The sequence below is a fragment of the Simochromis diagramma genome, unplaced genomic scaffold (genome assembly GCF_900408965.1).
Source record: "Simochromis diagramma unplaced genomic scaffold, fSimDia1.1 OVJJ01000302.1, whole genome shotgun sequence".
NCBI classification, from domain to species: Eukaryota; Metazoa; Chordata; class Actinopteri; order Cichliformes; family Cichlidae; genus Simochromis; species Simochromis diagramma.
Genome location: NW_024386792.1, coordinates 10,155,270 through 10,264,469, shown reverse-complemented (window position 1 = coordinate 10,264,469; position 109,200 = coordinate 10,155,270). Strand labels below are relative to the sequence as shown.

General features: G+C 41.2%; 9 protein-coding genes across 16 annotated transcripts; 5 read left to right on the top strand and 4 right to left on the bottom strand.

Annotated features, from left to right (window-relative positions):
* The first annotated feature begins 382 nt into the window (after positions 1 to 382).
* Positions 383 to 7,553, top strand: fbxo10 (F-box protein 10). The gene is made up of 11 exons (XM_040024356.1): positions 383 to 707; positions 1,028 to 1,657; positions 1,780 to 2,604; positions 2,784 to 2,933; positions 3,226 to 3,362; positions 3,581 to 3,651; positions 3,765 to 3,917; positions 4,022 to 4,372; positions 4,464 to 4,774; positions 4,891 to 5,078; positions 6,136 to 7,553. The coding sequence occupies exons 2-11, from the start codon at positions 1,073 to 1,075 to the stop codon at positions 6,314 to 6,316; spliced, it is 2,952 nt and encodes a 983-aa protein (XP_039880290.1). The 5' UTR covers positions 383 to 707; positions 1,028 to 1,072; the 3' UTR covers positions 6,317 to 7,553.
* polr1e (RNA polymerase I subunit E) lies at positions 7,495 to 11,592 on the bottom strand. The gene is made up of 12 exons (XM_040024365.1): positions 11,476 to 11,592; positions 11,133 to 11,236; positions 10,968 to 11,044; positions 10,802 to 10,887; positions 10,630 to 10,685; positions 10,388 to 10,532; positions 10,182 to 10,292; positions 9,912 to 10,008; positions 9,694 to 9,824; positions 9,521 to 9,602; positions 7,969 to 8,100; positions 7,495 to 7,779 (listed from the first exon to the last, which is right to left on the bottom strand). The coding sequence occupies exons 1-12, from the start codon at positions 11,549 to 11,551 to the stop codon at positions 7,614 to 7,616; spliced, it is 1,263 nt and encodes a 420-aa protein (XP_039880299.1). The 5' UTR covers positions 11,552 to 11,592; the 3' UTR covers positions 7,495 to 7,613.
* A 196-nt stretch (positions 11,593 to 11,788) lies between these two features.
* Positions 11,789 to 21,474, top strand: LOC120729011 (zinc finger and BTB domain-containing protein 5). 5 transcript variants are annotated; one of them, XM_040024358.1, is made up of 4 exons: positions 11,789 to 11,886; positions 13,951 to 14,164; positions 14,251 to 15,099; positions 17,323 to 21,474. In XM_040024358.1, the coding sequence occupies exons 1-4, from the start codon at positions 11,798 to 11,800 to the stop codon at positions 18,490 to 18,492; spliced, it is 2,322 nt and encodes a 773-aa protein (XP_039880292.1). In that variant the 5' UTR covers positions 11,789 to 11,797; the 3' UTR covers positions 18,493 to 21,474. The 5 variants fall into 5 exon arrangements, with proteins under 5 accessions (XP_039880292.1, XP_039880291.1, XP_039880295.1 ...); XM_040024357.1 differs by having other exon boundaries at positions 14,251 to 15,111; XM_040024361.1 differs by lacking the exon at positions 11,789 to 11,886 and adding an exon at positions 12,250 to 12,360 and having other exon boundaries at positions 14,251 to 15,111.
* An 848-nt stretch (positions 21,475 to 22,322) lies between these two features.
* On the bottom strand, positions 22,323 to 40,535 carry grhprb (glyoxylate reductase/hydroxypyruvate reductase b). Its single transcript, XM_040024367.1, has 10 exons — positions 40,530 to 40,535; positions 24,923 to 25,145; positions 24,366 to 24,499; positions 24,212 to 24,284; positions 23,934 to 24,050; positions 23,734 to 23,822; positions 23,529 to 23,633; positions 23,098 to 23,233; positions 22,584 to 22,714; positions 22,323 to 22,494 (listed from the first exon to the last, which is right to left on the bottom strand). The coding sequence occupies exons 2-10, from the start codon at positions 25,093 to 25,095 to the stop codon at positions 22,373 to 22,375; spliced, it is 1,080 nt and encodes a 359-aa protein (XP_039880301.1). The 5' UTR covers positions 25,096 to 25,145; positions 40,530 to 40,535; the 3' UTR covers positions 22,323 to 22,372.
* Positions 26,282 to 38,325, top strand: uba6 (ubiquitin like modifier activating enzyme 6). Of its 3 annotated transcripts, none has more exons than XM_040024352.1 (32): positions 26,282 to 26,326; positions 27,767 to 27,858; positions 27,996 to 28,090; positions 28,178 to 28,206; positions 28,324 to 28,418; positions 29,129 to 29,240; positions 29,766 to 29,846; positions 29,949 to 30,071; positions 30,246 to 30,369; positions 30,597 to 30,700; positions 30,821 to 30,883; positions 31,272 to 31,348; positions 31,470 to 31,536; positions 31,668 to 31,811; positions 31,928 to 32,074; positions 32,154 to 32,234; positions 32,323 to 32,400; positions 32,490 to 32,671; positions 32,865 to 32,970; positions 33,066 to 33,155; positions 33,272 to 33,352; positions 33,452 to 33,580; positions 33,685 to 33,736; positions 33,854 to 33,917; positions 33,996 to 34,065; positions 34,152 to 34,223; positions 34,355 to 34,478; positions 34,619 to 34,812; positions 34,982 to 35,109; positions 35,755 to 35,842; positions 35,965 to 36,059; positions 36,379 to 38,325. In XM_040024352.1, the coding sequence occupies exons 1-32, from the start codon at positions 26,297 to 26,299 to the stop codon at positions 36,518 to 36,520; spliced, it is 3,159 nt and encodes a 1,052-aa protein (XP_039880286.1). In that variant the 5' UTR covers positions 26,282 to 26,296; the 3' UTR covers positions 36,521 to 38,325. The 3 variants fall into 3 exon arrangements, with proteins under 3 accessions (XP_039880286.1, XP_039880288.1, XP_039880289.1); XM_040024354.1 differs by lacking the exon at positions 26,282 to 26,326 and adding an exon at positions 27,212 to 27,299; XM_040024355.1 differs by lacking the exon at positions 26,282 to 26,326 and adding an exon at positions 27,430 to 27,550.
* Positions 38,365 to 57,438, bottom strand: polq (polymerase (DNA directed), theta). The gene is made up of 35 exons (XM_040024351.1): positions 57,092 to 57,438; positions 56,858 to 56,957; positions 56,307 to 56,780; positions 55,985 to 56,214; positions 55,174 to 55,350; positions 54,854 to 54,984; positions 54,595 to 54,751; positions 54,147 to 54,258; positions 53,843 to 54,044; positions 53,625 to 53,766; positions 53,312 to 53,458; positions 52,838 to 53,050; positions 52,591 to 52,733; positions 52,197 to 52,386; positions 51,769 to 51,911; positions 51,376 to 51,569; positions 50,901 to 51,025; positions 48,573 to 48,816; positions 46,266 to 47,799; positions 44,583 to 46,182; positions 44,278 to 44,418; positions 43,986 to 44,188; positions 43,245 to 43,452; positions 42,974 to 43,167; positions 42,734 to 42,862; positions 42,424 to 42,598; positions 42,187 to 42,310; positions 40,703 to 40,803; positions 40,491 to 40,573; positions 40,312 to 40,413; positions 40,116 to 40,227; positions 39,309 to 39,433; positions 39,063 to 39,198; positions 38,838 to 38,944; positions 38,365 to 38,761 (listed from the first exon to the last, which is right to left on the bottom strand). Exons 3-35 carry the CDS (start codon positions 56,672 to 56,674, stop codon positions 38,648 to 38,650), a joined length of 8,106 nt encoding a protein of 2,701 aa, XP_039880285.1. The 5' UTR covers positions 56,675 to 56,780; positions 56,858 to 56,957; positions 57,092 to 57,438; the 3' UTR covers positions 38,365 to 38,647.
* Positions 57,439 to 59,227: 1,789 nt separating this feature from the next.
* On the top strand, positions 59,228 to 73,450 carry ptpn9b (protein tyrosine phosphatase non-receptor type 9b). Its single transcript, XM_040024362.1, has 13 exons — positions 59,228 to 59,339; positions 61,507 to 61,650; positions 62,458 to 62,547; positions 62,813 to 62,937; positions 63,376 to 63,481; positions 63,657 to 63,767; positions 63,860 to 64,722; positions 64,836 to 64,932; positions 66,402 to 66,471; positions 68,551 to 68,629; positions 68,745 to 68,895; positions 69,151 to 69,358; positions 70,692 to 73,450. Exons 1-13 carry the CDS (start codon positions 59,307 to 59,309, stop codon positions 70,913 to 70,915), a joined length of 2,301 nt encoding a protein of 766 aa, XP_039880296.1. The 5' UTR covers positions 59,228 to 59,306; the 3' UTR covers positions 70,916 to 73,450.
* A 1,255-nt stretch (positions 73,451 to 74,705) lies between these two features.
* On the bottom strand, positions 74,706 to 82,383 carry adamtsl7 (ADAMTS-like 7). 2 transcript variants are annotated; one of them, XM_040024364.1, is made up of 12 exons: positions 82,190 to 82,383; positions 81,388 to 81,514; positions 81,106 to 81,281; positions 80,747 to 80,852; positions 79,606 to 79,782; positions 79,079 to 79,208; positions 77,953 to 78,175; positions 76,871 to 77,044; positions 76,571 to 76,744; positions 76,264 to 76,443; positions 75,446 to 75,590; positions 74,706 to 75,108 (listed from the first exon to the last, which is right to left on the bottom strand). In XM_040024364.1, the coding sequence occupies exons 1-12, from the start codon at positions 82,322 to 82,324 to the stop codon at positions 74,954 to 74,956; spliced, it is 1,902 nt and encodes a 633-aa protein (XP_039880298.1). In that variant the 5' UTR covers positions 82,325 to 82,383; the 3' UTR covers positions 74,706 to 74,953. The 2 variants fall into 2 exon arrangements, with proteins under 2 accessions (XP_039880298.1, XP_039880297.1); XM_040024363.1 differs by having other exon boundaries at positions 81,388 to 81,517; positions 82,190 to 82,382.
* A 4,469-nt stretch (positions 82,384 to 86,852) lies between these two features.
* On the top strand, positions 86,853 to 96,620 carry melk (maternal embryonic leucine zipper kinase). Its single transcript, XM_040024350.1, has 18 exons — positions 86,853 to 86,981; positions 87,192 to 87,303; positions 87,409 to 87,494; positions 88,847 to 88,963; positions 89,313 to 89,456; positions 89,552 to 89,620; positions 90,179 to 90,271; positions 90,525 to 90,623; positions 90,790 to 90,858; positions 91,177 to 91,275; positions 91,922 to 92,008; positions 92,129 to 92,260; positions 92,379 to 92,540; positions 93,075 to 93,360; positions 95,154 to 95,247; positions 95,440 to 95,596; positions 95,720 to 95,823; positions 95,921 to 96,620. Exons 2-18 carry the CDS (start codon positions 87,225 to 87,227, stop codon positions 96,096 to 96,098), a joined length of 2,055 nt encoding a protein of 684 aa, XP_039880284.1. The 5' UTR covers positions 86,853 to 86,981; positions 87,192 to 87,224; the 3' UTR covers positions 96,099 to 96,620.
* The last annotated feature ends 12,580 nt before the right edge of the window (positions 96,621 to 109,200 follow it).

Here is a 109,200-nt window from a genome sequence, read left to right as displayed (position 1 = left end):
AATGGAAACCACAGGCATTATGGTTGGTAACCTACTGCTAGCTTTCTGTTTAATTTGTTCTGTTTTAAAACTTGCATCGTTGCATAACAAATAATCATATTTAGGCCTATGTTAAATTCCTTATGATTGTTCTGTCATTTTGCACATTTCAACAACAATTAAAACAGTTAGTATGTTTAAAAAAAATACACTGTCAGGTTGCTGGGTTTGTTTGTTTTTTTTGTTATTTCTCTTCAGTGCACTAGAAAGTCATGATAATAGTTTTGGTAAATGAAGAATGCACAAAGGATTTTTTTAATTGATAATATATAGTTAATATTGGGGTGCTGAGGTGGGATTAGCGGGGGGCACCAAATTAAATTCCACTTAAGGCACCATAAAACCTTGGCCCGGCTCTGAATTTGGGGTCTAACTAGTTAACAACGTTCTTCCCTATACTTCAGCTTCCCCTTGGATGCATCCAAGGGGAAGCTGAAGTAAACGCCCACTTTTGGGAAGCGGAAGATGGGGATCTTGGGTTTCTTGCTGTAAACTGTAAGCAATCGTCTGAACTCCATTTATTTCGATGGTACATCTGCAGTAATTATGATAGCTGTGAACTCCGGAGGATGCGAGGACAAAGTCAGTGTCGCAGGCATGCAACGCCGGATGGATGGCTTGTCTAAACGTCGAGCCGACATGTGTTGACTATGGCAAACTGGTAAAAGGTAAGGACGTTTGGGCTAGCGTTAGTTACGCCGCTAGCTAACCGCGTTTAACTGTAGCAAACTTTCAGGGCAATATTACAGGCCCTTAGTGGAGATATCGTTTACCGCTACGCAAAATGAACAGTGAGGTTACATAATTCATATCTGTATTTTGTTTTTCGGCTAAAATTAACGCTGGTCGTGGCGCCATTTGGTGTTGATGTGCGAATATTAAAAACGAAACGCAGTTGAATATCCTGTTGTGTAATATTGTTGTGTAACGGTTTGCGCTTCCTGTTGCCTTGAAATGCGCGTGCGTGTGCATGTGTGTCTGTCTCCAGGTATCCCTCCCATCGCGGTGCTAACCAGCCGGCGTCTCTGCTGCCATGGAGGTGGGCAGCCTCCCCGTGGAGCTGTGGAGGGTTATTTTAGCCTATCTCCCTCTCCCTGACCTGGGCCGCTGCTGCCAGGTGTGCCGTGCCTGGCGAGAGCTCATCCTCTCTCTGGATAACACCCGCTGGAGACAGCTCTGCCTGGGCTGCCCTGAGTGCCGACATCCCAACTGGCCTAGTCAACCTCATCTGGAGCCCCCTTCGTGGAGAGAGGCCCTGAAACAACATGCCCTTGCCACCCGCACCTGGACTCAAAATGGTCCAGAGCTCCAGTCCTCCGCCTGCCTTCTCTTCTTCCGTCGTCGGAAAGATCGCAGGGTTTGGCACGTGGGGCCGGGATGTGAGTTTGAGACCCTGCGCGGAGCCCTTGGGGTGGTGGGGCCTTACGACCGAGTGGTGCTCCATCCAGGGGTGTATGAGGAGCAGGCTGAGGTAGCGCTGAAAGTACCGGTGGAGCTGGTTGGGTTAGGCCGACTGGGCGAGGTGGCCCTCCTAGTGTGTATGGAACAGCAGTGCCCTACTGCCAGGCTGTGTAATCTGGTGTTCATGCCACCCTGGTTCTCCACGGTTGTCTACAAGGTGCAGCTTGTTTCCTAAGAGTCTCAGAGTCAGATTGGCCTAGTCTATACACTCCTATAAACACAAGAGAAAATATAATCTAATTATATTTCTTTGTTTCTTTCTGTCTTGCTCTCCTCTAGACATCCTGGGGACATGTCCAACTAGATAACTGCAACTTTGAGGGGGCTCAGCTGCAAATCCGCGGGCCAGGAACCTGCCAGGCTCGGTTTTGCTCCTTCTCCCAGGGTAGCTCTGCACACTTGCTGGGAGTTGTCCTGAGTTTATTTGACAGCTGTGACTTCTCAGGAAGTGACACAGCTTCAGTGACTGTGGAAGGTCCCCCGGTCTCAGAAAGGAACTGGGCTTGTAAACATTTGGCAGCTCTGGCTAGGACGTTCTCATCATGTGGCCTATCTGAGCATAATAGTTCTCCCAAAGGACATCCGGCTGCCTCCACTGGTGGACATCAACCTCCAGGTGCTAATGTTAAAAAGGAGAGCATAACCATAGGTGACTGGAAGAGGAGAACAGGGGTAGATGCGGTATGTCAGAGGACAGTGATTGAAGATGGCTGGAGTGATGGTGAGCGCAGTGAGGGAGAGGAGAACAGAGACGAGTGGGGGGCCAACAACACCAAAAAGCAGTTTACACTGGAGTACAAAATCCCATGTGACCATCATGGCCTATCACATTTGCTCAACCCCCGGCCAGATGGCTCTCTTCCACTTTCCTCTTCCCCAGATCCCCCTTCTATGATCCCTGACCCTCTCACCCTACAGCAGGAGTTAGACAGAGACCCGGAGGCTCACATGTTGGCAGCATCGACACTTGGCTGCATCCTCAGACGATGCCTCTTCAGGGACGGGAAGGGCGGTGTGCATTTGTCCAATTATGGACAAGCTCGACTGGAGGATAATGTTTTTCGTAGCCTGAACTACGCCGTGCGCTGCATCCAAAACTCCACAGTTAATAATGTTCCTAGTAACTTTGCTTCATACAAATGGCATGCATCTGCGATTGTGTATTGTGTGTATTTGGGAAACATATCAAGTTAAAGTAGCTTGTATCATTAGTAATTTAGCATCAGTGTCCTATTCAAGCTGCTACTTGATCACCTTCCTTTTCTATCTCTCTCCTGCTTCAGATCGTAATGCTGAGAAACGAGGTCTGCGAATGTCGTGCGTCAGGCGTGTTTCTGCGCCTCTCTGCTCAGGGCCTCATAGCAGAAAACAACATTCACTCGAACGGGGAGGCAGGGCTGGATATCCGAAAGGGGGCTAACCCAACCATTGTGGTAAATGCCACACAATTGCTGATTGGATTCCAACTTTTTAAAGATGCAAGCAAACAAAAAATTTCCTGTGATAGCATGTCCCAGACCCTTTCAGCAGCATGCCCAGATATCATGGATGAGGAGATTTTTGTTCATTACTTTTCTAACTTACTCGACTTAAGAGCTTAAGATGCATAAAACAGACAGACCCAGAGTATGAATATTTATGATTTCCAGAAATGATCTATTCAGGCTTTCCAGATGAAACTAATTTCCTCAGTCTCTTTATCCATTATCAACTATTAATCCACAGTGCAACAAAATACACAGTGGTTTGCGCTCTGGGGTTGTTGTCCTTGGAAATGGAAAAGGTTCAATTCGAAGCAATCAGATTTACAACAACAAAGAAGCTGGGGTATATATTCTCTTCAGTGGAAATCCCGTGGTAAGGTAGGTTGGAGTCTGCAAGCAATTAATTTGGATATTATTCACTGTGTTCGTGTTTATCTTGAGACTGGAATTGTTTAAAAAAGATAGAAATCTGGATTTCTGTAGCTTCTTTTTTTTTTTCTTTTGACACCACTTTTCTGTTCTCCTATTCATCATTTGCTCCGTGGGAACTTTTATCCCCCCCCTTTTTTTTTTCTTTTTTTTTCTTTCTTTCTCAGTGGGAATCACATCTTCCAGGGCCAGGCTGCAGGGATCGCTATAAATGAGAACGGCAGAGGAATGATAACAGGTGTGTCAGTGGATCTGCTCCATTGTCTTATCCAGATGAACACACAAATTGACAAATGGCTTCTTTGTGTTTCTCCACTAATGTACACAGATAATAACTAATTTTAATTCCAGAGAATGTAATTCGAGAGAACCAATGGGGCGGTGTGGATATCCGCAGAGGAGGCGACCCTATCTTACGGAACAACTACATTTGTTACGGCTACTCAGATGGTGTTGTGGTGGGAGAGAGAGGACGTGGACTTATTGAGGGAAACCAGGTTTTTTGTATGTATTATTTATCTCTTAGAGGCTTCATTGTGTTTAATAGCTCATTTTCAACACCCCTGACTAAGAACAGTTTCAGTTCCCTCTTTCTCTGACTCCTTCAGGTAACAAAGGCTGCGGTGTGTGGGTTATGTCATCCAGCCTCCCACAGCTCCTAAGCAACTACATCATCCATAACTGTATGTATGGGCTGGCAGTGTTCTGCAGGAAGGACCCAGAGAACATTGAGGTCAGGGAGGGAAACTGGCCTGGGCAGGAAGGAATCGCTGGAGAAGGAGGCGGTGCAGACAGGAGGGGTGTAGAAGGAGAGGGACGTGAAGGGCAGGAGAACTTTAATGAAGAAGGTGAACTGTTTGCCTGGGACAGTGACCTAGACAGTGAAGATGAGCGCCACTCTGCTCGCCGCTCTATTAGCGTGGCCCTGGTGGAGAGCAACTGCATGAGCTACAATGGAGGTACTAAATTGATCTGTTTCATCAAATGCCGATAGAACGGGAGAATGAAAGACTGTTTGTCATTTCTCCATCTGTTTGTCCCTTTCTATAGCAGTTGGTCTGTATGTGAAGAGCACTGAGGCCCTGAATGTTTTTGCTAACCTGATAAACTGTAACCGTGGCCTTGGCATTGCCGTGCTGCAAAGCAGTCAGCTGACCCGACTTGCTACAAACTGCATTCTGGAAAATGGTCGAGGTGGTGTTGCGGTGGAGAAAGACTGCAGAGTGGAGCTTCGTGGTAATGGCATCTATGAAAACAGTGGCTATGGTGTCAGTTTCAGTGGTAATGGGCAGATTGTGGAGAATGATGTTGTTGGGAACCGTGGATGTGGAATCCAGGTCTGTGGAACTGCCGATATCAAGGTGGGATGGACTGAAGATCTCCAAACCTACTATTAGACCTGCATATTGCAGCTGTTTACTTTTATATTAACCATAACTTCATTACATTTGAGTTTTTAATAATTTTTTGTCTTCAGGTAATGCGCAATCGTGTCCAACCCTCACAAGGCTGTGGGATCGCCGTGCTAGGGCCAGTTAAAGGTGTTGTCCATGACAACATCTTGTTCCAGGGTCACCGTGACAACAGAAAAGCGTTGCTACATATGGATCCTGGCAATGAGAGCTGTGTGCTGCGGAACAATAGCATTCTCAGGCATGATGACAGGTAATCAGTAGGCCCATTAAAAACTGGCAGACATTCAGTAGACCAGGGGTCTCCAACTCCAGGCCTCGAGGGCCGGTGTCCTGCAGGTTTTAGATCAACACACCTGAATCAAATGATTAGTTCATTACCAGCCTCTGGAGAACTTCAACACAAGTTGAGGAGGTAATTTAGCCATTTGAATCAGCTGTGTTGGATCAAGGACACATCTAAAACCTGCAGGACACCGGCCCTCGAGGCCTGGAGATGGAGACCCCGGCAGTAGACCATCAGTGGAATTAGTGTCGTCACTTTCTATCGCTTCTGCTGTCTGCGCAGTGTCTAATAAATTACTAATAAATAGTAAGTGATCTGAGTAAAAAATTACTCAGATCTGCAGGTTAACTTAAAGAACTTTTTGAGGTCATTGCTTTTAGTAGAAAAGCAGTGGCTTCGTGGTGTAGTGATCACATTTTCCTTACATGTGAAATGATCCCCCAGTTCAAGACCTAGAGCCCAACCTCAGAGGTTAGAAGATGGTGTACTTGGAGAAGTACTAAGGAAGGCCATCTAAATATCAGGATACCGCTTGAATCAGTTGCTGCTGCCTCATCTTATTAACTTGAATTCTGTGTTTGGGGTTTGGCTCCTTAGAGGCTTTAGTCCTTGGTTCTTTACCGTGTTGGTAGTGTGTCCCACCACACTGCAGTTCTTTTACTGGTTTTATTACCTCAGTGGAGAGCAGTGGTTGTTTTTCTTAATCGCATTCCCTCTCTATTTATTAGCTTTGCTGGGCTGGACCCATACATGTACTGCTACAGTTTACTCTAATAGCAACGTTTTTGAATGAAGCAGGTTTTTATGAGAAGAAAAAGCTCTAAAAATTCAGTTTGCTCAGAATTGTATAACAGTCAGTGACAGCTAGCTAGTGACATAAAAAATGGTGTGCAGCTTAAAGGTTATTTCCCTCAGGAACTGCTGAAGATGAAAATGGTTTAAAAAACAAATAGGGGTGGGGTGAAAAATAATCTTAAAGGGCACCTCCCAATTGCTGTTTACCCTTTCTCTCTTCATTTCATAGCTGTACATCTGTTCCCCCCTGGGTTATGGAAAACCCTCCTCCTCGCCCACTGGCCAGCTCCCCTGCTGGTCTCTCTTCATCCCAGTATCCCTCTGGACTTGGAATTTCCGTGACCACCAGGATCGGCGCAACTGTGGAAAGTGGTTGCCACAGCGGCAGCATGTTTTGCAGCATCCTGTGAATACTGGCAAGAACTTACAAGCCAATATGATAGCCAGGGTCAGGAGGTCAGCATCGGGTTGCACCTTAACTGCTGTAAACCATACACGTGGGGCACTGACTGTCAAAATAAGGGTTCGGTTAATTGTCCAAGTAGCTGGAGACGGCAACTGAAACATTAAAGAAGCCATCCACCCTCATTTTTATTAAGGTGGAAGAAGATTTTGAAAATCTGAAATTAGACTTTTGTACTTCTACGATTAAAATGCTACTGTACTCATAAAACGTGGGCTATTGAAAACCGAAGCTGGAGTACAAGACATTCATACTTCTTTGGAATCTGTTTGAGACTAGAGCTTTGCCTAGTTTATCATTAGCTCATTTACTGCAGACTTGTTTGGTAGTCTTATTTTTGCTTATACGGACTCGCTGGTTAGGAAGTGCCCATTTCTAAATCCTAGCAGGAGTCAAAGGCTTCAGAAATACTGGCTTTGACAGTGGGTCAAAGTAAAGCTGTGCCTTGGTTGACTATTTAAGGGATGCTGTAGCGAGGGAAGGTGTGTTCATAGCGTGAGGGCTTTTATGCAACTAAGCCAAAATTAAGATTCTGTCTCTTTCTGTCCTGTTTGTTGGCGGGTCTCTTCTTGCGTAATGTCCTCTATGGTTTTTAAAACTTAATGCACTTCAGCTTTTGAGACATCTCATTATTTCAGATCCTGTCAACATGCTGCACAGAAAACTAAACAGATGTCTGCATATGATTATGCAAAAAAAACTGTTGGTAGTCTAAGCTTTATATTTCCATTTGTAGTCCACCTGCACTTAAGTTCGACCAACCAATCACATTTGAGTAGGTTTCGGTTTCAGAAGAGGGTTCGCATTTGCTGAAATATAATCTCACAACCATCCACTATTGTCTGACGACAGTTTAGCTTTTGTAACAGCTTATTTAATTTGTCTGCATTTGTAAAAAATAAATCAAAAGCAAAAAAAAGACCAGCAGACAGAAGAGAAAGGCAGTTATCCAGATATCCTGTCCACACACTCAGAGAAGGGGAAGATATGTAGTGTGCAACATGTGATGTCTACAAACGTGCCTATACGTTCCTGCTAGATGTTCTGTCATCTAGAATTTGTTTACAGCTCTTTAGTCTTTTTTTTTTTTTTTTTTTTTCTATCTTTAAATGTAAGCGTGTCACATACGCCTTGAAGTTCACTTTATTTGTCTACAAAAGCATTAACAAACAAGCCTTGTTTAATGCAGCCATTTGTTTGATATTCATTTCTTTCTGTCCAGTTCTCTGTTCTCCTTCACGTCCTCAGTGCATCTTTTTGCGTTTCCGTCTCTCAGTGAAGTGATCGTATTTGATCAGAGGCAGAACAAGGGCGGCCAGTCTGCTGTCATCTTGCAGTTCAATGTTATCACCCTTGCCTCGGGCTGGTTTCACCAAGGTCAGTCTCATTGACTTTGCGACTTCAGTCATCCTATAGGAGAGCACAAGAATCACAATAGTTTACAGTTTAAACAAAAACTACAGAGTAAAGAAGGAGGATAGTAGTATCTGTGGTTAAGTCCACATTATTGACTTCATTAATGATTTTACTCTTTATTTAAACAATGTATGAAATGTAAGAAACGATTTTTAAAGGCTTCCTTTTTATTCCCCTGCTTACCTTGCCTCAGTGATTCCCAGGTCACGATGCAGTAATGTGAGGTCAGCTGTCATGTTACCCATATGCAGCAGCAGAGCTAAGCAGTATGCTGCTAGTTTGACCCGCATTGACGACGACACCATGTTCTGGATTCTAAACAGAAAAGTAAAGAAAGTGTGTCTTTTGAAAAGAATCAGTGCAGCAACAACTATACTTTTGTGGTCAGATGTTTACATAAACTCATCATGGCCATGAATGTCTGCCATAAATAATTTGGTGATTTAAAAAAAAAAAAAAACCAAAACATTTATTTGAACTGCTTTCCAGAGTGAAATGATAGTAAAGCACGCACCTTTAATAACTTATAGTTAAACAAAAATTAGGTGCACAAGTTTAAATTTATTTGGGATTTTCTGAAATCCACACAGGTCAAAAGTATGCATACAGATTCAAATATATACACACACATCACCACTAATATTTGGTTAATGTCCCTTAGCAAGTTGTACTAATGAGATTTTTGGCAGCCCTCAAGAAGCTTCTGGCATAATTCTGGCTGAATATTTGACCACTCTTTTTGGTAGAATTGGTAAAGTTCACTCAAATTTGTTAGTTTCTTGGCATAGACCTGGCTTTAAAGCACACTGAACAAATTTAAACCGGGTTGAGCTGGGTTTTTGTTTTTGTTTTTTTTGAAAGGCAATTCCAGAGGCTTAATGTTAGCCTGCTTTATTCATGCTAAAACCAGTTTTAATGTGTGTTTGGGGCTTCTTTGTTGGTTGCCACCCTCTCAGTCCATGGCAATGAAAAAGGTGCTTCACTGTGGACAGTAATGCTGGTGTTCCAGCAGTTTGCAGTTCATGGCAGGCTTCAGCCATGGTGGTTTGTGGGTTGTTCCTGACTATCCTAGCTCACCTTCTCTCATATGAGGATGACATTTTTGGCAAAGTGATGACAAATCAGCTGTTTAAACTGATGATGTTGGAATCTGTAGTTCTTTCGAGGGTCTCCAAGAAACTACAGATCTCCTTAGATCTTCAATTAGTTTCTTGGACTTTTGCATTATTCAATCCAGTTGGTGCTATCGAACAATCCCTTCTTATGCTGCAAAGAGAAACTAAAAGATGTAGTCAATCACGATCACTTTCGAGAAGCTAATAGGCCTTAACTTTGTTAAAATACATTGTAGAACCTTTAACAACACTTACTAAATTATTTAAGTGAGTATCTATACATTTGACCCCGTGTGGATTAGAGAAAATCCTAAATAAATTGAAACTTGTGCACCTAATTCTTGGTTTTTAAAATCATTAAAGGTGTATGCTGTACAATCATTCCACGCCGAGAAAAGAACAGTTCAAAGAAGTCATTAAAAGCCCAAAATTACCATGACATTCATGCTCATGATTCGTGTATATAAACTTCTTACAACTGTATATATTATTTAGCTTCCCTGTCTCGGTTTAGCATTTGGTAAATTTTTGAATTACTAATGAAATTATTAATTTAGTGAAACAAAATCAAATTCCAGATACATTTTTCTTCATTAGCTACATGTGTTTAACCACCATACCTGCCATTGTTGAAGGTCTCCACGGTGAACGTTTTAAACAGTTTGCCCTGGATGATGCGAGGGCAGCCTTCCTCTTGCCCAACTGTACATGCAAACATGAATTACTACAACCCTCTAATGGTGAAAGTTTGTATGCCACTTTCCACATCATAACACTAACAAAATTCACTCACACTTGCGGGTGACATTCCTCTCCCGAGCCAGTTTGAGGAGCAGAGAGAGGTAGAAAGCACAGCGTGCCATTTTGTCTCGGCTTTCACTTTCAGTTGGCAGATTCTCTAGATGCTTCACAATACTCAGGCACCTTTAGGTTAAAGATAAAAACCACAAGATCAACCTCAAGTGCAAGAACACATTAATAAAATGTCTCTGAAGGTTTGGTTGCCTCTACCTTCCATCATCTTTCATCTTTTTCAGCTCTTCGGGGGTGAGTGCTGCCATTTTGGCACCACCCTGCTCCAAAGCACCAAACTCCACTGGGCTCAAGACTGCACATATTCGGTTAAGGGTCACCTGAACAAAGTCTGGTACGGCTCTAGATAAAAACCTGCAAACACATGCATACGCTAGTACCCCATCTTGTAATCTGGAATTCAAATGTATTCCTTGCCTTCCTATTTCCATAAACACATTCCTCCTCCAGCACAGGAATAAAAGATACGCTCATCAAATGGATAGACGTCCTCTCGTTTGTCTGCGTTTGCATTGCAGGGGGGAAGGTGCAGAGCCAGGTCTCCTTGCGACTCTGCGTCAGCCACTTCTTGCTGCAAAGCTGTGCAGAGAGGGAAGGTTAAGAAAAAAAACCTGGAGAGAGAAACATTCAACTTCCAGATTTCTCCTAGGAGAGGCATCCACTGTGCAGCTTACCTTCCAGACCCTTCTCGCCAATCACAGTGTTGGCAGCCTTTGCCACTGCTTGCTGAAGGGTTTCACTGCCCACCTGATTCAGCCTGCGAGAGCTCAGAGCTCTCTTCTGCTTGTTGGTACCAAAGGCCTCAATCAGTAAATCAACCTGAAAGGGAAACATTAAAGGTAATAACAAGATATTCACATTACACATAATTAAGCACAGATGTCTTGTAATGGACAGACAGTAGCAGCAAATGCACCTTTTCTCTGTAGGTCTGAGTAGTGTCCTGGGGTTTTGCACTGTCTGTTGTCTCTCCTGGTGACAAAAGTCAGAAAAAGTGACTCTCAGAAGGCACAGAAAGCATTCCTCCCACAGCTTCTGGTCTTTGCGGGCAGTTAAAAATAGCAACAGATATGTTATAGGTCTCTTACCTGGTATAACTGGTTGCATGTTGAAGAGCTGAGCTTCATGCACCTCCATCGTCATGGTCTGCTTGTTCAACACGCCCACATAATATCTAAAAAGATGCCAAACATCCTCCTTATCAATCTCCTCCTCGGTGACCATAACATGCCAAAATGTGCAGCAAAGACCTACTTGCAAAGATTATTGCACTTCATTGACCCCACTCCAAAGTTCTGCCCCACATAGGACAGTCTGTCTGACTCTGCAACCTAAATAAAAGAAACCAGGAAGAACACTGAGAGTATAGTAACACAGCCCGGAGAGTGCAGACACACGATAGATCCTCATCTTCCTCACCAGTATCCGCCTGGTCTTTTTCCTGGGGTTACTTTCCTCTGTGTTTTTAAACATGCTGAAATCCAGCTTGTCTGCATTTTGGACGCTGCCGTTGGAAAAGCGGACTGTGGGATTGAGACAGAAACACCGGGAATCAAAACCTCAAATGCGATCAAACCTCAATGACCGATGTGACTGTACAGTGACACACGTGAGAGCCTCGGACACAACAACACAGTAGTGCCCACGTGTGCACCTAAATGCTTTAGAAATATAAACTCTACAAACCCCAACCCAGAGTCATGTGTCATCATCATCATCCTCGGGAAAAATTCTACATAATAAACAAATGAGGACGACTCACCGACGACAGCTTTATCGGCTTCTTTCTCCTCTCCGCAGCACACAAACGAGCAGGAGGCGGCCATGACTGTTGTCATGATGAGTTTTCATGCAGGGCAAGAGTTTACTCCTCTGTACTTCCGTGTTCGCTTCGCCAAGCCGCTGCTCTAATTTCTCCAGTTTTGTTGTGGATACTTTACCTGGTGCCTTTCTTTATTTTGCCTGCACTGTTCCTTCTGCTATGTCTTTGTTCATTGGATTATCATTTATACGGGCTTTAACAAAATGAAACTGCCAAAGCATTTACCATCTCGATGCTGTTTATAATATTTGGCTAACTGGCTATGTGTGGGGCTGCAGCAGCGACGCCTTGTGGTGAAACTGTAAAGCTGCAGCTTTTCACCTCGGGTGAGGTCATGGACGCGAAAAAGAGGTACAGCGCCGCCCCGTGAGTCTGGTTGGAAAAACCGTCTGTCGGCCGGGGGAAATATTAGAAAACACAACACAGCATGACGCTACCACTCACCAATTGATAGGAGGCATTAATATTATTCTAACGGTTATTCTGGCGCCGTGGCTGTGTGCTCAGCCTGGCAGCCGCTGGAGATCAACGGACACCGCGTCACCGTGCATCGCGGCCAGCTTTACGTTCCCACGGCCAAAACTAAACAAGCCGCTTCGGGGTCAAACCGTCAGGAAGTCGACCGCAGGGGGACGCGGGAGGTAGCAGCGGAAATGTTAGCTATCCACAGCTCGGCTTGAGGGGACATTTTGTCCAGTCTCGGTGACCGCATGCCGCTGCTTTTACTTTAGCTAACGGGCTATTTGCTGGGCTGAAGCCAGCTAACTTTAGCTAATCGGGGCCCTGTTCTCCCTCTCGATACCTGCATTTTCCGGATCTTTCAAGGTAACCTAAAGTACCGCTGGCTCTCTGCTCTGATTTACAGCACCAGCAGAGTGCTTCTTTTGTACCATTTTACCCAGTCGCATCTCATGCTATTGTGTTCCATTGCAGTTGTGACGTTAACTGTGTGTAAAGACGACGGTGTTCAATAAAGTTAGACCTGTTCGTCAATATATGACTTTATAGCAAGAAGGCAGTGGAAAACGCAACATTTGGTGTACAGTAATCAGTAACCAAAATAAAATGACAGCACCACGGCATCCTGGCTGTTAGCTAGTAAATACAAAAACTGATCCAACTTCACCCCCATCACCATTCAGACATCCTAGACTGCATCCACAGGTACTCAAAAATGCACAATTTCATCACTCAAGTAGAAGTGAACATACTTGTTTCAAAAAATACTGAAGTGCTGGATCCAGACTCTGAAATGCAGTGAAAATGAGCTATTTGGAGGACATTTCTATCAGCTGTTTTGTGCAAAGCTAACTTAACTTCATTAATAATATAAAATAATATTATGGGAGTACAAACATTATGTCAGCCCAAATTCAGATGCAAACTCGCTCTATGTGCTGATGTAGCTACACCTAAGCAGAAAAATGAGCATAATCGTGGGTTTAAGTTTGATTCGAGTAGGTGTGAGATCTCTAGTTTTGTAGTGCAGCATCACTTGGAAGTAATTTTTATTGTAAGCACAATGAAATTTTCTTTGTTTTCGGGCTGTGATCAGCTGACCTGAGTTTCTGCTCTTGTTGGCAGATTTGTGACACCCCTACACACTATAAAGGTGGAATTCAGTGAATTAATCTCCTTTCCATAACTTTAAGTTTACGTGTTTCCTTGTTACAGTGACCATAAACGCCACATCTGTTCTGCACTGTAAACATCCCCACGGTACCACAGATTAACCGGATTATCCTGCCATACACTGCCTTTTCATGCAACCTTGGAATAGCAAAAGTTAGTATACACTTCACATAAGCAACACATCAGGTATAGATCTGGTATCAGTTCAAAAGTGTCTAAAATGAATGAGGATGTTATGTTTCAGCTTTAACTTCCCAGTCTGTTAAATGTCACGGAGCAGTCCTTACCTTTTAAAATCTAACCTCTCTCCATCCTCTCCTGTCTTACTTTGATAAATAAGCGTTTTTTAACATTTTGAAGTGTGATGAGTGTTGTAGTAACACATGTTGTGATTTATCACTTTGTCCGCAATTTTTTTTTATCCATTAAGATAACTTGATCTTATTTAATTTTTGGTTTTTTTCTCATGCATAATGGATGGTCAAAAAAGCAAGCTGCAATCAGTGTGCTACTCAATAATGTCAAGTTGGCAACTACATACAGTCTGTTTCTTGTAATACAGCAATTAACTTAGAACTATTGGTTTGGGCATTATGATGATAAGGGTAACAGTACGTAGGGGCAGTAAACTGAATTTCCCAATTTGTTGAAGAACACTGAAGCTTGAAAAGCTCCAGGTCGCTGCTGATAGGTCAGATGCAGTGACATCAGTAGATCACCTGATCTTTGCTAACTGACTGTAGTTCTGCATAACTAACCTACCCTCTGCTCCTCTGTCTGCAGGGCCATGGATTTCCCAGGCCATTTTGAGCAGATCTTCCAGCAGCTGAACTATCAGCGCGTCCATGGTCAGCTTTGCGACTGTGTCATCGTGGTAGGCAGCCGACACTTTAAAGCCCACCGCTCCGTGCTGGCGGCCTGCAGCACCCACTTCAGAGCGCTGTTCACTGTCGCAGAGGGAGATGCTAGCATGAACATGATCCAGCTGGACAGCGAGGTTAGAAAGAAAATGCTGTCAAAAAAGCGAAAAAAGTGTTTTTAGTCATTCTAATGGTGATTGAAACCACTGTGTGCGTTCTGCAGGTGGTGACGGCCGAGGCCTTCGCTGCTCTCGTGGACATGATGTACACGTCAACACTGATGCTCGGCGAGAGCAATGTCATGGATGTTCTCCTCGCAGCTTCGCATCTGCACCTCAACAATGTGGTCAAGGCTTGCAAACACTACCTGACGACGCGCACGCTGCCCATGTCGCCCTCATCCGACAGAGCTGCCCATCACCACCCACAGCAGGAGCAGCAGAGGCACAGACAGCAGCAGCATCAGCAAGTAGCTGATTTAGCAGTGAACCCGATGTTAGCAGCTAATGCTAACCTTGCAGCAAATGCTGCCACTTCAAAGCTGCAGCGCTCCTTCTTACTGCAGCAGCTGGGGCTCAGCTTGGTGAGCTCTGCTTTGGGTGGGATGGAAGACGACCGGGCGGGAAATGTAGTTGGCAGTAGGGTGGTTGACCAGAGGGCCTCCTTCCCAATCCGACGCTTCCACAAACGGAAGCCCTCTCTGGCGCTGGGGATTTCAGAGGAGAGACCCAGACAGAGACAGCGTCCTTTGGCGCCTAACCTCGGGTTGTTAGGAGAAGAAGGGGTGAACGCAGAGCGGGAGGAGGGAGCACTTCTCTCCCCGGATTCCCACAAGATGGGGGACGAATCTAAACTTGACCCTCCAATCACTGGGTTAGCAGCTGCGTCCCAAGATGACCCTCAGATGCCGAGTCAGTCAGATAGTGGACGCTGCGAGGAGGAGAACTTGGGGAGAATTCAAGGAGTAAACAAAGAAGAGGACATGGATGACCAGGATCAGCAGGACAGCAGAGCAGGGGTGAAAATAAAATCAGGAACAGAGGAGGAGGAGAACGAAGAAGAGGAGCAGAAGGTAAAGCTACAGGTTTGTCTCTTCAGTGGGCAGGAATATTTTCATAGTTAAAACTCTCCAGACCTCTCAGGCTTGTCTGTATGAAGTAAACAAACTTAACAGAAATCGTTGGTTTGATTGTCATTAATACAACCAGGGGTTAAGGGATTGGACAGAAGAGGGAAGTCATAAGATCGGGTGTAGCAGTGCAGCAGGGGAAAATGACTCACTTAGAAATAAGTCACACATAATTTCTGTCTGAGGATTTGATTTCCTTGCGGACGGACTGTGACAGCTGACCTGTGCTGACTCTGAGGTTCACTGCTCTTTGTGGGTTTTGCTTGCTGCAATTTACGAGATATTAGCAGATGTTACTCTATTTACTCTATTTAATTTGGAAAATATGTGTACACACACACACACACACACACACACACACACACACACACACACACACACACGTAGAAAAATATTTAGTATACACATCCAGAAATGCATATACTATTATATATTGTACATATATTTATTAGTTTCAGATGTAGCCATTCTTGTATTTTGCTTGTTTACATTATTGTATTTTGCACAACTCTGTTGCTTGTGAAGCTCGCACACAAGAATTTCACTCACATGTGCTGTACCAATGTACCTGCACATGTGATGTGACAATAAAAGTGATTTGATTTGATTTAAAAGTGATTTGATTTGTTACATGAGCTGTCGTGGCCACTCTCCAACCTTTGGGCGGTGTAATGTCTAAAGGTGGAGATTGGCAGGTGAAGGGTAGTAAAGAATGTCATCAATTTACATTCAAACTAATGACTGTTACCCTGGAGCCTTGATTACATTTTTCTCATCGACTTGGATCCAAGAGACATAAATTTGATCAGTGTTTTTGTGGCCTCGTTAACTAATGTGCAGATAATTGATATTACAGTCCATGAACTAAACACACACACACCCCAGGCAGAAGAGTTCAAGCAGACTTCAAAGGGGTATAACAGGTGGGACAACTGGCAAGGAAGCCATTTCTTGCAAAAGTTAACATGTTAATTTTCCACTAAATGTTTCCAATTATAGGCTAGAGTTAGAAAAAAATATTTATGATTAACTTTAGAGGTTTTATTTGTTTTACAACTTATATAGAGGAATTTATCACCATGGCTTAATCCACCCTGAACCTGCAAATTACTGTTACAGCTGCTAATGCTGGGCAGACACTGTGCGATTTTTTTTTTTTTCAGTCGCGCGATTCAGCTCCTGCTCAAACTGTACGGTTGACTCGAAGGGGTTAGAAGTTCATAGGTCACGATGCAGGGTCTCACACTATACGGCCCGATGCTCTGATGCGACCTGAGTGCTCACACTGTGCGTCCATAAAATGAAGGTTATAACAGAAATTCTGTCGCTTGCTCTCCCTCTCTGTCTTTCACTCACACAGACACGCACACCACCACCATCAACTTTGCTAAATTGCTAATGAAAAACATTGATCAGGCAGCTGTGATTGAGCAGCAATGTAGATCCAACTATTTTCACAGTTGTTGTGGTCGTGATAATTTTGTGAGGCCACATCGAAAAGGCTCGGATGAGCTTTCCAAAGTTCTACAAGTTGTGCCTCCATCGCTTGTGTCCAGATCACACGCTGCACTGCCGTGCTGCGCCATCTTTTTCGCTGACATTTGTGTTTGCGCGTGCGCAGTGTGACAAACTGCGGCGACAGCCTCACGACCAAGCGATTGATGATCAGGAGCTGGTTGTGAGGTGTTAATCGCGTCTCGTCACCCCACGTATACTACGCGATGCACGACGCACGATGAAGGCCAAAATCGGGCCGATCGCCAAAACGGTCGCACAACTCAAAAATCGGCTCAAAATGGGCCAAAAATCGCACAGTGTAAGCCCAGCATTAGACGACACAGGTCAACAAAGTAGCAACGCACTGTGACAGAAGAATGGGGAAATGGTTGGATGTTAACTCTTTATTTTGAAATGACATGCTAGAAAAAATAAAACGTCTTAGTAAGGCAAAGCAGGCTTGTTTAAGAGATTATTTTAGAGCATCTGGTGTTACCCATTTGGGAGCTGGCTCTGAGGTTTCTGTGAGAAGTCTCTCCACAATAAATTTCTGTCCAACTGTGACACCTTTAGGCAGTGTTGTGAATATTAATTCTTACATTAAAATTTGAGGTCTTATCTCCCTTGGCCTTAGATGAAACATTTCTTTCCTTTTCTTGCTTTTCTTAGGTGGTTGTTAAACGTGAGCCGCTAAGTTCGCCCGAGCCAGCTGATGAAATTAGCGATGTCACATCGCAGGCCGAAGGCAGTGATCCCCCCGAGCCTGGGTGTCAGGAGGACGAAGAGAAGGTGGAGCTGAGCCCAGAAAGCAGCGACCGCAGCTTCACTTCTGAACCCCAGCCCAGCTCCGACTCTCTTCTCCAGCCCAGCTCTCAGCTCATCCTCAAGGGCAGTATAGGAGGAGGAGGTGCGAACGGAGGAGGTTTTGGGTGTAATAATGGACTGAGTAGCAAACCTGGTTTCAGCATTTCCAGCTTCCTCAGCCAAAAGGATTTTGCGACTGGCAGCTCGGGGATGGTTGCCGGAGAGGACGACCTTCCGAACACAACAACTGGGGATGCAGTAGCACATCGCTTTCTGCTGAGGCAGGAAGCTGCTGGCACTTCGAGCTCTGCTTCTTCCTCTCTTTTGCAATCAGGCCCACTCAGTGGTGAGAGTAGAAGCAGTTTTGGAGATAATCTGCAAGCCGATTCTCTGTTCCTCCGCCCCCTGCATGATGGTTTAGGAAACCCCAGAGGAAATGGGGGAAATTCAAGAGGAGGACGTGGAGGAGTGGATCCTTTTGATTTGGAATTCCAGCGCTCAAGTTTGGGGCTTCATTCACTAGGACGGCCCTCAAGAGAGACAGGAGGAGCCAGCGGCACAGGTCTGAGTTATCCAGGCTACAGACGCATTGCTCCAAAAATGACCACTGGCATGGGAGGAGAAGAGGCAGTCGGGGGGATTCTTCAGGATGCTGCCTCTTCTTCCTCAAGTCTAGCGGGTCCCCTGCTCCTCAATGAGAACGGGGGGTATGAGATGAGTGGCAACAGGCCCACCTCCCTCCCCCCTCAGCTCACCCGGGCCTCAGCAGACGTTCTGTCCAAGTGCAAAAAGGCTCTCTCAGAGCACAATGTCCTAGTGGTTGAAGGGGCACGAAAATACGCCTGCAAAATCTGCTGCAAAACCTTCCTCACCCTGACTGACTGCAAGAAACACATCCGTGTCCACACGGGAGAGAAACCCTACGCATGTCTGAAGTGTGGAAAACGCTTCAGCCAGTCGTCACACCTATACAAGCATTCCAAGACCACCTGTCTGCGCTGGCAGAACAGTAACATGTCCAATGGCTTGCTGTAGGAGCAGAGTGTGGAGATTAAAACACTAGGAATCAGTGTAGCTGCCTTTAAAGTCACAAAGCTGTTATAAAAATGTTTCTGAAGCTCTGACTGAACGGCCAGTTTTGTTATCCGCTCTGTCTAAACTAACTGATCCTGATCACAGACCAAAGATGGGGATGAAAATGTAACTTAATATAAATATGTAACGTGATCTTCTCCAGGACCAGTTGATAAAGTTTCTGTTAAAAAATTAACCCCATAGAAAGATTTTAGGGATGTAGGACATGCAAAATTAGCACATTTATTTATGTTAATTAATTGCAAAGTGTCAAAGTGCACCCTTTAAACTTTACTGTATTAGAGCCTGACTGATTTGTCTGCAGGCCGATATATCAGCAAATTACCATTTGGCATCGATAATGGCCAATATATGAAAATTTAAAAAGGAAAAAAACATATTTTAAGAATTTTGTGAGCATAACACAGCATAAAAGATGGACATAGCTGCTGTGACATCACCCTTTGGTTTGTGAACTCCCATTATGAAACTTCAAGATGAGCATGAGGTGATCCTTTAGTGGCGATTCATTGTTAGTGGTACACTTGGAATTAAATTAGATTCAGTCATTGCAACACTCAGAGGCAGCTGTGCAACATCAGCACTAAAGACTGACATCATGTAAAATATTGTATTTAAATTCATATTCAGTGCATAATTGTAAAAACATGTAGCAGCTGACATTATTGACTGTGCCTTGTTCTGTGCACGGGCAGTCACATCCATTCACATTCATCCACGTTGGTCGCCATTATGCGTGTAAGTGCTAAAATCTAATGGTTTATTAGATGCAAGCAAAAAAGGTAGAGATAATCCAGTGTGTGGGAGAGACCTGGGTAATGCTGAAATCTGTAGCATTTTAACAGTTTAACCAGCTGAGAAGGCGACAGAGTATGTAGTGTTGTAACAGTGTTTTTATTCTGTCATGCGGTGAAATGTCATCAGTACTTTGTTAATTAATAGTCATCATGAGGAATCGAGCAGTGGACTAATTCAAGTCAAATTAACGTGACATGATCGTCGTCTGTGGTTGATTTTCAGTCTGTCGCTGACGTTGTTGCTGAGCTCATTTTAATGTTGAAAATATTTTTGGTTAAAGGCCAAATAATTCAAAATGTACTCATGGAGGCCTTCATGTGGCATATGTCTGCAAGAGTAACAGCCTCACTTTAAAACATTTATACTTGTAGGGGGAAAATTATGAATTAGCCTGATTACCCTTCCACCACAACTGTTTACCTTAGAGTGAAGTTTCATTGTTTACTGACGTAAAACTATTACGGCAATCAGGAGAAAGGTTTAAAAAAACAAACGCATTTTTCTGTCTAAATTCATAAAACAGTTTATTGTGATTGTAAAAGATATGGCACTACGTGACTTTCAGCCGTAGCTCCTCGGTGTTGTGCGTTTATTGAAAGAACGGCGAAGTTTCAGTGACGAGTTCAGCATGTGTTGGAGGAAAAAAAAAATATTTAGACATGTAAATACTGTATTGCACATTTCTGGTAAGTCTTTTGGAGAGGAGACAAAACAACTCCTAAAGATGTAAACATTGCGTGTATGTTTGCTACTGTACTTGATATGAGTGCTTTATACGTGTCTCTTTACATATAATGTTGCGCCTGATACAAAAACACTGAGACAAATCAGTCTTTTTTTTACAGCTAATAATGTTTACTGGAATGTTGAACTATGTGACGACATCTTCATTGTAATCCAACCATCCGGCTCACCCAGCTCTTATGATCTTCCTTCTTCCTTTGTTATTCTGTTGTGCTGGAAATGAAAACAAAGTTCCACTAGTCTAGAAAAATGTAGCATCACTAAAGGAATATTTCACATGGAGAAAGTAATTTAAAAAAACAAGATTTTAATGTTTTCATTTTTTGTTGATTACAAGAAATTTTGTGTTTTATGTAGCTGTATTTTAATGTAACTTGATAAATGTTGGGGAATGCTGTAAGTTACAAGACAACTATGTTACAACTGAGGATGTGTATGCTTAAAAAAAAATATAGACAGGATTTACAAAAATAGTATCACATGAAGGTTTTCTGCTAGCAGACATCCTGCAGGTTGAAAAACAGCCTCTCTGGATGGCAGTATGTTTTTTTGAAACAGTGTTCATGCTGTGTTGTAGAGTTCTGTTTTAGTGAACTGGAATGGAAAAAAATAATTAACATGTTTGCTTTTTGTATACTTTAATGATTGGTGTATTGTGACACTTGAGCTGTCAGTGAGACAGGATCATTGCTTTCAATCCTAGTTGGCACCTTATTGTACTGTAGAGTCATCACACTGTTAGCCCTTTACAAAATGACACTTTTTAAAAAGAAAAAAAAAGTTATTTAAAGTTATTTTCCCTGTAAATTTCATTCAGAACTCTATTAAAGTCATTTAAATGACCAGTGACGGTTTAGTCTTTAATCTGACTAAAATTTAGTCTGTTGCTCTGACTCTCACTCACATTCAGCTTCTTCTCTCGTCATGAAGCGAGGTAGCTATAGCAGGCTTTTGAAAAATACAAAGGTAGATATGGGATCAGGCAAAGGTCTGACTGTTTACATGTCACACAAGCAGGTTAGGTGCCGTCTTCTACAGCTGTTGTATTAATTATTAAATTATTATTAAAACTGCACTGACTGAACTACCCTCTGTATGAAGATGTTTGATTTCTTAGAAAGAAATGTGTATAAAAGTCTGAATTGATTATTAAAGTCACTGCCTTATGCCCTCTAGCTTGTAAAGCCGGACTTTTATTGATATGCCAAAATTGAAAGGTTTGGGGGGTGTTAGTTTGTTTTTTGTTTGTTTTTTTCTGTATAACGTCCGTAGTGTAACAATGAGGTGGCTAAATGTTTGTCTCTTTACTGTTGAGGACTTTGAAGATTGTATAGTATGTTCAGGTGTTGTATAGGCTGAATAAAAATGCTATGAAATTCAGTTTGTGTGCAACTTTCTTATCATATACGGTGCTGTGAAAAAGCCTTGGCCCCCTTCCTGATTTCGTATTTTTAAATATTTATCACACGTGTGTTAGATCATCAAACTAATTCTAACATAAGACAAAATAACCTGAATAAATACAAAATTGTTTTTTGTTTGTTAAATTAAGAGATAACTGTGATTAACCACACTTTTGGGGAAAGCTGAGTTCAATTTCCGTATCCACACTCAGGCCTGATTACTGCAAGACCCGTTGATTCAAGAAATTGCTAACATAGAAGCTGTCTGACAAAGCTAACTAGGCTAAAAGTTCTCAAAAAGCAACGCAACATGCAATGAGCAGCTGAGAAGCAATGTCACTGACACCTATCAGAGTGGAAAGAGTTACAGAGCCATTTCTTAGGCTTGATCCTGAATCCTGAAGGTAGAATGTCCGGCCATCAGCTTTTCCCCACGCTTGAGTTGTGCAGCAGTACAATGATCTGAACCGGGTTGTTCATGCGCCAACCCTCCAATGTGGCTGAAATAAAACAATTCTGCAAAGAGGAGTGAGCCGAAATTCCTCCACAGAGATGAGTAAAAATCTTTTTGCAGTTCTTGCTGCCAAAGTGTGGGAAACCAGTAGGTTTATAGGAGCAATCACTTTTTCACCCAGGGCCTGCTAGGTTTGAATCACTTTTTTTTCCATATAATTTGAAAATCAGAAAGGGGGCAAAAACTTTTTCACAGCACTCTAGAATCTCAAACTAAAAAATGTGAAACTGAAGACCAAAGAAAAAGGAGACAGTTGCAACACTGCAAGGATTTACTTCAGTCAGCAAAATATATTTTGAACAGTAAGTAGAACTAATCATCCACTATTTGATCATTTTTTCAGAGTGGAAGCTGTTTCTTCTTAAAGCTTGAGCTCTTTGATCATCGGCTGCCCTCGCAGGCCCAGGAGGAGGTTGTTTGCCGCCAGGGAAGACATAGCATCACGGGTAGTATAGGAGGCACTCGCAATATGGGGTAGAATCACTGCAGGAAGAGAAAATATTAAAACCTAATGATAGGCAGAGAGGACCAAGTGTGATTTAAAAACCTGTTCAAAGTAGCAGAATGCCCACCACAGTTTTTGAGCGTAAACAGTGGGTGGTTGGTTGGCAGCGGCTCAGGAACAGTGACATCTAATCCAGCTCCTGCGATCTGCCCTGTGGACAGAGCTTCATACAAGTCTTCCTGGTTCACCACCCCGCCTCTGCACAACAGCAAAGTCACAGTTATAGACTCAAAGGGCAGAATCCTCTCTGCTGATTGCCTACAGTACATATCCATTTCTCCAGATGCAAGTCACCGAGAAGTTAAATGATTAGTCATTCTAATTTCCTGTGAGTGAACTAGTCAACTGTGGAGGTCATTTTGTGAAACTGCGAGCAATTCTAATATCTCAAATATGAATATTTGGATTTGAGGAAACACAATGGTCATTTCTTAAAACCGCTACCTTGCATTTTGTGTATTAAATGGTGATCAGTGAAGGAAAATAACCTGTTAAACATCAGGTTAATCAGTAATTAATGAGCACAACACTCACAGACCACTCTTGGGGTCTTTGGTCATGCATGTATCAGGTAGGGATACCTGCTCGTGTTGATGAAGATGGAAGTCTTTTTCATCTTGGAGAAGAGGTTCTTATTGCAGATCTCCTTTGTCTCTGGTGTTAGAGCACAGCACACAGCCAGGAAATCTGACTGCTTTGCCAGCTCATCAAAAGAGACTAGAACAAGATACAGTGCAAGGTTATTAAAAATAAACTGAAAACTAAAATAAAACAAACCTTTTTAGCTGGTAGGAATCAGATGAAAACTAAACTAGATGCACTAATATCACTTTTATCATATTAGGTTTGTGGATGGTTCTTAGGACTTCAAGAAAGACTTATAAAAAGTCAAAAGGTTTTAAGTAGCCTTATCTTTTGACTAGCCCCTTAAACCTGCCTCTCATCTGCCCTGTTGACAGGGGATCTTTTGTCCACATATCATAGAGTAACGTCCTTGCTGGGTCTTCCTTACCATATTCTGCATTGATGGCACTCGCCAACTCAGGCCTGGGGGCCACATCTGTGTAGATAAACTTCTTTACTTTGAAAGGTGCCAGACGCTCAGCAATGGCCACACCTTTGAGTACAATCACACACTGTAAAAAGCTCATAACTGACAGAAATGGCAGTTTGACGATACGTTGATGTAAAGGTTGTCTTAGTGACGTGCTGCTTACCGATCCTGCCTAGTCCGAGAATACCGACAGTGCTGTTGGCCAGCTCATAACCACACAGCCACAGCGTTCTCCACGTGCCCCAGCCGCCACTGGCATCAGTGAGAGAAAGAGAGAATTTATTTTGCACAGTTTGCATTTGTGCATGTATGTTTTAGTAAGTTTTCCACATATGTGTGATCTTATTTTGTATATGACAGTACGTCTTGGCCTCATGTGTGGCCTCTATGAGCCTCCTGGAGGTCGCAAGCAGCAGAGCTACTGTCAACTCAGCAACAGCATCTGTCAGGACTTCAGGGGTATAACCTATACGGATTCCTCTGTAGGGGAACATAAACATTGCATACAACGTTACATGAATATTTCACTGCCTGTTTGCATGTTAAGAACCTTTTTTCTTAAAGGGAAGATCACTCTCAGTAGAGCCATGAACGGCATTCACATGTGTTACAATAAAATAAAACAGAAAGAGGGAACTCACCGTTTCTTCAGCTCATCCAAAGACAGATGATCGAATCCCACTGACATTGTACTGAGGACCTTCAGGTTTGGACCTGCAGGAATACATCACACATATAAAGACATGCAAGGCTGTTTGTTGCATTTAGGTTATTTGTCAAAGGCAAAGGGCAGACCTGCAGCATCCAACAGTTCCGCATCAATTTTTTCTGTCAGCGTGCAAAGCAGACCATCTACACCCTTGACCTTCTGAAGGAGCTCCTTCCTGGGCACCGGTATGTCATCTGAGTCCCACAGCTCAAACTGCACCCTAGGGAAACAGAAATCACATGACTGAAGATTTAAATCAAATCCAGTTTTGAAAAAAACAAAAAAATCCCAAATACATGAGCACAGGTTTCACATTTATATACAGATAATGGTTCTTCTTAGAGATACATAATGTCAAAGTGCTTTTCATAGAAATCCTGGGATTTTAAGGTGCAGTGAAACATTTGTGCAGTTCTCTTTCTCAGGGAATACCCTTTAGACTATGTGCTTTATTTGACGAGACCTTAAGGCAAACATTAGCAGTCATGTTTGTTCAAAGTAAATGATGAACCTCAGACCAGACATTCAAACTGCTTAAAGTGATCACTGTCAAATCTCCTGCGGCACACATCGCGTAGTTACATAAAAACGCAAAAATTTGTTATTTTAAGTGACATAACAGGATACTAAAAAAAATACTCACTGTCCGGATTTGCGGAGGATCTTCAGGCCCTCAGGTGGGATCTGTCGTGTGACGTAGACGCGTGGCAGGGTTGACATCTCCCTCTGGATGTTGCTTGTTAGACCCCCGGTAATGTTCAAAGGAGTAACGGCGATCTTCTGGAGCCGACGGAGTGCCATGCGACTGCACCACATTGCAGCGTAAGTGCGTGGGCAGAGTGTCCACAGTTTAGGATGAGTAGACTCTGGAGACTGTTGTGGGATTTGTGTGTGATTCTGGCTGCAGGTCAAGGGGGAGGCTCCTTTGTGAACTAACCAATATGATAAAAGGGTGGGAGTCTGAAGGTTTGAAAGGGGAAAAGTCTGAAGGTTAGAGATACTTACCCGTATCCCTATCCCCCCCCAAAAAAGAAGCAAAAATCGGTCCAATTTTGTCTCTGATTATGGAACTAGAGGCTCTTTATATTAAAAACAAAGAGACACAAGCATAACTACCCGCTGTGACAAAGACAGTACCAGAATTGTGTTTTCCATCGAGTTGTGGTGTAAATGTTTCACTTAGCTGGTGAACTTTGTTTCTTTAAATGAGGGGGGGGGGACCTGAACATTGTTTTTTATCTTCTGCTTTCACTGGTTGCGACCAGTTTTTATATCTGGCTTTTTCCAACACGAGCCTGCCTGCGTCGTCATGAAAATAGAAAAGTTGTTGCTTGGTTGATTGCTTATTTTTTCTCAAACTGAAAAATAAAATACCCCTAACCCGTAATGGCTGGAGGAGGTATTGTCACACCTCAAATCCAAAGCGATAAAGCAGACTCATCATCGACAAGGTTGATTTAAGATAAGGCAATATTTTCTGACATGTTTCTGCTGTTTCTGTCCTGCTTTCAGTTGGATGGACCTTAAAATCATTATTGTGTTACAGGTATTACTTTTGTGCTATTTTTTTCTTTTATGAATAGAATGCATTGTTGTCACCATATTCACATATACAATATACATCTATACGGTGAAAAGTCTTAAGACACTCTTAATCACTTTATATTTTTGTAGGAAAATGCGAAATAGACTCAGCAACTTATTGAAACATGTGCAAACACACATAGAAATACAGTATATAAGGGGGAAAAATAGAGTTTGTGCAATTCTAATGAGCTCGGAAGTCAGTACTTAGTATTATTGGTAGAACAGTGTGTTATTTATTCTTTAACACAGCCTGGACACTCTTAACCTTTATTTCTTTAATTGTGTAGTCTTCAGGAATAGTTCTCCAGGCTTCTTGTAGGACATTTAAAGCTCTTCTTTGAATGTTGACTTCCTTTTCTTCCCTTCTCTGTCAACATGATCCCACACTGCTTCGGTAATGTTGTGGTCCGGACTCTGAGGAGGCCAGTCCATGACTGCTAGTGTGTGTTTTTCTAACCAGGTATGCTTTTACTGCATTAGCCATTGCCAATCATGAGCTTTTCTGTTGGTAGTTGTTCAAAATGTGTGTTGATAATTCAATTTGTTTTGACAAAATCCCCAACACAACTGTCTGAAATGCAGATTGAAACCATGACAGAGTCTCCACTGTGTTTTACAGACCATCACTTATAATTTGTAAACACTGACGTAGACACTAACTGTTCTACCTCTCTTCCGACCTCTTCTGCACATACTGATGAGCTTTTCTCCCTGCTTCCCCTCCTTAAGACTGGCTTCTTAACAGCCACTGAAACAGTGAACAGTAGATTTATTAAATCAAGAGTCAGAAGCATCTCTCAGGACCTGTGTCAGATATTTGTTAGATGCTTTACTTGTTTTATTTTTAAAAAATTTGTTAATTTAATTTACTTATTTTGTTTTTTTCCCACTTCTCAGTTTCTTCAATATTATTAAAGACACACTGCACAACATGTTCAGATATGCCAAGTTTTCAGCAAATAAATCCTGTGTTTTTGTGGGGGAGAAGGGGGGGGGGGGGGGGGGGTTCTGCTTGTAACAAAGTGTCTAAAGATTCCATTTAAAATTGGTATTTTTCTAAGTTGTCTGTTACGTTTAGATCCTTGAATTTGGTGCCTTTTTAGCTATTGAATGAGTCATAGATTAGTGTTAGGTTTTTTAAAAAGCAAGCAAAAAGAAATGGGTGGTAACTCAAGATTACACCTTTGAAAACAAAATGGTGAAATTTTATTCTTTAGAAAAATGTCACCCGAAATCTAGTAAATCATCATAAATGTGTGTTATTTTATCAACAACACAAAATAAGTAACGTTTATTCATAAATATAGTCCTAGAAGTTTCCGTGAAATGATTGGTTGACGTTGGCCACGTGAGTGCGTTAACCCGGAAACACTCCAAGTTTTTTAACCAGTCACAGCCATTCATTCGCTGCAGCTCGCTGGGCTTACTGACAGGTACCTGCGTGTGATATTCTGACTAATTTTAAGTACATTTATAACAGTGTTTACATATTGCTTGATAGAAACAACTATTCCTTAAACATTTGTCTACTCCCTGGAGTTATTTGTAGCCTCGTGTTTGTGTCACCACTTTTAATGAGTTTATGAGAAGTGTCTCCGCAACCGGCACCGGGCAGCAGCATTAGCTAGCTGTAGCCGCTAGCGTTGAGCTTCAGCAACTTCATAAGTCATCTAGCTTTACTAAGGCACGTGTATTAACCCCTTTAATGTCGGGCTTTTTTTTAAGCCGCTTGGTTAATTCAGTTCAGGTCAGCTCAGCTCGGTGGGGTCAACCACGTTGCTGACAGCTAACTGGCATCAACAGTTAGTTAGCTGTGCGGCTCATTAACAGCAGGGCGTTGGTTTTAAATCTATATCGCTCAATCAGACAAGGTTAATTACTCTATTTAAATTTTTAACAGGAAGCATCTCTATCTTTGAGGCACTTGCTCTCCCCCCCTTCCCCTCCCACCATGGCTACAGACTCGATGGAGATTGACGACTCTCTTTACAGGCAAGCCTCACCATCCTTATAATTTGCCTTTTTAATGGTTTATATTACAACCAGCGCAGTTATTGTTCGTGGTGTTTCCATTCGTCCTTCTAGCACATTCCTTCACAGTGACTCTTCATCTCTCTCTCACTCTTTAGCCGCCAGCGATATGTGCTTGGAGACAGTGCCATGCACCAGATGGCCCAGTCCTCAGTCTTTCTCAGTGGAATGGGAGGACTGGGAGTAGAGATAGGTAGGCAATATTTAATGGTTTGGTGTTTGTATGAGCCATGCAAGGAACTCTAACATGACTCTAAATCTTTTGGGTTTGGTTTCGCAGCAAAAAATATTGTCCTGGCTGGTGTAAAGGTAGGCGCGCTCTCTTAATATTACAGCAATGTGTCATTCTCAGCATCTTGCAAGTCCAAAGGTCTTGTAGTCATAATTGTTCGAACCTATTGTCCTGTTTGTCCTCTGTGTGTACAGGCAGTCACGCTTCATGACACAAAACAGTGTGAGACCTGGGATCTTGGCTCCAACTTCTTTATCCGCAAAGAGGATGTTTTGAGCCAGAGGAGGAGGTAATGAACCCCACGGGCAGGACTCTCCTTACGCTCTTAAATAGGCATGCACCAGTGTAGCCTATTCATTCCTCATGAAGATGCCTTAAAGGAGCGGGCTGATAATATTGCTGAATAAATACATTGCAAACCATTCTCTTTTTATGTGAAACAGTCATTATTAAAATGACAAAATAACAAAATCAAAACCTAATTAATTTGAACTTGTTTCCTTTCATCTTGGTCTGTGCTTAAATTGAATTGATACATTTAAGCTATTGCTGCTCCCCTTTGTTACTGTGTATGTCTGTTTAACCATACCCTCCTTGCTTGCACAAGATAATTACGGACTGCACTAATCAAGTTGTGCAGTTGTAAAGTTTACACAACGATACAGAAATAGTGACACTGACGGGGACAGCACCATTGTCTGCTGTTGTCATCAGCTCAGCTGACCACTGTTTGGTTTCTGTTAAATCACAATTAGGTCACAAACAGTGAAAGCCACCAAAGTGACAATCCTTTCTTGTTAGTTTCATGTTGTGCTAATGTACCAAATAAAGAATAACATTTTAGTTCAGTTTAACTGAATATAATTGTGATTGACCAGTGTGTACCTGATACAGCTCTGAGTAGGTATCAGAGTGATATGTGGTATAAACGTTAAGACTGGTGCATCCTTACTCAGATACTTTCTCATGTTTACCCACTCCCTTGTGTTTCTCCCACAGAGTGGAGGCAGTGTGCCCTCACGTTGCAGAGTTGAACCCTTATGTCCACGTTGACATGTCTTCCTCTGCTCTTGACGACAACACTGATCTCAGTTTTCTCAGAAGGTACCAGGTAAGTCATTACCTTTCAGACTCCGGGTTGTAAGCTAACCCATGGTTAGTAGGACAGACATTTTTTTTTAATAGGTTGCTCCCACGCCCTCAGAAACCCCCTAGTGATTAAAAATATGAGGTGTAGGGAAGTATGAAGACACCCGCCCCTTCCCTGAAGACCAATGTGGCTTAACAAGAGTTTCCAATAGAAAGATTTCATCATAGAGAAACATTTCTGAATGTCAATAAAACTCATGAAGCTACTCCAGCTGTGTGATTCACTTAACTAGCTGCCTCTGTACAGATGTTCTAGTTATGTTTCTCCCCTGGTCTGAAGGAATGTTGAACCTAAAGGTCGGCATTTCATAACGGCACAGCAAGTCGTGAAGGGTTGATCTCGTTTTTTATATCGATCATGCATTTGGCCACCAACTGGCATTCAATTTAAAATAAAATGCTTGTACGTAACTGCTTTTCTTCTCTGCCGCATAGTCTGCTATGGACTCCAGGTAATGTTTGGTGTCTGCTCTGCTTCCTCCTCTAGTGTGTGATTTTGACTGAGGCCAGATTGAGCCTACAGAAGAGAGTAAATGAGTTCTGCCACTCACAACAACCCCCTATCAGAGTAAGTCTGCTCTCCTTGTTGTGCTTATGCTTTACAGTTGCACTGTGAGAGCTCACAGATGGGTAAATATTAACCAAACCTGTTGCGTGTGTATTGCTTCAGTTCATCAGCTGTGACATGTACGGTATCTGTGCACGAGTGTTTTGTGATTTTGGAGAAGAGTTTGAGGTGTTCGATCCCACCGGAGAGGAGCCCAAGGAGGTTTTCATTCAAAGTATCACTCAGGTATTCCCCCCGACCACACCCCACAAAAAATAAAAAATTACAAATAAATAAATTGTTTCAGCTTTTCTTCAAAAAATTCAACGCCTACAATTTGCAGTAAAGTTTGCCTGTTAATCTTCTGCTTAGTCAGTAAATGAGCGAACTTTGGGTGAACTTTTCTGCAAACTGTTTTAGGATAATCCTGGGGTGGTAACCTGCATGGACAACCAACCCCACGGCCTACAGACAGGGCAGAGTGTTGTTTTCAGAGAGGTCGGCGGCATGGTGGAGCTTAACGGCACATCTCGGCAGGTTTCAGGTACTATGGTTACAATTTTATTACTGTAATGCATAACAGCGGCGTCTCCAAGATTATTGTTATTATTTGTACAAACTCAAACTGGTGTTTTTATTTCTTTTGCTGGACGCAAATGCAAAAATGTATCTGGCAATGTCATGTTTGGTGACTTGTTTTCTATATGTATGTTCATATAAATTAATATTGTGTGTGTGGGTGTGTGTGTGTGTGTGGGTGTGTGGTTATAGTCCTTTCTTCTCACAGCTTTGCAATAGGAGACACATCTCAGCTACAACCATACACACATGGAGGTTTCTTTGTCATGGTGAAAACCCCTAAAATGTACAGATTTGTAAGTAGACTAGTTTTCATATTAACAGTGTCGTCCAGTTATGATTTAAAAACATGCAGATATGTTTAAATGACCATCACTTGTGTGTATGCTAACAATAACTCACAATATTTATTTCAGGAAACATTAGAGCGACAGCTGTGTGAACCTCGGGTCCTGACTCCCGACTTCAGTAAACCAGAGGTAAGAGGAAACTAGGTAGAAACTTATATCCTACAGAGAGGGGAATAGTGTGACATTTAAACATCGTTTTATTGCAGCTTCGTGACTCACATGGCTAAGAACAGTGTGAGTTAGAAACTGATCAAAACTTTCCCATGGCTCTCTTGCTACACAGTTGGTTCTCCTGACAGTATCCTACATGCTTAAACATACTGCCTTCATGTTTAAACAATAGAAACATGTACAGAGCAGAGATACCCTTTCTTTCACATTGATGTTTAACTAGGTTTACAAAACAGGTTAAACTAACGTAGACCCAGTGTTTCTTAGCCAAGTTCACAAATGCCTGTTTTTCTTTGAGTTTAAGAAGCCGATTTCTTCACAGTCCTGTTTTAAATCTGCTTCTCAGGCCCCACTTCAAATCCATGCTGGCATGTTGGCACTGGACACCTTCCAGGAGCAGCACAGTAGACTTCCTAACACTGGGTAAGTAAAATTTCCATATCAGATCAGTACTTTTTACCCTCCAGTCTAATGTTCTGCTCTGCTTTCTCTGTGCGATATGATTGCTAAGCACTGAAGAGCGCCTTTTCTTTGATGTCATCAGGTGTTTACAGGATGCTGAGGTTTTACTAAAGCTGACTGAGGAAGTGAATGCAGCTCTCAAGAGCAAAGTGAGCTTTACTGTTTTCCACATTTCATCACTGCAAAGGCAGCCACTCATTGTCTGACAGATGACTGCATGCACACTGGTGTGATAACATTATACTGTCTTTTCCTCTCCTCTGTGACTCCTTCCTCCCAGGCTTCTGTGAATACTGAGCTAGTACGCTGCCTTTCAAGGACAGCAAGGGGTACTCTCCCTCCATTAGCAGCAGCTGTTGGAGGTTTAGCCAGTCAGGAAGTTCTTAAGGCCATCACAGGGAAGTTTGCACCCCTGCAGCAATGGGTAGGTCACTAAATTTGAAACTGTGATTTTATAGCTCACTGTAAGCAGTTTTCCAACCCTGAAAGAAAATGTTGTATTATCCAGTTTTGTTTTCTTTTGTTTTATCACATTTTTAGTTTTATCTTGACGCTATTGAGGTAGTCAAGCCACTTCAGCCTCTTTCTGCTGAGGAGTTTTCCCCTAGGGGTGATCGATATGATGGATTACGAGCTTGCATTGGTGACTCACTGTGTTTACAACTACACAAGCTAAGGGTCTTTATGGTAAGATTTAGAAGTTCTCAATGTGTTTAAGGTTTTTATTGAATCATGCTAGTTTACCCCAAAATAAATTATTTTATAGGTTGGCTGTGGAGCAATAGGCTGTGAGATGCTGAAAAACTTTGCCCTGCTTGGAATTGGATTGGCCAAGAGCTCAGGGGAGGTGGGTATTTATTCTTTATGCATTTACCTAAGTTTTACCTCACTGTGAAAAGTTTATTGGAATTTCATTTGCATATTTAACTTCTCAGGTGTGCATCACAGACCCAGACCTCATAGAAAAGTCTAACCTCAACAGGCAGTTTCTCTTCAGGCCACATCATATACAGGTGAATAGACGTGCATTTCTGCACCGGTCAGGCTCGGGCTTGGTCAGCGCATTGCTGCATTTAAGCCATCTGTTTCCTCTCTGCTTTAGAAACCCAAAAGTACCACAGCAGCAGAGGCTACTCGTGATATAAACCCAGACCTACAGGTGGAAGCTCACCTCAACAAAGTGTGTCCGGCTACTGAGAACATCTACAATGACTCATTCTACTCTTCATTAAACATAGTGGTCACTGCGCTGGACAACGTAGAGGCACGGAGATATGTGGACAGGTTGGTGAAGACATTGTAACGATGAACAGCTTCACTTCATTCAATGAACCAAAGTGAAGCAGAATCCATGTATGATTATTGTGACCCCTGACCTCATGATTACCATTGTCATGACATGAATCTAGAAGTTGCAGTTTAATATTTGTTGTCATTTAAAAAGAGTTTTTCTTTTTTGTAACTTATGTATTTTCAGCCGCTGTGTATCCAATCAGAGGCCTCTCCTAGACTCTGGCACCATGGGAACTAAAGGGCACACCGAAATCATTGTGCCAAACTTGACAGAGTCTTACAATAGCCATGTGAGTCTGTGGAAGAGGCTCAAGTTATTGGTTTTCTGTGCTGGACATGTGCAGTCCCGTCACAAACCTAAAATCGCTTTTCTTCTGCCTCCCAGAGGGACCCCCCAGAAGAGGAGATCCCATTCTGCACTCTCAAGTCTTTCCCTTCTGTTATAGAGCACACCATCCAGTGGGCCAGAGATAAGGTCAGGCAGCTGAAAGACCCAACAGTATTCTTTTTCCACACTGCAAATTATTGTTTTGAAAGTCTGAGTGTACTTCCTAATTTTCATTTTATTTTTTTAAATTTTTGGCTTTCTAGTTTGAGAGTGCCTTTGTCCACAAGCCCTCCATGTACAACTCGTTCTGGCAGACCCATTCCTCGGCTGAGGTGGTGCTGCAGGTAAGGCACAAGTGCAGTTTTCACTGATGAAAATCACCCCAGCAGTGCAGCTGTTTAATCAATAAAAACAACTTTGATTGTGTGTGTTTGTCTGTGTAGAGGATGCAGGCAGGGGAAAGTCTGGAAGGGTCATTCCAGGTCATAAAGCTGCTGAGCAGACAGCCCACTCAGTGGGAACAATGCGTCGCTGTTGCTCGTCTGAAATTTGAGAAATATTTCAAGAGAAAGGTAATGAAAATACACATTCCTATCGAAGGGGCTGTGTGGTTTACGATTATGTTTTGGGTTTTTTTTCTTTTCGGTTTTTTCACTTTACTGCTGTTTTCATGTAGGCCCTACAGCTGCTGCACTCTTTCCCCCTGGACACAAGGTTAAAAGATGGAAGTAAGTGTTAAATAATCAGATGGAAACCAGAATCAAGCTATCAAGCAAATTAACAGGTATAGCTAATTTATAAATGGCACGTAAAAGTATTTAGTGAAAAATCTCCCAATTCCTCAGGTTTGTTTTGGCAGTCTCCAAAAAGACCACCAACACCTCTTGAATTTGACTTGAAAGACTCTTTGTAAGTATGCCCTTCTGCTAACCGATAAGCTAAATATACTCAGATATTGGCTTTTAAACTCTCCTCTGTTCCCATCAGGCACTTTGCTTTCATTGTGAGCACTGCCCGGCTCTTCGCAGGGATTTATAACATCCCTTATTCAGAAAGGGTGGGTGGCAAGCATTTAAATCTAATCGCACACATACACAACACACATACGTAATGACTTACTGACTGTGCGATTGTGTTTTTCAGGATCTTTCTGAAGAGGCTATTACCAGGATTCTTGCCGATGTCAAGATTCCAGAGTACAGGCCCTCAGAAAAAGTAAGCTGTTCTGTTGATCTGAACTTTACTCTTTCAAACAAGCCCCCCCCCCCCCAAATAAAAACAAAAAACAAAACAAAACCAGAAAACAAACCACCCTAATCTTTTTGATGTGACTCTGTCCCTACCAGTGCATAGAAACAGATGAGACTGCAAGGAAGCCTGATCAGATAAAGATGCCTCTAAGCAGTGAAGAGGAAAGGGACGCCATCACTCATTTGGAGCAGGCTATTGCTACTGACAGGGTCACACCAGGTATGCAAATACTCAACATATCCTTTTTCTTTTTTTTTTACGTCTGAAGGAGACACAAGCTGACTGACAAATTGAAAACGTGAAAGCTGGAGTGTTACATTTGTGATTAACGATTGGAGTGTGTCCTGTAAATTGTGCAGAACGGTTACGGATGAGTCCACTTCAGTTTGAAAAGGATGATGACAGCAACGGTCACATGGACTTTGTCGCATCAGCATCCTCTCTCAGAGCCATCATGTACTCCATTGAGCCAGCTGACAGACTTAAGACCAAACGCATTGCTGGGAAGATAATCCCCGCCATTGCCACGGCAACAGCTGCAGTGGCTGGTTTGGTGAGCACAGACCTTGAGATACTCATGTGGTTTTTAAGGATTGCATCCAGCAGATAATGCTCATCATCCATTAGGTTATGTTTTGATTGAAGAATAAGGTGTACAAATATGTTTTTAAAATGTTGATTTAATGGTATGGTAACCTTGTGTATTAATGTGATGCACTCAGGTGGCGCTGGAGTTGATCAAGGTGGTTGGAGGCTTCGGGTTTGAATCACACAAAAACTGCTTCTTTAACTTGGCCATTCCTGTAGTCGTTCTTACCGAGCCTGCTGCAGTCAAACAGACACTCATCAGGTACACTCATCATATTCACGCTTTATCACACCTCCACAGAATAATGGGACTTTCTACAAATTACGATTTCATCCAGACATTGTGATGCAGCACAAGAGGTCGCCACAGTGCATTGCTCTACACGTTTCATGTCACTTTTTTAAAAAAGTTTTTTAATATGCTGGATGCGCTTCCCGAAACTCCTCCTGAGGCATTTGTGTCTCCTGAGTCAATGATGAGCTCAGTTGTGGCTCCATGGTTTAGTTGTTAACATGTTCGCCTCACACGCGAAAGATCCCAGTGGGAAACGCAAATCCAGCCTCACGGAGTCATAAGACAGTGCGGTGCTAATGCCTGGAAGAAGGGTTCGGAGAGTTGCATCCGGAGTAAATGTCTGTGCCAAATATGCAGATCCATCCACAGCAGTGACCTCTTGTGAAATAAGGGGATCTCAGATTTTTAACTGATGCTATGAAGCTCCGACTTCCAATGGACTGTTCTGTAAGAAGATGTTGCTGTTTTTGGATTCTGTGTACTGAAACTTTCAAGTCCCGCACTCTTAGTGACCACTTACTGTTGCACTATCACAGCATCCATGGGGAAATTACATTTACCATGTTATTATTATAATGTCATGTAGTAACAGCTCCATTGCATCTCTTCCAGGAACAACATCTACTACACCATCTGGGACTGCTGGACTGTCTTTGGCCACGAGGACTTCACTCTCTCTGACTTCATGAATGCTGTCAGGGTATGAAGCATTTACTCCCATTATCCAGTGATTTGCAGCTGTTAGATTATTGTATTCTTTCTCAGATTCTTGTTGTTGCAGAGAATATTTTCTTTGTTAATGAGCTGTTTTGTTATTTACAGGAAAAGTATGGAATTGAACCCACTATGGTCGTCCACGGTGTAAAGATGCTCTATGTGCCTGTGATGCCTGGACACTCCAAGAGGCTCAAATTGACGTATGTGTTTTCCTCCAAACTTTTCCTTATTTTGTCTTTCTTTTTATAATAATAGTGTTTTTGAAGGGAGTAGGCAATGAATGTGTTGCTTAAGGGCACATCAGAATCGGGAGGGTGGATACTCTTAAACAAGAGATTAAAGCAGAGACATTCACACTTCCCTCACACTGCCTACATAGTGTTTTCCTGGTCTAAACTTCCAGGTGTGTGCCTGTACATGTGCTCATTACAAAGTTGTTTTTTTGTTTTGTTTTTTCAATTTGCTGAAATGTTCACAGTGCATTTATTCGTCTATCTTTGCCTCTGATTTTTTTCACAGGATGCATAAACTAATCAAGCCATCAGTGGACCGCCGCTACGTAGACCTTACTGTGTCATTTGCTCCAGAGGCAGATGGAGATGAGGACCTCCCTGGTCCTCCGGTCAGGTACTACTTCAGCCCCGATGGCGAGACTCCCTGACACCTCCCTCAATGTCATCCTCAAGCCTCTTGTGTCCTTATTTCCCTTCTTTTATGTAAATTGTTACACCCCAATTGCTTAGGCATGGGCCAAGAGTTTTCCCTCAGGATGTTACCTGACAAAGTCAAAACTCCTTGCCTTAGCACAAACCCCTCTTGTACTTCATGGAGCAAGAAAAGCCAGTCGTGGTCCCAGTTCTGTTTTTTGTTTTGTTTTGTTTTGTTTTTTTGTTTTGTTTTGTTTTTTTTTTTGTTTTCCCCTGTTGCCTAACATCTAGCCAGTGGAACACAAGGAGTAGCACTTATAATTATACCTGTGTACATATACTTTGTTCTTTTTTTTTTTTTTTTTTCTTTGTTTTTTTACTCTGGTGAAATGCACAGCTCTGGTTGTGTCGATGCCTTAATTGATTATTAACCTTTTTTTTTTCTGTTTGTGGCAGCGAGTCTGACTAAAATCTGTGTTTACAGGAATCTTTAAACTCCCAACACACAGACCCATTTAGTTGTTGTGTTCAACTTCTTCTTTTTGTGAGTTAAACTTTTGGCACAATAAAAAGTAGTTGGTAGGCCTCGCAACATCTTCGTCCTCTGAGTTCTTTGAGAATATTGCCAACCACAAATTTGCCAATTATTTTCTGTCTCCCTCTATAGAAATAAAATTTAAAAAATCAAGATTTGTTGTATAATTTTAAGGTGCGACAAGTTAAGTGGACAATGGCAAAACCACCAAAGATAGTGATTATCCTCTTGTCTGCAGATTCTTTTTTTTTTTTTTTTCTCCATCACTTTGACTGCCTCATTATAAAACATGTTTCAAACACGGGGCATGGATATCACCCAGCATTTGAGAGCAACACACAAGCTGTGTTTTACTTAAAGGTTAAGCTGAAGTTGTTCTGCAGTCAGTCGGGTGTAAAATGACACCGTCAGTGTGTGGTGCACTTAAAAACAAAAAATGGGTTTAAAAAAAAAAAAAAAGTTAATTGTAGCTGTTAGTCTTACCTACCTTAATAAATACTTGGGTAATGACTGCACTGACATTAGTTTGAGCAAACAAGTTCTTCATTAACAATACAAAAACTGACGTGAGTTTACTGTTTCACACATAGAAAAGCCTTATTTTGACAGATATTAAACATCTGGGATCACACTCCTGTGTTATAACACATTTGTTTTAAAAGAAAATCTTTGCTGTTCATGATTTGTTGTATTTGTTCATGAATGTCTGTGACATGTATTTATTTACTCGTTATGTTTTTTTGTTTTTTTTTTGTTGTTTTTTTTGTTTTGTTTTTTTGGGTCAGACTGAGCCTGTATTGAGGAGCTCTGAGTAATGGTGCACTGGTTAAATAATCAATAATGAATAGTAGTCATCCAGAAAGTCTTTCTCCAGGTTTATAATTCTCCTTTTCATTAAGTTCCAGGTTAAAAAGAAGGCTTTCGATCAGTCTGTAGTGCCTACAGTGGCAGTAACGTCAGTGTAGTTTTGAATGGAATCAGTTAAATTGAACTTTGTCTTGAAGATTAAGTCGCATCTTATCATCTGTCTTGGACCTTCTGGCTGAACACCACAACGAGATGCTTCCTCAGTGTTCCTTTGTTTCTCTGCTCAAAACCAGAGGTGGTGAAATTTCCTTTCTACAGCAGAGGTCTACCCATATTGACAACACTTCTTGTGCAGTGAATTCATCATTTTAAAACAAAGCAGTGTTAATTACAGATACTGATGTATGTTCTTGTGACAGACGAGCTCAACCAGTGGTCCAATAAAATGTGAGATTTCAGGATGTCTTCAAAATTGAAGCTGCTGACTCGTTCTTCGAAGTCAAACTTTACAACAAATACAGACACTATGATTTGAATTTATTACGTCAGATATTTATAGAGAGAAAATATTACATGTAACTGAGGTTTGTTTTTTTTTTTTTAAACTAAAAATATAATTTGATACAGTACCTTGGGAAATTAAATTATAAATACATTCAAAAGTTCATTCAGATCTCATAGTGGGACTGCTACATTTCATCATTGCCACTGTAGTGATTAAAAACATAACACAGTATCTACATATTAATAACTGAGGAAAAGTGCATTGTGTCTGGTTTAAATATCAAACTGTAACATTTCATATATCGAGGTCCTGCAGGTTCCCCCAGCTGGGTCCCACTTTGACTTTGGCCTTCAACTTCACATAGAGTTTCACTGCTGACTCCATCTCTCTCTTGACTATCTGTGCAACCTGACAGAAGCAGAGGTTCGTGTGAGAGACACTTCACACAGCTGTGTGCAACCCAAACAGTAATTCCTTTATGTACCTGTATGAGGTCTTCTTCTGTGGCTTCGTAGATGAGTTCATCATGCAGCTGCAGGATGAAGTAAGCTCCTCTGAGTTGAGATCTTCCAGCTCTGCGATGATTACGGACTGACGAGATTACAGACGTGATTAATTTACAGACTTAAACATGATGCAGGGGTTATCGCTCCCTGCATATTGCATTAATGCAAAAAACCAAAAAGGAGATAATTTGTGTTCAGGTCACCTGAATTTGTGTGCTGGTGAGACGGAGGAGCTGCAGGATACGTATTTCGTAGCCGTTTCTGGATGTTGACAGTGGCAAGTTTAACAATATCAGCTGCAGAGCCCTGTACGGTTGTGTTCACTGCCTGCCGCTCTGCCTAAAAAAGTTTTGTGTTTTAAGGAAAAGGTGAAAAAAGTGGAAGAAGCACTGCATGAGTTTTAAATGACATGCTTCATATCTAAATTCTGTCAAACAACTCGTGCTCACGTGAGCTTTGATGTGTCCATTGTTGCTGGTTATTCCAGGTAGATATCTTCTGCGACCCATCAGCGTCTGGACATAGCCGTCCTTTATACAGTTCCTCACAGTCTGTTTAAGAAAAGCATTGATCCCTGAAATGTCAGAAAGAAAATGTTTTAAAATGAGAATGTAGAAGTAAGTTTAACCAGTTTAAAGCAAACCTGTCAGTGGTTCAAGCCCCCTCTACAATTGACCATGGTCTGCTATACTGGATTATCAATCCAACTCTTGGTCTTGTTATGCTCCTCAGCTTGTTTTAGTACTGATAATAACTGAACGACGTTAAGAAGTTTACACTTACACAAGTCTAATCTTCACAACACTGATAAGATTAGAAAAAACATTTCATACTACCAAAAAAAAAAAAAAAAAAAACAACCAAACAAACATTCAAGATCTTGCTGTGTCTCTTTTTTTCAAGTACAGGCACATAATTTCCATTTAATGTTTTTATTTTTTCCTGTTATCTCATTGTGGCTATAAACCCCTCAATATTCCAACCTGCAGCACATCTCATGAACTGGATTGTCCCATATGCAGAATCTGTGTTTTTTTAGCATTGTGTGATGCATAACAGTGCAGAGAATATGCATGCGTCTTTCAGATGGACTCAAATTGGATGAAGAAAAAGTCACATGGGAACAGCTACATTATGCGTGTGTGCAGCAGTCTGCCTGGGTGTAAGAGACACCGTGGCAACAACTGGAAATACACGGCTAATATTAGTGATATTACTAATATTGAGACATGTAGTGGGGAAGCCCCGGTGTATACCTTTGTATCTGGCTTTGAAACTCTCAATGTAGCATGCTGCATCATTCTCATCCACTCCCATTTGCTCCCCCAAAGACTTTGCTCCCATCCCGTAGATGATGCCATAGCAAATCTGCAAACACAGAAGCATGTACTCCCCTGGTGACCTTGCATGTGTGCATGTCCTTGCTGTCTACCCTTTCCAGCCTAGTTGTACCTGTTTTGCCTGTTGTCTGAGGCTGTCATTCACTGACTCTGGCTCGACACTCTTCCACTCAGCTGCAATGCAGCGAAACACATCTGCTCCACCATTCAGCACCTGGTGAACATGCAAAGTTCACAATTTGAGTTTACATATTGTTTTCTTTCCATTAACCAGATTTAAATTTCACTGACCTGCAGGAGACGCTGATCCTTTGAGAGATGAGCTAGCACTCTCAACTCCAGCTGGGAGTAATCAGCTGCTAATATCATTCCACCTACACAACAGTACAAAGCTTATAGAAGCGCCTGAGGCAAAGCTACAGGAAGGACAGGTAACCACTCATCAATATGAACTATACGTGGATGTACCAGTAGTATTATTATTAGAGAATTATTATATTAACCTGAAAAAGGAATGAAAGCATGTCTCATGCTAACAGAGAAGGCAGGGCCTTGTTCTGAAGTTCCAGCTGCGACTGAAGATACCACAGAGCGTCTCCTCTTTCTGTAAGAACAGTGTAAAAAAAATCATTATAGCAAGTCCACCCTGCTACATCACTCCGAGCTACTTAACTTTTAAAGCAGTTAGTTTTGGAAAAACCCCTCATCCACATTAATCCAATGTAAATATGGAAGTCTTGCATTATTTTAGGGATGTAATTTGGGGGGGGGGGAAAAAATCGATACTGTGTAGTATCGTGATATTTTGTTTGCTAATAATGTATCGATACAGGGACAGCAGAAATCGATATTTTGTTACAAAAAACGTTTTTGTGGACTGGAACATGCTCTGACTTCAGAGCATGTTGATCAGATCCTTTTTCTGAGCAAGAATCCTGACATTCCTTCACTGTCCAAATGTGTTTAACGTTTTTTATGGCAGCAATAAACATGACAGTTTACTTATTTTAATTTAAGACATGTTTTATTTTAATGAAGTTTAAAACTTTTTTATTTAATGTAAAATTATATTTTGTTTTAATTTACTTCAGTTGCTGAAGGGGCTGCATAGTTTTCACAAATTGCATAGTTCAGAATAGCTATAATTGTACCAGATGGTTGCATTCAGTTAAGTTGGACTAGACTGTAATACAAACCATTCAGTTTGTCAACATTAAAACTGACTGAAATGAGAGAAAGACTGAGTGTGAGACTTTGTTATTACCGTAGATAAAATGAATATTGATAAAGTTTACCTTTATGTACAGAATCTGAATATCGCAAAATATTTTAAAAAATTGCAATAATATCGTATCGTGCGTTAAGTATTGTGATAATATCGTATCGTGGGATGTATGGTGATTCCCACCTCTAGATGTAATACTATTACTCTGTTGTTGGCCTATTTCTACTTCTACTTCATAGACAGACCTATGAATATGAACAGAACATTCAGCATAATAAAAGAGATGAGCACAGGCAAATAAACTTTTCATTTAATTTATTAACCTTTTCCGCTGAAAAATACTTTACAGGTTATTATTAAGTAATATGCCACATTTAACGGGAGGCAAATAAAACAAACTACATATTTTAACACATATTTTTAACACAGTTACATGTACTGTAAAATAAATTTAAAAACTGCAGTCAGGCCTACAGTAACAGCTGCCAACTTCATTTCTAAAGAAAATCTGAAACTGAATTTATTTAGTGAGAAACGTGTTTTCTCATTTACATATACAGTTGTCTTTTTTCATTTTTTTATTTTATTTTCTTTTTATTGACTGTCTTTGCATCTCATGACCTCTTGTTCGTTTCTTTCGCTTTCCTGTTTGTTTCTTTGTAACATAGAAAATGCTAAATAAAAAAAAAACATATTTATATAATTAAAACTTGATGAATTCCCCTTTTAAAAACAAAACACTTTGATCAAGTTTAACCTTACCCTGCTTTGGTCGTCCTGTAACAGCCATCTTGTGAAGGTGGGCTCTCACCCACCATGGTGGGCATGTGAATCTCAAAGTCTTTGGGGACGTTCTGTATGTTTGGCTCGGTGAAACTCACTCTACCTGAGGACAGAATGAGCCGAGTCATTACAGGCTTCATATTTAACCTAAAGGGAAAATGTATTTGACAGCAGTGAAATCTCAGAAGTCTTCGTGTGCTGGTGTTTGTGTTTTACCTGTGGCTGTGTGTGTTTGAGCGATGGGGTATATCCTGTCCATCTCCAGTGTGGGGTGGTATTGTTTTTCCCTCTGCAGAGGGTAGACCACTTTAGTCAAGGCGTTAGTGATACGTCTCCACTCCAGAATTACACCTGGCAACGTGTGCAGCGGGCGAAGTTTCTCCAGAACATCCTGCTTCGAGAAATAAATGTTAGAGTTACGAAGCCAAAATAATGATTTACAGTTTTATAATATAATAAATACGTTTCTTGACAGCAATTAGGTGCAGGAGCAACATTAATTTGGTGAAATGTGAAATTGCTTCACCTTTGTGGTGCTGAACTGCTTCCCAAGTCGCACTCTGCCACCTGCCCTCCTCGTGTATCCCAGAGTTTTCTTACTTTTTGATCCACCTGCGTCACCATTTGGAGGTAGGTGGAGTTCTAAGAACAACACCTGCGGCATACATGTGAGCACACACAAGTTCAGAAGTCTTACTACGCTTTGCGCAGACTAATTGGCAATTTTACTCAAAAACGTAGCTGGGATGGAGAAGAAGTGTCTGACCTGTGCAATGTCATCGACGCAGGTGAGGGAGAAGCTGTGTCCAGCCAGAGCGTAAGCTTCAGATTCCAGCACAGACAGTTTGGCTTGCATGACGTGTTTTTGTCGTTCACACTCTTCAACACTGAAGCCGACTCCGTTCAGTTCCAGCAGGGCCAAACAAACCTGAGAAGGCATCTCTATGCTCCTGAAGAAATCTGACATATATGTACAATATTGTTAAACAAATGTCTAAACACATATTTCTGAACACATGGAGTGTGAGTTTCTATACCCAGTGTGCCCTCTTTCTCTAGCATGCCGGTCAGATGGTTCATGACGGCGTGTATGAGCACGCTTGTGGTTGCCGCCCTAACACGGGGACAGTGTGAATGTGCATTTCCAAGTCCGTCCAGCAGCGGTAACTCTTCTGGACAGTAGACAGTGACCATGTTGGGTAAAGTCCTCTCCTCACTGCCAGGGTCCAGCAGCCAACACGCAACCTGTGATAGATATTCACAACTTCAGCATTACATTTATTTTCTTTAACAATTTTTTACTCCAAGCATGGCAGCTGTATTTATTGACATAAACCCGTAATGTTATTAGTGTATCTGAGACAAAATGGACATTTATTTTTATATATTGCTGACAAAATATGTTGATAAGTATAAGCAGATCATCTCTTATTGCTCGCGGGAAAGATTGTATCTCTCGGCTGACTTGGAAAAGACTTGATATCCCCCTGGGTGAGCTGGAAGATGTGTCCGAAATGAGAGAGAAGTCTGGGCTTTTCTGCTCAGACTGCTGCCCCCACGATCCGACCCCGGATAAGCAGTAAGAGGTGGATGGATGGATTATCTCTTATCGTTTATAATAAATACAAAAAGTCTCAAAGTGTCAGCCTTACATATTACCAAGGTGCAATCACAAAACCTCACAGGTTGAGATAAAAATGATAGTTTAATATGAACTGCACTTGAATGGAGAAGTGTCAGGTTGCACACGTGACTTCAGTGTTTTTCTGTTTTCTCACCTTTGGGTCTTCACAGTTTCCTTCCAAGCTGATTCCACAGCTCAGTACAAGTGTCTTGTACACCTGTATGATGTCATATACAACTACCGCACGTACTTCATGACCAGCTGATTGGCTGCTCAGACAAGCTTTCACCTGCTCCAGCCTCTCATTTACTGGCAAGTCATTATCCAGTGGAGGAGGGGCCAGACTGGAGCTCAGGCCTAAGGGAAACGCAAACAAGGTCAACTGAGAAAACATTGTTAAAGAGCGAGCTGGTAACGTCAACCTGCATGTATTTTTCGATCGCTACCTTTGCTCTGCTCTTCCTGCAGAGATACATAGTATGCGTCTCTTCCTCCCCAGCATACAGACAATCCAATCAGAACAAGCCCTTCGCTGTTCCTTAATGGAAATCCAACAGGCGTGTTGAGCCTGTGCTGAGCTGCTGACTCTGCACAGAAAATAAATGGATGAAGTCACTGATCTCATCACAGGCTAATTTAGTGGTGCTTATGCTGACGAGAAAAAAATACAGGTGCTAAAGAAATTTTGTCAGATGATGCAAATATATTGAGTGCCTTGGAACTGCTTCACCCTAAATGACTCTTCAGTTACCTCTCTTGTGTTTCCCTCCTATTTCCCCCTCAGGCTGCTCTGTCCTTTCACAGGCCAAAGCCAGAGAGTAGCGCTGTTTTGTTTTCCACTCTTTAATGAACGTTTCAAAGAGGCGCCTGTCGCTTGCCACGTCTATGATGGAGAAAGTCCCGGAGTTGCTGGAACAGGCAGACGCATCCTGGGACAGCTGAAGCGTGAAGCTTTCGTGAAACACAGGTGACTCTGTATCAGAGAGAGGCTGTGGCTGTGGGGAGGATGGAGGAGCAGAGTGTCGGGGAGGGCCGAGGGTCTCGCTGGTGGATGTGGTTTTCAAATTTGACTGCAGAACAGTTGTTAGTTCAGGATTAGGTAGCGTCTGTGGTTCCTGTCCACGTTTTTGGTGGTGATCAGTTGTTGATTCTAGACTCTTATTGTCAGAAGCAGAAACTACTGATCGAAGATTATGGTTTCCTGTGGGAGTTTTAGGACATTTTGCAATTGCCAATTTTTCTTGAAAGCGGCTTGACGGAATCGACTGGTTCAGTGGCGACTGGATGGATGAGGTGGTCAGCTTTACTCTCGGTGTAACAGGTGGTGTTTCCTGAGTTGGGGGAATGAGGTCACCAGCAGAGCCTGGTCTTTCTAGTAAATTTTCACTGTCACTTCTTAAAGGTCGTCCTTCTTTAGAGTTACTTGTAGCAGCAGATTGCTGTAACTTCTCCCTCTTTTTGCCTGCTTGCTTCGAGGACTCTGGTATCAGTGGAGCACCAGCTGTGTTTGCAGCAGCAGCATGCGTTTGAATGACTGTGAGGCCTTCTGTTGTGTTTTGTAAGGGCTGGTCAGACATGCTAGGCCAGCGGTCAAAGATCTCTTGTAAACCAGGGCTACAATCAAATGCACTTTCTGGAGCATTTTGCAGAAAGGGTTGTTTAAAAACTGTATTATGTGACAATATGGCATCCATTTTCTTTTTCTTTTCCTTCTCTTCTCCTTTAGTCTCTACGTGTTTTGCATTTTCAACATCTTCGATACCTATTTCCTGTCTCCCTCCTGGTTTAACACTTTCTTGTGTGCTACGCTGTTTAATGTTTTTTAGACGACCTTGATTTTTCTCATCATGTTCATTTTGAGGTGTAGTAGTGAGTTGTGGCTGCATCTGTCCTTCACACAGAATATTCTGTTCTGGGTTCACTTGCTCATGCTCTTGTTCAGTACCGTCTGCTTGTCTGAACAAACTCTGCCTTTCCAGATAGTGTTCACCGATCAGCAGCGAGTCACCCCACTCTGACAGGTTAAAGAAAGACTCGCCCCATTGGATTGCCTCCTGTTTCTCTGCTTCCTGGTTGGCAAGAAGCTCACTGCGTCGTCTCTCCTGGGTCGATGAAGCACGCTTTTCTTTCACCTCCTGGTTTATAGATTCCTCCTCATCTGATTGGTCAGGGATCTGGTGCGGGCTCAGATCCGCCAGCAGAGGGCTGTGATATAAGCTGTCAAAAAGGAAGCTACTGCTTCTGTTAAGACTCACAGAAGAGGTCTGATTAGGATCCGGGGCCTCATCATTAAATGCACCTTCATTTTCATCTTTATCCATGTTATCACCACCTCCTGGCTCAGGTGAAATCTTTGAGAAAGGAACAAACAAGTATTTATAAAGACGACCATATTCACACAATTCTAGCATAATATATGTTTCCAGTCTCTTACCTGATGGCTGGTATTGAGGATGAGCTCCATCTGGCTATCTGTGAGAGAAACATTGAAGCTGGGGTGTGCTTTGTCTGGCCCTTTAAGTCCATTTGTTCTTTCATGTCCATTTTCCTCCAGACCTGCAGCTACTTCCAACAATTGATCTTCTCTTCTCTTTTTTGTTTCAACTGCCTGATCCATACATCGGACGACCTCATCTGTCTGTTGAACAATGATTCTCTCTGTCTGAGTGTCCAGTTCAAAGCTGTCACCAAAACTCTCTTCTCCCGTTTTAACATCCCCCTCAATTTCATCATCTGTCTTATCTCCTCCGTAGAGCTCAGGAGATGAAAACTTCTCTCTGCCATCCATCCGTCTTCGCTTGGCCTCAGGAACAGTGGCAGAGGAGTCCGAGAGGGGAGAGTTTAATATGTCTGGATTTGTAGGTGCAGAAGTACAAGGAGGGGTTTCGTGCATACGGTGAGGGGCAGGAATAGTTACTAGCAGCTGACCTGAATGAGCTGAATTTTTGACTGAAGAAACTATTGCAGGTTTCGAGTGTGACGTTTCTGCGGTCTCAACGTTATCTTGCAGATTTTTGTCAGTCTGTATGGAGTGCAGGACTTTTCTTAAGGCTCTTTTCAGTATACCAGGCTGCACAGGTGAAACAGTGAGTCCTGTGGTGCAGTCTCCTTTCACTGTCCTTGTGGAAACAGTTTGCTGTTGTTCTGCCCGTGATATTGGCGCTCTAAAACGTGGAAGCAGTATTGGAGAAGGTGAGGCCTGAGGCTGTGGTCCCGGTGCAGGCACGGGCAGGGGGCTAGATATAATCTCAGCCAACTCCTGTGTTAGGCTCTGTTCAGGAACAGGCTGATTTACTTGATAATTCTTTGGCCTGATTGAGACCGTGACTCCATCTGCGTCTCTTTCTTTTCGCTTTGCTTTGTGGCACTCCTTCTCTTCCTGCTCTGACCCTATGTTCTCTGCATTTTCACCTTGATTTTCTGCAGCATTTGTTATTGATTTCTTTGTCACTGCTTTTGATGTTTCATTTTTTCTTTCTCTGTTTGCTTCCCCGATTTCTGGGTCAGATCTGCCTTCCTTTCTGGGATCTTCCAATTTTTTCTTTGATCCCATCACTCCTAACTTCCCCTGCTCTTTTCCTGCTTCCCCTTTTTGCCTGCTGTTCCTTCCCTCCATTTTCACTTCAGACGTTTTTTCATCACTTTTACAGCCTTCCCTAATCTCTTCTCCATGATCATTGTTTGTCTCTGGTTCTTGTACACTGAGACACGAGGAGGACGAGGTGTCCGAATCCCCAGAGTGATGGTCATCAGGGCTGTTTACAGCAGGAGCCTCAGGAGGAAGACTTGTAGGATCCCAGTGAATTCCTAACTGGGCCAGGTCTTCTTGAAGAAGGAGCCTTGCCTCAGACACTATCTCAACAGCTGCCTCCTGTTCTGTGAGAGCTCGTCCACCGGTCACCCAGACACATCGGAGGCTTCGTCTCTCAGCTGCCTCCACTTCACTCTCATCCACTGCACGCTTGGAGCTGATGAAGGCAGACAGTACAAGTACAAGACTGGTTATAGGTTATAAAGTTCTCAGCAGATTATAACTTGAGTGCATACCTTTTGAAATTGAGTTTGAGTTTAGATGGTTTACCACACCAGCTACATTACGGGGGTAACTAAAAATTTTGATCTGTGAGAGATTGACTTGGAACTAAAGGTTGGTAGTTTAAATTGTTTTTTAGTTTGATTCACAGTGCAGTTGTTCAATTGTTATTCCTTTTTTTTTTTTACTGATGTGCATATAATTATGTTCCTCCTGTAAGTACATCAGGATTATTCAGTTGCATTAACTTTAAAAGTTATTAATAAAAAAATTAATCAAGTTCAGATTACACTGATTAATTTCTTGGCAATATTATTTTTCTCTGTTTTTCCAGCAGCGTTCTGCAACATTTACCAGGTCACAGTTCTTGAGAAATGGAGCACAGGCAAAGGAAAACCCCAATAAATATTTCTGCAGACACAGGTCGCTTTCTTTAAAATTGCAAAAAATTAAAAATGCACTGGCCTTGATGGAAGCCGTCTTATGTGCCTTATGCACCACTAAGATGCTCCGCCCACCCATTTTTTCCCATTTAATTCTTAAATCCCTTTTATGCAGTACGTAGCACATTTGAAAAAATGTATCAGATTCGCTGATTAAAAATTTAAAGAGCAATGCCATTATTTGCCTAGACAGCAGAACCAAATAAGTGCCATTCTTCAGTGACCTATCAGGGACTTCATATCTTTAACACAAATACACACCTACCTCTTAAATGGGATGGCATTCCGCAGGGCTTTCTCAACATCAGCTACGGTGGCCCTGGCCAGCTCTGCGACAGTGCAGAGGCCTTGGGCGTAGAGCGCTCTGGCTCGAGTTGCATTCAGAAGGGAAACTCTGACCAGGTCGACCAGCTCCCTCTGGACTCCAAAGCTCAACCTGGTCTGGTACTGGGATAAAAGCAGTTCCATGTTGTGCCAGCCAAGACGCTTGCAGAACACAGTTACCATACCTGAGGGAACACATTTACATGCTTAGTTACCAACATGTTGGTTTTTGTTTTTCTTTCGTTTCTTGTTGTGATTACACTGATCACTGATTCAACAGCATTTAGATCCATTCTGATCCAGCGAAACGTCTGATGCACACTGGAACGAAATATGTTAACATGAATTACCTTAGAAAATCTCATACTAACCTGACTGAAAAACATGGATGATGGATACATCTCTATAAGTTATGTATATAGGTGCAGAAACACATTTAAGTTGTAGTGGAGGTAAGTCTCTCCTGCGTATCTACCACTCAGAAGTGTTCCTGCCTCTTGCACTGAGTTAATGTTCTGTTTAAAAGTAAAGTTTTGTCACAAATTCAAAGGGTGCGTATTCTAAAGTGTAACGTGTTCTCTGCTGCAAGCCTCAGAAAAGCTTTACGCTCAAGCCTCCAGAGGCGCTGGAACAACTTGTCTGAATCTCTGAAGTACAGCGGGGAAAATAAGTATTTGACACATCAGCATTTTCATCAGTAAGGGGATTTCTAAGTGGACTATTGACACAACATTTCCACCAGATGTTGCCATCAAGCCAAATATTGAATTCATACAAACAAATCAGAACATTGAAGTATACAAGTTGGATCATATTAAATAAAGTGCAATGACACAGGGAATAAGTATTGAACACACTTTATTTAATACTTTGTAGAAAAGCCTTTGTTGGTGATTACAGCTTCTAGACGCCTCTTGTATGGATAGACCAGTCGTCTGCATTGCTCAGGAGTGATTCTGGCCCATTCTTCCACACAAACGGTCTTTAAATCTTGAAGGTTCCTTGGGCCTCTTTTATGAACTTTAATCTTCAGTTCTCTCCATAGATTTTCTATGGGATTTAGGTCAGGTGATTGACTGGGCCATTCAAGCAACTTGATTTTCTTTCTTTGAAACCACTTCATTGTTACCTTGGCCTTGTGTTTGGGATCATTGTCATGCTGAAATGTCCACCCTCTTTTCATTTTTAGCTTCCTGGTAGATGGCAGCAGATTTTTATCCAGAATGTCCCGGTACATCTCTCCATTCATCCTGCCTTCAATAATATGAAGTCTGCCAGTACCCCTTGCTGAAAAGCAGCCCCAAACCATGATGCTACCACCCCCAAACTTAACTGTTGGTATGGTGTTCTTGGGGTGGTGAGCAGTGCCATTCCTTCTCCAAACATGGTGTGTAGAATGGCTGCCAAAAAGTTCAATTTTGCTTTCATCTGACCATACTATAGTCTCCCAATAATCCACAGGCTTCTCCAAATGCTGTTGCGCAAATTTTAACCGAGCCTTGACATGCTTTTTGTTCAGCAATGGAGTCTTGCGTGGTGAGCGTGCATGGATGCCATGGCGGTTCAGTGCATTGCTTATAGTTTTCTTTGAAACAACAGTACCTGCTGATGCAAGGTCTTCCTGAAGTTCTGTCCGAGTGGTACTTGGCTCTTGGAGAACTCTCCTGATTATTCTTTGGACTCCTCGGACAGGGATCTTGCGTGGAGCACCTGATCGTGGCAGGTTTATGGTGAACTGATGCTCCTTCCATTTCCGGATAATGGCCCCCACAGTGCTCACAGGAACATTCAGCATTCTGGAAATGCACCTATAACCATTCCCATCACAATGCTTTTCAACGATAAGATTACGAAGATCTTGAGAGAGTTCTTTGCTTTTACCCATCATGGAGTCTTTCCTGTGTGCCTTCTGGGTAATGAGGAGCCTTTATAGGCCATCAATTAGGACTAAAGCAGCTGATATCAATTAGTACTGATAGGGGACAGGATTTCTCTATCAATACTGACAGATTTCAGGTGATCTCCTGGCTTTCTATGTCATTTTGCCCCTTGTTATCTTCATGTATTCAATACTTATTCCCTGTGTCATTTCACTTTATTTATTATGGTTTAACTTGTATACTTCAATGTTCTGATTTGTTTGTATGAATTCAATATTTGGCTTGATGGCAACATCTGGTGGAAATGTTGTGTCAATGGTCCACTTAGAAATCCCCTTACTGATGAAAATGCTGATGTGTCAAATACTTATTTTCCCCGCTGTATCTACCTGCATACGTGGAAGCAGACTGCTGCAGAGATTGTAACTGTCCACGACTGCAGTTGTATTTGTTTGCAACAGTTCCCAAAGGCACCTCATTCACCAGATCCTGCAGTACAAGAGTTGTGAAAAACCTGAGAGCAAGTGAAAGAAAAGAAGATGGGAATTACAAAGGATTCAGTCAAACAAAAGAATATACTTTTTCCAGTAATGAAATATATCCCTTATTTGTTTTGGGGTTGGGTTTTTTCCCTGTGCTTCTCATATGAGTCAGCTTTTAAACAAGGGCCGCAATGTTAGGAATCACTATGCACACAATGAACAATATAATGTAATCCAGTACTAAACCCTGATTCATCAATAACATTTCAAGGTTTGCAGCAGTTTGAGGTTCTGAAAACGTGAACTGAAAACTAAATGTAAAGGATATTCAGTAAGTATATGTTATACACATGACTTTCAAATTATAATAAATGTGCTTTACCGTTTATGAATAGCCATTTGTCTGTGCTGCTTTTCTGTCTTGGCAACAAGTTTCCCGCCGACAGATCGTGCCAAAAAGCCTTCCTGGACGCCAACCAGTTCTGCTACTCTCTTCATCGATGATGACAGCTGCTCCCACAGACAGAAGAACTGATACCAATCTATGGTGGTCCACTCTGCGTACAGTGGAGTGATCTGAGGAGAATTTGGACACAGTATTTCAAATATTTAGATTTGGAGCAGCAGTGTGGAATTTTAAGAGACGTGTCCTCTCAAAATATTTTTGTTACCTATAAGAAAGTTAGGATTTAAGCACCATTAGGCATGTATCAACAACCTTAAGAGGTATTATATAGCCAACAGAAAATGTTCCAGCAAGTTTTAATATATGTACCAGGTACAAAATGTGCAAATCATTTTCCAGGACAAAGCCCTTCATGGCCCGCTGCAGGTCTGCAAATATTCCTAGAGCCTCAGGAGGAGATAGGGAGGAAGAAAGGGTGGCGGCGCCAAGTTGAGTTGGACAGTACCGCTCGTCTGGGTATGCAAAGACATGAGACAGAGAGCATATAATTCACTGAAAATCTGATAAGAAAATGATACTAGGACCAAAGAAAGTAAAGGAATCACAGTGAAATTAGTCTTTTATCAATTAACTGTGAAAACATTTTTTTTAAATGTTGAAAATGACTATTTGAAATATGCATTTCTACCAGAACATAATATTATTGAAGGCCTATTCATCATGTGCCAGTTTAGCAGTGATATGAAAGGATATGAAAGGATGAATACTGCAGGATATTATCAAAACTGTGGGATTACCTTGTCCATCTTTTTGAATGTTAATAAATTCATTCTCCATCAACCATTCAACACAGGTCTCAATAGAACCTTTACTGGCCTCTTCTTTGGAGACGTTTTTGCCATGACATTTCATGCTGGCAGCCAGAAGTGAGCACGAAGCATACAATCTCACATCTTGCGGAGTGCTGGCTACACCTCCAACGATTATCTGTGTGTCAGAATGAGGGGAATAAGAAAGACAAAACATTTACAGACATCTTGACGCAGCTGCTTGTTTAGTCACTGTGAGGTTAGGTAAAGTACCTTGACCGTACATCAGTTAAACTAGCGCAATAGCTGTTATAAAAGAAGGAAATAATCTACTTTAAGCATAACTTGTTACTATTCCTACCAGTTTGAATAATAATCATACCTCCAGGATGGCTCGTAGCATGCTAGTGGTAACACCTTCACCCTCTCTTCTCACCAGGCAGCTGCTGATTGGCTGAAGAGCACCTTTAAGCAGAGTGATACCTTTCTGACGCTCTGCCTCCTTACACACCAGCACACTTTCACCTAGAAGGAAAGAACAAAATGATAAAACACAAAATAAAACTCTAATTTTAATTCAATTTTGCAAACAAAATAAACTTCATTCATTCATGAAAGACTTCACACACCTGTAGTGTCAATTCCTTTTCTTCCTGCTCGTCCTGCCATCTGTTTGTATGTGAGCGGATCCAGCAAGTGACCGTTGAATGTGGGAGTTCGAATGATGACCCTGCGCGCTGGGAGATTAACCCCTGATGAGAGGGTCGAGGTGGCAGCCAGGACTCTGATCATGCCCTGGCGAAAAGCTCCCTCCAACACGTCACGTTCATCGAATGTTAATCCTGCAGAGTCAAACATTAACTCATATAAACATACTCAAAAAAATATTGCATTTAGTCTAGAACAATGGTTCTCAAACTGCGTGGCAGGCCCCAACCAGGTGAGCAATAAGAAATTAAACTAAGTTGATTTAATATAACAATATAGTTATATTATTCAACAACTATTGACAATAGTTGTTGAATGTGGGGGCATCAAATTAGGTTTAATATCCAGTAGTCTAGACTCAGCTGTGGTTAAAAGGATTGCATAAATGTGTTCACCAGCATGGTGGAAGGCCACGCCCCATGGCACAGTGCGCTGCAGGATAGGGTCCAAACCAGCTGGAGTTCGTCTTAATTGAGCTATTACATCCACTAGTCCCTCCTGATCCAGACGCACTGGCTGAGGCTCAGCTTTGCTCTGACGCTCTGAGAAAAAACATACCAAACACACCACACCATAAGATTTGAGATAAAATTCTGTGACTCAAATATAATAAATTCATTAAAAAACTGAATGTGCATATCATAACATGCTGCAAAAACAGGCTATTGTTCTACCTCATTCTGAAATAAGTATTTAAACTTCACAAACCAGCATTTCTGAGGTTGTAAAACTCTCTCGCGATAGTATCTGCCAGTTTCTCACACCAGTTCTTTGAAGGGCAGAATAGCAGCACGCAGTGGCCCTCTCTCGCTGTCTCATAGCACAAGCTCACTACGTGGTCTTCATCACCCTATGACGTAAAGAATCTGTTAATATACTACTATTCATGAAAAACTATGTCTCATCTCTGGACTTTACTCAGTTACCTTAACGTGGAGTGCAGGGGTAAAATGTCGGACCACAGAGAGACTCTGGTCATAGATGTTGCAGCCCACCTTGAGGTGCTCCTGCAGGGGTACAGGTCTATAGTCTGTCTGGTACAGCTCTGCACCTAACCAGCTAGCCAGGAGCGAGAGGTTTGGCAAAGTGGCACTCATACCGATTATTTGAATGCCCTCAGAAAGAGACCTGCAGAAAGACTAATTAACACTTTTGGCAGAGGAGCATGATTTTTAAAGACTGCAAATTCAGAAAAGGTCAGGCAAAAAAAATTAAATAAATGGCACAGACCCCATGCTGTTCTGCTTCTGTGCAATGTAGCGGATTTTAGTTAAGAGCAATTCCAGCAGGTATCCTCTTCCAGAATCTCCAACCATATGCAGCTCATCTACTACCACCATACCTTGAAGCACAAAAATAACAAACTCATTCTCTATAAATTATATCAATGAATGCAAACAATTAGGACTGCAAAGCAATAATATCTTTTAGAATTTAGTATTTCTGTATTTAGTAATTTACTGTAGTGTACTGACTTTGTTAAACTACTTCTTTTATTTCAGTTTATAAAATACCTGCAAATAACCCAAATGCGTTCAGTTTACACTGATAAAAGTGAGAAAAGAAGGAACTTCTTAAACTTGAAAAGCTGCAGTTAAGCAAAAGTGTGACATGACCATCAATTGACGACTCAATTGTTCAACTGTTTCAGTACTAGCACCTATAACAAATATATTACCTAGAAGAGTCATACTATTCTCTTCAATGAGTCTGTTAATAAGAGAGTTGGCTTTTTCTATGGTGCAAACAGCTACGTCCAGAGCTGTGAACCCTCCAGCAGCAGAGGTGCTGCCCATGTACCCCTCCACCCGAACTCCTGCCTCTTCAAATATGCTCTACAAGATAAGATACACAAGTGTGTTAGACTGAGACATATACACAGAAAACACTTTGTCCATAACCATATGCATGAATTTCTCTGTTCACTGCTCACGCACCTGAAGGTAATGCATCTTTTCTTTTGCAACAGAGACAAATGGCAGGATGAAGAGAGCTTTTCTTTTTGTCTCCAACACACGCTTTAACATCAACAGCTCTGACACCAGAGTTTTTCCAGCACTAGTAGGGGCTGAAATAAAATTAAAAAAAACACAAAACGAAACAATAATAATAATAATAACAACAGCAATACAAATAATAATTGAAAAGATTTTCCCAACTGATATGCCTGTTGCTCCTCCCTCCCCAAGACCCACTTTAGAAACCTTGAGATCATAGAGGAGAGAATAAAGAAAACATAAAATGTTGAGATCCTTACCAGAATACACCAGGTTACCTCCCTGCAGCACCTGTCCAACAGCAAGGCACTGAGCCTGCCATTCAAACATCCGAGTCACTCCATGTTTCTGGTATCGGTCCAGCACAGGTTTTGGTAAGCCCCAGTTGGAGAGCAACAGCTTTTCAGCTTGGTCAGGAGGAGCACACAAGGCAGGACCTACAGTAAGGACACAAGTTATTACACGTAGTATTGAATCAAAATCTTCAATGCTTTGTTTAAAACAGATATGTGATCATGTCACACACGTCAAATATGAATACAGTTTATTGAAACAGTCCAAATCTGGGCACACATGAACAAGAAAGCCATTCATACAAGCTGCAAAACTGGTTTACTAAAAGGATAAAATAGCCACCTGCTGCAGGGCCTCAAAACTGTGTTCAGTGGTCGCACCACTGCCTTTGATTATATTCAATATGAGGCAACTTTATTTTATTTGGGCCTTTTTTCTTCTCGTCTTCATGCCTTTCCTTGTCTTATGTAAAACAGTTTTAACTGCTTTGTTGGCGATTGGTGCTAAACAAACAAAATCCCCTACCTCATGTCTCATCTAAGGGGAAGCAGCTTGGAAATGTTGCTATTGATATGTATGCTATGAACGTTGATATTGAAACCATGTTCTGAAGAGGGTTTACTTATCATATCAAATTTTACAACCTTGATTATTTCTGTGCACATTCCTGAGCTGTATGCAGTAACACACACAATAGTTCATCTGTGTTTCGTCCAGCAGCCAGCTGAATGGTTAATCTAGCTCGACGGTTTTATGTCAGTGCCTGGTGTACTTTACCTGGATGAGGCAACGTGTCACTGAGAGTGCTGAGCTCTAAGCCGCTGGGGACTGTGAGCACAGAAGCAGACTGGCTCTGTAACGATTGCTGGAGTTTGGCCCTCTTCATAGCTGCTGCGAGACGGGTGGGGCTGAACAAGATGTAGTCCCTGGATAGATGGCCATTCTTACTTGACCCATTTTTGTCTTCGCTAAAAGGAGAACTCTTTCTTTTAGACACAAGCTTCTGGCTGTGGAACAGAGCAAGAGAGAATATGTTGACAGAAGCAGTTCAGGAGGACATTAAAGAAATAATACAAAAGCTAGACAAGTTAAAACACACATGCTGGAAGTGCCTGCTTGCTGACTGTTTTGTATGTTCTGGCAAGATACGACGTTGACAACGGCAGAAGCAAGCTTTGAAGTAGTGCTCTGTGGATGTTCCACTTCCTCCGAGTCCTCACTGAAGAGAAGCTTTTGAGCAAGCTCTTTGCAGTCAGCTCTCCATCTCGCTCGCTTGCTATGCCCTCTAGGCTCACAGGCTCCATCAATAGGGCAAGGGTGTCTGCGGGATCTTTTGTCTGAGGGGTGAAAAGATGCTCCATCTCTGATCTGCACCAAATCTCTCTCCTTTTCATTTTGTGCAACTAGTGCAAGGGGGCGTAAAGGGGCAGAGGGAGTTGACGCTGATGATGGTCTTTTCCGGGGCATGTCTGTTTACTGCGAGCTTCACAGGGTCCACAACGTCTAGCGCCTGCAGGACCTCTTCACTGAGAGCTAAAGTGGACTCTCCCAGCAGAAACACAGCTCCTCCGTTCTAAGACAAAAAACAATGCTTATGATTTATTTGAATCAAAGAAGGAAAGAGAGAGTAAAATAAGCTGTTCCACTCACCGTGCGGTTGTCTTTGTTGCTGTTCTGTGATCCGTTTGTTTTGTCTGACAGGCTTGTTTTCTGTCTGTCTCCGTTTGGTGGCTCATCATGAGCTTGGAAGCTGTGCGCAGAAATAAGTGCATTCATTACTTCAACACGTACGACTGGCGATTATATTAATATTGGTGTCTCCAAGCAACAGCTGACTGTTCATAAATGTCATTGCAGATCAATGAAGTGAAACAGGTTACTCACCTTGTTTTCTTTTTGACCTGGTGCTGTCCCATGTAGCTCCTTTTTTTCTGAGGACCCGAGGTGTTCATGCTGAACAAACTGCAGAGGTTTTAGTGAACGCCCGAGTAAGTGGATGTGAATTAACATGACATAAATTTACACTCGACACAGGCTTATAAACTCAATTTGATGTTTACAAAACAAAAGAAAGCAATAGTCAACTCTTAAGTAATTATTTTAGTAGCGGAAAAAAACAATAAAAAAAAACCTTTTAGTTTGATAAACAAATCTCAAATCAAAAAGACCGCCGGAGCGCCACCCCGGTGTTTCGCTAAAACAGTCCGACGGAATACAAGCTGTTCCTAAGCAAAGTTCCATTTAGCATCACTATTGCTACTACTATCTATTCTACATTGACTATTAATAATGATTGATGTGAATAATGATTGTGTAGTGAATAATGATTGTGTATTTACAGTGGTACTTTTTACTTTCTACTTTACCACTTACGTAAACGTAAAAGTAATAAATTCTAAACCTTACTGAACCTTACAATATAAAAGTAAAACTATCCATTACACACAAAATGGGTTCCATACCCATTCTTATATGTTATAGTCTATTATCAAATTATTATAAATGAATAAGCAAGTATTTCATATTTGTAGATGCCCAGGGCAGAGGTGATTGAAGTAATTGTATATACTGTTGCGTGGTTTCATTTACTGTACAGCAGTTTATTTTTCTTTTTTCCCTTTTTTCCCCAATTTAGCTATTCTTCCTCGACCATACCGTATACATGCTGATGACGCAAAGAACACACATTAGTATAATATACCATGTATGTGTAGTGTAAATAAAACTAATACTGATAATTGACAAATTAAATAAAATGTTGTTTAATACATGTTTTATGATGTTTTATGTTTTGGTAAAAATAAATTATGCTCCAGGGTATTTACTGAAAAACACATAATGCCTTAAATTCAGAAAAATTACTACATCGTAAAATTTTCAAAAATTAACCCAGAAGGTATTGCGTCTCTTATGAAGTGCTACTTCTTTCCATTTCTTTTCTGGAAATAATGTGTAGAACAATATCATCCTCTTCTTTTACTATAAGTTGGATATTTTATATCTATTTAGTCTGGTCCTGTTACAGTGAAAGTAAGTCTGCCTATTCAGTGGGGATGAATAAAATATAGACCAAATATGACAGTAAACATTTATAATGTTTAAAGAAGGAATATTCAATTCCGAACTTAAGATGAGTATGATCTACTGTGTTTGCCACGGAAGTGAAATCTGTCAGTCATAGCATAGGCCTTTACTCAAGTCTTCTTTCTTTCCCGTAAGTGCATATGAAATTCTGGGAGGAGCTATTTCCGTGGTTCAGAGAAATACTTAGGAAGTAGTGCCGAGATCCTCTGAACTGTTTACAACTCATATATAGAGTCACGGTTATGTTTGTCATGGTTATGAAAAAAAAGATGTATTTTCCTCTGTGCAAAAATTGCTCAATGTGAATATTTGCTTTGTGAAAATCAGAATCAGAATACTTTATTGATCCCTGGGGGAAATTATTTTTTGTTACAGTGCTCCATTATAAACCAACATTAAGACAAGACAGACAATACGCTAACTAAGAATAGTACAATTCTTAGTTAGCGTATGTATACATACATACATACATAAGTCACTCATAAATAAATAGCTGGAAAAGAAACATGTGTAGTTGTAGCAGTAACCAGTGTGTTAAGTGGATGCGTTGTACAGGGAGATGGCCACAGGCAGGAAAGAAAAATTGCAGGAGATAGATATCATATGATTTAGGGACCATTTGTGGCTGATTGGCGAGTCTATGTATGACTGTATCATAGAAACAATGATTATCCCATACTTGCTAAAATTACTTGCACTTGGATTTTGTTTTACATCTCTGTTCATATTTTCTCCTTCTAGGCTCATAAAAATTTCCCCGTATGTTAACTATTCTGCTTTAATATAGTCTATAGTTATTTTTACTGACTGTGTTTGGAACACTGTGCTCTAGAGTTACTGGACAGCAAAAGGAAGATGCAGCATGGGAAAAACACTACCATGTTATTCAGTTAATGAAACGCCAGCGGTTTGAGCTGGGGGAGATGTGGGCGGGGCTTAGAAGTCTATCTCTGGCTGCATGGCGTGAGCGAGCGGCTAGTGGGCGCGCCCGCTGCGACGTTGCGGAGGCTTCAACATGGCGGAAGCCCTGACAACTCAGGAGCAGCTGGTAAGAGTCTCTTCGTGATTTTTTTCCTTTTTTGTTTTCTTGTAGTAGTCATTGTGTACAGTCGCCACCCTCAGTTTCTTCTCTAAAGGAGGTTTTAAAAAAAATCAGATTCTGTCGTGCGGTTATTTCTGGGAACGGGGCGGTGTAGTAAACAGCCCCGGCCCGTTCACAAGCCTCCTGTCGACCGACTCCGGTGTGACTGACAGTAGTTAGCATGTGTGTTAGCGCGATGGCGTTTGCTAGTAGTGGAAGGTATCATTTTACCGGCAGTCTGCCTTGAATGCTCACTTCCTGATAACTAGGCATTATGCGGACCACATCGATATGTTCATGAGTCTAAAGTAAATTAACCAGCGACCCACAATTCTTTACAGTTGGCCCTACTCATAGAGCTTGTAGTCACTTAACGGCTATCGTTAGCCGTCCAGCTACCACATGCAACCTAGCCGCTAGCTAATGGCAGTGGCTATTGTTGACTTGCAGGGAATTTCCTAGACTGCAGTCTTACCAGTCTTTATAAATGATTTTGGGCTGAGCATTAAGGTTAAAAAAGATAAATCGATTGTTGTCTTTATTATTTATTGTCATTTTATACCATGACACGGTTAAAAATGACCAAAACCGCGACTTTGGACGAGTGTTTTGCTACGAGCCAACGAACTAGCAATATCCCGTCTAACGGATTTACTGTGGACAATTCATAGAAATGATCCTCCGGTTCGTAGCATTGTTGTTGCAATCACTTTCTAGTAAAAGGGGTGGGCCTGAGATAAATGACAAACATGAAATGTCATTCTGCGTTTCTGATTACAGCATTATATTACAGCTTCTAACCTGATCTTCATCTACTTATGACAAGGTTAACGGATCATTGAGCAAAGTTAAAGGGCATACTTTGGATGCTCCCCAGATTTGCAGATCTTATCTGTTGATAGCTAATCACTTTCGCGCACACAGTAACGTCTGTCAACTAACTGCCCGCACCACTAACGTTTGTAGATTTTGGCTGCTCGTGTTTGTCGTCTTGGATTACATCTCAACCAAGGGAAAGCGATCATCCTGGTGTTGATGTACCGTTATTGGGTACTAGGTTAATCATGTGGTCATGTAATTTAAATATGCCCCCTAAATAATATGAGTTTTTCAATAGTTTTTGTCCCACTTAAAAATTTAGGCCCACAGTGATAATTCTCTTGATGTGTTAATACTTTGTATATAAGTATATTTTTTGCCAGTCAAGACCTTGCATCTTTTTTGGCATATAATTAAGACTGTGCCAGGAAACTGCACACATTTTTCCAAATATTAGTCCTGGATTAGAAAAAATTAAAATCTGCATTCTGGTTAATTTCCAGTATGCATCAATTGTATAGTTATTTGTTATAATTCATCTATTTTCTGCATAGGAAAAAGATATATACAGAGGCAGTAAAAACACCAGAAAAAACAGTTTTGTTACTTATGGTTTCATAAAAAAGTATAATAAAGACATTTTTATCAAATTATTTTCTTTGTAAAAAGGGAAAATGCATACATTTCTATTAAATAATGTAACAGACTCGTATGTTTAGTCACTCTCCAAAATCCCACGAGCCATTTAAAGAAAACCCTGCACTGACATTTTCACATGGATAGTGCCACATGTTGGATGAGCATCTCTTTTGTTTAGGGCTACAATTAATAACAAATTTCATTATGAGACAAGGTGCTTAAGCATTTGGATGGGTTACGTTTGCCAAAAAACACCCGGTGGAGAAACACGGTATTTTGAATCATGTTTACAATGGATGTACATTTCTTTGTCCTTATTTGTGCGCATATATAAAGCTTCTTTGTGTATAGCTGAAAAGTTAGTTGTTGTCCCCATTTTTATACTTTTCTCTTGGTGCATTCAAATTTGGAGGATGGATGCAGAGTACTCGGAGCAAACAAGCTGACTGTTGTCTCTTGGCACATGAGTGCTTTTGTTGATAGTATCTTCCAGTGGAGCACACTTCACAATATTTAATCTTTGACAGAATTGTGTACTTTTCTTGTCATGTCAGCAATCATTCCCATATTATCTTTTGTTTTTTATGGATATCTTTCAAAGCCATATAAAGTTTTACACACAATTTCTCTTTTTTATTTTCTTAACGTGTGCCCATCTTTTCCCGTGTCTTTTCAGGCTGTAGAGGAGTTCCTGAGTGAGGTGCGGAGCAGGGAGCAGCCACACAGCGCTGGGCTCGTCTCTCAACCTACAGCTGTTAAGTTTCTTATGGCCCGCAAGTTTGACGTCTCCAGAGCCATCGATCTTTTCCAAGCATACAAGGTATGGCATTGTTTCAACTAGTGACAGCAACATCTGTTTACCTTCTGTCGTCACGCGAACCCCATCGGGCTTAATTTGTGCAAAATAGTTCCAATTTTTCAGATAAATATCACACATTGAATTTGTAATGATTTCTTAAGTGGTGTTTAGATATAAAATATAATAATCCTTAAAAATAATCATAGGCTTGTTTGTAAATGCAGGAAATCTTTAAAATGCATAGTGTTAATGCCCTATAAGTATATCTAATGACAGGGTTTCTGTTGGGGGGAGAAAAAAACACAAGTTAGTTCACAGGTTATTACATCTCTCAATGTTAAACATTAAAATATAATTATAGTTATAACATGTAATTATTGACGCTTAAATAGTTATCTATTATCTGTTAAAGTTTAAAAAAAATGAACTGGAGTGGTACTTGTATCGCACTCAAGCAGAGCGCTAAGAGAGCATTTGCACCACAACCAGCATTCACTAATTAACACATTCATACTGCACTTTTTTGTATGTCTTTAAATGCTTTTTACTTCTCACACACCTATGAATCACAATGCCCTGAACATACTTGTATAATACAGTGTATATAAAAATGTATGTTAATCTAATACATGCTAGCACTTTAGTGGAATAATTGAGTTCTGTTTAAAAACCAAAAACAACCCTTGAGTTGCAAGTTAATAAACTGGCTTTTGTAATACACAGACTAACAACTGAATACTGTTAAGTGTTTGTTTACATACTAAGTCATCTATAAGCTTATGACTTTCCCTTGTCTCTCCTGTGTCTATCTTCATGTATGAAAATTAGAACACAAGAATCAAAGAGGGCATAATCAATATCAACCCTGACGAGGAGCCCCTACGCTCTGAGCTGCTGAGTGGCAAATTTACAGTCCTGGTGAGTGATAAAGCAATAATAAGTCACTTAACATAAAAGGAACTGTAGCTTATCATTTTGAATTAACACCCAAGAATACACAGAAAATTATGCAAGGTGGTGCTGGTCGTTTAAAAAGAGTTTTGTGTGTTTCTGTATGTGCATGTCACGGGGCTCATGTAAGCTTATTTTTGTATTTCTATGAATAGAAATGAAGTAAAGTTTTTATTTTCGATAAATTGATTTGCAGTGGTGTAACATGGTGATCTGTTAATATTTTTCCCAGCCTGGCCGAGACGCAAAAGGTGCTGCTGTAGCACTCTTCACCGCTCGACTTCATCGACCAGACCTCACCACCCATAAAGCTGTTCTCCAGGCCATCATCTACCAGCTAGACAAAGCCATAGAGAGGTAAAGCGTGAACCATACATAAACTGTTTCCTATGACACTTTATCGTGTTATTTTGATCTGGTACAACAGTTCGTCCCCTGTGCTCTGATGTTAATTCATAAAGATAGAAATATCGATAAATGGGTTAATCATTAGCGTAACATGAAAAGTCCCTGGTTGAAGACCAGGAGGAGGCATAAACACAGTCTCACGCGGTCACAAGCTAGTCTATTTCATATGCCGATCTTAAGCCCACATAAATGGGAGGGTTGTGTCAGGAAGAGCATCCAACATAAAAATCTCTTGCTTTAGTGATTGATTTGAATAAAGGATCAGTTGAAAGTACCTTTAGAAATATAAAATAACTAAGTGAAACACAGGAATTATAATAGATAAAAGTGTATTTTTAAGCACATTTATTTTGCTCTTTAACTTTAAAGATCTTCATTTCTTTATAGTGTTCAAACTCAAAGGGATGGGCTCATATTTATTTACGACATGACCAACTCCAGTTATGGAAATTTTGACTATGAGCTCTGTGTCAAGATTCTCAATTTGCTCAAGGTAAATATAAGGAGCATTTTTTTTCTCACGTTGTGTTTGATGATCTTGGAATTCAAAAATGCTTTTCACCTTGGTTTTTTTGTTGGTTTTTTTTTTTTTTTTAAATGTTATATTTTTATAATGAAAAATAATTATATATTATATAATGTATAATAAAAATATTTTCATTTTGCAGGGGGCCTTTCCAGCTCGTCTAAAATGTGTCTTCATTGTGTCCTCACCTCTTTGGTTTCGAGCACCTTTCGCGGTTCTTCGCCTCTTTGTACGCGAGAAGCTGAGAGAAAGGGTGTGTCTCTTAGTTTCATCAAGAATTTGCATCATGTATAAGATGTTTGTTGTTCATTATTTAATACTTACTTTCGTTTTTCTCCTCACCAGGTCTGCACAGTGAAAGCTCATGAGTTGGCAAGTCATATCCCAGTTTCCTCCCTCCCTGAACACCTGGGTGGGACATCCCAGTATAACCACGTGGCTTGGATTCAATCCTGTGTTAATGTAAACACAAACATTGTTCAGGGTGACACAAAAGAACATGACTGCGTGGGAAGCCTGTTGCGCTCTTATAGCTTAGAGAATAGCAACACAAGTGTAGATGCAACACTGTCCCACGCCCATATAAATACACAAATAGGTCCTGAGATAGCTGTGGCTAACTCTAACTGCTATGATGACAGCAACGCAAACCCACACAACCACTGTGTTGTGGAGAGCAGGACTCGAGGCCAAGGCCAGCACCAACATAGTCCAAATTCTGCTCTGGACAAATCGCAAGTGAACCACCAACACTGGAATGGCTCAGCAGTGAGCGGAGCCAACATGGCTGTCATTGGCTCCAGCGCCAATGCTAACATTAATGGTAGTGGCTGCCAAGCTCCTCCCCAATCAGACACTCCCCCTGATACACCCCTCTCAAAGAAAACTGATGGGGCTGTGGTGAGTGGCAGTGAGGGTATAGAGGAGGAGTATGAGGAGGGTGAGGAGGAAGGAGTGCCTCCGTTGCCTCAGAAATCTCAGCCTCGTCCACCCAACCAGCCTTCCTCAAAATCCCCACCGCTGTCCTCATCTTGGGGTCCTGATGATGAGAACCACTGCATGGAGGTGTCTGTTCACATGCCAGAGCAGGGAGCCATGACGGTGCATGACCTGGTGGAGTATGTGAAGAGGAAGAAGAAGAGGGGGATCTATCAAGAGTATGAGGAGATCCGCAAGGAGCCTCCTGCAGGCACCTTTGACTACTCTAAGTAAGACTTGTCAAGCTCTTATATTTTGTGTGTCTGTCAGTCTGAATTAAATGTATAATATCAGCCAGAGCTTCAGTTTGTTATGTAGCCTCACATTAGACTCATCTTTGCAGGAAATTGTCCAATCAGGTCAAGAACAGGTACAGTGATGTTCTCTGCCTCGACCAGTCACGAGTGCGACTGTGCCCACTCTCTAATGATGAGGATGAGGTAATAATTCATCTGTAGATACATTTCAATCGATAAATTATAAGTAGTTACTAGGGGTGCCACGATACTCGTATCGATATTGAACCGTTCGATACAGTGCTTTCGGTTCGGTACGCATATGTATCGAACAATACAAAATTTTTAATTTATTTTATCAACTTTTCTTCTGACGATGCTGTCTGTGTTGAGAGTTCAGTGGATCTGCGTTCGACTACTCCGCCTAGGCTGCACTGTCGAGCGCAGATCCACTGAGCGCAGCGCAAGCTAGCAAGACAGAAGCTAAGCTAGTTGCAACATGGCAAATTAACCTCCCCCACCCTCATTCAGATCTGGCCTTTGGAACTATTTTGGTCTTCATGTGAAGTATGACCCTGAAGGTAAGCGCGTCATGGACAAAAGTAAAACAGTATGTCGGATGTGCCACGCAATGCTCAATTACATGGGTGGGAACTACTGCGTTAGCGCAGTTAGCTCGTTAACGTGTTGACGCGGTCCAGCCCCATGCACGGGGCAATCTGCGGTAGCTCGTTAACGGAGATTTGCCGTGTTGTGGCGTTAACGTCATTTCAGATTAATGCTGAAAGCACTAGTGGGAACAAAATGAATATGACTGCACATTTACTCTGACATCATCGTAGTGCAAACACAAGTGGAAGCAGACAAAAACAACAAGCACGCATGCTACAAACTTTACCCGAGTCATTTAGACAGCCGTTAGCACATGATTCTCCTTATGGGGACCTGATATGTTTAATATGCTGCTGAGAGTATACCCCCAGAAAAAGCGTATAGTATAGCTTTTATTTTGGAAAGAGCCATTTCTCTGTAATAAACTCTCTTTTCAAAAGATGAGTGATTTCTCGATCAGATAGATTTATTATTTTATCCCTTTGTTGTTTCAGCAACATTAAATTTAAAAACTGTACATTTGAGTTAAAATATATATTTATAATTTTAATAAATGACAAATTAAAAAAGCATGAACATTTTTTTGTATCGAAAAAATATCGAACCGTGACACCAAAGTATCGAACCGAACCGTGAATTTTGTGTATCGTTGCACCCCTAGTAGTTACAGTGTGTGTTGTTAATACAATATTATTGTTTATCTCTGGGAATTAGTGACGATTGCATTAGCATTTAGCTGAGATGAAATTCATGTTTATCATTGGCAACTGAAAGTATCTTATTAATTTAAGACATTGAATGTTGGCCCAGTCTGTGTATTCAAAATGTTTTGAATACAGGTGTATCTGTGTTTTGGGTGTTTTTTTTTTTCCCCGTTTTTGTTGTTGTTGTTTTGTTTTTTTTTGTTTTGTTTTTTTTTTTTTAGACAGTGGTCTAAGTGTAGAATTATTTACTACAATTAAGGTTATGCACACTTTTTTTTTTTTTTAACTGTAATGTGTAGCATCTTCCTATCCAAGGCAAAATAACTGAACGATGAATCGCTCTGCTGTGTTTTGCAGACATCAGATTACATTAATGCTAGTTTCATGGATGGGTACAAGAGGAGCAACGCCTACATCGCTACTCAGGGTGAGAAGCTGTTCACATAAGTTCCTGCTTTACTCTAATTGCTTGTAGTTTTGCATATTTTTATGACGTAATGAGATGATTCCTTGAACAGCTCTTATCTTTCAATGAATGTAATTCTAAGTGCTTTAACTGGAAAACTGCATGACTCCTTCAGATATTTGTTTATTATGCTCTGGTCGTGATGTACGTCAGATGCCTCTAATGGGATTGTGAGATTGAATGGAGTGTGAAGATCCAAAGTGCCTCAACCCCTTTGAGCAATACTGTAGTTCTCCATACTGTGTGAAGAACTACAGTATGGATAATACTATAAATAGTACATGAGCTATTAGCGCTGTTGCTCTTTATTCTTTTATTGTTTTGTCTGATCTCTACAGACTGCAACTGATCAGTCTTTCACTTTACTGACTTTCATTATTTTGGAATCTCAGCTGGCCACATTGTCAGATTTATCTTTTACATATGCCAGCTTTGCTCCCACTCCTCACCTCTTTTAGTCTAGAGCCGTACTCTGTTTCATCACCAGCAATAATGTGACTTGCCAAGCTGTTTGTATGGTTTGTGCTTGCTCGGACTTCCCGGTCCTTCATACTTAATCCATCAACAGCAGTTCTTTAGTACATAGCCGCTTAGCTCCTACAGCTGTGGTTTTACCTTTCCGACTCTCTGTCGCTATTACATTTCTACCTGGAAGTATCTCTGTCTGTCAGAGATGTATTCATCCTAGATCCCCGTGGAAATTTCACATTGACTGCTGGGAGATTTTAGTATGGATATTATCTATATGTATATTAAAATACAGCAGTCTCTATCAGTAGTCAGTGTAAAATTTCCATATGGATAATATCATACAATACCAATAAGGATAAGCAGAAGAGGATGGGTAATGTTCTCATGCTGGACTTTACATTTTACTAAGATAGCTTTTGACTGATTATCTTTTAATGGCTATTTAACTCTATCCAAGACAAATGTTCAACATGTCACTTCATTTTAAGGGCATTAAATAGTCTTTCGGGTGTCATTGACAGCCTTCCCACCATAAACTCTTAACCTACCCCCGATGGTCTTCTTGGACTTTTAGATGCTCTTGCTTTAAAAACATAGGTTGTTTTTCTCCCCATCATGGTTTACTTCTGAATTATGCGTAAGTGGTAGCAAAAAACCTATCTCTTGGAACACCACTACAAAAGAGTTGGATTTTGTTGTTCACAAAGAAATGTACAATAACCACATTCTTCATTAGAAGGATGCACTCTATCTACAGAAAAATCTACTTGGTACACAGATCTAATCAGCTCAGGTCAAGGGAGCAAAGGACCCTTTTCTGAAGGGTCAGGAACATACTAACCTGGCTCTGCTGCCTCATCCTTACCCACCCTCTTACTGTAATTCTTTGATGTCATTTTTAAAATGTCAAAATAGACTAGATTTACCAGCAGCTGATCACTAACACTTCCTGTAATTTTCCTCCTCCCGTTTCCCTCACTTTCGTTCCCTTTTTAGTTTGAAACTTCCCTCTGCTCACAACCAGTATCATTCCTTGTTTATGTTCCTCATTGATTACTGTAACGTCTTTCTTTTTTGTTTCTCTATCAAGTCCATCCACAAATGTCATCTGGTCTCAATTGCTAGTGGTCATATCATAACCAGAACTCCCTCCATAAGTCAATTAGTAAAACTTCATTGACAAAATCACATTTAAATTTGTCTTTTATTCATCAAGATTCTGCTCCTCACCTTTTAAGCTATTCCATAAACTTGCTTTGCAGTACCTCTCTTCTACTCTCAGATCCTGCACCGTGCCTCTGGAACTCCCTCTCAGACATCTGTAATATTGGCATTAATCCACTTTAAAATTTCCCCTCAAAACTCTCTTCTTTAAACTGGCATATTCACCTTTAACTGTCATATGAATCCTCTGTTCTTAATTAGCTTATATATTGTAAAATAGTTTTATTGTCATTGATACTTCCTTGGTTACCATTTTTTTTAAACTCTTCTGTGTAAGTTGAGCTTTAGTGTTTTGAAAGACGCCTAAAATAAAATGTGTCGTTATTATCATCTTGTGTCCCTCAGGTCCTTTGCCAAAAACCTTTGCTGACTTCTGGAGGATGGTTTGGGAACAGATGGTACTTATCATTGTAATGACCACCAGGTGAGACTCCAGTTTGGATTGCTGATGTAAACTTTAACGTAAGGATTTTTACAAATGATGGCACATTATTGATGTGTTGTGAATGAGATGAAAATGGATTTACTGTGTCTCTCAGGGTGGTGGAGCGTGGACGTGTAAAATGTGGACAATACTGGCCTCTTGAGGAGGGCAGGACTGAACAGCATGGATACTTCTTGGTCAGGAATACACACATCCAAGTGTTTCAGGACTTCAAACTTTCCCATCTTGAACTGTACAACACACAGGTAGAGCACACGTGTAGTTTACATTTTTTTAACTCAGTTTAAGTCTTTTGAGATGAAAAACTGAGATAGGAGTTTCATTTGTCAATTAAGAGTTTTTAAAGAGTTTCTTTAAATTGTGAGAATGCTTTGTCAGTAGAAACTGTAGAAATCACCATATCTTATTTTCCAAAACGGCTTAAACATGCCAACTCACAAGAAAGAAGTGACTATCTTCTCTCTTTATCTGCTCTCCTGTGAAACCGTCTGACCTTTTAGTCTGGAGAGAGGCGGGAAGTGTGCCACTACCTCTATGTCAGCTGGCCGGACTTCGGAGTGCCCAAGAGTGCTTCTGCTATGTTGGACTTCCGTGAACATGTTCTGCAAAGGAGGGAAGCTGCAGTCCAGACCTTGGGATCCACCTGGAGAGGGCCTCCGGGGGGCCCCCCTGTGGTTGTGCATTGCAGTGCTGGCATTGGCCGTACAGGTAAAGACTATGGATGCTCTTGGCAGCTAATTTCTTAATCGACTAATTAAGGGGGAAAAAACTGACTAATCTAAAACTAAGAAACACTCAGATATCAAGTTAAATCTGAGAACCCTTCAATGGATAACCATTAAAACACTGACATCATTAATCCTGTTCTTCAATAATATATTTTGCTTAACTGTGTAGCACCTAACATTATCAACATTGAACATTGTATTCCAAATAAACAAGGAAGAGGGAAAAACACTGAAAATAAACCTTTCAAGTTAGAGTTGCGGCTCTAATTTGAGCCCCTCCTGAATGACTGAACTCATCACCCTATCGCTAAGGGACAGCCCATCCACCCTTAAAGATCATTTTTGCTGCTTGTATCTACAATCTCATTCTTTTGCTTTTAAAAGAATAAGAGTGTTAACAAAAGATCAGACCTAGAGCAGCATATTTATGGTCTTTCTCAATATTGATGCTCCATCTGGTGGCAGATGGCTGCATAACATTTAGTACATAGCAATTTATCAGCACTGGGCATCAATTCAAATGTTTACAATTAGATTACACTACTAGCACGTCTGGTACCGACTAGTAACACTAGGGATGATTAGTTGTGTGGTTGAATAGTTGCACACATCCTAGTAAAGACGTCGTCATCTGATTTAAATACTTTAAATATAGATTTATAGGGCTCTTATGCATCTTAAAGTAATCTCATCTGAGAGTTTTACTTTACTGTTTGAACCTGGAGCCGGTGCCACTTTAAATAAATGGTAGCTAACCTTTAAATAGCCCAAGAAATTGGTTATTAAGTTTAAAGCACAGAAGACAGTAAAGCAATTTGCATCTGTCCCATAACACTTAAGTATTTTTTACAGTGCCTGTTTAGCTCAGAGGGCTGATACTGTGTAAAAGGCTTCTCTTTAAGTTAAAGGAAATCCCTGCAGCCAGCTGAAGTGGGAGGACATGTTGGTCAATCTTCAGCCTGTTATTTTAAAAGTACCTCACCAGTGTGTGAGCCACCTTTGTGTCTTTATATATCAGTGCCACTGCCTTGCCTTCCTAATTGTAATTCATGCAGTTGATATACAAAATTAAAATCCCACCAAATGTGAATCTGGTAAACAAATGTAAGGTATTGTGTATGCAGGTCGTATTGCCTTGTATTATTTAGACAATGACTTTTACTTGAATTACCTCTTTCCTTCTGCTGAGCTGTAGTCTTAACTTTTGCATTTATTTTTAGGTTTTAATCTGTTGTATTGTGTCCAACCAAAACCTTTTTAATTGAGTTCTTTTAAGTGTAACTTCTCGATATTCATCCCTCATGGCTGTTTAGGCACATTCTGCACACTGGACATCTGCCTGTCCCAGCTGGAGGATGTTGGCACAGTAGATGTCTGTCAGACGGTGCGGCGGATGCGTACACAGAGGGCTTTCAGCATCCAGACCTGGGATCAGTACTATTTCTGCTACACAGCAATCATTGAGTATGCCCAGCGGAATGGGAAGCTGAGCCCAGTGCAGTGGTCTGACTCAGAGCTAGAGACTGACAGCGAGTGAGAGACATACGGAGGGTAATTAGATGAACAGAACAGTCAATCTAAGCAGAAGTCATAGGAATGAGAGTGAGGAGTGGCGATTCTGAGTACATAAAGGAGATGACTCTTCAGCCATAACAGAGAAGAGGCACAAGATGGCAGACTCCCACAGTTGCTCTTCCTTCTTCCCACGAGTTGATAAACTGAGAAGGCAAAGAGCTGGAGAAGAAAATTCAGTGCAGTGGAAACTCTGCATTGACGAGCAAGCTGGCCTGCCAATTTCCAAGCCCCTTTTTAAAAAATTTAGCAAACTACAGGGGGTTTGGCCTGCCCCGAACCTGTGTTGTCGACAAAAGCAGTGTACGAGTAGCATTTTTATATTGACTTGCACATGAGGAATGACAAACTTGAACCTTACCCCTAAAAGCCCTCCAAACCTGAATCTTTGGTCCTTTTTGTATTTCTTGTTTCTTCTCAACTCTGAACAAATCTGTGACTGCAGATAAAATGTGTGGGGTATGAAAAGGTGAAACTTGAAAACATTTCTTTTTGTTTTTTCTTGGTTCTCTTTGAGAGAGTGTTTGTGACAGATCAGTGTGTGAGCCATTTAGTCCATTTCCATGGTTTTTTTGTGTTTTTTTTTTTTTTGGGGGGGGGTTCCCATGTTAATTTTTTCTATGGTGCATTTTCTATGTGAGTTTCATATTTGTGCATATGTAGACTAACTTTTAAAAGCCAAAGTCCGCAATCTGAATGCTTGGATGTACTCCTTACTGAGATATTATAGACTGAAGCCCATGTATATTCTTGTAACATACATTTATACATTATTGTGCATAATAACAATTTCTGAAATAACAGCAAAAAAAGCCTTGTTTAATATAATTGACTTAACCTTGAGGAAAGAATTCCTGTGTAGCGAGCCAGGCTATGACAAAATATAGAAGAGTTCTGGTTTTAAACTAATGTTGTATTTCAAATCTCTGATTTGTCAGGTCTAACATCGTCTTTACTGTTGGAGCGTTCTGATTGGACGATCTTAAGTAATTTGGCCTTAACTTGATTCACTGCCTCGTCCTTCTAAGACCCTGAACCATACCTTTAAACTGTACACTTTTATTTCCTCCCTTGGTTCTCCTCTTTTTCAATCTGACTCTTGACACCACAACTGTTGTTTGATTCCTGAGGTATGCTCTCCCTCAGATAATTGTGCCTTCACGTTTTCCTTAGCTTAATGTCTCGCTAGTAAGTAAAACCCAAACTAGTGCACTTGCATAAAGCATGTTAACTTTGTGCCACACAGGACCCCCACATTTTGCCTATAAGTCCTGTACATAGCACACTATGTATAAATGACAAAGTAGTGAGTTATCTGGGAGTTAGCTTTGAGACGTGGTTATTATTTTATCATTTGACCTCAGGGGGTGTTTTTGCCTAGTGTCAAAGATCCATTTCTGGGTTTGCCTCTGGTAAATTATCATTTAAGGAAAAAAATCTATATCAACTTTATTTTGTATTTTTTACTGTATTGTATCCTACTGTATTTATGTCTTTGTACAACTTCTACATTATTGAAAATCCGTGAATGTTGGTACGATGCAACAAGGAATAACAGACCAGTTATTGCATTTGATAAGCTGAACAAATCGAACGAGGAGTGAACTATATATATTTTTCTTTGTTGTTCACAATGACATTGAGGTGGAAACTGTCACTTGCCATAGTATTTTCAGAACTGACTTGTATAAATGGTGATTGTTCAAGTTTAGGACAATAAGGGGTTGGGATGGGGGTGCGGTAGGGTAGGGATCAGGTAAGCTAACTTGTGTTTTTAGAGAGTTTATCATTGAAACGGTAACGTTAACATCCAACTGTCTGGTCCCCTTATGCCAAGGACAAAGCAAAAACAAACAAAAAACCTATTAAGAGCAGAAAATGGCAAAAAAAAAAAGGACATGTGGCTGCGTTTGTTCATATAAATATATATCTATATATTATTATGGGATAAAGTTTATCAGCATGGAAAGAGCCTTGAATGTTTTTGGGGTACTGGTGTCCGAGCAATTTAGTAAAGACTTTTTTTTTTTTTTTTTTTTTTTTTGGTGAATGTGGACCTTGCATCCTTCAATGCCAAAGGCCTAGGCTCAATCTGAAAGTGTTTTCCTGTCACACATCCTCAACAGCCTGCAAGCATGGACTTACTGGTGCAGTCTTGCATCCACGGACACCGAAAGACCCTGGAGCACCTTGGGAACATTGCTAATAAATATGTATAGCTACAAGATGGGAGAGTGGGTATGCAAGAGTTTTGATCCCTGTGCTACATTTAATTTGTTTTGTAAGAAACTGAGAATGCAATGTGCATTTGTCACTGGTGTTCATTTAATGTCTCTTTTTGTGCTTGAAGTTCATGCGATTGAATTACAGCCTTTTACATGCTGTCAGCCCAGCTGTCCCATTAAAGAAATGGTCTTACTATCTTAAATGGATACAAAGCTAATGTGATCTCTTGGCTGAAAAAGAGTATTGCAAAGATTAAATGTGTAGTAAGAACATGTCCACCTTTTTCTCTTTCATTGAAATTGGAGTTACAAAATTGCTTTCACATACAGAAATGGGTTGATGGGATCTTTGAAGTATTAAGCATTCAGCTAACAGTCTGTGGTCTGCTCTTTGCACTAGTGCAGAAATGTAACAGTTTAAGTATTAGTTACTCTAGTGCAAATGTAATGTACTCGAGTTCCCTCGTAGTTCTACTTCACACCTCCATTACTTTTCACTCCACATTATTTATTGGCTATGGTGTGGCACAGATATTTTAATTAAGGCATGTAACTAAGACTGAGATTCTAAAATATGAGGCATAACTTTATATTAAAAGTCCACCTCAACCTACTTCTCTCCCACATTAATGCATCATGGTAAAAACCTTAGGCGTTACTCCATCTAAAAAAACAGTTTCCAGTTAAACTGAGGTCTTGCAAAGTTATCTGAGATCCTGTGTTACAGTTTAAATATTTTCACAGTGTTGGGCTTTGGAATCACGATTAGGTTTTAAGGATTCTGTTTAGATCCCTTCACACTGCCAGTTCAAAACAGTATGACATAAATAAAGAATGGGTGATGATGTGACAACTAAGATAGTCAATTAGATACCTAAGCATGTGGAGAAAACACAAGGGGGAAAAAACTATATAAGAATTACAACTTCCACATGCTGCAAAAATAAAGTACAACTACCAAAACCTTTTGCACACAGAGCGTCACCATTAAGAACCCCGTCTTTATGAAAATGAAAAGTTACCACCACTAATTTAGCATGTGTTTCAATGTAGCCATTATTATGTAGTATTACTAACAGACGTTAAGGACATTTTAGTTGAAAGAAAATCATGTTGAGCAAAATCTGCCAGTTGTAGATTAATTTCTTGCTATAGACCCTTCAATGGCTAAACTCATCAGTGGTTCCAGAATTGGGCACAGACATTTTGCTGTGCAGCAGCATTAGATCAGTAAAAAAAAAAAAAAAAGGTAACGATGGCCTGCGCGGTCCTTTCATGCTGGCGCTTCATTTCACACCTGATCATGTCACAGCTGGCTCCTTATTTATCGAGACAACTTAACTCTAATGATATCAACCAGTCACAGACCTAAACCGGGAACAGCTATTACAAAGTGAATACATTTGATAGAAAGCAGGTATATTTGATCAGTTTTTTTTAATAATGTTTCTTTAAATTTTTATATATTATTTAATATATTCTTTAATTTTGTAATATTTCTTTAATAAAAAGTGAAACAAAGCAGTAGAATACCAGAAGTTACAGAAACTTTATTAAGAATAAATATACAAGTAAACACTGAATGTGTCCACTTTAATGTTACACTTGGACTGCAGATTTAAAAATTGTGACCGTCCTATGAAAGAGCATGTGTGTTTGTCTGTGTGTTGTTGTGAGGACAAAAACGTTTCAGGCATCCCAATATTAAAGCTTCATTGTCTTCAACAGTAAGTTGATGTCATCATAGAGCTGTTTGTTCCTTGAGTTTCACTGCAGCATCACCTGCGTATGTGATTGTTTTGAAAAGAGTTGGGGGGTGTTTCCTGGGCACGAGAGCAGGACACACAGCAGACACTTCTGTAATATGAGTAAACACACAGTCTGGCTTGAACCACCACCATGCAGTTATGATACTTATCACTGCATAATGGATCTGTGAAGGAAAAGAGGGGGAAAAAGGGGAAAGATATTTTAAATAATTGTATTTTCTGTCTGTTGTTTAGTGCAGTCATCTGCTTGGAGCAACTACTAAACTGGCTAACCTTGATAGAAGAGGTGGGACTAATTTAATCATCCTACAAGACGCCAAGACAAAAGAATCAAATTTACTGTATATGGACCACATTAAGCTCTGAGTTCTTTTTGTTTGAGGCAGTTGGATCTGGATCAGCATCTTCATCGTCTGTGCTCTCTGTGATGTAAGGGGTCTAACACTGACCATGCAGTATGCAGCTGAACTGCTGTCGTACAACACTGCTTGGCATGCTTACCTATTTCAGCTACACAAGGCTGTTCGTTGCATTCTTCTCGACTCTCCGGGATTAAGCTGGGATCACAGCGATCGCTTGGGACGATGTTGTCAGCAAGACAACGGACCTCGCGCACGCGGAAGCCAGCATTACAGGTCCGTGAACACTGAGGTCATAGGACGAAGACAGATTACACACAAACTAACCAGTTTGTCACAAATTGGTTCAGTTTTGTTTTTTTGAAAAAACATGTTTTTAGATACTGAAAAATGCATTTTAATGGTCTCCTGTTGCGCTAAAAAAAGAAATCTTGTCCTTGGGATAACTGCAGATCTTTAATGAGGAAAAGTCTCAGTAAAAATGTAGAGTGGTCTATGACTTAAAGACATTAAAGGGGACACAGTGAAGCTGCAAGGAGTAGAGTTAGTGAACGTAAATGAGATTAAATGCTTTGGGCCAAACATCCAATGCAAAGGAAAGAGTATAAGAGAGGTGAAGAAAAGAGGGCAGGCAGGGTGGAGTGGGTAAAGATGAATGTCAGGGATGATTTGTGACAAAAGGATAGCCACAAGGATAGCTGCAATGACAAAAAGACAGAAGGCCGAGGTTTACGTGATATAACTGAGGATGGTGAGATTTTAATTGGGAGTGACCAGAATTGACAGAATTAGAAAGTATTATATAATAAGGGCAGGTCATGTTGACCAGTTTGGAGACAAAGTCAGAGAGACAAGGCTGAGATGGTTTGGATGTGTGCAGAGGAGGAAGAGTGGATATATTGGATAAAAGATGCTGAATCTGGAGCTGCCAGAACTGATTTAGACGTTGGGTACACTTACCGCACTCCACTCCGTAACATACCACTGGACACCACATGGCTTCAGTCTGCAGGGCTGAGATGTGATTGGCTTCGAAAGACTGGAACATTTTAACTGGTCCACAACTTCCATTTGACCATCGCTGTTTAAAATGCAAGCCACACTTCGGGTCTGTGTGCCATTCCCACACTCTGCAGAACACTTAAATTACCCACACACATAAGTGAGTCTTCAAATGGATGTTGTTTGCACAGTTTGCAATGATGTGTGCGTGTGCGTGTGTGTGTGTGTGTGTGTGTGTGTGTGTGTGTGTGTGTGTGTGAATTACCTGACTCCAAGGTCCTGTGTACCATTCCAGACGATTTTGGCATGGCCCTGAATCACATGATGTCACTTCTGGTGGGCGTTCCCCTTCACAGCTATCCAAAGGCAGATTTGTCACATGATCCATCAGGCATACTACAGACCTGGTTCGACTGCCTCTACCACACTCTGCAGAGCACTAAGGAGCATCACACACACATTTCATTTTATTTGGTCCCATTTTGAAATGTAACATTATTTTATTTGCATGTCCTGTCACAGTCTCCTCAAACACAACATCTAACACAAACAGTTTCAATATTACCCGCTGGCTCCAGATAGAGGTGAACCAGCTGCGTGCACAAAGTCCCATGTCACAGTTCTCTATAGTGTCTGGCTTCAGGTTCATGTTACACTCCTGATCATCATCCACATCGCCCTGGTTGCTCACACACACCACCTCCCTGGTGCGCTGGCCAACTCCACATGGTACTGAACACTGGAGGAGAAGATGAGAGATCTAGATTTGTTTCTCATGAAAATTACTGAGTTCCTTTTATTCAGTGACATGTAAATTCCTTTGCTGCAGCTATAGAATGTGAGTTATGCATGTTTGTCTTCCTAGATGCCCATTCATGGCTGTATTGCTGAAATGAATGGCACAAGATACACATTACACACAACGTTGTCAGCTAGTTATACTTTGCTGGTTAGTGGTAGTGCTTTTATTTTTACTCCTTTGGGTCTTCCACTCTTTACAGCTTGTATGATTTAATTGTTTCACATGCTCTACTTCTCCTGATTGGTCTCTGCACCTGCTCTTCAGCCTGCCCACCACCACTGCTGATTGATTCAAAGCTTCAGTCCTGTGCTCTAGTCAGGCTCCAGCTAATTGCAACAGCTGGCTTAAAAGAGGCAGCTGTGACTTTAGCTGTCTGGCTAGTTTTCTATGTTTGTTGCAAAAATAACATGTTATATGTTGGCTAGTATGTGTGTTAAAATTAAACGTACCTTAAGAAGTCCTGTTCTTTTTTGTGGGGGGGGTCTGTAAGTTGTTATATTACCATTTTGGATGGTTTTCCTACTCTAGAGACTGGGCTAGCTATAGTCTAGAGTAAAACGAACATCACATGTACCACACTTGGTTGGTTCTGTCATTTTTTTCTGTTTCTTTCCATTTTTTATGGTGTTTTGTGTTGTAAAACATTTTAACTGTGCCTCAGTCTTCTCCACACATACTAGATGATTGCCATTGCTCCGCTTTTCCTCTAGCGAGCTGAGGACGTAGCAGCAGTGGAGACTTGTCTGGATTACTTAAATACCTAAAGACTTCCCCCACGACTGATAAAATTACACTCCTCATACTACAGCTGTTCATAAGTATTCATGAAATGTGTGTTTTCTCACAGGGCTCCACTCTGATCGTATATCCCACTGACTGCAGATTTTCAGCTGGCACGTAGACTGGGTCACTGGCATGTCAGATGAACCGCACAGCTCTGATGTCACAGTAACTGAAGTTTCTGTCCCACTGGCGTGAACGTCGGTGACTTGGCGGCAGATGACCTGGCGATGCTGGGTCCCAGGTCCACACCTTCTACTGCACTCTGACCACTCACCTACGTCCCAGCTGTTAGCCAAGAGAATAGAGACGTGATGTGCTTTAATGTTGATGCATAAGTTTACTAAAGACCTTCACCAAATTTTCTTTGTCCTAGCTCTGTCTTCTTGGTGACCTCAACTACTAAGTTCCTCTTTTCCACAGCGTATCTTCCTCCCCTTTACCCCCAACCAGCCACTCCATGAGCCTGGTTCTGCTGGAGGTTTCTTCCTGTTAACAGGGAGTTTTTCCTTACCACTGTTGCCAAGTGCTTGCTCATAGGGAGTTGATTGCTGGGGTTTTCTCTCATATCACTATAAATTTTTTACCTTACAATATATAAAGTGCCTTGAGGGGACTGTTATTGCGATTCAGCGCTGTATAAATTAAAATTTTGTGTGACCACTTCCCCACCATCTTAAAGGTTACTCGTTAGTGTTTGTTTTTAGAGAAAAACAGATCATACAAAGGCTATCGCTGGAGCCCAAAAAGTGCTGCACAAATTCAGAAGTCTTTACTTTTCTTACTACTCATGTCTTGGTTTTATAGCCCTCTGTTTCTGCCACATTCCAAGTAAAAACATAAACATATATTTCATGATGACAGCAATCATGGATCACTGACACTGTGGGCAAAATATCTGACAGACCCACAACCAAACATAAAGTTAATGTCCTAACATCTTGGCAGCAGTAAAGCAGAGTGGTATTTACCGCACGACATGAAAAATGAAGCCACACCAAAGAGATTTAGTGCGACTTACTGGCCGACTTACGGCTAGGACGTGTGCAAGTGATCAGGGTTCACCCCGAGAGTCACAGCACCATGTGGAAGTAATACTGTGTGCGTCATGTGTAGTTTATATGCAGCTCGGTCTGTGCATTAGCCACATCTAACAGAATAGGACATCAGGTGTCTGTGGGTGTTGCTCACTATGCAGGACAGGGCTGTATGTTGCAGTCTTCTTCCCACTTTGTTGTTTCAATGGCAGGGTGACAAAAGTCAGCGGGAACAGCCGTCTGGGAATCCTTCTCAACACACTCCAGGACCACCTGACGCTTGCCTGGCAAAAACACAGACAAACACCCAGGGGAAAAAATTAAATAGGAGAGTGAAATATATGTGTGCTTATGCACAGTAATGTAGAAGCCCATTGTCCTAGAGACTGTTTCAGCTAGTGACTTGATTTCTTTATTTTAGTGGCTCTGTGGTGTAGTAGTTTACATATTTACCAAACAAGTAAGAGACCCCTGGTTTCATCCCGGGAGAACATACAAATCCCTGAGATAATATCTGCCAAATCAGACATGCAGAGCTGCCCACTGTGGCCATCTTTGATTGTGTAAGCTATTATTATATGCTTCTCTTGTCTTTACAACTTGCCATTCCCGATGGCCCCAGGTGTAGATACTGTTAGCACTATCAGATTAAGATTTGGGAACTATGAACTAACTTCTTACCAATGCCACAGGTTGTGCTGCACTCTGTGTGCCCGTTTTTCATCCAGGTGTAGGTGACATGAGACTCAGAGTTCACAGTAGGGTAAGAGGGAACCTGGTTGGGATGCCATGCCTCCTTGATGATGCTTTGTTTGGTCTTGCCATCATCATCTGGATAGGAGAAATCTACTGTCTCAGCTACAAGAAAGTTAGAGTTTAGAGGTTCCATGTGCCAGAGAAGAAGTGGGCTAACTTAAAATATAATATAACTTAAAATGTAACAAGTACAACCATAAGGCTGCCACACCGGTGGTTTTATTAATTATGGCTACTAAGATCTGTTTTAAGGACTGTGTGAATTTGTATGTAGGCTATTACAGTGGACAAACACTAGACTAAAACTAAAGCTAGGTGTGAACGAAACACTTTAGTTCACTGAAATAAAAACAAAAACTGGACGCTAGAAAAAGATGTAAAAAGACTGTAGTTGCAAAACTAACTAAAACCAAATTTTGAAAAATATACAGAAAATGACCTTATTCTTAGTTTTAATCTGGTTAAAGCTGTCAAACCAACAAGTGCAAGGGGGCTTTACTGCATACAGTAAATATTTATAAAATGAAACAATGCTCATAATTTTGCCCCTGTACATCACCACAGTGGGTTTTAAATCAAACAAGATGTGAATAGTGTAGGCTTTCAGCTTTGGTTCACGGGGTTTAAGAAAATATTGCATCAACTGTTCAGGAATTACAGACATTTTGATACCCTGTCACATTTTCAGGGGATCCAAAAGATATTACACATTTGACTGAGAAGTGGTTTCATGGCCAGGTGAGGCCTGAGGCCAAATCTGGCATAAGTGACAGCTTATCTTGTCTCAGTGTGTGGCAAAGGGCTTTTTGCCAGGAGAAAGTTTGACCTGTATCAAAAATGTCAATTAAACCCTAATCAAATGATCAAATGAACAGTTTTGCTGAAAACGATACGAAACGGTGTCACCCTGCAGTGCGATCTTAACCAAACACAAAGAGAAGCCAAAAAAGGGCACATGCTGTCTGAGGGTAAACCATAGTCCTGATAATGAGATACTGACACTGTGGCCATACTGAGTAACTCAAATACAGCTTGTGTGCTTATGCATGTTAGTGAGTTTACTCACCCAGGGGAAGAACAGCAGAAGGTGTACCGGGCTCAGGAGCTAGGTATCGGTTTAAAGGCATGCTGTATTCATATTGCACAGTAGGAAATGGTTGTTGGTAAATCAGCTGTGAAAAAGAAAGAAAACAAGATGAATGGCATCCAATAAGTAGTATTTTTTATACTATTTGTATTTGCAAATCTTAATAGGACTCCTTGGAAGGTATATTTATTTGCTACTTTTAATTCTGATAATTTGTCAGACATATAAAGAAACTAAATTTGCACTTTTATAACCTCGTATCTCATAATGAAGCTCAAATTGTTTTTAATTTTTATGGGCAACTTTGTCAGATCAGTGTTTTTCATTTTCCATCTCACATAGACGTGCAGGTCCTCAGTCAGCGGCCCCGGTGCAGTGATGGACTCTCCATTACGAGACCGGATCTCATTGGGTCGTCGATATGTCAGATATGTTCCCAGAGCAGCGTAGATCCCGGGTCTATTGATTAGCCAGTTTCCGTTGATGATGGAGACACCACGTTGGCTGAGCAGAGCTGGAAAATCCCCACGATTGTTTACTGCATTGGTGCTTGTCATTCTGGAAATACTTGTGCTATTAGATATGGTTATGTGTGTGTCTGTGTGTCTGTGTCTGTGTACCCAGATAATTTTGGCTCTTTTTGGTCTCCTGGATGCTGATGTTGCATGCTCCTGCAGGAATCTCTGCAATCTTATGGTAGCCAACGTGAAGGAAAGTCCGAGAAAAATTCCCCTTCACCACCTCAAACTGCTGCCAACAGATACACTGGCACATGTTTTATGCAAATAAAGCCACAACACTGCACCTTTGTACATGTTCAGACACTTTCTGCTTACTCTCTTTACCATAGTTTCAGCATCACCCGTATTATTTTCAACAGTATAATCACAGATTCCGCTGGATCACATTGCTGTTCTTTTTCTCTCGTTTTCACTCGTGAATCTTGCTCTCCCTCCTCTTCCTGGAAATCCCATAGCTCACTCGGTCCAACAGTTGGTTTGAATTGGGGAATCTTTCTGGTCTTCCTCTCCAATCTTCCACAGTGCAGATCTCTATTTTGCAAATGAGTTTGGCTCATCTGCTCCGTTCCTGTCATCTCTCTTTTAACATTTTCTCTGGTTCTTCGCATTTGAAATTTTATTTACAGTCTGATATTACTCAGTCTGTTAGTGATTACTCTCAGCCTGAGTGGCACAAACAGAGATGATCTAAAACAAACAGGACACCCCCCCACCCCCACTTCCCCGAGGGCAAACTCAGTCCCACTCCTGCCTCCCCAATCTTAAAAGATTGTTACTTGCATTTTGCATCAGAACAAGCACGATCTATATTACAAAGTAAGGATATAACTTAGCATGCCATGCCTTCCCCTTGAAGCTCATACTCTATACCCCCCCCCCCATGAAAGTGTGGGCGTCTTACCTCCAGAGGGGACGAGCCACCTGTGTTATCCCAAGGAAGAGCACCTGTGGCTGGGGAGAGAAGACAGATCAAGTGCAGCAGAGCCAGAACTCGACCCTGCCCCAGATAGCAGGGCTGCTGCCACAATCCAGCCATGAAGAGACTGAGAGAGGAGGACAATCTCACACACTCACATAGACACACATCTGTAATGAGGGGAGTGTGCGTTTGAGAGTTGGGGTTGGCTTATGGGGTGGGAGGGGAAAAGGACAGTTTGGGAAGGATGTAAAGAGAAGTGCTGAGAGAACGTTACAAATGTAAGTGTCCTTTTAAGTGGATTTCACCTCCTTTACTCCTTGGTATGAATTCTGTGACAGCTCACGGAGGGCGTGTGTTTGTGAGAGAGAAAAATGGACAGACTCCTGTAGCGTATCCTAACGCTTGTCCAAAGACAATATTGCTCCCTTTGAATCATCATGCAGGATTGTGGGGCTTTAGAGAGGCATACTTCTTGCTTCTCCACCCACTTTTTGGTTTTTGCTGTATAAGGCTTGTTATGTTTTGAGTTATTGTTTTTATTATATTTTAGTGATGATGGGAAACACCTTTAGAAATTCTTTGGGGGAAAAAAAACAAAAGCCCACAGCAAACTGCTAGAGGATGGACTGAAAATCAGACACACACACACACTGAGTGGCATTGTTCCCTGGTGATTTAAATTCCCTGAATAAATGATTCACATGCATTATTTTGCCATCTTATCATGACTCAGTTTACTACCATGTTGCTCTGTCCTTTAATGATCAGATCGCTTTTAACATTACTGTAAATTCACTGGCCTGCATTCAAAACCCCACTGTCACACACTCCCAAGGTCTTCAGTTTGAGAGTTTTGGCTAATATTGTGGATGAACATGAATGATTTGGAGGAGTGCAAACACATATGGGTGTAATATATTACCTTGGCTGAATGTTTTAGTTCTGGGAAGAGGACTGTTTTTGCCCTGTAAACACACAATGTAGTGAAGCTTGCCTAGTTCCACCGTTTCATGTTGCGTAGATTGGAGCAATGAGAGTCAGGTCTATCAATACTTATGACACAGAGCCACTTCGGGAGGTAGGGGGCAGATAAAAACATGTCTTACCTGTGTTGCTGAATGGAGTGACAACATTTCAGACCTGAAAAACCTTTTTTTCCCCCACAGACTGTCCTTCGATTGACCCTGCAGCTGTTCACAACATGGGTGTGAAATTGCCAGGATCAAAACTTTCCCAACTTCTCTGAGAGCCCCCTTCTTTGTGATTGTGTATGCGCTCATGTTTATGTGTGGACTCTAAAAAGATATATGAGACACATATGTGTGGATAAAGTGCAGTGATGCAATGTCTGTTGTACACGGCCAATCGGGCCACTGTTTAAAGAGGTTGAGTGAGAACGAAAATCTGTTATTCTGCAAAGCTTTACATCTCTCCTATTGAGTGTTTAGCACGAGCCCTCTGACTGGAGACAGTGAGGCAAAGTGCAGCACAACCTTTATGATAGCATGCACCTACATACACATGTTGTACATCTAAACACGGACATACATGCCCCTCTTTTTCTTTACTTCAACCCTCTCTGGCAACCATCCAGGTCTAAGACGCCAGTCCCCTGCAGTGAACACCCAGCAGCCATGGACTAATGACACAGGCATTCTGGGAACCTCCAAGAATCTGTCAGAGGATACTAGATGTACAAGACAGAAGCTGTTAGGACCACAATTTCTGTTTTTGGTTGTGACACCTTTATAGCTGCTACAGGATCTCTCATTATACACTCGCTGGAGGTGGTACAGCAGTATGGAGCTAAATATGTATGAAGGTAAATATCTTGCAAAATGTAAGAGCTTGTAGAATCTTACATTTTACAAGCTCTTACATTTTGCAACATGTTTACCTTCACACAGCAGCTCCTTAACGCAGAGATCTGCTTGAATGACAGCACACAGCAGCATATATCCCAAAACAAATGCAGGACGTGGATGCACAACCTGCATATTACACACATCTGCTAACATGATGTTTGTTATTGTTTTTAAAAGTTTCCATGCGATTACACCAGGATTTTGTTCATGACATTTAGTTGCCTGACTGTTATGATTATGTACTGATGCTTATATGTGAAACTTTGCTGGCTGGACATGGCCTTGGCAGTCCCGGGCTGTCTGTTAAAACCATTTGCCGTAACAAAATTTGCTCTCAACAGCATTATAACCATTTTTTTTATAAAATTCTTTGAGTTGTATCTTATAAAAGGACCCAGAGGGGGGAACACCCTGTGCCTTGCAGTACGTTACAATACATTCAAAATATGTTTAAATCTGCAGTGAAACTATGAGCTCATGCAGATTTTAGACTAGCTGAGATCTGTTAAAAAAAACACGGCTATTGCTTTCCAGACAATCAACCGTATGTAACTATTTAAAATATGTTTTCGTCGGTGTGTAAGTGATTGTGTATGTGTGTGTGTGTATGCTGACCACAATGACCACAAAGTACAAATGACACAAAGACAAAATGGTGACGTTTGAGATTTCGTTCTTTTAAAACCTCATACTGGTCTCCATTTTCCTCTGTTTTCCACTTTCCACCGCTGCTCTCTCCGCTCTCTTTTCTTCTTTTCACTCTCCCGTCTCCTCACACTCACTTTCTCCTCTGTTTGCTTCCAGCTGTGGTTGTTTGATGTGCCTCTGTCCCATCCCGTCCAGCTGCCACACAGACCAAATGAGTGGTTCTGTCATCCTGCTGACACCTGGACATCCCCTAACCACAGATTACTTCCCTAACAACCGACTCATTTCCTAACAACCAGGAGACATACAGGATGGTCACTGATTAATCACTGAATCGCTCTGTAGCTTTGTGGTTGTCCCTTTACAATTAAAATAATCAGGGAAAATAATCAGGGGGAAAATACCTTTATACATCATCTGCAGTGAAAGTGCTTGCATTAGACAGAAGAAGGGGTTCTGCTAAAATGCATTTATAGTTCACCTCTCCCCTGTTCCTAATTACAGACTTCAGACAGGCACAGCTGAAGACACCTCTTCTGACACCTTAAATACATCTCTTCGGTCAGCCACTGCAATCACATACCTATAGGGTCAAAACAGAACACTTTCCACATTACAAAAAACACATAAGGCTTTCCTACCTGCAGGTCGTAATATACCTGTATATGAAAGCATGATTACCAGTATCATCATTCGTCCACAGTATATTGGTTTGAGTGTAAATACTTATACATAAAATATAAATATTTACTATTTGAGGTAATGGGAAAACTCAGGAGGTTTCTTTTTCCATATGGGAATAATAGATGAACAAATCTGGCAGCATAGTGATGCAGTAGTTAAAACGTTGGCCTTGCAGCAATTAGTCTTTGGGTCTGAATCTGTTTGTTGGCTGGGGCTGGGAAATGGTGGACCCTGTGTCTTACCCAGTGTAGGCTTGTATACGGTTGACCAATGGGAATAGGTTGCTTAGTATGATAGTTTATATTATACTACATTATGTGGACAGCCAGGTGTCACTTTTACCAGAATCCACTGGCAAATGAAGGCAAACTGGCAGAAGCCATACGCTGGACAGTGTTCTGGTCCTGACATTTATGTGGGCTCTACTTAAACATTGTGGTAGACCCTTCCATTGTTGCAGAAGCCTTCCACACTATTGTCTGCCTCTCTGGAAAAAAAAAAAACTACTTTAGGAATGGTTTGAGCAACCTAGCAAATTCAAGTTGTTGACTTGTCCTCAATTCCCTAAAATCCAGTCTGAGTACCATCCGTGGAGACACTATCTTGCAGTTTTTTAACTAACATCTTGTTCCTGACAACACAGGATGCTTTCAGAGGACTTGCGGAGTGCATGCCTCAATAGGTCAGGCCTGTTTTGGCAGCAAAAGCGGGACCTACACAGTAGTAGGAAAAAGAGATTTCAGTGTTACAGGGATGAGTGTATGCATACCAAAACAAATAAATGATTTCTGACTGGCTGGGAGGTGTGTATTAACTTGTGGCTTGTTGGACTACTGAACCGTGTAAAGCCCAACAAAAATGCATTAACCCACATTGTACATATCTGACCAGACTAGTGCCATTAGTCCTTCCTATATGTACTCCAATATTTAACCATATTTAACCAGTATTTGTAGTTTTTGTATGCATTTAGAATATATTACTTTAACTGTGCTACTTTAGCTGTATTTAGCTATATGTCAAACTACTAATCTGGGTTTTAGGGGCAAATATGTTTGTTTTGTACCTTCTTATATCCTATTTGGAAGTTAAAATAGAAATGCATACGCATTTAGCAAATAGATCATACATACACATAAATAATAAAGCACAGGTTTCCAAGCAGAACATGTATTGTAACAAGATGATCAATGATATTCATTTAACCCGTCAGGAGTTTTAATGTTGTCTCTGACTGGTAAAGTGAACCAAATATAACACCAAATATAAATACCATGTTCGATTTTTTTTTTAACCCCTGACTCGTTTGTATAAAAAAACAACTTGGTAATTAACGTAATTCTGATTGTGAACCAGCCTGCAGAATGAAAACAAAGTTGCACCAACTGTGCTTTTTGTTTTACAGCTGCAGTACTCTTTTTCACCACAGGGGGAAGCACGAAGCGCAAACCGGAAGCAGGAAATGTAGTCACGTCAACGTGCGAAATTCAAACTTCTGTAACAAAACATCGGTCTGCCGGACTCGGGCTTTACCGTGTGGTTAACTGACGCTGCCGTCTTCCTCTGTTTTCGTTCAGGTAAATGCAGAATATCGAGTACTGTTTTGGTTCAGTTAAGGTTTATTGTAGTTACTTTTACCAACTGCAAGCGGTATTAATGATTTATGTTGGCTACAGTTATACAGTAATTGACGTTAAGCTAGCTGAACGGTCACAAACTGATAACCAGTGAGTGCCAAACGTAGTTTTTTCGTGTCTGTTGCCAATTTTAAGCATTTTCCTCTCCAGGAAAGTTTACCATCTTGCGCCGGAGCAGGGAAGATGCCAATAGAAAGGACGGAGCATCGCGGAGCGGACGAGCTCCAAAGATATTATGAGGTTTATGAGACTATCGGCTCAGGTAATGCAAGGGTTAATTAATGCATTTAAGAAAACAATTACTATCTGTATAGTATCCTCTCTGAACCCTGTGTGTGTTTTTTCTTTCTTTCTGTTTTTTCCCCAGGAGGTTTCGCTAAAGTCAAGCTGGGTCGACACATCTTGACAGGAGAGAAGGTTGCCATTAAAATCATGAATAAAAAGGATCTTGGGGTAAGAAATGAAACCGGCAATAGAAAAATAGGGTCAAACACAAAAATATAGCTCAGAGTATAAAATGTCAGAAACAATTATCGCAAGCTTGTTACATTCAAAAGTGAGGCAGCCTAGTTGTATGTTGGTGCCATTAGTCTATACTTGTAAGAGTTCAGTTCAGTCTTTATTTAGATCTGATAGTGAAACAGAGTGACAAGCAGTAAACAAAATAAAAGATTAAATATTTACAAATATGTACCAGTTAAACTGCTATTAAAACTGCTATGAACTACAGAGGGAATCATTCCTGCCTGTAAAACTCCTCCATCTAATGCACAGTACACACTGCCATAGTTACACCCTTTTCCACATCCTCTACAAAAATAATTTTAGAGTAAAATGTCAATCATATGTAATTTTTGTAATGTTCTGGAGATTGCGCTATTTGTATATATTGGAGCTCTTGGCTTTATTTTGTAACTTTGATAATATATTGGATATTTAATTTAGTTCAGTATGTTACTCTTCTTGTTGTCTTTGAGCAACACTAACCACATAATGTCCTTAGCATTAATAAAGTATTCTGATTATCTTAAATTCAGAGTTTACACTAATGCAATTTCAGCCACTAGAACACAGATCAGAAAGTTATTGGCTGCCTTTGTTGTCCATTTATCAGCAATAACAGCTGTTCAGCCAATAAAATTTGTTTCATGTTTGTCTGACAACAAACTGGTGATTTCCAATCGCACCAAGCAGTAAAATAAATTTGTGTTTCTATCAGAATTAAATTTGTTATTAAATTTTGTTCCTAAATGTCTGTAACTGTTAACTCAGTTTCACTGGTCTTTTGGTTTAGGTGCATGCAGGTCAATTAGTCATGACACATCATTTATAAAAATCAACAACTGACATTTGGCACTTTTCAATAACTATGTGCTGGAACTGCAATTCAAATCTTTTTGGCCGACTAATGATGGCGGCCTTCAACTGTTATGTTTGCTCAAGCCTTCATTTGTTTACAATAAGAGTAAGATGACCTCGCCCTGAGTTGAGCCTTTAATCTGGGGAGAAAAAGTCACGCCCTGGCATTTGTCCTGTTACCTTCCAAGTAATGCTGAAGCTTTTCTAACACCCCATTTTCCTCTGCAAACTGGACCTTGTCTAGAACAAGAGGTTTCAGAAAACATTAGTATGGGAGTGGTTCTTCTGAAATAACTCAGTATTTCGCTTCAGCACAAGCTCTTGCTCGTCTTCAAATAGGCAGAACAAACAAAGAATAATGTTTTTTTTAAAAAGAAAGTGTACAGTGCAGTAAACAGTATTTGTATGTATAAATAATTTACAAGAAACCCCTGTGTTCCACCTAGGATGACCTACCCCGTGTGAAGGTGGAGATCGAAGCCATGAAGAACCTGAGTCACCAACATATCTGTCGACTGTATCAGGTCATAGAGACCTCCACCCAGATATTTATGGTGTTGGAGGTAAGGGCATAAGCAATGTGTTATGTGAGAGTGAATATAAGCTTAAGATCAATTTCTGGGGTTCTCCTCTCCCCCAGAATTTAATTTGAATAATAATAATAATAATGGTAAATAAAACTATGTTATCATTATCACTTATTTTAAGTGATATTGACTTTTATGCTTATCAAATGACCTAAAATAACATGAAAAGCCACAAATTTCTTTTCGGTAAGGCAACACAGTTTTTTTTTTTTTGATGCAACTATATGTGGGCTAGTTGAGATAATTATCCCCAAAACCTGCTTTGAACCAGAAAAATCCTGAATTCTTTTTTCTTCTTTCCCTCAATCTTTCATTTTACTTTCAGTACTGCCCTGGTGGGGAGCTCTTTGACTACATCATAGCTAAGGACCGCCTGTCTGAGGAGGAAACCCGGGTCTTTTTTAGGCAAATTGTGTCAGCAATGGCCTATGTCCACAGCCAAGGATACGCACACAGAGACCTAAAACCGGTAAAAAACAAACAAACAAAAACAACTGCCAAAAAGTGTCATAGATCAGTTGTGGCTGTAATATGAATCTCAAAGTTTTTCTCTTTGAACTCTAGGAAAACTTATTGATTGATGGAGACCACAACTTGAAGCTTATAGACTTTGGCTTGTGTGCCAAACCTAAGGTATATTACCAAATTCCTTTTCCCTCTTTGTGTGTATTATAAATATTTAGCATCAGGGCGAGGGAAAAACGTTCTTAAGGCATTTGCTGTTTACCAAGGTACTCCTCAGTCTATTGTACAAACTAGTTCCATGCATAACACACTACACTGGTGCACGACGTGAGACAAAGCAGCACTTATGTAAAATTTGATTACCAGGCATATCTTTTTTCCCATCATATTGAACACAGAAAAACCACCCAGGGTCCTAAATATCTTTCTGAAAGGTTGTTTGTGAGTTTGGATTTTTTTTATTTATTTTTTTTAGCTACTTTGGAAAATGTAGTAGTTAGTTATGGATAAGGCTTTAGTGTATCCTGATACTTATGGATGTTGCAATGAGGAAAAAAATCTCAGACAAACATCCATTTTATTTTTCAGAAGCATGGGGAGTAAAATAATCATAAAAGGAACACTGTTGTGTAGCACATCATAACTAAAACTTAGACATGTGTATGCATGCTGTACTCGATGCTGTGTATAATCATGACCTAAATATCATGTGGTTGCCTCTTGTAGGGAGGGTTGGGCTATGAGCTGATGACCTGCTGTGGGAGCCCTGCTTACGCTGCTCCTGAACTTATCCAGGGAAAAGCGTATATTGGATCAGAGGTATGACATGTTCTTTGGTAAATACAACTTTTAGAAACGCTGGGGTTTTAATTCAAAAATTTCTGAAGTCGCAGTATTTGCATTTGGCTTTCACCGAGATTTATGAATACCTGCCTGTTCCACGGTTCGGGTTTTTCATGGTGTCGTGATCACATTCGCTGGCGTGCAATTCAGTGCAACTGAGCTGTGAAATGTTATCTGTAACGCATGAAGCTGAAATGCCGCTGTGTGGTGTGTAACCCCCTCCTCCCAGGCTGATGTATGGAGTATGGGAGTACTGCTGTTCGCTCTGCTCTGTGGACACCTGCCCTTTGATGATGACAACTGCATGATCCTCTACAGGAAGATTACAGTAAGAGCACTCTTATTTTTAAAACCTTTCCCTTAAGTTCCGGGTGCTGCTCCTCAATTTTTGTGGGCATTCAAGGAAACTCACAGCAAGCTGTTGTCTTATCATCATCATTATTATTATTATTATTATTTTTTAATCTGTTTCTTGATGTCGTCTTTATTTTCAGAGGGGTACATATGATAACCCAAAGTGGCTCTCTCCAGGTAGTATCCTCCTCCTCAACCAAATGTTACAGGTCAGTCAGTTTATTTGCTCTTGTCTTTGTATACCTGTCAGCCTCTCAACCTGTGATATGTATCATTTGTTTACTGTTCTCTAGAAAACTTGATTCTTTTTAAATAAAACTGAGGTGCAAATCTTCTTTTTTTTGGTTGAATTACAGTAAGATGCAATTATGCATTTGCCACATAAATTTATTATAACAGAACACCTCTTACTCTCAGTAAACCTAAAAGCATTTTCCAAGATTTGAAGGAAAATCTGTTTCTGCTACAGATTGTGGACTATGTAGTTTTGTGCAGGTTGAGTTGTAGTTTCTGCATGTGTCCTGCAGGTGGACCCAAAGCGGCGTCTGACTGTCAGACAGCTGCTGGACCATCCCTGGGTGATGAAAGACTACAACAGCCCTGTGGAGTGGTACAGCAGGCAGCCGGTATGGACAGACACACGAAAAAAAACTACATAAGAAAACTCATAATTGCAAATGGTAGCGTTTGCTGTGACATCGCTTTTACAGCCTTTTTCAGGTTTTTCCCCCTTCTTTTAGATTGTCCAGTCAGCATACAAGTCATTGTTCTGTGACATTACCATAGTCCTTAACATCACTTTCTTTTTTCATCGGGATTAGTGTATGAAACAAGAACAGTCTGCAAATGCACATCTCCACCAAGGCTGAAAATTCCACACTGTACATGATGTGGAACCAGATTAGTTTGTGATATATTCTTGAGATTTTGTCCAAGTTTTCTTATTTTTATGTGATATGCATGTGTGAAGATAGGACTGTGATATGGATCTGTGAGGAAATGACCAGTTTTGCCCTCTGCTGCAATCCTGAAGAATCCTTCAAAACAAAAGTCTCGGATCCAGATGAACTCCAAAAGTTAATTGGTACTAAATTAGGCCAAGCCTGAACCTCTGTGAACACATTTTTGATGCAAAACCTTCTTCAGCTGTTTTGAATAATCCTTCAAACAAACAAACTGAATCAATGAAAAACCTCCTTGGTGATGACAATAAAATTTGTCTGTTTGGGGCTTTGTGTGTTCACAGTTTTATCTTTGTTTTGTCTTTTGTAGCTTGGCTACATGGATGAAGACTGTATCACTGAGATGGCAGTAAACATGAAGCGATCAAGACAGAGCACCACAGCGCTGGTGAAGGAGGTGTGTGTCTGTATATGCATATTTCAGCATCATTATGTTGTATTTATCATATTATACTATAACTTGTACTTAATTTCTGTTAGACATCTACTTAAATACATCTTAAATTATCTCCCACAGTGGCGATATGACCACATCACAGCCACCTACCTGCTGCTGCTGTCTAAGAAGCAGAGGGGAAAGCCTGTCCGCCTGCGCCCTGAGCCAGCTGTCTGTGAGGACTCCTGCTCGCCTCTGCATCAGGGACTACAGGTCAGATTTAGGACCAGAGCTTCTATGATGCACTGCTCTTTTAAAGCTGCTTACAGCTGATACTGATACATTGTGCTGTTATGGATTTTATTTTATTTTTTTATTCTATCTCTGTTAGACCAGAAAAGCTCTGCACTTCAGTGAGGATGAAGACGCTTTGATTGTGGATTCCTTGGACATTTGCTCAGACTACATCGATGATTGCCCCTGGGTTTCAGTTCCACAGCACACACCCCAGAGGGTCAGAGGTCAGCCAGATGGAATCATAAAAAAAGACACGGTATGTGGAAGTTGCTATAAGTATAGATTTCTCTTTTCTTTCATGTGTCTAAATGAGTAGACTGAAGAAAAAGGTAAACTCGGATTGAAAGCCTTCTCTTTAGACACGCTGTCCAACCACGTCAGAAGCTGGATGCGTTTAGTCGTTCCAAGTGGCCACGCTTTAAGGCAGAGTGACAAACCAGCCATTGTGGGGAAGGGGAGGCAGATGTTTAAATGTTTAAAAATGGAAAGGACACCCACTTTTCTCGCCAGGGTGGTAAACATAGGTGGTTATTTGGAATACTTTTCTAATTAATCCAAAGCAGAGAGCGACCAATCCCTGATTTCTCTCTTACTGCCGTATGTCAGAAAGTACAGTCTGAACGGGAAGTTACAGATACTGAATGAATAAGAAATTCTCCAGCTGATACCTGAAAGAAGCAGGGGGATGAGGTTTTGGGTGCTTTCTGGCTATCTGAAATGCAGTTCAGATAAATCCTAAATGCAGCTTTTTTTCCTGAGACACCACATTTGTCTTTTGGTATTTTTAAAGAGGCTGGTATCGCCATCGGTGGAAAAAGGACACCCTTCAAGCCCGACCCCAGAGAGGGCGCGAAAAGCGACACCTCGCTACCATAGAGAGAGGAACCGAGAACAGGCCAGCGAGAACAAGGAGAATAATGATGTCCAAGACAGAGACGTTGACATTTTTGCCTTGCCTCCACCTCGAACGCCTGTATCCAGTAAGAAGAATGCACGCCTCAATAAGAATGTGTTGACCACACCCAATCAAAATGCTAATATCAACAGCCCCAAACCCAGTGTGGCCACACCTAAAGGTAAGAATCATTTCTTAATAGATTCTTGGTCACTCAACCAAAGACAGAAAATTGAGTACAGACAGTACAGAGCTCTGGGCATCGTACAGTTTATTTGTACTGTAATTGTTGTTCTCAACAAGGGTTTGAAGTGCAGTGCCTATTAGATCAGATTCGCATTAACCAGCTGCCCCTCTCCTCCACTCACCCCCTGCCCCCCCTTCATTTATCCGTCCCTCGCTTGGTCTTATACAGCTCTCATAATCACAAGTGCCAGAACCACATGCCAAACATTTGCAAGTAAATTGTATTCTGGTAATAAACTCATTTATTGGGTCTGTTTTTATCCCAAAGCCACTCATATTTCTGTGATTTAGCTGTCATTTTGCCACTGAAAATGGACATACACACACGCTTATCACTGTCAACTCAAAGGTGAGGTTATTATCAAGAAGCAGCTAATTCTGTTCACTTATCTGTGAATGAAGGACACTAATATGAACGGAGAATCATTAAAGTCTTAATTATTTGTCATAGCGACTTGTCTGCTCACATGTCCAGCCTCATTAGATGCCTCTATAAATTCAGCCACCAGCTCGCTGCAGCTGACCTAGTTGATGTTGAATCCTCGGAATACGGCTCAGACCCGCTCTCTTTACAGCCTCCTGCTCTGCAAACTACAGCAAAGTGCAAACGTGCTACCTGTGATTTACTTGTCCTCATATCTCTCTCTCTCTCTCTCTCTCACTCACTCACTCACTCACTCACTCACTCACTCACTCACACACACACACACACACACACACACACACACACACACACACAGAGAGAGAGAGGTCTATGCGTGTCTGTCCCTAGGTGTGTGCTGTGACAGGTGTAGCTGTCTCTTTCCTTTGCTCACTGTCCCACGTGGGCTGTAGTGACATGTGTTCTCTTACCACTAAAGCCTAGCTCTCTTGTGTGTGCGTGTGTGTCAAAATCGTTATTCCTTTGTGTTCACAACTCCAGTGTCAAAGCCAGCCAGTTCGATGCATAAGAGCACAGGGCTGTTACCTAAGCGTTTTCAAATTTATTCTCACTCCAAACACTTCTCCCTGTTGAGTGACCTTGGGGTTGGTAAAAAACAAACCTTTATCCATGTTGTGTTAGCGGTATGCTTTATTTTTTGTGTTGTCTTTGATCAGCTCTTGATTTAAACTAGAGTTCCTGAGTGACAGTGAGTGAAACATTCAAACCCCAAGCTGACTATACTTCTCAGGAGCTTCACGGTTATATCCCTAACACTACGATCTGACCAAAACAGTCATAGCCAAAAATTTATTATAAGAGGGGTTTATTTGACACTGAATTTCACATGAGTTATCAATTTTCAGTTTGATTTTTCCTTATTGGTTAATGAAATACTCACATATTTATAGTTAAATTATTTTGCTATAAAATTCTGCTGCTTGTTAAATTGGATTAAACCTGGATTCCTTCTCAGGGCCATCACAGGGTGGTGACAACGTCTGTGTAAAATCTATGGTGAAACAATCCTAGTGCTCACTTGATGCATGACTTCAGCAGGCACTGAAGACAGTCCTGATGAGTTTATGGCCTAAATCGATAATCGATAAGGCATACTGAATAAAACATGAACTGTGGTCTTTATTGTGCTTAGTGACACAAATAAAAGCAAGTATTCTTTAGGCTAGCCAACCAAATGAGCATTCAGTGTTTCTTGCTTTCTCAGTCAGATCCACCAATATGTATAGAAGTTCTGTGTTTGCAAGGTAGTAAGTTTTCAACTTTCTTAATGCACTTTTTTCTGGTAGGTGGAGACGGCTCATCCAAAGAGCACAAGAAGAGAGCAGCAGAGAACAAGGATCCTGCAAATGTAGAAATCATAGCCTTCAGCCCAGAGCGGAGGTGAGTAAAGGTTCCCTAAATGGTGCTTTCCCTTCAACAGAATTTATTCTTTACTTTTAGTCATAAGAATGGGTCATAAATGTGTTCTTGAGTCCTTGAAACCAGTAACATGTAAGCCGATGGGAAGGGCAGTTCAGGATTCCTGAGCTAAAGTGAGGCTTTTTTTTTTTTTCTTTCCTCTGTGCTCTTAAGGTCCAGGTCACTGGACTTGGCTGTCACAGGAGACAGTGGGAAGAAGAAACGAGGGGGAAAGATGTTTGGTTCCCTGGAGAGAGGTCTGGATAAGGTGATAACCATGCTCACGCCAAACAAGCGACGAGCTCTGCGGGATGGTCCACGTAAGATTAAGGTAATAGAAAGCCGAAAACCCCCAAAGCAGATCCATCATCAGTAAAATAAAAATTCAAAGACAATAAATTTACAGCAAAATGATAGAAATTCTGATCAGTGGCTCGGCTGTGTTTTCCACCAGGCACAGTACAACGTGACTCTGACCAGTCAGACCAATCCAGACCAGGTGCTTAACCAGATCCTCTCCATCCTGCCGGAGAAAAACATCGACTTCACACAGAAAGGGTAAGAATTCCCGTTACCTCCCTGTCTTCTGACTGGTTTGCTCACTCTTGGACCAAATGTTAATGTTTCCACATTGTTCCCATTGCCTTTCCTCCAGGTATACTCTGAAATGTCAAACCTGGGGTGACTTCGGGAAGGTGACGATGGCGTTTGAACTGGAGGTGTGCTTGCTGCAAAGGCCCGAAGTTGTCGGGGTCCGCCGCCAGAGGCTGAAGGGAGACGCTTGGGTATACAAGCATCTGGTGGAGGACATTCTCTCCACATCCAGTATTTGAAGGGGGAAAAAAAGCACTTTCTTACCAGTATCTACTAGTCCTAAGTGAATTCGCACTGGCTTTCTTTGCTGAAGAAATACCACTGACTAACCAATGAGTGATGCAGATACATGGACAATGATCAGTCCTTCATTGTTGTTTGGAATATTGTCCGTAGGCTAGTCCGGAATTCCCAAAACACATGTTACATTAAATTTATGAGCATCACGTCTCAGGATCCTGTCTGTACAGTGCGTCTTGTTTTATGTAGAACAATTTTTAATTTCCATTTTCATAATGAGTAAGCTTTATGTAATTGATGTAAAGTGAGTTGAGGTGTGTGTCTGAAATGAAACGGGACTTCTTACACTATACCTTCCAGCTTCTTATTAACATATTTATGTCTTCTTGTTGTTGTTCTCCCCTGTAGATGCAAATTTTTTATGAATAGGATGAAGTGTAAAGAATGACTAATTCTCTGTACACATGTTTACAGCTTTCATCATGTTTTTATGTGGTTATATTAAATGTCCTTTTTTCTGTCTTGGTTTCTGTGCCACATGGTGTCTGTATGTTTTTTCTGAAAATGCAAAAGCAGCAAAAATAAATGATTTTCGCATTCATGAAGACAGATGATTGAGATGAATTCAGCTACTTTCTTAACTTCAAATGTTGTTTATTCATTCAGCAGTTGATGGAGCAGTGGTGTGTTTTACACTCTTGTCATCAGCCTTCTGTTCGTCCTCTAGGCTTCACTTCACTTTGGTAGAAAGATTGATGGTGATAGTTTATCTTAGCGAGTTTTTCTAAACATCTACCGTAAATGAAATGAGCAGTGAAAGGTGTCAGATGTCTGTAACGTTTCTCACCTCAGATACTTTTGAGTTTAAGACTACTGGCGAACAGACTTGTGGTTTTAACCGACATTTACTACAAGCTGCAAAAACAAAACAAAATAGTCTCCAGTATTTTTTAAGTATTAGTAATCATTGTATAGTACACAGATAAAACATGGTGTATAAACATACTCCCCACCCCTCACATCATAATATCACAACATAATAAAAAAAACTTGAACTGGTGTATCATGATTTTTATCATTTTTATGGCAGGAATGCCTGTGAGAGCATGATTGTTAGTACTAAGTGAAAGGCTGAAGTCGTGATGAACATTACCTGCAATTTTGAACAGACCTAATAAATAAACAAACCCTGGTGAAAGACATTAAATGGTAACATTAAGACTATTAGTGCGCTTCGGCCCTTTGAGTAAACCTCCCTCTCCCCCTACTCTGACAGAATGCCACTTAATCATGACAACATTACAGCTGATCAGCATTTATTTGTAGCAGGTTCTCCTTGGTGTCTCAGTGGGGAGGAGAAGGGTAATGGTGGGGTGAGATGATAATAACAGGAGGGGTTTAACCTTAATGGAGTGCGAGGGTAGGGGGTGGGACGATCATTTAAAGACAGGGGTGAAGGTTGGAGTTGGAGAGCGTCACATCATACTATGACATTCCAGTGACGGTAAATACCTCCTGCTGGCCTCAAGTCATTTTTTTAAGTGTTTTGGCACAAAAGCATGAATTTGATGTTTCATATAATTCAGTTGAGTTTTATAGTTGCCTCAGTGTGTTTTATATTGGAAGGTAAAGACTGCAACAATACAGAGAAAACCCCAACAATCAGATGACCCCCTATGTGCAGTTACTTGGTGACAGTGGGAAGGAAAAACTCCCTTTTAACAGGAAGAAACCACAACCAGGCTCAGGGAGGGGCAGCGATCTGCTGTGACTGGTTGAAGGTGGGAAACAGGACAAAAGATGCACAGAACATGCAGAAAAAAAGAGTCTCTAGGTGATCTTTCAGCTGTGAAAGTATTCTTGATATCACCCCTCCCTTCAAAAAGGTGGCGCTGACATCCCTAAAGTCAGTGTGGAGTGGTTCAGGCCATGCTTCTTTTCTTTTTTGTTGGAAAACTGGCACAACAAGGGGGAATGTTGCATAACTTCCACAAGAGGATTACTTAAGTAAAGCTGAAAACTTTGCTGAATAAAGGTCTGTGTGACAGAAGGAAGCAGGAGTGAGCTGATACACAGTGGGAGCAGTGTTGGGTGAGAAATTAAACTCTTGCTGTTGTTTTTAAGCCATGCAGACACTGTCCTAGATTCATGTGCGAGTGCTCGTGAAGGCTAGTGTAGGCATTAAACCTTAGTGAAGGCTTAATGTTGCTGTTGAATTGTTTTGTTTGTTGATTTCAGGATTGTAAGTGTGAAGCTGTGTAGGAGAAATGAGGCTATTGCTGGCTGTCAGTCTCATTCTCCTCTTCCTATGTAAGTAGATGTCTCTTAAAGAATGCAACCATCACTGATGAGGTTTAAAAGCTTTGTTTGATTCAGTTGTGTTTTGCTCTTATCCAAGTAAAGTTGTGTCTGTATGTTGCTAACTTTTCAGGGCTTCACAAGACTCAGACATCTAGTGTCACCTTGCACATGAATGCTCGTGAGGTAGGTTGACAAAAATAAATAATGCTATAAAGAAATATATAGTGTGTGTATTTAACGCCCACCTTTTGTATCTTTTAGGCAGTATCGATGAGTGAGGCAGCAGTATCTCTCCTCTTATCGCCTCTGTCTCTGTACTCCTGGATGACCTCCATGTTGCTCAGGTTCCTTCTGTCCGTCCCAGCTCTCGTCTTCAGCTCGTTGTATCACTCCTTGCTGCTGATCCTGGCTGGGCCTTGGTGTGTTGCCACTGTCTGCTTCTCTCTGCTGGTGACCGGTCTCCATGTTTCTCTCTACCTACTTCACCTCGGGCTGGTGGCTGGGGCGGTAGCCATTTTGGCTGTCAGGCAACACAAGATGGCTGACGGTGACACCCCCAGTGAGAAAGTATTAAGCCTACAGAAGAGCGTAGAAGGGCAGCAAACCAAAAGCAGGCTAATAATTGGTAAAAGAGCTGCCCAGCAAGGCTGAGTTGTGTAAAATGATGATGTGTGAATAAAAATCCACCTTAGTTAATTGCTTTTACCTTTTGTTTATTTAATGAAAGTAAACTTTTAGTTGATTTTTACATAGATTCTGTGTTTCTGTCTTTTACTGGGTTTGGGACAACCTTACAAGGAAGCAAAAAGAAAAGGGGAGGGAGGAGGGCACTAGTGAGTCCTCGTGCCCTAAATGAGGGTGAAAATATATCTGCTCGTTGCTACTTTAACAAAGGGCCTGCAGTTGTCCACTTATCGGTCTCTCTCATTTTCTCTCGTCGTCTTTAAACGTGGCCCCCAATTATCTGCGGATTGTTGTGCTGTTTGCTTCCCATCTGCAGATGTTATCATTAGACGTGTCTGTCAAATGGAGATGAGAAGATAAGAGAAGAACCAAAAATGTTCTGCATTCGTAACATTTATGCAGCGGAGTCCAGCGGTGCAGGACATGCAAACCACATTCCTGAAAAACACTAATAAAGCGAGTTAACAGGGAGAGAAACTGCATGTGGTGGAGGCGTTGAGCCAAGGCGGCAAATGCTTGCCCAACCAAGTAAACAGCGTATGCAGACAAACTGTGGCTCCCTGATCACAGTGAAGCATTAAAACTGCACAGAAATAACAATCTTATCAAAATGATCAACACTGCAGCCGAAGGGTTTAGCCGTTTAAAAAGTAACCGGTGAACTTTCTGTGCTGTTGTCTGTACAAGCGTGCGAGAAAGAGACAGAGAGAGACAGAAGGGAAATGAGGCTGGATCATAGAGATTTATTACATGGCCGTGGCATCCTAATTAGCATAAAGACTGGACTGGCCCACTCAAGCAGAGAATTAAAAACCTTAATTGTGCTGTCAGCCTTCCTCTCTCTTTCTCACTGTTGACTCTACTTCATTCCGCTCGCATTCGTCTCCTCCCGCTTTCCTTGCCCTCTCCTCTCTGCTTATGAAGTAGCGAGCGTCCGTGCCGTTTAATTGTTGGTGATAAATGGGAAGCAGGATGTTTGTAATTGTCTCAGAGATTCGTGTGTGTGCGTGTGTGTAGGGGGAAGGACGACAGAGATCGTCGAGAGGAAGAGGACGAGGAGAGTTATCCTGTTTTGTAAGAAGAGAGTGGGGAAGCCATTTATCAAATGTTTGTTTGAAGGAGGAAAATTAGCTTGGCAGACGCAGGCGAGGAACTGCTAGTTGGATTTGATCCCAGGCCAAGCTGATGCTTTTTCCTATTTGTTTAAATCTCCAACATAATTCAGTGCTCACATTATAGAAAGTAGAAATGTTTCATGTTTAAGACTTACAAATGTTTCAGATTCATATGGGGATTACATGATTGAGCAAATGGGGGTCAGAAATGATATACTAGACAATATAGTTCATATCCAAATGATTAAATCTGATTGTATTGCAAAATAGACTTAAGATAGTGTCCGAAATACTTTTGTTTGACAGACACTTCTGTATGTTAAGGGCTAAGCTTTCAGGTAAGTCCAACAGTCTAAATTAAAACTGTTTGTCTAAAACTGATGTTCTAAATTGACCATAGATGTTTATTTTTTAGCCCTTCGATAGACTGGCGTCCAGGTTGTACCCGGTGTCTCACCCAATGAAAGGCCATGAATTGGATAAGCATAAGAAAATGGATGAATGACAGGAACATGGCAAAGAAACTACAAAAGCCAAAAAGCTGCTGAGGCGGAGGATGGGAAAAGACGTTATGAAGGTGGGACTGAAAAAACAAACAGTCTCTCGAGCTTTCAGTGAGTAATCTTTGCTTATTTCACAGGTGAAAAAAAAACCCTATGACCAAATTCTGATTAGCAAATTGGAGCACCTTGAACTCATAATTTTTTTCCCTGCAAATGACCAAAATCAGTTAATAATTTATACGTCCATTATTAAACTATCTTATCTTGGATTTATTCTTCAACCTGCAGTTACTGTTGCCTGTATTTTGTCCCTGTCATATTACTGTTGAATAATGAGATGCACACTATGTCATTTTTATTCCTCAGACTACTGAAATAAATTGGAGGCTCTGCTCTTTTCTTGCCCTTTTCTATGGTAAATTATGGTATTATAGCTTGATTGAAGAGAAATTTATGATCTAGAAACTCAGAGTTAATCAAGTCAGATTTTACTGAACCTGATTTCCACAACAGGGTCAGCGCGTTCGGGATTAGGACCCACTGAAATAGGTTCTTCATTTGGATTCTTTAGTTTTTAGCACTTGTAGCTTTGTTATAGCTTTTTCTGTTCTTGTACGTGGACTACACCTCTGACCATCACAGTGTGAATATTTGCCAGTTTCCTGAGATAAAATCCAGTGAAAACCCAATTAAAAAAAATAAAATAATGGCATTTATTCACATAAAAGATGTCAACATAATCTGAATAAACGTAATATGCTTGCTCGACTGGAGAAAAATTAGTTGGATGAAGGAGGGAGGAGGAACACAGAGGAAGTAGGATAGCACTGAAAGGCTTTTCTAAAGGAGGAGGAGGAAATGTTTTTGCGAGGGTCAGTCCTGTTTGTGCGTCTCTGCTGTCAAAGCCTCTCCTGCAGTAGCAGACGAGGTTAAGACTTAGGAGGCCGGGCCCTCTCATACGGCGTCTCCCTCAGCACTGACAGCTCACTGAGGCACACACACGCTCACAGACAACACGCACTGCCTTAAACTTTCCACTTTACCCCAGTCCTCCTACCTCCTTTTAATGCATCTGCCCTTCTCTTCCCTCTCTGTCTCCCGCTCTCCCTTTGCTTCCATTTCTCTCATTGTTTTTCTGTTTCTATCGTTCTTCTTTTTCTTCTCACTCTCTCTAATTGGTCTCTGCTAGGTTTGCTTAGACAGGCCTATTCATCATAGCACTATCCTCAGAGACAAACCCTCAGGGAGCAACGGGGAGATAGACAGAGTCAGACGGGAGGGCGATAGGGTCTGCCGCTTGTCAACCCACTTCTCTCCTCTTTTCCCCCTCCCTCTTTACTTCCCCCTCTCCCTCGTCTCTCTGCTCGGTACGTAGATGTCAGTTTTGCAAAGGGAAGTGGGGGTGAGGGAGGTAAAGAGGGAGGGAATGTAGACACATTAGTTAGGCTATTAGTTCAACAAGCTGCTTCCATGCCTGTCAGTGGTCCAACATCCAGCCACACGCACACACTGTTCTCACGTCTGACATTTGTTACATGTAGTATCTGTGAGAGAGTGATTGTGAGTGACGGGTTGAGTGTGGGGGGTGGAAAAAAAAAAAACTTTACATGGAGCTGAGTGTCTGTCATTTCTGGTGTCCGGAGAACCTTAATGAGCAAAACACAGCATATAAAGACTTTCTACATCCCTGCTCATTTTTACCAGTGTCACTGTGTATTGCATTCCTGAGACTTCAGTGTGTGCGCGCACACGTGCGTATGTGTGTTAACATGATCGCTGTTGTAAAGGGCAAAGAGAAACATGTAGAGCTTCATTGTGAGAGGTCCAAATGTCTGCTTTGATAAGGTCAAACGAGATTTTTTCCACTGTAAGTGTGTCAGAGAGTTTCTCTTCTCTCCTGATTTGATGGGCCAGCAGTCAGAGCAGCTTTCTTCTTCTTCTTGAGATTTGCTTGACTTAGGCGGTAATAAAACCGAGCGATAAAAGGTATACATAGAAAGTGCTTGTATGACATTTGTAACACAGGTTCAAGTAAGACAAACACTTTAAGGATCCCTGCACTCGACTGCTCCCAACCTTTTTAGCTTGTGACCTTTAATAATGAAGGTGTGTCTAGTGACATGATAAAAATGTTTCCAGGATTCATTCAGGATTATTTAGGGCTTAAGCATGTCCGGTTAAGTCAGAAGTCATTATATATAATCTTGCTGGGACTGAATTATTTTCTCAAAAATAGAAAAAACAAAACAAAATTAGAAGGTATGATGGGCACTAGTAGTCCATCATATTAGAATACAATCACGTGAAAAACAAAGTACACCCTTATGCTTCCATAGGAATTAAGAGGCCAAGTAGCAGCCAGGTGTTGTTGCACCATTCAGATGTGTGATAACACAACATCAGAGTCGTCCCAGGAGTGGACTTCCATGCAAATTCACCCTAGGGTCAGACTGTCCAATATTCAGAGAAACACATTTCAGTCTCTACAGGCCTCAGTTGAGATGTTAAATACAAAGCTTAATATCTCGTAAAAAACATGGGTGCACAGCTCAGATTTGCAAAGTTTCATTTGATCAAATCAAAAGACTTCTGGAACAACGTTCTTTGTAGATTAAGTAAATTTGTTTAGTCGTAATGCATAGCACCATGTTTGCAAAACTCAAACACAGTATATCAGCATGAACACCTGATGCCAACTGCCAAGCACGGCAGTGGAGGGGTGATGATTTAAACTTCTTTATTTCCTTCATTTGTTGCAACTAAGTCATATTTATATATTCATGCTATGGTCTCCCTAACTCTTCACTGAGCTATCTTGAACCTCAACAATTCTCTTACTTGAATTAATTGTCATCTGCAGCTACTGAGGAAGGGACAATTTAAAAGCAATCCAGTGTTTAACAGACTTTTCCATCACCAGTGTTCTTGCCTGCTGATAGACCACAACCACAGCTGGAAAAGACGGTCAAATCAATGGAAATAAGATGCAATTGAAACAAACCAGGAGATAGCATAGCATTAACTATTCCCCATCCTCAAAGATGTTTCAAGATGTAAACTCATAGCAGAAAAATCAAGGAGAATGCGCCTGGACATGAATGGAAAGAAAGCAAATAGAGATGGGAATGCAAACACAGCAGAAGTCATGAATATGCAGCACACAGCTCACCCCCTGCTCCATCCTTTTCCTCTGTATGTTTTGTCAGATTCTTGCTGCCTTCTCCTCCTGTTTGATTCAAATCCCCTGCTCTCTCACTCCTAATACCTCTTCAGCATCTCTTCTCCTAACCCCCCTCTCTCGTGCATGAGCCCCTCTTCACTAATCATCTGAGGCCCAATTATACTCAGTTGGCCCCGCACCACCTCACTACAGGGGCTCTGGAGGGCCAAAATATACCGATGCTGACTGACGTTAATTTGCATGACTTCTTGGCCTCCATAAGTACCACTGTTGTCTGTCTTCTGCCGTTGCATAGGAAGCTAGAGGAGGAGAAGAAGAGGTAGAACATGTCATGTTATGTAATCCGAAGCACTAGTAGGAGAGTAAAGAAGGCAGAGAGTGTCGCACTGCTTTCTAACTAAGTACTGTCAAACCCTTATTTTGCAGGCAGACATGGATCTGACAGGTCACACATCGGCTCTCTATCTGCCAGGCTAACGTTTCTGGCAGTTTGGCAGTGTTTGCCCAGATATCTGTAGTCTACTGGCGTTGTTTTTCAGACTATGCAAACATAAATCTCCCATTTATTTATTTATTTTACCTAGTGTTTGTTCTTTAGCTCATCTGCAAATAAAATTTTGGGCTTAAGAGGTTATCAGATCTTTCAGGATGCCACTTCACTAAAGAAAAACAGATACAGTAGAATTATATGTGGCTAGTTTTTGCTAATACAAGTTTTTAGATCCAGAAACTGCACATTTTTTAGACATGCACAGACAAACAGCAGCACCAATATCTGTGTGTCCTGATTTTAAATTCCTAATGTGAAATTGCTCATTTGCAATGTGATTTTACTGTCTTTCTGTTACTCACAATCACCAATTAATAAACTGTAGTACGTAGTGGAGTATTCACAATTTAAATTGTGTAGTTTTAGCAAGCTAAGCTTTGGTTATTTTCTCCGCTCCACACCGTGCGTAGTTGTGTCACAGCTGATTGAGACAGGCTGGGATGGCTGCTGTAGCCATGGCTTTGCATTCATTGTTGGAATTGTGTCTGTGACACATTAGCTTAAAACCTGCGAAACACTTAACTGCACGCAGAAACTGTGAGAGCACTAAAAGTCCTGGCTGAATATTACATTGAACTTACTGAGCGCCTCTGATGCTTTAGTAACACACAGTGCTGTTGATCACGTAGACTGTAAAAAAAATGGACTGCCATGGCTTCTGGGCGAGTTCGACATTTACCATCTTGGCTTCATAAGGCCTGATCTTGGATAAATAGGAAGGTTGCATCAGGAACGGCATTCACTGTGGCAATCCCTCAGGGAATAAGGGAGGGGCTTGAAAGTATCTTTAAGGTAGCCATGACCTAGGACATCTAACATCTTTAACATCTTTACTGCCTGTTTCTAACTAGGACAATATCGAGAGAGAGAGAGAGAGAGAGAGAGAGAGAGAGAGAGCGCATCACGGTGTATTAATAAAGAGACTTAGAGAATCTCGAGTGAGGGCAGAGGGAATATTTTCTTGTAGTCTGGCTTTTTCTCCCAACCACAGCACTGCTCATTAGAAACATTAAGTTTTATTGAATAAATGGCTTTATTTTTCAGCCCTAGATGCCATGTCCATCTTTAAGATACAGTCTATAATTTAACAGAGCTCTTTTGACTAATTTCAGTGGGAGCAGTATTGTAGCGTACAGTTTTGAGCCATATCCATACCATCACAGATTCAACCACAAATGCATTTTTAAGTCTGAGCAATAACCCCCAAATATCTGCAGAGAATATCTGGTTATCTGCTACTATACACCAGGAAAAATGCCAACGGTTGTATATGAATACCACAAAAACAACTGCAAAGAAACCCAAAAGAAGGTGAGAAAAGCCCTCAGTGGTCTTTTAGGATTCAGATGAATAGAAGAGAAAAATGAAGGCTGGAGAAATGTGCATGGAAGCACCAGATTTAATCTTGCCTAGGAATTCGTCCAACCTCGATAGCGGCAATAAAACAGCGCTTGTTAACTTTCACTCCAGTGTTAATCCTTTACCGTATGATGCATTTTTACACAACATTAAAGGGTTGCCTTTGGTTGGCATGGAACTAGAATAAACAAACACACACACACACACACACTTCTTGCAGTTCTGGTGTCCTGGGCAGACACCCAAACTGTGGACAGCCTGGCCTGTGTCTCAAGCTGGGTATGTGCTGTTTTCTGTGTGTGTGGCGTGTTGTCGCCATGTCGTGGCTTGTGTCCTATTATCACCCCTCTCCCCCTTTCTCCTCCTCCCTCTCTCTCTCTCTCTCTCTCTCTCTCACACACACACACACACACACACACACACACACACACACACACACACACACACACACACACCTCTGCCCCCTTCTGGACTCGGCCAGCAGCCAAGACTGCAGCACTGGGACACTCCATTCACTAAGATTGGTGAGGTGAGAAGAGGGAGGGGGTGAGATGAGATGTGTGTCCCCCAGGATGAAAGCAGCTCTGTGGGGTCACAATGAGACACAAACAGCCACCAGCTCTGTCAGCAGCGTCTACTGTCCAGGACTGAGGCTGAATGTACAGGAATGTGGTATTTATGCCAGAAACAACTGTTTAGTTTGTGTGAGTTTGTGTATCAAAAATCAAGTAAACGAGCAGCTAAACACTCACTCAGAAGCTTTAAATTCCAAAAAATTATTTTTATTCTGAATGACCAATAAAATTATGGCAAATATTTACAAATAATTACTTCTTAGTTTCACATTACAGGTACATAAATGGAATAATTCACCAACAACAGTCACTCAGGTGGACGGATGGACAGGTACACAGACTGAGTATGAAGAAATGCATCAAGCAAACTGCAATTTAATATTTCACAGTAAACTCAAAGCCATGAAATAAAATAACAATAATATTAACAATAGAAATATAAAAAATAAGCATAATATCAAATTCACCATTTACTTTCAGTTTTCTGAACAAAACTGATCGCAGTTCAGGAACAAAATAAACTAACAAACAAAAAGTGAAGAAAAGATAAAAAGAAGAAAAATCAAGTGATATGATATCTTTGGCAAATTCGCACTGCAGTAAAATACATTCAAATATTAAGACAACACACAACACACAAAGAGAAAAAACACCAAGTTTTGTTTGCAACTACTAGAAAATTGAATAAAAAACATACAGGTTTTCTTAAAGAAGCATTTCTTTTTACTTTTTTTTTTTAATCCTCCCCTCTAGAATATTTGAAGGCATTTCTCGTCTTCGTTTTTGTGTTTGTAACTCGTTTTCTTCTATTTCATATGGTTTTTGTACAAGAGTTTGTCCTTTAAAACAGGCATCACAGGCTTTGGTGAATGTTACAGATATGTTATCTTTTTTGTCCCATTTTAATGTTGAAGAATAGAACACACTGAATCGTTGGACCCGAATTTAATTTTTGCCTTTTTGTCTTTTGTTTGTTCATTTTTTTAAAATTCATATTTTATTTTATTTTATTTGGACCAAAATGTCACAGATATAAATATCTCTTCAAAACCCCAGATAGGAAGTCATGGACACAAAAAAAACTCCAGATTGTTACACGAAAGGCCACAGTAAGGTGAAAAATTATGTATCTATTCTTTTTTTCTTTTTTTCTTTTTTTTTTTTTTGATTGAAACATCTGCTTAAAAAGCACAGTTGATTTTTGTAGGCTGAGTCGTGTGTATTACTCCTCTTCCACAGTTGAATAATATTAAGATGTACAGAACATTGTAACACTTCAGTATGAGATCTGTCCAGAGCCTAGTTATATCAGCAAGCATGAAACAGATTGTGCCACTAATTGCTGTCAAGATGTGATGCTGAATTCCCCTCAGGTTTTGGGAAGGCAGTAGCCTTCTTCATGGATTCATATTGAGATACAGTCAGGCAGTGCGCACTCGGCAAGAAATCATAATAAAGGAGAAAAAACTCATTTGCATTTATTTCAGGTTCTTATTTGACTTGGAGCTGGGATCAAAATTCAGGATGCAATTTATTTTCATGGACAGTAAACTGTGGAAGTGCTGCAAATGAAATGTATTTGTTTGATCTGAAACTGGTGTTTCTTTGTGTTTCAAAATGCTCTACAGCCACACGGAGAGGAAATAACATGAGATGCGAGATCTCACAGAGTGTTCTTGACCAAATAAAGACGCCGGCAGCAATATTGCCATTGAAATGACCTCGCTTTGGCACGAAAAACACCCAGCTTGATTCCTATGCAGAATTTCTGACAGGACAGCGAGCATCACGTCTGAGGAGTCAGTGGGAAAAAGTGAGAGAAGTAAGAAGGCAAAAGGATTAATAGGGCTGTCTGAAGAAAGAGGGAGGACTTCTGAGGAAGGTCACAGCCCTGAAATCAAGAGAATACCTTTAATATTCCTAATCCTGGTGGTGTGGCAGTGGGGAGGAGAGATGGGGAGACAAGTGCATGAGATATGATGAGATTAGGGCTGAGGAGGGATGGGGGGGGGTTGAAAAGGGATGGGATGAGCTTCTGATGGCACAGCAGGTTTGGCCTCCCCTGGGGAACATGGGGGCATAAGAGGAGGGGCTACCACCACTTTGCAAAGGACAAAAGGAGGGAGCAAGAGTATGTCTGTACTTATATTTATGTGTGTGTGTATGTAGCCTCTGCCTGCCACGCTTTCTATAGTACCACCCACGGTGACTAGTCCCCCCCCTTCATCACTGCAGTCAATGTCATAGCTGCCAATCGAAACAGCTGCCGGCCAGTGAGAATCCAGTCTCTCCCAATGTGAACCAGTCAGGTCAAAGCAATGGCAAAGCAAGCTGTGTCCCTATGAGATGCATAGTTAACCAACAGTCCTGTTAATATGTCACTGGACTCTGGTCTACACCGAATGACAACCACTGAGTTTGACTTGTTTGATTTAGCAAGTTGATGCAAGCGGACAACTGGATTTACCTCCTGAAGGAGAATGACTTCAATCAATTATTTCTTATTGTATGCGTGCATGTGTGTGAACATGTTTAGACATCTTTGTGAGGACAGAAAATTGGCATGCTACTATACTTGTGGGGACCAGCAGTCACTTATGGGGACAAAATGCCTGTCCCTAGGAGTTTGAAGGCATTTTTGAGGCTCAAAATGTGGTTTTAGTGTTAGGGTTACAATTAGGTTATGGTTAGGCTTAGGCTGAGGGTTAGGCATTCATTTTTGATGGTTAGGGGTAGGGTAAGCAGCTAGATTATGTGAACTAGATGTCCTCACTAAGATATGAAATTGTGTGTTTCGTTTAAATACTGGGGTTGGAAAAAAGAAATTCATTTT

Coding starts and splice junctions, on each gene's coding strand:
- fbxo10 (XM_040024356.1), top strand. CDS start 1,073: ATGGAGGTGGGCAGCCTCCCCGTGGAGCTGTGGAGGGTTATTTTAGCC. Junction 2,605..2,783: donor GCTGCATCCAAAACTCCACA/GTTAATAATGTT, acceptor CTCCTGCTTCAG/ATCGTAATGCTGAGAAACGA. Junction 3,652..3,764: donor CGGCAGAGGAATGATAACAG/GTGTGTCAGTGG, acceptor TTTTAATTCCAG/AGAATGTAATTCGAGAGAAC.
- polr1e (XM_040024365.1), bottom strand. CDS start 11,551: ATGACAACAGTCATGGCCGCCTCCTGCTCGTTTGTGTGCTGCGGAGAG. Junction 8,101..9,520: donor GAGACCTTCAACAATGGCAG/GTATGGTGGTTA, acceptor TTTTCTGTTTAG/AATCCAGAACATGGTGTCGT. Junction 7,780..7,968: donor CTGGGAATCACTGAGGCAAG/GTAAGCAGGGGA, acceptor GCTCTCCTATAG/GATGACTGAAGTCGCAAAGT.
- LOC120729011 (XM_040024357.1), top strand. CDS start 11,798: ATGTGTGGGGCTGCAGCAGCGACGCCTTGTGGTGAAACTGTAAAGCTG. Junction 11,887..13,950: donor GTCATGGACGCGAAAAAGAG/GTACAGCGCCGC, acceptor CTCTGTCTGCAG/GGCCATGGATTTCCCAGGCC. Junction 14,165..14,250: donor TGATCCAGCTGGACAGCGAG/GTTAGAAAGAAA, acceptor TGCGTTCTGCAG/GTGGTGACGGCCGAGGCCTT.
- grhprb (XM_040024367.1), bottom strand. CDS start 25,095: ATGTGGTGCAGTCGCATGGCACTCCGTCGGCTCCAGAAGATCGCCGTT. Junction 22,715..23,097: donor ATCTTCATCAACACGAGCAG/GTATCCCTACCT, acceptor GCTGTTGTGCAG/AGGCGGGGTGGTGAACCAGG. Junction 22,495..22,583: donor GTTTACGCTCAAAAACTGTG/GTGGGCATTCTG, acceptor CTCTTCCTGCAG/TGATTCTACCCCATATTGCG.
- uba6 (XM_040024352.1), top strand. CDS start 26,297: ATGACTGCTAGTGTGTGTTTTTCTAACCAG. Junction 30,370..30,596: donor CACATCTCGGCAGGTTTCAG/GTACTATGGTTA, acceptor GTGTGGTTATAG/TCCTTTCTTCTCACAGCTTT. Junction 32,672..32,864: donor GCACGGAGATATGTGGACAG/GTTGGTGAAGAC, acceptor ATGTATTTTCAG/CCGCTGTGTATCCAATCAGA.
- polq (XM_040024351.1), bottom strand. CDS start 56,674: ATGCCCCGGAAAAGACCATCATCAGCGTCAACTCCCTCTGCCCCTTTA. Junction 43,453..43,985: donor GAAACTGTGAAGACCCAAAG/GTGAGAAAACAG, acceptor TATCTATCACAG/GTTGCGTGTTGGCTGCTGGA. Junction 38,945..39,062: donor TCACCAGCACACAAATTCAG/GTGACCTGAACA, acceptor TAATCTCGTCAG/TCCGTAATCATCGCAGAGCT.
- ptpn9b (XM_040024362.1), top strand. CDS start 59,307: ATGGCGGAAGCCCTGACAACTCAGGAGCAGCTG. Junction 63,482..63,656: donor AGATTCTCAATTTGCTCAAG/GTAAATATAAGG, acceptor TTCATTTTGCAG/GGGGCCTTTCCAGCTCGTCT. Junction 69,359..70,691: donor TGCTGGCATTGGCCGTACAG/GTAAAGACTATG, acceptor ATGGCTGTTTAG/GCACATTCTGCACACTGGAC.
- adamtsl7 (XM_040024363.1), bottom strand. CDS start 82,324: ATGGCTGGATTGTGGCAGCAGCCCTGCTATCTGGGGCAGGGTCGAGTT. Junction 81,518..82,189: donor GTGGCTCGTCCCCTCTGGAG/GTAAGACGCCCA, acceptor ATCTGTTGGCAG/CAGTTTGAGGTGGTGAAGGG. Junction 79,209..79,605: donor CAGCACAACCTGTGGCATTG/GTAAGAAGTTAG, acceptor TGTTTTTGCCAG/GCAAGCGTCAGGTGGTCCTG.
- melk (XM_040024350.1), top strand. CDS start 87,225: ATGCCAATAGAAAGGACGGAGCATCGCGGAGCGGACGAGCTCCAAAGA. Junction 90,624..90,789: donor TCCTCTACAGGAAGATTACA/GTAAGAGCACTC, acceptor CTTTATTTTCAG/AGGGGTACATATGATAACCC. Junction 92,261..92,378: donor CTCTGCATCAGGGACTACAG/GTCAGATTTAGG, acceptor TATCTCTGTTAG/ACCAGAAAAGCTCTGCACTT.